The following is a 126,669-nucleotide window of genomic DNA, read 5'->3' on the forward strand; positions in this document are numbered from 1 at the left end:
TTTATTGTTTTTAACAAAACGTGGTGCTGCCCAACATCATTTTAGGAAAAGTCACAGACTGGTGGACTTCAATGTTTTTTTAAAATAAAGTTATGCACAAATGAAAATCAAAGTCGTCCAATGAACGGCAGTTGGCGGTTCTAGTGTTAAAGAAAACAGACTTTCCCCGGGAGACTGAGGAGTGTGATCCCCCGATAGTTGGAACACACCTTCCGAGCCACCTCAGTGACTTCAGCGTGGGTGATGAATGAATCAACCTCTGGGTCCTCCGCCTCTGCTTCCTCTATGGAAGGAGTGTCAGTGGGATTAAGGAGATCCTCGAAGTATTCCTTCCACCGCCCGACAATGTCCTCAGTCGAGGTCAACAGCTCCCCTCCTCCACTGTAAACAGTGTTGGCGGAGCACTGCTTCCCCCTCCTGAGGCGCCGGACGGTTTGCCAGAATTTCCTCGAGGCCGACCGGTAGTCCTCCTCCATGGCCTCCCCGAACTTTTCCTAGACCCGAGTTTTTGCTTCCGCGACTGCCCGAGCCGCCGCACGCTTGGCCTGCCGGTACCCATCAGCGGCTTCAGGAGTCCCTCGAGCCAACCAGACTCGATAGGACTCCTTCTTTAGCTTGATGGCATCCCTTACTTCCAGTGTCCACCACCGGGTTCGGGATTGCTGCCGCGACAGGCACCGGCGACCTTACGGCCACAGCTTCGTACAGTCGCGTCAAGAATGGAAGTGGAGAACATGGTCCACTTTGACTCAATGTCTCCAGCCTCCCCCAGAATCCAGTCAAAGCTCTCCTAGAGGTGGGAGTTGAAGACCTCCCTGACAGGGGATTCCGCCAGACGTTCCCAGCAGACCCTCACGATATGCGAGGGTCTGCCAAGTCTGTCCAGCTTCTTCCTCTGCCAGCGAATCCAACTCACCACCAGGTGGTGAACAGTTGACAGCTTAGCCCCTCTCTTCACCCGAGTGTCCAAGACATACGGCTGGAGGTCAGATGACACGACTAAGTCAATCATTGACCTCCGGCCTAGGGTGTCCTGCTGGCACGTACACTGATGGACACCCTTATGCTCGAACATGGTGTCCGTTATGGACAAACTGTGACTAGCACAGAAGTCCAATAACAAAACACCACTCGAGTTCAGATCGGGGAGGCCATTCCTCCCAATCACCCCCCTCCAGGTAACACTGTCACTGCCCACATGAGCGTTGAAGTCCCCCAGTAGAACAATGGAGTCCCAAGTTGGAGCACTTTTCAGCACATCTCCCAGGGACTCCAAGAAGGCCGGGTACTCTGCACCACCGTTCAGCCCGTAGGCCGAAACAACAGTGAGAGACCTATCCCCGACCCGGAGGTGCAGGGAGGCGACCCTTTTGTTCACCGGAGAGAACTCCAACACATGGCAGCTGAGCTGGGGAGTTATGAGCAAACCCACACCAGCTCGCCGCCTCTCACCGCGGCCAACTCCATAGTAGAAGAGAGTCCAGCCTCTCTCAAGGAGTTGGGTTCCGGAGCCCAAACTGTGCATGGAGGTAAACCCAACTATCTCTTGTTGGTACCGCTTAACCTCCCGCACTAGCTCAGGCTCTTTCCCCCCCAGTGAGGTGACATTCCATGTCCTCCGTTGTCCGGGGATTGGGTCGTCGGGGCCCCCTCCCACGACCTCCACCCAAATCACACGGCACCGGCCCCTTCTGAACCCTCCCGCGGGTGGTGAGCCTATGGAAAGGCGGGCCCACACAGGCTCAGTGTACATCACTGAAACAACTGAAGTTACTAGACCACACAGGCAGATGCAGCATAAATTCAGACAGGACAAAACTCCACTCAGCTTTAATGCCACGGCAGGCGAAATACATTAAAAGAAGGCTTACCTTTAGAAGAGTTGTATGTGGCGAGTGAGGCCACTAAACCTAAGTTCAAAGAACAGCGTCTTTCCACTGGGTTGTAAATTTTCGGGTCAAGTCTCTCAAAGGCCAGCTGAAGCAACTGGACCTTTCTTTTATGAAGCATTGCACGTCTGTGGTCTGAAAACAGCCAAAACTGATCTTTTCGGAAACAATGATGTCATACCCCCAACCGCTCCACCTGTACGGAGACACACCGTAATGTAGCCCAGGGAATCCACTACATGTAGTTGATTGTGGCGCACTGCCACGGCAAAATAAAAGCTGCTACACATTCCGAACAATTTTTTTTTTTTTTAAAGGGACAACAAGGAGTTTTGGAAAAGCGAAGCGTTTTCACACTACATTTATGAGCCTCCGCGCGCACCGTAGAAATTCTTTGACCGGCGCAAGACGGACTCATGTTTTCATTCATCAATAATTAAAGTCAGAGGTTCAAAGAGGTTCAGTTACCGTCGTAGTTTCGACCATAAACGGCGATTCAGCTGCGTTATTCTCATGACTCGCCACGAAACCGAAAGTAAGGAAACGTTGGTCGGCTCGCCCAGCATTTCCGCCACCACTAATAATAACAAAAAAACGATAGAGACAGAACGATGTATTTATAAAATGGGCCCATTAACAAGTGTGGGTCGCGGAGATTCATCCACATTAACGTGAGACTTTTTTATAACCGAATAGAAACTCCTCGTTGTCCCTTTAAGATGTTAAATCAATGTAAAGGAGGGTTTCCACTACCAGTTACCATTACCGTAAAATTTGGAATATAAGTCGCAGTCTATTTTTGAGAGTCTCTAACTGGGAAAACAAGGATTTCTATTCCCATATACCCATCTGTAATGGAAAAATGACCTAAACCGAGCCGAGTCGAATCGAGTAGAGCTGCAACTGTGTAGGAAAAAGTTGAAAAGTGTTTCCGCCCGGTTTCGAACCGGGGACCTTTCGCGTGTGAGGCGAACGTGATAACCACTACACTACGGAAACTGGTACTCATCGGGTGCTAAGGAAGGTAGGCTAACGAATGCTAAGGAAGGAGCTCCTGCTCAGCCACCGTAATTTACTTCTGTACTTCTCTACTACGGTAAATAAGTCAGAAGTTCACAGACATCTCTTCTTTGACCCATCATAGGCCCTGGAAATTATTTGTTAATACTAAAGATCGATCAATTCACTCTACTTCCATCCTCGTTAGTATAGTGGACAGTATCTCCGCCTGTCACGCGGAAGACCGGGGTTCGATTCCCCGACGGGGAGGATTTATTGTTCCTCCATTTTATGACAAACCCTACTGTAAAAGAGGTGTAACGATACACAAAAAGCACGCAGCGACGTGCGCCCCCACCCCCACCCCGGCAGGAAGCAGGAAGGGTCTTTAAGCCTCTGTTTTCTCACTAGCGGTAGCATTAGCGATAGCCATGACGTTACGGGCTGCACGTGTAGCTGCAGCCAGACTGTAAACACAACTTCTGTTCCGGAAACTCACCCGTGCTCAGCGCTGTACGCCCCGTACCGAAACGGTTCAATACAAATACATGTATCATTACACGCCTACTACTTAATAAAGAGCATTCGCTACCAACCTGCTGTCGTCCGAGGACTGTACATATGGGATCAAATAAGGGTCAAAAAGATTTTGCACATTGCACAATGATGTTCACATGTGGAATAAAAAATAAATAAATTGTGCCCGTGTAAAAATATTTTGTGCATACATGTGTAACAAGGTTTTGAAGTTGTAACCATAGTTTGTGTATGTGTAAAACATATTTGTATCTGTGAGAATATTTTGTGCATGTGTTAAACTAAATCCAGACACACAAATCTCCCACCTTCAAATGCGACCCTGAAGTTAAAAAAAAAAGAAGTTACACTTGACTGATGCGCTGCCTACTGCGCTGACGAGGCTCTGCTTGTGGAAAAAATGGGTTTTAAAAAAGGTAAACTATTAGTAAAAAATTTTCAAAAAGTTTTGCATTAGTAACACATTCTCTGGGCCATTGCTGTGTCAGCAGACAATGTGTTGTTCACTAAGCCAAAGGTCCTGTGAACAAGCCTCACTCCAGGCATGTATGCTGTTGCATGGAGGTAGGCTTTGGCAAACTGGTCAAAAGACAACATTTGGGCCGGAAAAGGTTCTTGCATTGGCTGAGAATCAAACCCGGGCCTCCCACGTAACAGGCGAGAATTCTACCAATGAACCACCAATGCTCACATGCAAGGTCACATGACCTCTGTCCGACCAAGGTCGACTGAAGGGGGTACTATAACCATTAACCTCACCTAACCATTTTTTCTTTTGCCTGTTGACCATTAAAGAAAAACAAAAACAGCTTGACACTGCCTTTGCCAAAAAGTGACTGCCCCCTGTAACTCAGGACAGGGTTTCCCGCAGCGCTTTCCTGTTAAGGCGGCCGCCTTAACAACAAAGAGCTGCCGCCTAAACTAACGTCTAACGATATTTGCCACCCCCGCCCCCCCTTCGGACGATCGCCTTCATTCATCTCCATTCATCTCTTCATCCTCTCACACACATACACACCACAGAGAAGCGTGCATGCATAACAGCCCCCCCCCCCCCCCGGACGATCGATCGATCCAAACGCACTCCCCCCCCCCCCCGCCGACAGGACAAACACCACCTTAACTAACACATTTTCTGGGGGAAACACTGCAGGAGTGCAAAGGGCAATATTCACAGAATTTTCTGGAGTGATAGTAAGGGGTACCAGGTGCAAGTACAGTGAATTTGGTACCCAGCTATAATGTAAAAATTACCTAAACCGAGCCAAGGCGAACCGAGTAGAGCTGCAACTTACAGTAACTGTGTAGGAGGAAGTGGCCACTGGACTGCGTAAACAGGGTCTCAGTGACATAAAGTTGAAAAGTGTTTCCGCCCGGTTTCGAACCGGGGACCTTTCGCGTGTGAGGCGAACGTGATAACCACTACACTACGGAAACTGGTGCTCTGTTGGTCTAAGGAAGGAAGGCTAAGGAAGGAAGGCTAAGGAATACTAAGGAAGGAGCTCCTGCCCGGCCACCATACTTCACTTCTTTCTGGTAAATAAGTTAGAAGTTTACAGTCTTCGCTTCTTTGACCTACCACAGGCCCTGGTATTGATTTGTTAATAGAAAATATCGATCAATTCTGTCTGCTTCCATCCTCGTTAGTATAGTGGACAGTATCTCCGCCTGTCACGCGGAAGACCGGGGTTCGATTCCCCGACGGGGAGTATTTATTGTTTCTCCGTTTTATAATGTGTTCTGTAGACACATTGCCAGATCAGCAGATAGACAACACTGCAGACTTGCCTTGTTGTAAAGATCTTGTTTGAGCTTGTTTTCCAAATCATTTGTAGACTCCATACTGACACTAGGCTACACCCCGATCCTGCAGTGTTTTTTTTTAGCTGCCCGCAGCAAAGTTCAAACCGCCCGCTCCCACGAGATTTGTGTTCCAATGCAGCCCTCTACACTGTGGTAGGCTTAAGCAATCTGGTCAAGAGACATCATTTGGGCTGGAAAAGGATGTTGCATTGGCCGGGAATCGAACCCGGGCCTCCCGCGTGGCAGGCGAGAATTCTACCACTGAACCACCAATGCTCACATAGAAAGTCACATGACCTTTGTTGCACCAAGGTCAACAAAAGGGGGCACTAAATTCAGCCGAGAGTGGCCCAACACTCAACTCTCTGGTACCGACACTTGACTCAACTCTCTGGTACCAAGAATATGAGCATGTCCACATTTTCTGGCAGCAGTTGAGACCTTTGGACATGAACTAAGGGCGCGTTCAGACCAGCCTTGTTTGACCAATAACAGAAGGGTGTCCTCCTGTGAGTTTTGTTTACAGATTTTGGCTTAGTCTCCTGCAGTTGAAAAGACACGCTCACAGAGGTAGCAGGGACAGAATGGTATGCTTTGGCAAGGGGAAATAGCAAAGGATATTGGGAGCAGTTTTCTTGCCACCACTTCAGAGGGCAGCTACCTTTTTGACCTATCACATTCCTCGTTAGTATAGTGGACAGTATCTCCGCCTGTCACGCGGAAGACCGGGGTTCGATTCCCCGACGGGGAGGATTTTTGAAAATATCCTTGTGAAAATATTCTGTGCATGTGTAACAAAGTTTTGAAGTTGTAGAAATAATTTGTGTATGGATAGAGGCCACTTTTCTGTGGTCTTCAATTTCCTTCTCAGCCTGTTCTGATCTGATACAGACTGCAGTGTTTCGCTATCGTGTGGTCTTTGCTGAAGCTGCTACAACTCGAGAAGTTTGTGGTTGGCAGACTTGATCTCTCAGGGGGTCTTACACGGTGTCACTGTGTGTTAGAACATGGATCAAACTTACGCCGGAATATCCCTTTAACCCAAACATGATAACGTTTGGTTTCCCATGGATCTTCTCATTGGGCGAATGTGCGCAGGTTGTTTGTACTCGTGTAATCACTTGAGTAAAGCGGTAAGCAAACTCCCGGGGTCAAACTCGCGTGAGTAAAGAAAGAGGAAAGTTCCATTGTGTCCAATGTGAAGGCACCATAACTATCTTCATCTAACCCAGGAAAACACATGCCCCGTGTGAGGCTCGAACTCACGACCTTCAGATTATGAGACTGACGCGCTGCCTACTGCGCCAACGAGGCCTTGAGTATGGAGAAAAAATGTTGAAAAAAAAATGTGGCAAAAAGAATTCCTCAAATCTATGCAGATGCAACATGTTTTCTGGGCCACTGCTGTGTCTGCAGGCAGTGTGTCGACCTCTAAACACAACAGTTCTGAAATCAACCCAAGATAGCATTTGGGTTGGAAAGGGGGAAAAAAACTGTTGCATAGCGGGACCCAATTCCAATGCAGCCCTCTACACTGTGGTAGGCTTTAGCAATCTGGTCAAGAGACATCATTTGGACTGGAAAAGGATGTTGCATTGGCCGGGAATCGAACCCGGGCCTCCCGCGTGGCAGGCGAGAATTCTACCACTGAACCACCAATGCTCACATCTGGGTGTTTTTTACCACTCCAGTTGCGGGCCCTGCATACCTATGAACAGCTGAGTCTGCTGGGACTGTTGACGTGCATCAAGAAAATACCTGTGGAGCGAGGATGCCATCTAGAGGGTCATACACCACACTGAAATGGATTTGAAAAAAGCCTACTGACCCCTATTCCACTGTCTGTCGAGTTCACCTTTATGTTTGGACCTGACATACAACGACAAATTTGCAAAGCTATGACAAATATGCATGGGAAGCACAACATCTTGCTGTTCGACAATAATTCAAAATGGTGTTCACAATGATTCTTACTGGCCAGGCATATTCCCATACCATTCTGTCTGAGGCCTTGTCGACACGTAAATGGAGCTTCACTCAAAACAATCTTTTTCTTAAGTTTTTCCCTAACTCTTGACAATATAAGTGGATTAAATGTTGACTGGGAGTCGTGTCAGTGCAAATATGACGATCGATGATGATTTAACGGGCGCAATTCAGCCGCAGTGTCCGAGGGATCCGACAGTAGTCGACCATTGTTGTTACATTGCGTCCACAGACTGTGTACGTCTAGCGTTGTGTCTCAGGTTACAGGTTAGAGCGGTGGGGGGTATGACATAGGCTAATTGTTTTGCAAAATATCCGTTTTGGGCATCTACACAAAACAGTGGGGCGGCGTTTTCAGATTTTCCCACTCAGAGAGACCCGTTTCCAAAAAAAATACAGTTTTCGCCCCCTCCTTAATTAAATGATTAATTGGTCACATGTGGGGAGAGTGATAGATCCATTGTTGCGGCAAGACAAAAGCTGCGTTTCCACTGCGGGAGCTCCTGGTAAAGAGAGAGGGGTGGGACCTTCTCAGCTGCCGTGTCTCTACTGCAGAGCAGGACCCGCCCGGACTCTTGCAGCGGCTTGCAACAATTTCTGAGTTTTTCACAGCCAATCTGAGTACCTACCCCAAGGCACAGACTTCTTTCGTCCCTGTAGAAAGTTCCTGGAGATGGCCCTATGGAAGAGGTACCTGCAGTGGAAACGTACCTAAAGGGGCATAAATTAGCAGGTCCACCAGGGTATTGGGCCGCTATAAAATTTGCAGTTGTGAATGTCGATCAAAACCCTAATTGACCCACAGCTCAGCAAGCCAAACAGATGTGAGAAAAGGATGTTGCATTGGCCGGGAATCGAACCCGGGCCTCCCGCGTGGCAGGCGAGAATTCTACCACTGAACCACCAATGCTTACATGTGTGATTTTTATACCAAGGCAGGCAGGAAGTCCACTAGAGGGCCCCAGCCACAACAGCACTGCCTTCCCTGTCCTCTAACAGTTAAAAAGGGAGGAGTTTCAGGAACCACACATCTCCTCGTTAGTATAGTGGACAGTATCTCCGCCTGTCACGCGGAAGACCGGGGTTCGATTCCCCGACGGGGAGTGCAGATCCTTTTTTCCCCCTTTTTTTTAAAACATTGACAGCTTTTGTGTAAATCCAACTTGAGTTCCTACTTTACCTACCTCTGCATAGTCCAGAAAAAAACAGATTTGTCTGGTTGTGTGTGAATCCTTACGAATATACTGTATATACGAATTGTTTTATTAAATTCATTTGTCTGTCAGCTCACCTATCATTTGGAAGAATTAAAAAGCCTGATGGCTGTGGGTATAAAAGATCTTATGAAGTGGATGATCCGTGTTGTTCAGGATGGCCTCCACCATCCTCACTGTCACGCCAAATTAGGCAAAAAGAAGGTGCTTAAGTTTTGCTCATGCTGCAATCTGTGCCTATTATCTTTATCTAAAATATGTAATAAAACAACTGATTGGTATATGAATACCAAAATATGAAAAGGATGTTGCATTGGCCGGGAATCGAACCCGGGCCTCCCGCGTGGCAGGCGAGAATTCTACCACTGAACCACCAATGCTTACATGTCCACATTCCCGGCCTCATTCCTTAAGTACAGAGGCCATCAGCGAATCACCGCTGACACAGAGCTACCCCTTTGTCCTTCTCATGACAGCATCTACCCCCAGGCGCCATCTGTTTAGCACTCGAGAGCCTGCCCCACCCCCGCTACAACCCTTGCCCCAACCCCCTCCCCCAGGCACACCCCATCTCCCAAGAGATTCACACTTGGTCTCACATAAAGACTGTTGTTCACACTCAGCCTGAGGTGACTCCAAAGACGACGTGGACAACGATGGTTTAAATAGCAGCTGCCTAGGTCCACCACATTGTGTAGCAAACAGCTACACAATACGCCCAGTGTACAAAACAGGAGAGAATAATGCAAGGAAAAAAGGTATGCGCCCAACGTGGGGCTCGAACCCACGACCCTGAGATTAAGAGTCTCATGCTCTACCGACTGAGCTAGCCGGGCTTGCATCAGCAAGAAAAAGCTTGACTTTTATACAATCTCCTACCCCTGATGGCCTCCAGCACTATTTTTTTCGACCAACTGAAATAATCATTAAATACAATCTGAACATTTGCATTAGCTACAGGACCAGGTTTGCATCCCAGTTACTAATTTCTCCAGTCAAGCTAGCTTGCTAGTAAATAAAGTTTAGTTTTTTTTAGATAAGATAATGCTTTATTTGTCCCACAGTGGGGAAATGTACAGGGTTGCAGCAGCAGACAACAGCAAAGAAATGTATAGGACAGATGATAAACAGCAGATAAAGTTACCATCCCAGGCGGCTGGACTTATGATTTTTTTTTCCGAAATGAAAAACTAGCCTAATAAGCATCCAACCCCTCCATCCAATCAGGAATCACCAAAACCATTTAATAGATCGTTGCTAAGTAAAACAGATTGTTGCGAGGGACCAGTGGTGTAGTGGGGATTTTTTTACTGGGTGGACGGACGCTATTGAAATCTCAAATCTGTGACGTCAATGAAATAAATGTGACGTCATTTAAATACCATCCACTGCCACACGAGAGTTTAGTGTCACTGAACAAGACTGTAACGTTTAATACCTAATGCCACTGACACAATCATTCACTCCAAAGTGTTGAAAGCCCAAGCCAAATTGTTACATGATCTCTAGACAAACAGCTTCTATGGTAAACCAGACCTAGTAATCATGAAACACGATGCAAGCATCAACTTTATGCAGATCAGATGCCTCTAGTCAAGAGGCTTACGTTTGCTTAGTGTCACCAGAAACAAACACAGATGAAAATAGAGAGCCCAGTTGAACGTTAGGCCTATGACCGTCCAAGACACGAACATCGACTCAAAAGTCAGAACCCACATAACTGCAGCCAGCAGGCATCTCACCCGTCTATGATCTCACCTAATGCATGGCACAGCGGTCGTGGCTAACATTAACATTAGCTTTTCCCATGTCTTGGAGGAGCAGCTCTGCCGCACGGGCTGCTCAGTAGTCAACCGATCACTATCAGCCAAATGTGTGTGTGTGTGCATAAATAATACTATCTGCAGCCATAACATGATGTGCAATTAAAGAATCCACTGCCTGACAAAAAGGCTCGAAGTAGCCCTCCCCCAACAGTTCGGCACACAAAGATCACATAAAAGCACATTACAGGCACCATTCATTCAGTGAACACTTATTGCTGTGATACAAAAAAAAAAAAAAAAAACCTTGACAACCACACCTGTGTGTAACAAAACACATGCCCCGTGTGAGGCTCGAACTCACGACCTTCAGATTATGAGACTGACGCGCTGCCTACTGCGCCAACGAGGCTTGCATCACTGGAGCAGAGGTGGCCTTTAAATAGGACCAGGAAGTATGCACATGTGACGCATACACATGTTTTGATAAGCAATATATCATCCCATAAAACAGCATCCAAAATAATCTCAAGCAAAAGAAACACTCTCAAACTTACATACACACACACACACACACACTAGCTGCAGTTCCCCTCACTGTCCAGCAGAGGGCAAACTGCACACAGTCCTAAATCTGTTCACATAAATCAGTGAGTTTTAGTTGTTGAAATTTCACATCACATTGCTCTGTCTAGTTGATAACAAATTTTAATCCCTGCATGCACATTACATATATGGACATGTGTGTGTGTGTGTGTGTGTGTATGAATGAGTGCATGCACAAAAGCATGTGCTGGCTCACTGTGCAGCAGTTCAGCACACAAAGATCACATAAAAGCAAATTACAGGCACCATTCATTCAGTGAACACGTATTGCTGTGATACAAAAAAAAAACAAAAAAAAAAACTTGACAACCACACCTGTGTGTAACAAAACACATGCCCCGTGTGAGGCTCGAACTCACGACCTTCAGATTATGAGACTGACGCGCTGCCTACTGCGCCAACGAGGCCTGTACAGTACGATTACAGTTTGTATTTATAAGGGAATTGCAACTACATAACCTCTTCATCAAAATAACTGAGCCATATACCCTATTATATTGTGAACGTGTGACTTAGAAGCAAACAAAACATCATCGGATACATTAAGTGGCTCCATATAGCTCACACACAAAAGCTACAATTAACATATTGATTGTAATCTCACTCATTGTCCAGCAGAGGGAGACAATGCTCCTGCAATTTTCACAAGGTGATGATAACAGGATGAGCACAACCATAAAGAGGACAACATCTGGTCAATGATGCTCCATCCCGAGAGATTCAACGACCATTCACACCTGGCCTCATGTGACTCCAATAACGACACTCACATAGCAGTGAGGATGCAGCGTTACGTGACTTCAGCAACACTTAAAAACTATTATCATGCAACCAAGAGCACTTGAGATTCATGTGACCACAATGACGTGAATAATAATGACCAAGTAGAGGTAAAATCCCTGCAGCACGCGTGACAACAAACCAGGCAGCTACAACTACACCGGATGCCCTGATGTTGACAGTGTGCATAATAAATCCCATCATATTATCATAGATCCTCTGACAAGCAAGAGTCGGCACAGTGAGAAACAATTAACCCGAAGGTAGTAATGAAACAAGCACATCATTCACAAAAACGCACAGCAACACGACCAAAAACGAGTGTCACTGCACTAAATGGTCGCTAGAGGGCAACAACATAGTACTGACGCAGTAAAAGTACTATACCCAAAGTTACCAGTTTACGTAACATGTTTTTAATATCTAAACACGATTAACAAACTTAACACAATGTAGATTTCGGTCTCAAAGTGGCTCGCTGGTGAATGACATCTCTCATTGCAACAATTTTCCACCTGCAGTAATTAAAAGATGCTGTGGCCTTCTGCCATTTAGCTTTGAAGCTAGCCGTAAAGTATGCGACGCCTGTAACTTTACACGGCATGGCACGAAAAATACACAAAGGCAACACATAAAATACACATAATAATAACCGGATGACTTACCCCGAGCATGTCCGTCACTGTTTTGGAGATATTTTCGCTGCATTTTCCTCCAACAGTCCTGCAAAGCGAGCCGAAAAAAGATGCGAGGCGGTCGGTGACGGTGAATGTCCTCGCCTGGTGTTGTTTCCTCGCCAAAAGTTGCCGTAAACCCCGAAAAGTTGTATATATCTCGACTAAAACTTGAATAATATACTGTGCTTTAGTTAGAAAATATAACATAATCCTGGTAATATCTGCAGCAATTGAGCTTCGTCAAGGTCCTCCTCCTGACCTTTAGACACTGTGGCGTCTGCAATTTAGCAGCAGCCAATAGGAGGAGCTCTTACCTGCGACACAGGTCACGTGATGTTAAAAACAATTACGTTTTAATCTTTACAATTAATGACTTAAAACATGAAGGTAATAATAAACGACAGCATTTTCTTCCTTTTCTCGCTCTCTCTTTGTGAAACGCCAGTTTACAAGTATGTAATGACACATTGTTGCACTTCCTCAAATCAATATAACTAGAAAATGCATCTATTTTCTGATCAATTCCACTATTTTCTTAGATTGTGTAGTCGGAGTAATCAATAATGATGACGATACTTAAAGTAATTGCGTGTAAAGAATGGATGAATCCAGACAAATGCAAACTGAAAGCCATATTTAATAATTTAATTCCACCATGCATAAACCATATAGAAAATACTTTACAGCAATGACAGTAATAATAATCATTATTTAAAAAAGAAAAGAAAAGAAAAGAGATATTTCATGATGCCAAAAACCAAAAGCAAGTGTCACAGATCACTGACGGCTCACAAATTGTAATCGGATTAGTATGATGAGTTAGTAGCAGGGTTAGATTTCACCCTGTGAGGAGTCAGCACTACAGTAAAAATAAAGAACAGGTGATAATGAAAACATAATCAAGATTTGCTAGAAAAATGCTGATGTCACTTTCTATCACACCAAACCCAGCATGGGTGCATTTGATTTTTACACCCATCACCTCTGTCTTTACTTTTGTGAAATGGGTCTTGAAGCCTGGAGGGTTGTCGCTGCTTTGTAAATGAAACACAGTGGGACCCCCGACAGAAATGGGGGTGGAAATGAATGAGGAGAGTGGTTAGTGTGTTAGTGTGAGGTGAGGTGAGGTGAGGTGGGGGGTTCATGCAGAAGGCATCCGTTCTGCACCCCCGCCCCTTTCAAATGGCACTAGATTCAATACAAGAAAAAGAAAAACATGGCAAAGACACTCCTTCATATGACATAAGATAACCACCATCACCACCCACCTGTTTCTATACTTCTTCCATCACACCAGAGCATGGTCAAAACATTAGAGCAAACCTTTCAATGTGCTATGTTTAGCCAGTACCTGATCCTTATACATCTGTATGGCATTTGCTTACAACGACTTGTATTTAGGTAAAAATCCACACAGTCATTCGAAAGGAGAGGTAAAAGAAAACAAATCCAAACTGGCCTTCTTTACATACGTTTTAAACATTATTATTTCTCACAATTTCACAGTTATATTAAATGGCTGCGGCGGGATGTCAGTGGAGTCACAGCATGGCCTCCTTGTGAACCCCAGCGCACACTGAAGAGTGGAAGCACCAGCGCCCCTTTAGCACCAACTGAGTAATTAACACTATGAGATTCTGTTTTATTGAAGTCCTTTGCTTTAATTTCAGGGATGGGACATGATATTAAACTTTCAAATAATCTGGTGTCCAAACCACCACAGTTGGTACTGGTGCAACCCCACTTGGAGTCCTTTAATTACCCCGCAGAAGACAGTAAAGTGTGTTTCCTGTGTTATCTGTTGAATTGCATCCAGGCAAGCAATCACGAATTTTAGTTAGTATTTTGAGAGCAAAAATCAGTTTCATAACACTTCTTAACTTACAATACTGCTTTATAAAAAAAAAACAAAAGCAAAAACAACATAAAGCACTGTTTCACATATTCATGTTTCAAGTCACTTACGATGTGTCCCTCTCTTCCATGTCTGCCCCTGGTGTCATGTACGACAACTAAAGCTGTCAACATGAGAATCTGAAGTGAAAATAAGCTGCCAGTTATCTACTCTGTGATGGTTTTTGCGAATTTGCGGAGAAAATAAGACAATTTATTGCGGAGCGCAGGATAAATTTGAAGCAACCTGCATGACGCTGAAGTCTAATTTTCATGTTCAGAAGCAGAGCAGGCAGGAGGAGAAGAGAGAGATCACAGGATTGGTTCAGAGACAGAGAAAGAAAAATGTTATTATTAAATTTACAGCTCCATCACTGGGTGTAATTACACAGCAACAAAACTGGAAAACATTTCTTACAATATGACACAAAAAAAGGTAAGCTGACACTGATTCTCTATATTAGTGACTAAAAAAAAAACGATCTTGTTAGTGTAGGATCACTGCATAATTACACATCAGTAGATGGAGCAGAAGAGAGAGCTGTAAAGAAAAGAAAACCATTAAAAAAAGAGAGGAATGAAAACACAATAGGTCCGAGTCACTTAAGTTCCCTTGAGCGGAATGAGTGCGCGTTATGGGCGAATGATTCACTTTTTTTCCCCATTCATTCTTTCATTCATTCATCCAGCTGTCTACTGTAATGACGTCAGTGCTTCTTCTACTTCTTCTCTGATGGAGGACTAAATGGACACCTTGACATCCATTTAAGAATGAGGATATCAACATTTAAAGACGGCCTGCAGTGTTTCCCCTGACATAAACATAAAAGGAGTGTTTGTGAAACGCTACTTCCCTCTTTTCTCCCAGCTTAAAAAGATGACAGTTGTTTATTTCTGAGGTTATTTCTAAGTGAGGTTGTTAAATTGTTCTTCCCAGCATTCATGAGTTCCAGTAATTAGTTTCATCCAGAAGCTTCAAGTTGTTTTTGCTTGTGAGGAATGTGGGGAAACACTGCATCCGTCCATCTACTTCTTCCCTCAAAGACAATGTGTGATTTGAGTCTCCACACAGTTTTTTTTTATTTATTCTTCTTTGCAAAAAGCCACTTCCTTTCCTTCATTGCTCCTTTTCTCCACACAGAAAACAGTTAGTTATGTCCTTTTTTTTTTTTAGTTGAGCAAGATGCCAGTCTCATGTATCTTGCATGTTTCTCCTTCATTTTTGTGTCGAAAGTCAACAGGTCACTTTTTCTCCCATCTGTTCACAAGAGGACGAATGCACCTCGTGGATCTCTCCGTCCTCTGGAGAGACTTCCCTCCTTTTCCCTCTCAGAACAGCACGTCCTCGTTGGTGATGAGAGTTTCCACCACGAGTCTCTGGTATCGGATGTCGTTGAGCGCCGTCATGGCGTCCAGGTCGGGGGCCCTCATCAGCGTGGGGCCGAAGACGATTCCCAGGTTCTCGCTGGACATGAGGTTCTCCTTCTCGTCCTCGGTCACCCTGGACGGAGAGCGGCAGGGGAGAGAGAGAGTGTGTGAGATGGAAAGCAAAAGAATCAACGCTCATAATTTCAATAATGGCAGCTTTTTCATTTCATTCAGACCTTTTGAGGTGAGCCATGAGGTATCGCAGCGTCTCGCAGTGAGCGGGCGGCAGCAGCTTCAAGGACTCGTGGAGAGACTCCAACCGTTTCTCTGCGTCTGTAATCTCTGTAACACACAAGAAAATATATAACAGTGAGGCAGAATAGATATTGGGTCAACTATTACCAGGGTTCCTACAGCTTAAGCCAAGTTAAATTTAAGACTTTTTAAGACTTTTTTAATGCCACTTGAAATGAAATTTAAGACCGACTTCATAATAAACACAAATGCAGAAAAAAGAAAAAGAAACACCACATCAATTACATAGGGTTAGGGACAATTTTACCCACTTTCCTATGTGGTCCAAGGTAAAGTGACTGCTACATGAACATTGGATTGTGTCTCTTTCCAGCTGTCCTTTCAAAATAAATGCATAAAAAGTCCGGAAAAAAAAAAAAAAACACTGACTCGGGAGCTGGTGGCGGTTGACGGCCGCCACTAACTTCTCTATGTCGCAATGTTACCAATTATTTTGAGATTTGAGACTAATTACAACCATAGAATACCACTTACCATGTGTTAACATTTTTAAGACTTTGAAAAATTGATTTAAGACATTTTAATGCCAATTAAGGCCTTGTTTTTAGATTAATGAATTCAATGCCTTTTAAGACTTTTTAAGGATCCGTAAGAACCCTGATTACATAATAGTGACACAAAATTGACCTCTTTTACAAATTTAAGCCATATAATAGTGTCTATGTTGCCTTCAAGTTGAGCTTGGCTGCTCAACTGTTCATTCATTCTTACAATTTATGTAATGAGGTACAGAAAGTGTGAAGACCTACTTGCGGTTTCTATGAAGTGTGGGTAGGCATCATATGTGATGAGGGGTATAGGCAGCTCTCTGAAGTAGAGTTTGAGGGCTCCCGTGATGATGTTGATGTCCTCGTAAGAATTTGAGGAAATATCCGCTTTTTCTCCGTCTGCGGAGAGGAAAACAAGAACAATCAGTTGCTTTCTGTGAAAAGGAAAGCTGAGGATTAGGGCGCGAGATGAAAGATCTGCCTTCAAAGAATTCCTCCGGAGGATTGTATTGATATTTTATTGATGGGAAAAGACAACCGCTCTTATTTGTGTAGGGATTCGCCTCAAAGACACAGAAGATGAAGGTTTGTCAGCTGTTTCCATAAAGCTTCTCTGTACTCACCTCTGTCAAAGGCCAGTTTGACATCTTCAATCAGCTCACTGAAGCCTGATATTCTGTATAAGCCCTCTGACTGGAGACCTGGAGGCAGACAAGGAGAGTTGAAACAACAACACCACTAATACAACATCAACTTGACTTGTATTGTGATTAAACATGTCTTCTTGTTCCCGTGGAGATCCCCTCTGGAGTCGGTTTGATTTTCAAGAAACGCGTTGAGCATTTTTACGGTTTTATTGCATGTTTATAAAACAATTAAGCAGTTCTTTGAAAAAAAAAAAAATTGCACATTAATCATGGATGGGAATAGAAGTGAGCTGTGCCAATCGAACAGATTAAGCAAATGAAACTGAAGGTGATAGAGTAATAGAAGCAGAAGGAGCCAGAGAAGATTGATTGAAAGAATAATAATAAAAAATACAACAACAAACAGAGAGACAGGGAAGAGGGGGAGAAAGGGAAAGGGGGAGGGGGGTATATTCAGCTGTCTCGCCTGTTCCAGTCAAGTTCAATCACTTCACTTCAGGTGTCTTTATTGATTCCACATATTAGTTTCACTCAGCTCGTGAATCGTTGTCAATAAAACCCTGTCTGCAGCAGTTCCCCTGTGACCACGCAGGTCGCATGGGGGAGGAACTGCAGCTCTCTCAGTCTATATATATAGTATATATATAAATATATATATATATATACAGTACAGGCCAAAAGTTTGGACACACCTTCTCATTCAATGTGTTTCCTTTATTCTCACTGAAGGCACCAAAACTATGAATGAACACATGTGGAATTAACAAAAAAAGTGTGAAATAACTAAAAACATGTCTTGTCTTCTTTGTCTTATCTTTCTTCTTTTCTTCTTCCTCTCCTTCTTGCTCCCCCTCCTCTATCTCTGACCCCTCCAATTCTAGTTTCTTCAAAGTAGCCACCCTTCGCTCTGATTACTGCTTTTTGCTCTTGGCATTCTCTTGATGAGCTTCAAGAGGTGAACCTGACCTGAACATGGTTTTCACTTCACATGTGTGCCTTGTCAGGGTTCATTAGTGGAATTTCAGTGAGAATCTACAATGTAAATAGTGATGAAAATAAAGGAAATGCATTGAGTGTGTCCAAACTTTTGGCCTGTACTGTATATATATATATATATATATATATATATATATATATATATATATATATATATATATATATATATATATATATATATATATATATATATATATATGTACAGCCCCACACCCACATTCATTTATTCTGCGCGTGTGCGTCAAAGCATTGAGAGGGCGGGCTGACACGCACATCTTGCATACGTATGCCAGTCTTGTAGGTGTTGCAGAAAACAATACTTAAAAGCTTTTTTTGTCGACCTTATGTAATCAATGACTCACACACACACACACATACACACTCGCTGTCTCTCTCACCTCGAGCCTCGATTTCCTGTATGCACATATCAACCACCATGGGCCTCTTGGTGTTGTGGGCTTTCACCAGCGTGGTCAGGTCGCAGCTGTACACCTTCTTGACGTGCCGCAGGTCGGGCTGGCAGTCGTTGGGCACCACTTTGGAGCACTGCTTATGGACATTCAACCCACAGTCTGGCGGAAGGGAACACAGAGGCGGATTTATGTCATAAATATAATCTGCTTCCAGCTCTCTGTAGACGGCACAATTAGTCCTTTAAAAAGTCTGAGGTTCAAAGAATAAAACACTCGATTGGACAGAACAAGTTCCATTTAGAAGCACTGCGGAGGCACGGTTCGTCACCCACACACTGTAATAATCCCACTGCCAGTCTGTTCTCTGGCACCAAATTGAATCTTTTAACATTTCGAATCCGTTATATACTGCGGATGAGTCAACATTAAAAGTGACTAACTTTAGCCCGCTGCCCCACTTTTGAGTCACGGTCTAACAGAGAGGAGGTGCAACGTGTCGTGCACAGCGGAGGAGGCGAAAAGGAGCAGAAATCTGATCTACTGTGGCTGATCCATGTGGGAGAAATCAAAGATTACTGACAGACAGCATTATAAACTGATGTGTGTGTGTGTGTGTGTGTGTGTGTGTGTGTGTGTGTGTGTGTGTGTGTGTGTGTGTGTGTGTGTGTGTGTGTGTGTGTGTGTGTGTGTGTGTGTGTGTGTGTGTGTGTGAGTTACCTGCACACTTGACTCCCTGAGCGATGAGACCCCACATGAAGTTGGCACAGTACTCACACCAGTGTGGGCCTCTGAATGTATGAACCTGGTAGAAGAAATAAAAAAAAAGAATAAAAAATAAATAAATAAATCTACCTTAAAGGGATAGTTCAACATTTTGGCAAATTGGCCCATTGCCATAATAATAATAATAATAATCCCTATAGTTTTAGGAGTAGGTTCGTTACCGTTAATTGTCGGTGCAAGCTATTTTTAGAACGGCGGAGCAGAGCTGCAAGCTGCTCAGAGCTACGCTACGGAGGCTAATGGGATTTCTTGGTTCCCCTCATCAAACTCGTCAAATACACAATCCAATAACTCCAAAACGCTCTGGTGGACAAGTTGTGACCTGCACATTCACCACGCTATGAGATAATAACAGAACGTTACGAGACAGAGTTGTTTTAGAGGTAAATACAGAGTCTGCTTGCTGAAAAATTGCCCCCGACGAGTACGCGCATCAGCGGTTTTGCATGAATTTACCTCAAAAACAACTCTGTCTGGTAACGTTCTGTTATTATCTCATAGCGTGGTGAATGTGCAGGTCACAACTTGTCCACCAGAGCGTTTTGGAGTTGTTGGATTGTGTATTTAATGAGTTTGATGAAACCAAGAAATCCCATTAGCCTCCATAGCGTAGCTCTGAGCAGCTTGCGGCTCTGCTCCACCGTTCTAAAAATACCTTGCACCGACTATTAAAGGTAACGAAACTACTGCTAAAACTATAGGGATTATGGCAATGGGCCAATTTGCCAAAATGTTGAACTATCCCTTTGAACAAACATTAAAGTGAGCAGATATGGCCAGACAAAATAACAGAGATGAGGTAAATGTGACAAAATGGTGCATGTGACCAGGTATGCTGAGAACACAGTGTGATAAATATTCATATAACCCAGACGGGCTGGTGTTAAACCTGAATACAGCAATAACAGGCACTGACAAAAGAGTGATGGAGACACAATGGATGTGCTGAAAGGGCACTTGGAGAAATATAGTGAGAACAGAGTTTTAATCTGCCCATTTATTGCACAAATTGGTTCTATATAATGAAATGCAAATGATGTCCATCACATCACCGTGCTCCTTCTGTCTATGTGCATGTCTGCGTGTGCACATGTGTGTTCCCTTGAGCTTAGTACACCACGGCTCTGACCTTTGTGCTCTTTACTAATGGCTGCTTGTAATATGAAAATCTGAAATATGTAAATGCATAACTGTGTGTGAGGCAAATTTGAATAAGTCCCCATGTGCTGAATCAGCAGCTCTGGTATCCTTCAACACACACACATACACACACAGAGAGACAGTGGAGGACTGGGGGAAGCGAAGGAGGGCCTCACCTTGAAGTTGTGGACCTTCTCGTACTTGGGTGCCAAGTCGCTCTCCCTCAGGGTGGCCCGCCGCACCAGCGACGTGAGCTGCGAAAGGGCAAAAGATCTGATTGGTTGCCAGAAGGTGGAAGCGGGGGAGGAGGGTTTAGGGGGGGCCGGTGCCCGGTTGAGATGGGCTCCTCCTGAGCCGGCGCCGTGCTCCGACGCGCTGCCGGAGGAGGGCAGGGAGGGAATCGAACCGGCGCTGACATTCAAACCGAGGGCGGCGGTAAACAAAGAGCCCTTCTGACTTGAATCCTTCTCTGCTCGCCTGCGGGACTGCTTCTTACCCCGCTTAATGACGTGGTGCGACTCTCGGCTCGGCATTGTGGGACCTGCAGTTTTCAGTCTGGGTGTTTTAAATTAAATTAAAAACTGGCTCTTAGAATAAAATCTGAGTCCCATCAATAATTACAAAAAAGTCAATCAAGCAAGCCTATAGGAAGATGAAACCAATTTAAAATGATTAAAAAAATTAATTAATCAAAACAGGAAGAAGTCAACATGCCACAACAACACGTTAAAGCTCCGTTTGACAACAACATCCCAAACCGAGGAGCCCGACACAGGACCAATCCTGCGCTTTTCAGTACCACAAAGATCAGCCAATCAGATTAGCTCTCCCACACTGACAGGGCTGCGTGTTGCAATTCAGTTCATAACAAAAAACAAAAACCAGGCAGCCCGATACTGAATCTGTCTGCAGGCTCCAAAGGAAGAGAGGAAAAAAAAGTTCAACCACTGGGATTCAGGAAATCTTCTCCTGTGTTTTCTAAAAAATCCGTCAGACACAGACTGATGCGGCAGAGCGAGCGTCCTCGTCTCTCTGTCTCGTGTAGGTGAGCGCTCCAGCCCACATGGCTGAGTGTGTGCGTTAATCCGCTTTCCCTCTACACACACACACACACACACACTCGGCAGGCAGAACCAGCGGAGGAGGGAGGGACAGAGGCGGAGAGAAAGACGAGGAGGGGGGGGAGGCTGAGCTACGGAGCAGTAATGGATGAATTTAACAGGTCACACTGAGAGGGGGGAACAGCCAATCAGAAAGCAGGGATCCTTGTTGTTCGCCACCAATTCTGCCACCTCAATTGTCCCAGGAGAGAAGAGGGAGAGAAAGAATGAGCTGAGAATCATGCTGTTATTTTATTTATTCCTTCACACTTTCTGTTCCTCTTTGTTTCTCTCCATCCTTTTGTCGTTCCACCTGCAACATCTGTCTGTTTTTTCAATGTTTCCCCCCTAAAATTCCTCTAAATCCTCCACTCCCGCTGTAAACAAGCACCTGCTCGTCTGCTCTGTGTGTTCTGTTTGTCTCAACTTCACCGACACAACACAATCTCTTCTCCTCTCACATGGCTTTTCAATCAAAGACCCTGCCTGTCTGTTATTTCAGATCACAAAAGCGACATTATATAAAAGCAGTTTAAGGCGAAATTTTCACTTTAGAAGGTTTTCTGCCTGAGTGCCGCCTCTGGTGAAAAGATGTTTAGTCTTGCGTTCTTTTGACATATTTGGGGCTGAGTAAACAAGCAGCGGGCGCACGTTAAATCCTGTTACTGCGGGGAGAGATTTACGACCTGTGATTTCATCTCTCACACTGGCATACAATAACACAAATATTGTTTTTGTGCAATCTTAAGAAGACATCGCCAAAAAAGAAGAGATTTTGTCAGCCACATATTCAAATCCACTAATCCTTTAGCTCATATACACAACACAGGGAATATTTATGACGGGTCATGGTTATTTAATGACTGTTTTCAGTGCATGGGAATGGAGGGGTTTCAGGATGTGGGCGGCTAACAAAAGGGCAGATTTCAAAATAAGAGACACCAGAGGGAACAAAAGCCGGTGCATGAAGATTTTTTTTCTGCAGAATTTAGATCAGATCAAAGGTGATTTAAAACCTAATTCAGAAAATCTTCTTTCCTGTCACTGTCCACCGAAATTCAATCTCATAATGACATCTTAAAAATTAATTTTTCAAGAGCCATCATCAGTGCGGTGCCTTTATGGCCCCCGCGGGGGTCGTAAAACTGCGTTTAACCCACAATAAGCCGTGATTAGCTGTACGAACATGTGATAAATGCATTTCTTGGATGTCTGACTTCCCTACAGAGAGAGGCACCTCCGGTCTCAATGTCACAGCCGTACTGCTTTGTCTGCAAATCCACCCAATTATGAAAAGCACACACGTACACATGACCACCCCCCCCTTTACACACACACACACACATGGACAGTGATGTATGAGGTGCAGTGCAGGTGGTCATGCACTGCAGGTCATACGAGGCCTCAGGAGGCTCAACACTGGTGTAGCAGATAAACACGCTGCATACACGACTAAACCGACTCCGATATGAGCATGTTGGTCTGGACTGTGTGTGTGTGTGTGTGTGTGTGTGAGTGTGAGTGTGTGTGTGTGTGGGTGCGTTAACTATACAGAAGTGTGGGGGTTCTGCAGCAGATGCCTGAATGAAACTGCGTCTACCTGCACAAACAGCCAGCTGCAGGACTGAAATTCACATTAGCATCAGAATTAGCCCCTGCGTCGTACCGTATGGAGTTCTCACATCTCCAAATATGGGCACAAAAAAGAAAAATAAATAAATAAAAACAAATGCACATAAAAACTAATTCTTTCTTATCACCTAACAGCTTAATGGATGTTCACAAACTCTTCTCGTGAAACAGCTTTCGGTGGCGATACCAGGTTTCTGCAGGCAAACTACTGTTATGTAACTTTACTGCAGAGCCCTTGGCTGGAGGCCATCTCTCCTCTGCATCCATCCTCCTCCTCCTCCTCCTCCTTCTTCTCCTCCTCCTTCTTTCAGCATGTTCCTTAACTCTCATCCCTCCGTCCTCGTACTGTGCATGCAGAAACTTTCCCCTCACCTTTGCCCTTGTTTCAAACTGGCTGCAGGGTTTCTGCACAGTGCACAAAAATCAATGATTCACGAGCCCCAATATTTAGCTATTTATACATTATGTGATACTTTTTGTCACATTCTGGACATATAATGCAAACGAATACTGCATTAGGACTTTATGTAACCTTAATTTATGCAGGTAAGGTCCAGTGATTTTTAAGTTAGTTTGCATAATGCCCAGAGCATAAATCCTTTTCTACTTGCATGTTACTGATCCCCTCTTCTGCTGAACTGAAACAAAAACGTGAAAACACTTTGTCCTTGTGTCTCCTAGATTCAGACACATATCCAGCTCAGTCATCACTTTATCTTCTAAATCATCCCAAAGTTCATTCACATTTTCCACTGTCAGTTGAAACTCGTGCTAAAAGCAGCGTACTGACAGACTTGATGAATGATTTAATTTGTTTTATGAGGCTAATTTCAGACTGTGGTTTCCTAACAGGAATATTCTTTGGTCTTTGGCCAATACTGAGCTGTGTCAACACTACTTTATTTCTTATACAACCCCCCCGCCATCAAAACCCCCGAAGCATCAAGTCAATTTGCCAAAAAGTTATGTTAATCAGTGGATGTTTATGGGCAGAGTTCCTGCACAGATTATTTTATCCATTAACAATATCCTTATATCTTGCATAATGATGAGTATTAAAGATAGAGTGTTGTTGTTCTGTATAATTTCTGCTAAATGTTTATTAAGCAGCCTCTAAAAGCCAATCCATATTATTTAATGGCAAAAGATTTATTTCTAAAAGGTGACATAATTAAATCTGTGGCTCAGCGAGGAAGAAGATGCGTCAGCTGTTGTATTTTGGGCCAACACAAGTACTTCAAAACTGAGTGGGAGGGGCAATACAATGAAACGTGACGACAACTCTTTTTTCTCTTAATCGTGTTCACATTCAGTATGTACACAAGTGCTGTTCTCACCCTCTCCTCTGCGTTGCGTTCATCTTTGGCCGGAGCGGGGCCGTCGGGGGCCTCGGGGCTGAGCGGTAGGTGCTTCTTCAGAGTGGGCTCCTGGCTCAGGGTGGTGTAGCCCACGTGTTCATAGATGGGGTTAATGGTCATCTTTGCGATGTACTCCGCAGCCTAGAGGAGAGGGTAACATAAAACATACCATTTAAAGGGATAGTTCAACATTTTGGCAAATTAGCCCATTGCCATAATAGTTTTAGCAGTAGGTTTTTTACCTTTAATTGTCGGTGCAAGCTATTTTAAGAACGGCGGAGCAGAGCCGCGAGCTGCTCAGAGCTACGCTACGGAGCCTAATGGGATTTCTTGGTTTCCCTCATCAAACTCATCAAATACACAATCCAACAACTCCCAATAGTCTCCGTAGCTCGCAGCTCGGCTCGGCCGTTCTAAAAATAGCTCACACCGACAAAGGTAATGAACGTACTACTATGACTATAGGGATTATGGCGATGGGCCAATTTGCCAAAATGTTGATCTATCCCTTTAACATAGGTTTTATCATCACTGGTTTAGATTCATTCATAAATATTGGATTATTTATGCCCCCCCACTGACAGAATATGTTTGGCATGACAGGGGGGGAGAACTAAAACTTTCATTTTCCAGCCATGTTTTGTTCCCTTCGGTGCCGTCTTATTGTCTGAATAACAAATACACACTTAATTTGAACCATGTGTTGGAAACAAAAAGAAAAATGTAAAATTACCTTCTTTATTGAGAGGTTTTAAGGAACCTGGGGATTCATGTGATTAAGTATACAACTAGTGATCAAGGGGGTATTTTGTGGTAAGCTGAGCAATTTTCTTTTACCTGGCAAACATGGGCTAAATGGTAAGCAATCATCTATAATCACACTAAACATTCAGAGATTTCAACTATGCAGGCCTGATCAATGGGCCCCATCTCTGCTGTTCCCTCCTCATCATGTTTGTTTCTGAGCTGGAAAGGAAGTGACGGACAGACACGGACCTTTGTCTCGATGTAGAGCGTGATGAGGCCGTCTGTGACCAGGTCGTGGATGGACTCGAACCTCTTTTCTCCGACAAAGTGCTTCCCGTCATGGTAGAGACGGAAGTTTCTGGTCTGGTTCCCAAACCTGGGAATTAATGGAAGAAGAGATGTCAAAAATAAGCAGCAGTGTTTTTTGTTTTTTTTAAATACTGTTATTAAAATATATAAATATTAAATACTACAAGCTTTTACTATGATAATAAAGAGTAAAATGAAATGGTACAACTGTGAGAGACGGGCCCTGAACTGGGCCAACACATGATCTGCTCCTCAGTGGACCACAATGAAAGCACTGTGAGATAAAGCGCCACCATCAGATCATTAACCCAAAACCCAACCTTTCCTTTTTCTGCCAACCCAGACTGGGACCCTAGTTTATGAAGGTTTATTTATGGAACGTAATTATAACCACAGGGATGGGAGAAACAGTGAAACAGAGGGAGAGAGCGACTTGTGCAGGTGGAAGAATGACGAAGACTATGAATAGAGCAAACTGACCCAAAACTAAATTCAATTTATGCCATGCGCCCATTTAAAAAGTGTGACACCTACTCTGAGAAAAGGGCGGCTCACATTTGTCTAAAACAGACTGCTCGGATAAAATAAAGTTATTTGCTCACAAGGTAAATAGGCCAAGGGAGCAGAGTGGTGCCACTCAGTGTTCACATATAGAAGATATAGGACAGAAATCGCAGACTTTCACTCTCTCACACTCCTCTCCTCACGAGGAAAGGCTCTCTGGAGGGTGGTGTGTGGAGCCATGTGAGCTCAGAGATGAGCACCTCTGAGCAGCTTAAAGTCTGACTGCTGCCTTTCCCCGGAGCACGGCGAGATAAACCCTCACACCCCACAACACCTGGGGCCGTGCTCAGCGCTCACACAGCTTCTCTCCGTCTTGCCCTGACACACAAATGGGGTGTTGGAGGTCAAGCAACAGCTTCCTGAAAGGAGGATGAGGTGGAGGAGAAAGACGCGAACCTCACATGTGGGGGGCTTGTCGTACCTTAGGGCCAGTGTGTATGTGCCGGGCTGTCTCTGACTCTCTCTGATGAGGTAGCTGCCTTCGGCCTGGCTCAGTAGCTGGTCGGCCTCTTCTCTTGAGATCATCCCGTGGTACCTGGACGGAGGAGGAGGAGGAGAAACAAATTAGGATTTAAACTGTCAACAAACCTGGATTAAAGGGATAGGTCAACATTTTGGCAAGTTCACCTACTGCCATAATCCCTTTAGTCATAGCAGTAGGTTCATTACCTTTAATTATCGGTGCATGTTGTTTTGAGATCAGCGGGGCAGAGACACGAGCTGGCAAGGTAATGAACCTACTGCTATGACTATAGGGATTATGACAATTATGACAAAATCGAATTTGCCAAAATGTTTAACTATCCCCTATTTAAAGGGATAGTTCAACATTACTAACTGACTAAGATGTAGAAATCCAACTTACTCTCTCCCGTAGTATTTAGGCCGATTGTCCACCTGCAGAGAGCATAATGTAAGAAACAAACTGTTTTAGTGTCATAAAAAAAGTTCCTCACTCTCACAAGACTCTGAATTTACCATTAAAACTAAATTAAATATGGGATTTAAAGTGATTACACAGTTCAAAGGCCTAAACATCACAACACAATGACAACAAACTGAAAAATAACATGCCATTTGATATCTCATAGTACTGAAGCAGATTATTCATAAAACACAACCAATACAGAGCGTGAAATGGCACTGGCCCTAGGACGATACGAACTGTGCGCTCTTAATATTTTCACACACATTCTTAGGTTCTTGCTCGCTTCACACCCGGCGTGCGCCTGTGTCCGCCAGTGTCTGTGTGGGCGCACAGGATATTGCACGAGTCAGATAAAAAAGCCGAACGTTGTGTTGTTTTCAACAAAACTGCTGTCGAGCCAATAAATCAACCAAGGCCCAACAGACAGCGGTGAATATTAATTTGGATCCTGTGTGTGTGTGTGTGTGTGTGCGTGGTAAAGTCCATTTTGCAGAGGTTTGCCACTTGGGCGGAGAGAAAGTGGAGCGGGTGGAGAGGTGAGGAGGCCGGTTTAGGCGGAGAGAGGAGGAGGTAGCTGAGCTGGAGGGGAAAAGCTGTTTGAAAATACAAACATTTTCCAGTCACACAATTTATTTTGAATGTAATGATGAAATAAATGGGTGCAGGGTGAAATGGTGTGCCACAGCAGAAGACTTCAGTTTGAATATTCCCCCTTTTGGTTTATTTAGACTAATAATTGGACATCCCACTTCAGACACCTGTAGCAGATTTGATAGGTGTCCTATCAAATCTCTCCTCTAGCTTCCCCATGTGTCTTTTAAAAACTTCATATGTCCCCCAATGTTCCTCTTCCTCCTCCAGCCAAAGGACAGTCCTGTCTTTGTCCTCGTTTCTGCCACCCTGTCGCTGACATACCACAAATTAAAAAGTACCAGCCATAGATAAGTGCTTATTGGTGCATCAATAAATCGCATATGGCTGAACTCCCAGCAGACGACATGGGGGCTGGTGGGAGCAAAACGGGAGATGGCGGGGAGGGAGGGGGGGGGGGGGGGGGGGGTCCAGCCTGCTGCTTCTAACTGGGTCAGCACGGACTACCTGACCAGACCGGGGCATCAAAACCAACAGCTGTTCATTTAGCATCGATGCACACTCCCTAACATCCTAAGAGCTCTGTCTTCTACAGATTAACACTCACAAAAACACCAGATGTAAGAGCTGCCCCCCCACCACTCTTCCCTATTTTTTAATCCCCACTGGTTTGCCCCCAAACCTTACTCACGCACATCTGGTGGTTGCCCCCTTCTATGGGGAGACGTGCTGGTGCGTGGCATTTAATGGACATCACCAACATCCCATACAGCCCCCCATACTGGGCACCCTAGGCTACGACACAACCTGTGCTGCTAAACCTACCCCAGTGTTTAGATAAAGATGTTCAGATTTTTTATATATATATATATATTCTGAAACAAATAATTCATTTTCTATCGGCCCAGTTGAGCAATGCATAAACCACCTGTTTCCCCTACATCACCACACAACATGGCTTTTTTCTCTCTCTTTTCTAACTGTTTCATGTTGTTCTTCACATTACTGTATTATCTTATCTTTTATGTTAAAATGTTTGTCCTTAGGAGGATCATTTGACAAGCCTTTAGGGTTTTTTTTTTGTTTCTCCTGCACATTGCTGTATGTACTGTATACATTTTATGTTTTTTTTGTTGTTGTTCTATTCTCTTATCATGCTGTTTAATATACGTATATATTTTTCAAAGTGACATATTTGCAAAAAGTTTTAATGTGTGCTGTGTTTAGCAGTTTCAGATCGTGGCTATAGATGGTTTAGCAGATGCTTTCCCTGAAGACAATGGATTTGTTGAAGTCGAGCAAAAACAATCAGCCCCGCTACAAGCCGAGTCAGCAAATACACTCTCCGAGGAGGCAGAAACACACAATAAATGGACACAACCGCACACACACGCATGCAAAGAATTTTCATCTTGCTCGAGGCTCAGTTCACACCAGCATTATTCCACTTGGTTATTATCACATTTGCCTGCCAAGAACAGAAATTGTGTGTTGTTGTTGTTAAACCTACAATGTGCTTTAGTGAAGGTTTGCGCTTTCTGGTTTAATACAAACGACACATCGGCGTGGGCGGATGCTCTCACAACAACTGTAATGACACCTGTGCTCAAATCCTCTGTTTGCCATTCAACCTCCACTTTGATGTGTTCACCCAAAACAATTGGGGATTGTTGCTTTAAAAAGAAGTGACAGCACATCCAAGATAGACACTTCTGTTATTCATCATCTGTCATCTATGTCAGCTACTTCATGCTCTGATTTCTGAGAGCTTGTTTGAGTAATTTAAGATTTTAATACGACCTACCCACTCTTACTGTCCAATGATGCATTGGATTATGTATTCTGTAATAAAGAGGGTGTCATTACCTACCCTTTATATAATATAAGACATGTGTCATCCTCTGGAAAAAAAAAGGGAGCTAATCATAAGCTTTTTTTTCTAGAATTACACGGAGGAGGAAGTGTGTTCTCACCTCGCAGGTGCAGGTGAGTCTGCGTGGGTGAGGAGCCTCCTGTTGGAGCTGGTACACTGAGGTAGAAAACACACAATGATTCATCAGCAAAAGGTATTTTACCTCCTTTAAGAAATACTCAGGGCACATAATGGGATGAAAATCTTAATTGTAAAATACTGTCAAGAAAACAATGGTAGAAGTTAAAGTTTACAAAGTGTATAATCAGGATATTAACACAATGTTCCTTTGATACTTACAGTAAGACTTCCACACCGGTGGCCTGTATTCATCATGATCTGAGAAGAGAAACAGTACAACAATGGATCAAACAGCTGCAACATCGTTTAAACTCCATTTCTGTAGCTACAGCGCCCTCAAGTGGAGGACATGTGATCGTGACCGATGCTTATTTATTTATCTGACTGCACTGTGCGTCAATTTTGAGATTAATCATCAACCAGATAAGACAGGATTCAGGATTGCATCAAATCATTTTCTTTGTGATATCAAATGTGTTTAATAATAGATGACAGGAGGCGCTCCACATGCAAACAGAAAGACAAGCTGGGAAGCAGCAGCAGGTTTGGTACATGAACTGTCAGTAAGAAAAACAGGAATTAGGAACAATCACAAGCTTCTCAAGGTGATAAATAAAAAAAATTGTTTACACCGACAGCAAGAAATATGATGTCAAAGCTTCTAACTACTTTATTTCCCCTAGTTTGTGTGCATCAGACTGATGACGGATGTGTTTCTTTAACAACAAAAACAGCACTGTGCATTAATGCTGGCTTAATAAATGAATCCACTTGGAGGCCTAAAAAGCTGTGAAAGACTCATTAATATTGTTCTGCAGATAGGACGGCTTATAAATGATCTCTTTGTGCGATGTGTATTTCCCTTTTGCTGCTGTACTCACACTGAACTCCATTTAAATCAATTATAGAAGGAAATCAACAGTATAGCAGCGTTTCCTTGTTGCTTATTCAGCTGCAGTAGACCATAAACAACACCTACATTAATATTAGAGTAATACACACCTCGCACAAAAGCAGTTAAGCCCCCAGGCACTCATTTGAGGTTTGGTTTAACTTTGCAGCAGCAACTGAATTTTCCTTCATTCCTTCACTGTGAAAGTGGTTCAGGTAACCACTCACTATGTGTGTTGAATAAATGTATTAGGTGACTCATGGTGACTCAAACACACTGTTTTTCCTTCTTCAAATACTGTAACTTTATTTGTACTTTATCTGCTGCAGGTTTCTTCATGCCTCCTACTTCCAAACTGCATTAAAACACTATAATAACTGCAATTTAGGTTTTAAAAAAAAGTCTGCGTCATTGCTAGACTTACAAAACAACTCAAATTACTCCAATTTCCTTACTTCTACCACTGGAAATAATAAGAAATAGGGTTATTATGTAATGTAATGATGATTGTCTGACATTTTGTCATTTTGCCAGCATCTTGCAAATTCAGGAATAAACCGTCTTCCACCTTCTCCATAGTCTGTATGCATAAAACTAACAGCCTGTTTCCTGTCTTGGTGTACTCTGTCCACTCCACAAGCCTTATCTATTCAACACTCGTCGCCCCCAGTATCCTGTCTTCAAAATAACTCAGTGTCTCAAGGCAGCACAGCCTTGCTGATAGACAAACTCATAAGAAAGCAGACATAACATATCTACTGTTGTCACTCAGCGAATTCAGTTCACAGTTCAAAGTTATGATACATTGGTGCATCAATTAAAAAGTTCTATGCTTTGATCTTGGGACATTTTTAGAGAAAAATTCAGTTCACAGACTCTTTACAGATTGAGGTTTCACAATAAAAACTATAATGGTGCCATGCTTGGGAATAATTCAATAGGAAAGACTGGGGAGACCTGTTTAACACCTAGTACCAACAAGGCTTGATACAAACAGTGGTTATATCAATATACAAATACTCTATTACAAGAAAAGTATCTCAAATTTTGCCTGTGCAATATATTCAACATTATAAAAGCATATTGTATAGGAAGACCAGTCTGTGTTGCTATTGTTTACAATCAATTATTATTATACTATAGTATTATAAGCACCACTTAGCCACTCAATAGTCTGTTGCATAACTTATTCTATAAAATGCAGCATATTGTATAAAGTGGTCATGACTATACTGGAATAGGAAGCATGTATGCTTCTGACATTACGTGGCATTTCTATAAATACTACACCATGACTAGTGGATCCACAGGGTTTCTACTGGCCTCTCCCTATTTATATGATATGTATAGATGCATAATTATATACGGTATTCATTAATGATTTGTTTCTCACAATATTGTAAAAACAAACAACCCACAGCCACACAATTAATACAGTGATATTAAAGCACATTAACTAAGGTATGATGTTGCTTACCAAATACATTTAGGGCCATCTTCCCTCGCTGATATGATGATGATGATGAACAATTAACCAGCAGATCCAAATTTCCAGCAAAACGGACCCGCTTAGTTTAAATCCTAAAACACAGCACACACAGAAAAAAAGGGGGGTGGAAAAAATAGGGTTAAAGTATTCAACCACTGGCTGTGATGAGCTAACCGGGCTCAGGTGAAAACAGCTGAGTAACGATAAACAACAATACGTGATAGTGCTCACATTGGCACAGAGCTAACGTTAGCGGGCTCGCTCAGCGTTACTTAGTTGCCAGGTTGAACCGAGGATAAAACAGAGCCAGCTTGATATTAGAAAGAAACCGTTTGCAGTATAACTCAGTGAAACTGTCCCGGTGTTTATCTTTTTTTTAACAGTATGAAAAGATACGCGAATTTATTAATCCAACGGTGAGCTAATAATACGTAGTACTCACATTCACATCCATTCTGCATTGTGGTCGCCATCTTGCTGGGTCACGTGAGCAGTCTCGCCCTCTCTCCAGGGTAGCTATGGCAACGGACCCTGCTCTTTGGACTGTGCAACGGCAGCCGTCGTCGGTCAAATTCCTGATTTTCGGTTTTCTGTAAATTATAATGTAGTTAGTGTAAACTTTTTTTTTTTTTAACAAGGCGTTGTTTGTCATTTTTTATTTTAATGAACGGAACCAAGTGACACTACCTGAATAAATAAGAGCAAGTGGAAGAGTTCATCGAGTTTTTTCATTGGAGAAATACATTTATGTATAAAAAGGAATACATTTCCCATGGTGCTCAGTGGCCGGTTAGCTCAGTTGGTTAGAGCGTGGTGCTAATAACGCCAAGGTCGCGGGTTCGATCCCCGTACGGGCCACAATTCGTTTTGTTTTCCATGTTGCCTCAGGACTGGCCACCAGGAGCATGTAGTGTATACAGTGCTAGTGGTGTATCTTTGGTTATATTTTAGGATACTAGGGCTTCCCAGTCTTCCCTTATTCTGTGCCCATTGTAATTTCCAGTGCTTATTGTTCTTTGCCATGTATGTTAATGTCAAGTCATATAAGTAAAAATGCTCATTTTGCAAACTTATTATATTACTAAATTACTTAGTAATATAGTGATGCATGGATATCTACATAGGTGTAAATACCCTACAGCAGCAGCAGATATAGCCAATAGTTTGATCATACAATGTATTTCTTTATTTAACTAGAAAGAGCATGACACGAAATGACACGATGCCTGAATGCAACTCATTCAAGAGCTATGCTTTGTCTTTGCCGCTGCCTTGAAGTTCAAATTTTCATTGCATTTCAATCTGAGAGCAGCGGTATAAACAAGAAACATGAGAGAAAGACAAAGAGGTAAAGAGACAGATCAGGTGGAAAATGCACCAACAAGGTTGTTGAAGCAAGATCCAAACCCACAACCTTGGTGTTGTCAAGCTGCCACCATATGGACTGAGCTACAGTGAGACTCAACTAACTGGAGTTTTGCACTGTGATCAATTTGATGTTATTTAATGATGACTAAAAGCCAAGCAAAATGCTAGAAAATAAGACAGAAGAGGTAGTAGCCTACTTTAAGTTCAAATAGGCTGATACACTAACAAAGTTGCCAAGGTGGGATTTGAACCAGTGACCTTGGGGTTGGCAGCCATCTTACCACTGAACTATAGCAATACTTGAGAAACTTGTGAATGCGTGTGAATGCTGAAAGCCATTGCTGAACCATGCTGAATTAGCAGAAGAAATTGACAAAGACATGCAAGAAACATGTCTCAGGCAGGAATTGAACCCATAACTTCATGACTGGAAACCCCAACACACTAACTTTTTGGCCACAGGGCACCTGAGTTACAATGAGCTTTATACTATCAGGAATCAAAGACTGTCCAATGACAGCTTAATACTTGGAAGCATAGTGCGAATTACAGGGGGGTTTGACCCCCCTAATTACGACTGCGACCCCCCTAAAAGAGGTACAAATAACAGATGGGGGGGGGGTTGAAACATTTATCTTTCTTATTAGTGATCATAAATACTACAATATAGCCTACAGTATTTCCATAGTCATGCCAGGAAGATGCTTGTAGTAAAATTGCGTTTCGTTCCTGTGTAGAGTTTAACATGTGAACCCGAGATACTGAGGCCAGGTGTTTCGTTCCTGTGTGGAGTTTAACATGTGAGAACCCGAGATACCGGGACTGAGTCCAGGTGTTTCGTTCCTGTGTGGAGTTTAACATGTGAACCCAAGATCAGAAAATTAATTTTGCAAATTTTGCAAAATTAAATAGCCTTTATTGTCATTGCAAACAACAGACAAGTGCAACAAAATTTGTGGTGCCACATCCATTCCAGGGCTAAAACAGACTAAAACAAGCTAAAAAGGACAACCTCAATGACACACACTCACACAAGAAAAAAATAAATAAGTAGGCTAAGTCATCCAGTTATTAAAAATCAGTACTATAATAAAAACCTGTAGGAATAAATAGATATTGCACAATAACATTAAGAAAGTGCTGTTTGGGTTAGGGGTTATAAAGGGTTATAAAGAGTATAAGTATAAAGAGTAGCAAAAAGTTAAATGACAGCAAAAATACATCATAAGCTGCACAATTTGATGTTTTAATTGTTGAAGTAGCTAGCACAAATGTTAGAAGCCAAAAAACTGTGGAAGTTATAATAATAATAATAATAATAATAATTAAGAAAATTGCCTATTTAGTGTGAATTAAATAGTAGGCTATTAACAGTTGGCTCTTTTATGGTTGGGTCCCAATTAAAATTCTCTGTTTCCCCAGTCCACCGTGTGATGACGCTGTCGTGCCGCCACGGCAGCACTTTCTCTCCGCCTGGTTTCTGGTTTGTAGTGTAGTGCCGGGGTGCTCGTGCTGGAGGCGGTGTGTTTCGCTCTTCATTGTTTGAGTGGAGAGCTCAATGCTCAATGCTCGGCTTTCCCACATTTGTTTCAATGGCCACCGCACAGAAACCACGTCCCACCTGAGAGGGAGCGGTTCAAGCTGCGTGGAGAGAGAGAGACAGAGACCCACGGAGGGAGCACCGTGTCCAAAGTGAACCGCAGCTGAAGGGAGCGCGCTGAGTGGGATTTTACCGTGTGTGCTGAAAATAAGAGCTCTTATACTGACGGACAATCTGAGGATCCTGAGGAAAGAGGGGGGTAAGGAAATCATGCTATCCGGATTATCAAGCGACTTACACGTAGCCTGCCTGCTCCTCCTCACTCTGAGCATTGTGCTTTTTATACATCCAGATTTCTTTTTTTTAAAAAGACTAAACGCTTTGATTTCTTCAGACACCAGATAGGTAGTTCGCTCGTCTCGATAACAACCGGTCTGTTCATTTTCCTAATCGGCTGAGCTTCAGGGGGTCCAGCACAGCTTCTCCTACTGTAAGCTTAGTGACAGACAAGAATAGCCTTATCCAGTAAGTGCTTTAAACATTTTCATAGGTTGTAACGATTTTTACATAATTTACTGTTTTGTTGTTTCAACTACCAAATTCTTTGGATGTTTCTGTATCATTATACCTTCTTTTTTTAGCATCTTCCCCAGCAACTCCCTTGTGTTTTGTGGTAATAACGTGGTAATATCCATTCAGCAAACCCTACCATAACCAGCAGTGCACACACAACACACAACAGAACCAGATCTTTAAGTGTGAGCAGGTTGCCCTTAGCCTACTGACACCTTTGCTGTGGCCTTAAGGGATTACTCTGCTAACCTACATTCAGGCGTTTGCACTTTGCCAACTGTACTCTGCATTATGTGCTTTATCTTGGCTGCTTCTCTTGACAAAGCCGGCCGAGCGCTATTGTCGCAGGCAAACCTTGACCCGCCACCCAGCCCCGAGGGAATATATGCATGGCACCTATCTGGTGTCAACATCAGCTGACAATCAAATCCCCTTTTCCCTTTATAGATCTCCAGGGAGCACAGGCCCTTTTCTGCACCCCTCCTCCCCTTTGGCGTGAGGTCAGAGCATAGGGTCAGTGGAGGAGGCTGCATCTATGATCAGCATCTTCTTCCTCATACATTTGCCTAATGGTGGTTGCAGCATAGGTCCTAAGGTGCAGGCTTTTATCATCTGCCCTGCCTCCCATTCACTTTTGCAATCAATATCACACCCACCATGCCAGTGGAATTGGCTTTGTGCGCTCCTTTCTTGCACACACACACTAAACCACACAGTAGAAATCCCCCCGAGGGCAGTAGAGTGGCTTATTGGCTCCACCAGTGGAGAGTGTCACCTTGATACAACCTGGTACAGCCATTAATCAGCCAAGGACCATGGATTTAAGTATTCTGTGTTGTAGCCTTGATGCCAATCTCACCTGTAGGTACTGCTCAGGCTGTGTGTCAGTTCTTGGATGAGTCAGATAGTGTTTTTTTTCAGTTTCTGTATTGCTTTGAAACTGCTCTCCCAACATCGTTATGCAACAACCATGTGAATATCCCTCCCCCTTTAAATGTAACGTCAAATTTAACCTGCAGTCTTGATTAGGCTCACAAAATCGATGGTCACGCTTGATAACACAGATTTAAAAACCAGATTTGTAACCTCTACAGCAGCACAGTACACACTCACAGCTGATTCCCAGGGCCTGGCTTTCCCCCTCACAAGCTCTTGGGAAACTTTCAACTAACACCAGTTCAAAGGCTGGTTGAGAGGCCTTGGTCCCGCTGCTGGAAGCTCCCACAGTAGCCTCCTTTGTGCGTGTGCGGCCAGCTCGCTCTGTATTCCTCTCTTGCTTAACTAACTCTGTGTATAATCCTCCTCCTCCCGGCCCCTGCAGAGGAGATGAGGAAACTTCTGCTTCCAAACTTCCACTCTTTTCAGATTTATGTCGCTGAGAAATGGATCCAATAGCTTGCGTGTTGTTCTCAAAGTCTTAAATCAGTCCAGTCAGCATTCATGATTTTTTTGTTTATGAGGGAAAACTCATTGTGGTAGTAGCTGCAGCGTTGTTGTTGATGACTTTGTGTTGAGAGATTGTGTTCAGAAGATGATCTAGTGATGTTTGTCAGGGTAATTGGCACCTGCCTGTTAGTGAATGATTAGGTTGAGCTATAAAACTGGCTCTGCGCTTTGCTTTGAAGTGTGACAAGGAGGTGTAGGGTTTCAGGATTACATTATTCAAGCACCAGCCTCTGTGCCAATGCTGAACTACTAATAAACTGAAGTCTTCATTTCAGAGCAGGAGGGAAACGACTGCTCCCACAGGTGTAATGAGTAACCTGACTGTCGGGTCTCTTTTTATTGTCAGGTCACTTCCTTGGCCCGGCTCCAGTTTCAAGTTTCGGGCTTTTTGTCACTGAGGTGAAGAGAGCTGATCGTTTGTGTAGTGCAGGTGGTGGGATTAGTAAAAGATAATGACTTCTCTGTGTCTGTGTCTGTTGTATAACCTTCCTGGGAGAGATTAAGTTAGGTGTGAGAGCGCAAAGGTGAACTGATTAAAAAGAAAGTTTCTATGCAAATTTTAAACATGGCTTGTGATTTCCTTTATTCAGCCTATTTACAAATGTGACATAAGAATGAATATTTACATTTGTTTCTGATGCCCACATGAATTTAAAGGGATAGTTCAACATTTTGGCAAAATGGCCCATTGCCATAATCCCTATAGTTTTATCAGTAGGTTGTTACTTTTAATTGTCGGTGCAAGCTATTCTTAGAACGGTGGAGCAGAGCCGCAAGCTGCTCAGAGCTATGCTATGGAGGCTAATGGGATTTCTTGGTTTCCCTCATCAAACTTTTCAAATACACAATCCATCAACTCCAAAACACTCTGTTGGACAAGTTGCAACCTGCACATTCACCACGCTATGAGATAATAATGTAACGTTACGAGACGGAGTTGTTTTCAGGGCAAATACAGAGACTACTTACCGAAAAACTGCCCCCGACGGTCCGCGTTTCGGAGTTGTTGGATTGTGTATATTTGATGAGTTTGATGAGAGAAACCAAGAAATTCTATGGCAATGGGCCAATTTGCCAAAATGTTGAACTATCCCTTTAATATGATGGTATGAAAGATACAGAAAGCAAATCCTCACACTGAAGCCACTGGAGCCAGAGAAGGGAAATCGATCATCATAACAGTCGCAGATCAGTTTTCTCTCTGAACCCACACATCCCCAGAGTAGATGGTGCACAGAGACTCCACCATAAACTTCCCATCGTAGCTTTGCAGGGAAAAGTGTCCAGCTCTCAGTGGATTTGAGGATAGTCTGCAGAAAACCACTAATTACACACCGAGTTTATTCTCCAGATTTGGGCAAGAGAAAGCTGCATTTCTCAGGATTTGGACCCGAGACATCCTCATCAACCTGATAACATACTTTTAATGTGGTCTTCAAATATGGACCGTATGCTGGACTCGGAGAATGCCTCGCTGACGGCACTTCTACCGGCAGGGTGGATGTTTGCCATCACGTAGGTCATCTCAGTTCACTGCACCACCCATCTGCTCCTAAACATTTAGAAGTGACTGTTTATTGCTGTTCAAAGGGGGGAAAGGCTCATTTTCACTGTAGCTCTGTTGATAATGGATTTTACAGGCTGATATTTGGGAAAAACATTGGGTTTCTCAGACTAAACATGTGTTTAATGACAGATTCATTGACAAGAAATGATGCAATGTGCAACAGTGCACCCATACACACTAAAAAAGTCAATTAGGGTGGTGAATATTGATTTATTGATCAAAACACAGGTTTGTGTGGCAGTGATCAGCAGTGGGTTACCCTGCTTTACCCCCCGACTATCTTCTAAAACATTCCTCAGGCCTGATGTCACCAAGCGTCTGAGAGGATATTTATTGTCTGAGGCTGAAGTTTATCAAGTGTAAGCTGTGGGAGTGGGGGGGGAGGGGGGGGGGCGGCGGTGAAAAAGTGTGTGTGTCTGTGTTTGAGGCTGAAAGGAAAAAAGCGGGGGTTGTGGGTGTCTTTGTGTGTTCTCAGACCGTATCTCATCTGCCCCACTTGTGAAGCTTTTGATTCAAGTCTGAACTGGTCGAAGACAGAGCTCTGTGTTTGGTTTGTCGAAAACGCAGTTAAATCCCACCTGCATGCGCTGTAGCTGGAACCAGTGTGTGTGTGTGTGTAGTGAGCGTCTAGCAATGTGTGAGACACGTCTGTCTTGTCCGCCTGCTTCTTCGCACTCACTGACTAAATCCCCCTGTGGTTTCTAACATTGTGCAAGGCCAATTTAACCCAGACTGAATAAATGTGGTGAGATTTTTTTTTTTTTGTACATTTCTTGAACTAATTTAGCATAAAGTTTCCCTCTCTCACCAAACAGAGCCTCAAACTTTAGTTTCAATCTGTATTTTTCCACGTTTGAGACCAGGAAGCAACTTTTAACCTTTGTTTTCTTACAAAAGGTTGATGAAGCATCTGACCCCGTTGACCGTATAATAATGTTATATGTTTATTGATATGGTTATTATTATTTATGGTCGTTTTCCACTAGCTTGACACTGTTCTACTTGTTTTTTTTGGGGGGGGGGTGGGGTTTGGCTTTTTTGCTTTTCCACTAGCACTCGAGCATCCGACAAGAATCGAACCCGCTAAGTTTAAAAACACAGCAGCAGCGCCCACTGATCTGTACTGAGACTGTTGTTATTCTTTCACCTGAGTGAACGAACAGTAGAGCTGTAACTGTGCAGTGGAAACCCTGCTTTACATTGTTTAAACATCTAAAAAAAAAAGAGTTATCTTACGCTAATAAGTCTACATTTTCTCCGGTAAGTCGCTGCCTTATTTTCCAAGATGTCACTCCTCCGACTCTGACCTGGTGCCTGGGTGCTTGACGTGATGTCACTCTCAAGCCCGCGCTCGTGGGAGTAATTCACGTCGTATTAACTCCAGTGGCGGCCCACCACTCCTAAATGAATGTAGAGGAAACACTGATCTGTTCTGTTCTGCTTTTTATTTTCTTCACTGGATAAAAACCCACAAAAGGCATGTGACAATCACACAGAAGAAATACAGGAATGCCTTACAAGGGAAGTGTGTGTATAAATTTACCATTACACAGGAAATGATGTCACTGTGCTATTTAGGATGAGAGCCTGGATGTTAGAGGAATGCGTGCCTCTTGTAGCTCCAGGGCCTGCTATGTATTTAAGAAGCCAAAAATCAAAAATACTCCAAATCACAGACTGAGGAGAGTTTTTGGCTTTGCACATAAAAAGACACAAACTGAATTTTCCCTCTCTCTCCCTCTCTCTCTTGCAGACGTGAGCAGAGGCGCCTGCAGCCCGTGAGCGCGTCACGATGGTCGAACCAGCCGACAGGCCGTCCACGGCCGGACACAGGCTGGGCGCACCCGAAAGTTTCGGGGTGTCCACCCTGGAGCCGGGCCTGCGTCCTCCCGCCCAGACTCCAGGGAGACAGGTCTCCATACGGGTGCAGATGCTCGACGACACACAGGAAGTCTTTCAGATATCGGTGAGTAATGTGTGTGTGTGTGTGTGTGTGTGGTTCCGAGTTGTTAGATGATTTCAGATCTAATTTAGGGATTTTCTTGATGAATGGTTTTAAATGAGCATGTCCTCTCATCTCACCTCATGAAACCTGTTCTGTTTTACCGTCTGTCAACACATCAATAGACCAGATTAACGCGGTATAATTAATCTGACATCCTAAATGTCTTGGCAACAAATTAAAGAAGCGGCGGCGGGGTGATGGTGATGCCTTCAGGGCTCAGCTGAGCTGCTCCTCCCTGTGCTGCTTCTCTGGATTTGTCTGCCTGCTTTTTTGTTTTTTTTATCCACTTCCTTCTGCTGTTGCTGCACCGTCACATCAATGACTGATGCAAATCTTCATTTATGTGTAATAAAACCCTCCAGTTGTGGCTTATCAAAGACGTTTCCCTCCGTTCGCCATTATGCAATCCAACAGCTGTTTGAGGTTGCGAGAGACGACGGCTCGGGATCTTCCCTTTCACCTTGGAGCCTTATCTGGTATCTCCACTTCCTGGAGATACGCAGGAAGTAGGAGAGAGGCCAACTTCCTGTCTAAGCTCACCACACCTACAGCCTCATGGACAAAAACACACACACACAGCAGCCTTTCAACCCTTTTTTTGTCTTTATCTCTTAAATGTCTTGTCCCTATCCTTTTGGCTTCCTCTCCTCATCATTACGTCCTTGTGCCCATTCATCTCCTCACTTATACAAACATATGTAACTCTATATTGTTTATAGATTCCAGTGACTAGTCACACTGATTAGCGATCTAAAGTGTTTGCATGTGTTTTGAATCAACGGGAATTTCTCGGTGAGCCCGAGCATGTCGAGAGCATGCGCTCGCATATAAAGCGCGAGTTTGTCCACGGCAGCTCTCTGACTTCCTAATGCTGTTTAGAGAAAGAGCTCCTCTGAGACCCCCCCCCCCCAGCACTGCCAGCAGCTTTAATGACATCGGTGCTGTGGCGATCTGGTATGTCATCCTCTGGGTGGGTGTAGTCTGGATTAATGCCTGTTGCAAGCTGACGGGGGGGGGAGCTTAGGTTTCATGCCCTCGTCGGTGATTTGCACGCCTTTAGAAGAGGAAAAAAAAAAAACCGCCAGCTGCTGTATTATTTTTCAGTTAGTGAGTTTTTATGATGATAATTAAGAAAGAATCCAGGGAGAGTCACTGTCTCGGCCGGCTTGTTGAACATCCAGAGCTGCCGGTTCATAATTGGCTTTTGCAAACATGCCAAGAATGTATGTGGTTGTTAGTGTGTCAGTGCCTGAGGATGCGTCTGTGGCTGCGTGGACAGTTTGACAGAAAGTCCCAGGAAGTGGTCTGTGTTTTTTTTTGTTGTTGTTGTTTTTTAAAGGGATACTTCACCCAAAATCGATAATTCACCAATTTTTCAACTTACTGTCATGCCAAGGAAGGGTTTGGAGGACTTTCAGAGTCATCAAAACGATTTTGGCATCTGGCTGGCAACGGATTTTCATATCTCTGTTTGATTTGATGTTTGTGCGCATGCGCGAGATTTGCTGCGAGATGTTCTTCCGTGTTTACATCATACATCCAATGGTTTACAACGACAAACGAACATCTCGCAGCAAATCTCGCGCACAAACATCTACAGAGCCACTGGGAGCTAATTGCTACATCAAGGCTAAAAACTGAGATCAAATTTATTTTTTCCAACAACTTTTTCACGTTGCGGCTTCAGTAGGCTACAGTTGGGTCAGTACAGACGAGCAGTATGGAGGTATCTGGATGTTTCATAGTGTGTGTTTTGGACAATTCAAAAGTGAGCACAATCCGCCGCCATTATATGAAAGCTCTCTATAAGAACTCTGAAAGTTCTGCAAACCCTTCCGTGGCATGACGGTGAGTAGAAAATTTGTGAATTATCGATTTTGGGTGAAGTATCCCTTTAAGCATTTTTCAAAATCCTAAATTGATGTACGAACAGAGAGCTGGTGGTTCTCCACCCAGCAGCAGGGATGCATCCCCTCCATCCCCTCCAATCCTCAATCTTTCACGCACACGGCGGACATACTGTAGCTTATCTCTGTGGAACATCTTTGGACGTCACTGCTCAGACCGCAGCAGGAGAGAGGCGCATCAGCTGACAACTGCAGCATGACCACAATATATTAGCACTGCACTCCCCACACACAGTCGCACAAACATACCGCACACACACACACATGCAAGGGAAGGGTGGGATTGTTTGTTTGCTGTCACAGGAGGAGCCCGAATGTGAGGACCCGGGCAGGGAATAATAACGAAGGGAGAAGTGAAGATGGGAGGAAAAGAGGAAAAGAAAGAGAGAAGCGAGTAGAAAAGCACAGGAAGTGAGCCAACCGAATGAATGACAGCCGATTTCACAGCCGATCACAGGTTCAGTGAAATAAAGGAGGTGTTGTCTTTTGAGCTCGACCCACCTAATCAGTCTTTTTCCTGCTACAAGGCCGTCTACTGTGTTTGTGCAGTCGGTGCAGTCTAACATGTAAATCAAGAGAGCCTGCGGCCTACACCACTGTTGGCACTTGTTTGGGCATTTTCCCTCTGCAGGGAGGTAAACAGTCTTTAAACCAGCAGAATGGGCGCAGTAAATTTTAAAAATCACTTTACACTTCAGCTAACTGTTGGCATGCTGTGGTCTGGTTGTAATGTTTAAAGGGCTTAAGTGACCAAAAGGCAGCAAGGTGATTATGCACATTAGTTTCTAAACCCACACACGGCTCATAGCTTTGGTTCAGACATGGTGGTTCTCCACTGGTTAAAGGGATAGTTAAAGATTTTGGCGCCTCGCCTATCACCATAATCCATAGTCATAGGGATAGGTTCAATGCATGTTGTTATGAGATCAGCGGGGCAGAGACGTGAGCTGCTTAGGTCCCCTGTCCCTCTTAAAACTTATCAAATACACAATCCAACAACTCCAAAACGCTCTGTTGTGACCTACACATTCACCACACTATGAAATAATCATGTGTAATTATGTAACATTACGACACATGAAGCAAATGAAAGGTAATGAACCTACTCCTTTGACGATAGGGTTTATGGCAATAGGCGAATTTGCCAAAAATGTTGAACTATCCCTTTAATGATTAATTATCCGTCTATAAATTTAGTGTAAGATCCAGACAATCTGGTGCAACATCGATAAAATTGCATCCCTTAGTTGGATCCAAGGTGGTTGACATTGAGAGCTCAGGCTTTTCATCCATCAAAGTCCCTTTTATGTTTCTGGTGTTAATAAAAATCAGCGGCATCCTCAGGGTTTAGACTGGGAATGTGAACCCCTCCCTCAGCACCGCCAACAGACTCTATTACCCCGATCCTCATGAGGAGTAACATGGAACACATTCGTTCAAAAAGGAGATCCTCCAGAGCGTCGGCCTGTTTTTCGAGGCTCCGAGCCTGAATACCATTTAAATCCAACACAGCCTTTTTCCCCTTGCAGTAGATGTTACAGCTGAGCTTCTGCTTCTAACACAAGGTGTAGCGTCGTTGTTCGTACTTTTCTTTGTTTACTGTCATTTCTTTCTTTTCATTGTTTAGGTCTACATTTCATGAATAAATCATCCTAACAAGACTGCATTAGTGCACATATGGCAACACACACACACATAGGCTACTCTCTCTTGGAGGCTTCATTATTAATTTGGAGTGGAAGCAGTATGGTAGTGCAGAGCAGTGTCAGTCACTCCCACCTGGTAAATAATTAAAGGTAGAGTGGGTACACTGTGCGAGTGGATTTATCTGTGTGTGTGTGTGTGTGTGTGTATTTGCATGCTTGGTGAATACTGTTACTCATTTCCTTTGAGACAGTTGTTCACCTGTTCTAGTTCGCTGACAGTGAAAAGTCGGACATCGGTTTCCACAGTGTGCCGGAAATGCACGAGCAGCACGGCCCAGAACACGACGCCCCTCCTCCTTTTCCTACAACAGACGCATCTGTGAATACAACTTTGATATTTGGTTTTCATTACAGTTGTAATCACTTCAAGATGCTCTGTTTAAGTGTGTATCAGAAGGGGGGGGGGGGGGGGCTTTGCAGATTGATTTGCCCTCACATGGAAACCCTGCTGCCCCAGATTCTCTGAGTTGATCTTCAGGTCACGGCGTCAGTGATTGAGGGGAATTTTCCAAGAGAAACCATTTTGGTTTGTGCGGTGGAGATGGATAAAACTCAGAGAAAAGGAACAAGTGACTGGACTTTGTTAACTTAAGATTAGCTGGCCTGCTGTGTTTTCTCAGTTTAACCCAAAGTAGCCATGTTAAGTAATGTGAACAAAGCAATCTAACATAGGCAAAAGGGAACACGATGGATTTTCTTCAGGTATTTTCCTCTCAAGTGACAGTGGTAGGATTTGTTCTGGCATATTAAAGGGATAGTTCAATATTTTGGAACGTAACATTACAAGATGGAGTTGTTTTCTAGGTAAATTCATGCAAAACCGCTGATGCGCGTGTCCGTCGGGGGCAGCTTTTCAGCAAGCAGTCTCTGCATTTGCCTCGAAAACAACTCAGTCTGGTAACTTTCTGTTATTATCTCATATTGTGGTGAATGTGCAGGTCACAACTTGTCCACCAGAGCGTTTTGGAGTTGTTGGATTGTGTATTTGATGAGTTTGATGAGGGAAACCAAAAAGATCCATGAGCTCCATAGCGTAGCTCTGAGCAGCTCACGGCTCTATATAGCTTTCACCGACAATTAAAGGTAACAAAACTACTCCTAAAACTATACGGATTGGATTATGGCAATGAGCCAATTTGCCAAAATGTTGAACTATCCCTTTAAAAGATAAAGCAGGTGAATAAGTGGATGGCTGCCGGTTAGAAAGGTGTAATGCATCGTTGGTTTTGAATAGCAACGGTCTTATCCTGAAGTGAAACAAAACAAAGGGAGAGGCCAGAGGTGGAGCAAGGTTTTTGTTTTTTTTATTCTGCAGCAGGGAGATTTTTTGGGTTGTTTTTATTTCTGCAGCAAGGAAAAACAACAAATATTCTGATGCTTTCAGCTTTGGAAACTCTGGAAACAACATCCAACCTGGTGGTTTTCACATTTTAGCACATGTCATGACGGCACCTGCAGTTTACGGTACTATATCTACATAAGTCCTGCTGATTCCCTGTAGAGCAGTTGAGCTCAGTTAAGTCGAGCCCCCATGGACTTGCCGTCACTTTGAATATCTTAGATGATGCATGTTTTAGCCTAATACTTGTAATGATTAAGACCTACATGTAATATGACAGAGCTTTCACTCCTGCTTCCTACAGTATTTATCTTTCCATAGCCCTAAACGCTCTCTTTTTCTCTTTTTTTCCCTCCACTCTAGTCTGATCAGTTAATATTTCCGCTGCACTGTCTTGCCTGGCACGCTGACCTTAATCCATGCAAGACCATCATCCAACCCACCCTCATCAAGATGGACTTTCTCACTGCAGCTTTAAACTGCAGTGGGTCGATGAGGAGAGGGGGCGTGTGTGTGTTGTTTGCATGTGTGTGTGAGAGTGTGCGTGTCCGGGTGCAATAAGATCAGCGAGGGTGTTTGCAGGGTGATTAGATTGTGTGGCTTCGGCTTCGTCATCTGCATGGCTCCTGATCTTTTGTCTAAAACAAAGCTGGGGAAAGATACAGCACTGCTGCTGCTGCAGGGAGGGAGGGAGGGGGTGAGGGGGGGTTGTGTTGTGAGGATTAGGATGATTGAACTGCTCCATAGACAACTTCATTTGATGGACTTGCAGTTCCCCGAGGCCTCTGATAAATGAGCTACAAGTCCCCTGCCACATTATGCACAAACACACACACACACATGCTTCGCTCCTTTGCTCCAATGTGGAGTAGTTGACATTTCAAATGGATGAGGCTTTGTGCTGCCGTCCGCCTGTGGAAAGGGCAGATATGAGAGGAATGAGAAAGGAAGAAGACAGTGAGACAGTCACACCTGTAAAACAAAAAAGTGTCTGCAAAGACAAAGGGGGCAATGAAATCACAGAAAGACACAGTTCACTCTGCTCTCTTGGGGGCTGAATTCATCTATTTAGCATTTAAATGGCAGTCTGCTCATGGTGAGGTTGAAGACATTAGTATTAATGCAGCGCCCCAGTGAAATAGGATGCACAGAGCCCGACAGTTTAGTTTTATTCATCAAATGAAAGAGGGAGATGATTGTGTGTGATCCTCTCCTTTGCTCTTTTTCCTTTTTAAAATTCTGATTGTGTTTGTGTATCTTATTCACACAGAGGCGATGTGTGAAAGGCAGTTTAATAGAGTTATTTGAAATGTTGGCTTTGTGATCTCTGGGAGTTTACGACCCCTCTTCTTTTCTCCTTTCTCTTCTCTGTCCATCCCATCTCCAGATAGACCTCCTCTGATCCTCCTAATAATCTCCTCCCTTCTTTGTTTCTGCTTCTCTGGAGCACTAACAGAACTAACAGTATATTTGGCAGGCCTCATTCATCACCGTCATCCACAGAGACCTGCTCAGTGTGTGTTAAACCCCCCCGGTCGCCGCTCAACCCGGCACCGTAACACACTAAATCTATATGATGCTGTATATATGGGCTCACGAGGGCCATATGACACCATGTTATATTTTATAGGTTCATGTATATGATGAGTGCATGTGTGCATGCTAAAACCTGCCCAGCATTTCTCCAGTCTCTTAAAGGGATAGTTCAACATTTTGGCAAGTTGGCCCATTGCCATAATCCCTATAGTTTTAGGAGCAGGTTCGTTACCTTTAATTGTTGGTGCAAGCGATTTTTAGAACGGTGGAGCAGAGCCGTGAGCTGCTCAGAGCTACGCTACAGAGGCTAATGGGATTTCTTGGTTTCCATCATCAAACTCAACAAATACACAATCAGACAACTCCAAAACGCTCTCATGGACAAGTTATGATCTGCACATTCACCACGCTATGAGATGATAAGGTAACATTACGAGACAGAGTTTCAGAACGTTCCGTTACTAGAAGTTTTGGAGTTGTTGGATTGTGTATTTGATGAGTTTGATGAGGGAAACCAAGAAATCTCATTAGCCTCTGTCGCGTAGCTCTGAGCAGCTCACGGCTCTGCTCCGCCGTTCTAAAAACAGCTTGCACCGACAATTAAAGGTAACGAACCTACTCCTGAAACTATAGGGATTATGGCAATGGGCCAATTTGCCCAAATGTTGTACTATCCCTTTAATAACAGTTAATTATCGCTCTAATGGAATAAATGTTAGATGAGATTTGCGGATGTAATTCCCCTTTATGAGACTCTTAATGATGTTAATGCTGGATGAACGTGACTGAATAATGTATGTTTTTTTAATCATAGTGCTGAGCCACCCCCCACAGACCTGCACAGAACTGCATCATGGGAATTTGTAAATCATATTGATGTTCACATTTTCTGATTCGATCTCCCCGTTTTTTTTTTGAGATGCCACAAGCCGTAGGGTCCCAACAAAGAGGTTCAGAAACATGTTGATGCAGCGTTCCTGCACACAGAGGAACCGTTGAGTATTATGTAATGGTTGGCGTTCGCTCGTCTCATTCCTGCGGTCAGGGATCTCAGAGAGGGACTTGTGACTGTGGACTGATTTTCCCCTCAGCTACTTCTTCTCCTTCTTTCTCCCTCCGTAGCTGACCCTAAACTTTGACCCCACCCTCCTCCACCCTCCTCCTCCTCCTCCTCCTCCCGTGGAGAAAAGGAAGAGAGGATTTTCCCATGGGGATGAATAAATATCATTCTGTTTAAAGGGGGAAAAATAGTATGTGCAGTCAGTGCTACTGTTGCAGCGGTTCAACAGAAACATGCATTTTGTTACTTTTGGGTGGGTGTGTCCTGCACATGGAGCCACGTGGAAGCATTTAGCCCCGCGCTGAGTTCAAAGACAGGGCCACAGACAGACCGAGCTGCCTCCGAGCTAGGAAGCAGGGAAACAAGACAGGGAGATTATTACTCTGAGTATCGCTGATGGAGAGACAATTACCGAAAGATTGTGCACGTCTGAAAGGGAGCAGGACAGGACGCGGTGGGGGTGGAGAGAAATGAAAAGGGCTCCATGGAGGGAGGAGGAGAGAGAGATTGCAGCATGGGCGGAAGAGAAGGATGCATACAGACACACATCCGTCTCCCACAGAAGCCTTTTGGTTGCGCCGGAACGAGCCAACACTGTCCGCTCTGCTCTGCTCTGCTCTGCCTGGCTGCTGCACATGGGCTTTTTTTTTTTCTCCTTTTTTTCTCTTCTTCTTCTTATAATTGCAGTGAATGAGGTCCCCAGTGAGGAGGCTAGCTAGTCAAGCCAGCAGTGGAAGCGCAGGGCCCCATTTAGGGTAATCACTGTACCTCCGCTTCACTGTGCTACACTAAACCACCGCACCAATTTAGTGGCTTTAATGGATTACAAGTATTGGTTTGGAGCAGCCTGCTGGGGCTGTGGGTAAGGGGGGATGGGGGAGGGGAGGAGGAGGCATGGGCTGCAAGTTTCACCGTTATTTCCACAAGTTTGTCTTGTCACTCCGTCCTCGCATTTGTTATATAAATGATTTCCTGTATTTGAACCGAGTTGTTTTACTTTGATGCATGACACACGCTATCATAATATGTCAGCCTCCTTGTCATCACAGCCTGCGCTCCAGTTTGGCACCGTGATACCTCAGCGGTGTTGTTTTAAACACAATGGAAAAATTAACAGCAACTGCAAATTGGTAGTTTTTTTTATTATTATTTTTTATCATGGCCACCAGACGCCTTGGCAGGCAGCCAGAGTTTATTTGTAGCTCCTGTTGTATTTGACAAATGAAATCTGGCTGTGGTAGAAAACCAGGAGCTGTACAGTTGCTGCTGGACTCGGTGGTGTAGTCGCTCCAGGCAGCAGATCTGTTTTTCCTAATGAAGCCTGACTTTTGATTCTCTCTCTTCCACCTGGAAAGTAAAACTTAATTTGTCAGAGGGGCTGAGCCAAACGTAGGAAATGTCACTCAGAAATGAACGTTTTTCCTTTTTATTCCTCCGGTGCGTGTGAGACGGATGTACGTGGGGAGAGTTATTAAGCTGTCTCTGCCGCTGTAAATCTCCGCTCGATGATGGAGGAGAATATTTAACTTGTGTCTGAGTTTTCCCTCGACATCCAGGACAAAGACAGGTAGATGGTAAAAGGGGAGGAGGTGCTGGACTCTTCCTGTTAGAGAATTAAAAAAGAATAATAGTCCTAAATAGATTTTTATTTTTATCTGCTTGTCCATCCTACACTTTAGACTTCAAGTTTGGATCAAGCATTCATTAGGACTCAAGGATGAACAGATTAGATTTGGGGGTCAAAGGTCAACGCTGTTTCAATTTCCATTTCCAATTTATTTATTTTTCAGGAGGACAGTGTGCAATGTTCAGCATTCCTTTCTAACAAGGAGGAAGGGATGTTACCAGATGTTACTAGGCATGGTACCTTAAAATAAAAAAAGAAAATATAAAATATAAATAAATTTGCCATATAAATAATACAATCACAGTACAGTGTAATGCAAGGCACATAGGCAATAGACAATTAATATATAAAACTGTACAATAATGCAATACAATACAGTTATAATAAGTCACAGTACATTATAATGCAAAGCACATTGCAATATGCAATTAATAATAATAAAAAAAACTGCACATTAGAGCTCAAATATTACAATGGTGTTATAAATTGTGATACATAATAGTAGAAATTGCACATACCAAGTGGCCTATAGTAAGTAATAAGCAAAGTGGGGGAAGGGGCTGTGTAGATGGTGTGTGAACCTTGTCATCTCACTTGATAGGAAACAAAGATGTAACCTGAAACTAGTTTCAGTGGCGGAGGCAGATGGCTACTCTGGTTTATTTCTAAGGTTGCATGTGGAGCTCTACTTAAATAAGTCCTCAGCATGAGAGTCTGACGTCCTCGGTGCGCTTTAGATTAGAAAAAGAAATACACAAGTGGGCTTGTTAAGAGTTTAGCAACCGTCTTAAAGCCCCGGTGTCAGCTCCAATATCCTAAATGAGATTTCTCCCCCTTGCTAAGTGTGAACCATGGCTCCTTATTAAAGGCTACAGAGCTGCCTCGCTCAATCTCTGTCGCAGATCTGGACCAGGATCTGCTGCTTCACTCCTCTTTAGTCTTGAGTGTGAGTGTGTGGAAGCAGCACACAGCACTTTTTGTTTTGGTTTCTTTCTTTTTTTTTTTTTTTTAAAGTTGAAGTGTTTCTAAACCTCTTCCCTCTCGCTCCCTCCTCATCTCCGTTTGGATGTTTTCCAGAAGCCTCAGTGGAATTCAATGGCGTCTCCCCTGCCGTGTCCCCTGGTCTCCTGCCGTCCGTCTCTCTGAGAGACCGGCGGAGGAATGTCGGTTGAAATGTGATGTTTGGGAGAAAAAAAGTCGTTTAGGTTTTCACCTTTTACCACCTTCCTGTTATTTCTCACTGAGCCTTTTCTTTTCTTCCTTCTTTCTCTCAGTCTTCACGCTTCTCTGTGTCAAACTATTTCGTCATGGCTGAATCTCATCATTCTTACAGTGTCTGCAGAGATTGTGAGAGATCTGATAAGATAATGGACGTGCCTTCTCATCGTCAGCCGTTAACGTCAGTGTGAGAAACCAGTTTTAATTACACTGAGGATTTTTCGGCTGTGGCATGATTGAAATGTTGTTCTTCACTTCTAAATCATCTGTGCAGCCTGGCACAGCCTCACAACCGCACACACAACTGTGTTTGCCACAGGCATAGTTTAATTATTCAGTTGTGTGTGTCAACACCATTTTTTATTGTGTTGTGAATCATCTGTTTCGGCTACAGACACACACACACAAACAAAAACACTTGCCAAGCTGAGGCGTGTGACTTTTAATTCACATGCTGTGAGGTTAACTGAGGGCGGGGGACGTAAAACTTCAACCATAAACATACACACAGTCGCTGTGGTCCTTGAAGTGATGGGGTGTGTCACCAAAAACAAAAAAATGTGTGTCATGTCTTTATGTTCAGGTGCTGAGGCGGAGGAGGAGGAGTGTGTTTTGCTGTGATGCACTGTGCGACACTTCCGAATCGAAAGCTCGAACCATCCGTTGTGATTTTATGAGGGGCGCCTCCATAGGTCCAATCCATACTGGAAGTCCCAACCAGAATTTGGTCTTTTTCGTGTATATTATTCGCCATTCCATATCGGTATTGTGATCTACCAACTGAACTAAAGTTTGCAATCCACCATAAAATGAGAATAAAAAAAAACAACTATATATTAAAGCAAGTAGATTGTCGAGATTAAAACTGAATACGTATAAAAAGGCACCGTCATAATCCAATCCATCCCGGAAGTCACAACTGGAAGTTGGTCCACCACCATAAAGTGATAATTTAAAGGTGTACAGAAAAGAAAATTGAATTTGAGCCCACTCTGGGTCATACCAACTGAACTAAAGTTTGCAATCCGCCATAAAATGAGAATTTAAAAAATATGCAGGTAGATTGCCGAGATTAAAACTGAATAAGTATAAAAAGGCACCGCCGTAATCCAATCCATCCCGGAAGTCACAACTGGAAGTTGGTCCACCACCATAAAGTGATAATTTAAAAAGGTGTATATAATAAACCAAGTGGATTACGGAGATAAAAACTGAATAAGTATAAAAGAAGACAGGATGACGTTTGTCTTCCCCGTGTGTGGCCAGATTTAAGAGACTCCATTACAAGACACCATTCACACGACTTCACAGTATGTAAAACTGAAGAAAAATGATGATAATCAAAGAGTTACAATGTTAACTTTTCATCGATTTGCAATTAATATATTATATTATGTAAATAATATATATAAATAACAAAATATAATGAATAAGATACACGGATTGGATCCATACTCTTGGATTTTATCGCTCCGCGTCCCGATGGAGCTCCGCAGGCTTTTAGGAAACAAAAGCCGTCCTGTTGCGAGATTTACAGAGCTCATAATTGCACGAGGCGCAGCGCTAACACACCCACCGCCGTCCTACACAAGACGACGTTAATTGCTTCTTCTTTTTTTTTTTTTTATGGTACAACATTGTGCTTGTATTCCCCCTCTGCTGCTCATTTTAATTGTCTGCCTTAAGTGTGCTTCCAGCCGGAACACAAACACAGACACACACACACGCTGCACAGAGACACACACCGTTGTCCTTGTAGCAGCCTGGAGGCATTTTAATCGTTTTCCCCCCATCAGGTGTGTTGTCAGTTTGATTTCCCACTGTGCCTCGCTGTCACTGCAGACAATGTTAGCAGGTATTTTTTGCAAACATGCTTTTGAAACACTACAGTTTGGCATACATGTGTGTGTGTGTGTGTGTGTGTGTGTGTGTGTGTGTGTGTGTCCCTTCTGGCCGTGAGGAGGAACCGGCCGTGACGTCTGCTCAGCAGGTTAAGCTGTTTAACCTAATCCCAAAGAGAGAACGTGATTGGTGGAGAGTTCGTGCGTTTTTCTCCCTCAAGCACATGAGCACCCAGGCTCTGCGTCTTCCTCTCTCCATCTTCATCTCCTGCCTGCAACAGCATAGAGGGAGGGGGGGGGGTCTTTGCCATTTATCATTTACCATTTGTTGATGCATTTGCTTGAGGCAGCATCAAGGAAAGCGGCACTTTTAATTCTGCAGTGAAGTAGATTTTATGTGTAAAAGGAAACATTAAAGGGATAGTAGGTTTGTTACCTTTAATTGTCGGTGCAAGCTATTTTTTGAATGGCGGAGCAGAGCCGCAAGCTGCTCAGAGCTACGCTACGGAGGCTAATGGAATTTCTTGGTTTCTCTCGCGGCTCTGCTCCGCCATTCAAAGAATAGCTTGCACCAACAACGAACCTACTCCTAAAACTATAGGGATTGTGACAATGGGCCAATTTGCCAAAATGTTGAACTATCCCTTTAAAATACTGAGAAGCACTGATTCATCTCTGGGTGTTAGTGTTACAGTGCAGCGCTGCACGTCACTGTAACCCAAGCTCTTCACTGTTGATTTTTCGGCCTACTGACCTGGTGTTTCCCAACAGGACGCAGCACGCTCTCTGGTATGAAGCTTTCATATTTCCGCGATAAGTTTCATCTTATCTTTTCTCATATCTCACTTTTTCCTACACCCATTTCTTTCTTCTTTTATCGCATGCATCTGAAGTTGTGGCTGCCCAGTTTATCCAACTGACGGATTTCTTTGCTGGGAAGGTAAATATTTCAGGAGAGGTGCTGCTAAATCGATGGAAAGAATAAAAAACAGTTTTAAAGTGATAACTCAAAGCCATAACATCACAGGCTTCTTCTGTGCCTGAGAGTGAGCTGTTGCTGCAAAGACCCCCGCTGGAATTCACAGCAGGGGACAGAGAGAAGAAACTGAACAGCTTTGACTTTGTTTTTTTTTTCCCCCTGTCTTTTCCCCTGTGGAGAGTTCTTATCATCAGTCTCACCCATCTGGTTTCTATCCCTGTTGACATTAGTCAAGAGTCCTGCAGACTTGAGCGGGAGTAGAGAGGAGTGGTACCTTTCAAACACCCCCACCCCCCCTCACACACACACTTCATGCCAATTTGCTCCAAGGCGTTTTTTCTTTTGTCTCATGCATGTCTGACTGGAATAACGAATTTCCGGAAAAGCTCAAAAGGTCTTGGTGCTTAAATAAATTTCCTCGTGGAGTCTGCAGTTTGTGGAGTGGGCCAGATCAAACCGGATCAGTCTAAAGGCCGTATGTACAAATGAAATAAGCCCCCCCAAAGGTAGTCCATCATCACACCTGAAATGCTATGTCCTTTGGATATCATAGGTCGTTTGCGTCAGCGATGCCGAGGGACTCTCTGTAAACCCTCAGCACCGCACCACAGATGGTGTGAGTGTTTTCCTTGGCCCTGGACTGCAGGGGAAGACGGGATCTGAGGAAAAAAGGGGGTGGGGGTTGAGGGGAAAATGTTGGACGGTAAACAAAATAATAGATTCAAGGTGAATAAATCTTTTACTTGGTGAATGCTGAGAGAATAGGAGGGTAAAATGCAGATCGTTCCGTCTGTTATTTATGCATTTTCATTACTGTAACTGCTCATCTCTAACATAAAGGGAGCGCTGGCCTCAGTGAAGCAGTTACTAGAAGAGTAGAGAGGTTTTATCCGGCGCTGGCCTCGAGGGTCAAAAAGAGACGAGATGTTAGAAAAAAGAGAGCGATTACTTTGATATACCACATCCCAGTTTATCCGGGCAGTGACCTTTAAGCACGAGAGGAAGAGAGGATTAAAAGGAGTGAGAGAGGAGAGGAGAGGAGAGGAGGAGAAGAAGTGTGTGTTTTCGCTGGCTGGTGATTTTGCCGAGTAACACTGAGGGTGAGTTTGGCAGAAGGGGACGGCCTGATGGGTAAACACACACGCTGACAGCTTCATGGCAAGTGTCAATGACAGGCGGGAGGATGGAGGGAGTCCAGAGGAGATCCTTAGAAAAAACAGAGGGCAAGAGAGACACAAGTTAAGCTGTGTGTATCCCATAATACACGGAGCAATTTGGTGGCTTTAAATCGATTTAAGCTGTGTTTTTTTTTTTTTTTTTTTTTTTTTGCTGACACATGCTGCTCCAGCTTTGTTTATTGTGAGTAAGAAAAACCAGAAACACGTACTGGCAGCTTGGGATCATCCGCCACAGTCAACCTGCCTATAGCTAACCATAATGGATATTTTTACATTAAGTTGTAACTCACAGACCCCTAACATGCATTTTGTTTCAGGGCCACCACTATAATTTGAGTGTAGTTTGCCGGCCCATGAGTCATTTCATAAAAGGTAAACAAGAAGAGGAAGAGGAACCACAGCTGCAGACAGGCCCTCGCTCTCCGGTTTATTGGTTTATTTTTGGGGACTCTCGCTTGCTGGAAAAAAGACATAACCAGCATTTTAGCTGCTCGGATTTGACCCATCGATAAACACATGTTGCACTTTTCCTCATTAAAGGTAGAGTCTGGAGTTTTTTTCCGTCTCAGTTTGTAAACAAGGGGCCGCTCCTCTTGGGCTCAACTGTGTAGCCTCCTGCCCCTGACAGCAGCAGTTGTCAGGGCTGTAAAGGAAAGGAAATACAGTCCGAGTGAAGTGCTGAAGCCATAGGCCGATAGCCGGCCGTCACCAACAACTGGAGCCTCCAGCGTTATGTTGTAACAAGCAGGAGAGAGTTGTGGTGAGCTGGGAAGACGGTGTTAGCGGTGGATGCTAACCGCTACCGCTAGCTGAAGTTAGCATTGAGCTAGCTCACCAAAACGGCCCTCATACTTGTTACCAGTCGAGGCTTTAGTTCACTTCACACAGACTGTATTTCTTTTTCTTTGCGGTCCTGAGTCTACTGAGCTGCTGAGAGAGAGAGAGACATGCTAGCACGCGCTAACATCCGGGATAGCTAGTGGGGCTAGCAGCCCTGAGCCCTCCTACTCTGCTGCACCTGAGCTCTGTCATTGGCTGGAGAGAAAACACAGACTCTCTCGCTCTCCACCCACAAAAGTCCCTTTGCACAACAAAACAGCAAAAAACCAAAATACAGGCAGGAGGAGGGGGGCGCTGCAGACACAGCCACCACCACAGGACTAGAAGCCCATCGGTGATGATTAAGACGGATTTCATTTGTATAAGTCTAGTGTTTAAAAAAACTCCAGACTCTACCTTTAACTTTGTCACTAAGCAGAGCTGCAGGGGCACAGGGGAAAGATGCAGTGCTGCTGCTTTTAGTCCTACTGGAGCTATTTCCAAGACTTGTCCTCTGAGAGGTTTTTTTGGCCTGGACATTTTGGATGATGACCGCCAGGACCGGAGCCAGATTCCTGCTCAGTTCACTGTTGGACAGTTGGTTGTTAGAGCTTTCTGCTAAAACCTGCTCGCCCTCTAATTATCTCAAAAAAAAAAGAAAAAAAGCCATGTTGGTGTAAGGACAGCTGTGTGTAACTGGACCCTGCCTTTAAAGATGCGACCTTGGCCTTTGCAGGTTGTGTTTACAGTCTTGAGTTGGAGTTAGGAAATTCTGACTTCACCATTTTCTTGCCAGACTCTTTATTGTGCACAGATCTGCGTGCCAGTGCACACGCCAGTGAATGTTTCACTGTATGCATATGCGGCAGAGAAGGCCCTCCGTGTGTGTGTGTGTCTGTTGGGGGGGGTTCGTGAAGCGTCATTCCACATCTAGATAAGACAATAATCGTGCTCCAAAAATCTGTCTCCTGTGTGTAAGTGAGTGTGTGTTTTTGGCAGACTAAGAAAGGCTCATTGATGGAAGCTGCTGAATGAGGGGATTGTGATTTGAACTGAAAGGACCCCAGTCTGCGATCCGCGGGGCCCAGCCTGCTCTGCTCAGCTGAAGAATCTCAACACACACACACACACACAACATAATACATAGGTTATTTTTAGGCCGCCAAACGTTCAAAATGTAAAACTTGCGGAGGAGATTTCCCTGAGTTGCTTTGTCGTTAACGTCCTCGCTGTGTGACCTCCGGACTATTTTTATTCTTGTATTTCATTATAAACAAAACCTATATATATCATGTTTGACCTCGGGCCTGGTGTCCATTTCCTCTGCTGGAACCGTTGCCAAGATCGGAGCAGATCATGAGAACAGACTGGACTTTCTCAAGTGCCACTTTCATTTAGAGAGCAGCATTTTCACTCTTTCCTAATGCAACTCTATTGGTTATCACACAAAGCACCACTATCTGTCACATATGCTTAGAAATTCAGCTTGAAAACCTGACAAAGACTCAAAGCTCACACCTGGTATTCACATCTGCCTCGGACAGCTCTAAGTACAGGTGTAAGCTCTGAGGTCTGCACTGTGTTTTGACTCTTCGGTGTCTGTCTGCCCCTGCTGGTAAATGATCAGCTCAGGGTTTCGTTTCCCATGGTCCCACTTCCCTCTCTCGTTTCCTCTCTCTCTCTCCACAGAAACTATCAAGTGAGAGTGCGACGCTGCTGCTCGGAATAAAACCACCAAAACCACTTGAAAACTTCAAATGTGGTTTTTGGATTTTTAACAGTGTTATTATAGCATGTAGCTCCGGAATCTGCAGCTCATACCTCGCTGGAGTTGCCCTGCTACTGTGTTTGTTTTTGAGTGGTTTGCTGCAGTGTCTAGTAACTCTGTTGAGAGGTTTAGGTCGTCTGACTCTTACAATGAAACAAAGAGCATGTTTTATTGGGCATTTTATAATACAAACACATTAATTACAGAACAGATGCAAATAATGGGACCAATCAGAATAATTAAAGAATGAAATAACAGAAATAGGACGTAACAACTTCATGTGAAGGTATTTTGATCCTCACACAGCTGAAACAAGATGCAACATCAGGCCTGCGTGAAGCCTTTGTTTTTATAACTGGTCTTGATATATAAAGATTTCAGCATCAGTCCTTCAGTGTCACTCCTGCTGCATTCCAGTGTCTTACATTACATTTGAATGTGACATGGGATCTCTCCCTAATGCATTCACTCAGGCTTTCTTTAGTTATTGTAAAGAAGGGGAGGGGGGGGTTGCTGATATTGGAGGAAATTGCTTTTGCCTACTTGGAATTCCGCCGTGGTCTCAAGAAGTCCTGTGACCAGCTGCGACCTGTTTCCAAACAGTACAGATTCCTTCTTCTTTCTTTTCTTTTTTGATTTGGCTTCAATCCCGTTCTTATCGCTCGCTCCCCAACCTTCTGCCCCGTCGCTGGATAAACTTGTTGACAAAAAGGCAGGGAGATCGGTGACGAATGAAGCCATCCCTGCAGTTTTGCAAGAGTTAAAGACCAGATAAATGTTGAGTTTATCGCAGTTTGTCAGCAACTTGTCAGATAAAGAAACAGAGCAGACTTTTGTGCAGGGGTTTCCTTTCCAAACAACTTTTTGCTGACAACACACACTTAATGATTTTCTTCTTTGGGTCTGTTCCCGCCGTCCGATTCCCCTCCAGCCTCTTCTTCTCCTCTCTTCGCCCTCTTAACCTCCTTTAAACCGAGATTACCGCAGCACAGAATTGGATCTCGGCCAAACCTCAGAGATCCTGGAGCTTTGTGCATGACAGTGGCATCTGTCAGCCAAACTCCCGTCTCTCTGTCATAGATATCACTCAGATCCACACTAGGGATGTCACCATTACTTGTTTTCACAATTAATCATGGTATCAAATACCACAATTAATGAATCGTAAAGATTCCTAAATACCGTCACTTCCCAAAAAAATGTTGGAACCATATCAGCAGATGAGCGCCAAAATAAAGGTAAATGCTCAGATACTGGTAACAATGAATTGGTAGGAATTTAAATGTTCAAAACAAAATAAAACAAAAAAAACGGTTAAAATAAATGTAAACATTTGGTATAGATGACAATTTATGACGTGAATGTTTCAAACACTTCCCCTGGGGGATTAATATTTGGTCTTATATTAATAGATGCATAATGTAATTATATTTTGACTATATTTGATTTTACACATGCATAGTGTTGTGAAATGTATTAATCCATAATAATTGTGATAAACGTAACACCGTGATTATTTCTCTGACAATAATCATATTCGTGACATCCCTAAGGCTACACTCAGTCAGTGACCGGGGTTTCTGGAGGCCTGGGAAGCACAAGAGTGCGCGCGTGTGTGTGCATGTGTGTGTAAGTACAGTGTGTGGGTGTGTCCCTACAGACAGTCTGACCACACAGAAACAGATGGACACACATACACACATACACACATACACACACACATACGGTAGCCAGATGGTGACAGACTTGGCCTTCACTGCTCTGATTCCTCTCAGCTCTCTCCACAGTCTGTGCTTCTATTGTGAAGTTTGATCCTCCATCCTGTGTGTGTCCTGCATCAGCAGCTCACACTTCCTTCATAAAAATCTAACATATATTGGATTTCCATACAGGAAATATAAAATAAAAACACAAGTATAACATTTTTCTGAAACATTTCGGGAATTGGAGCAATTTCTCACTTGTCTTTGACACATTTGTGCAGCCCGTTTAACAACTCTGTCTGGTAGCGTTCCGTTATTATCTTACAGTATTGCGTGGTGAATGTGCAGGTCACAACTTGTGACTTGAGTTGTTGGATTGTGTATTTGATGAGTTTGATGAGGGAAACCAAGAAATCCCATTAGCCTCTCCGTAGCATAGCTCTGAGCAGCTCGTGACTCTGCTCCGCCGTTCTAGAAATAGCTTGCACCGACAATTAAAGGTAACAAACCTACTCCTAAAACTATAGGGATTATGGCAAGGGCCAATTTGCCAAAATGTTGAACTATCCCTGTCAGGGACCAAACAGCAAAGACTAGAGAACTCAAGGTGTAAATGTCCAAAAAGATGTTAATTTATTAACAAACTCAATTCAAAAGAACATCAAAAATATAATAATGAAAATACAAAAATGAGGAAAATAATCACTCTAAATGAGGGCCCTAATAACTTAAACTGAGGTCAACTTAAACAAACAGCAACTTAACTCAACATAACTGACCTGACAAATGACACACTAGGTAGGGCTTATATAGACAATGGCTAGCCGACAGACAATAGGTGGGGGGGGACAAACAACCGATCACACTCATAATACCATTAAACATAATATAAATAAAGACTACAAAGAAATAACCTAAACATACTAAATATAAACACTCAAAGAGAACATTTAGAGTTCTTAAGTATATGTTATAATTTAACTCAGTCTCAACGAAAAAACAGCCTCCCCGCTGGCACCTCCAAGTTGGCCTCTTCCAATCATTGCCCCCACTTCCATAAGAGGCCACCTTGGATGGCGCCGCCTCCTTTCAGGTCTGGGGAGCTGCAACAAGACACACATGGTGAGGTGAGCGAACTCAAACAAAGAGAATGTAAATCAACAGAATGTCAATCAAAATGCGTGCACTCAAATTAATCAACACCTGCCAATAAACGTGATTGAAAAGTAATAACTAAATGTGTGTCATTATTTCAAAGAAAAGGCAAAACAAACTCAACTTAAAGGTGGTCACCATGTGTGGCCACCACAATCCCTTTAATGAATATATGCTTGTATTGCTACATGAACATTTAGATCAATAGTCTGAGGCACTTCTACTTGTTTAACATGTATTTCATATATTATAAGTGTATATCTGTGTGTAATACTGTGCATGTTTGATCTCTTTTGTTTGATATTTCTTGTTCCTGCATGCTCAGGAAACCAAACTGTAGTCACAGCACTCAGCATCATCCTGAGTGCACGTTTTGTCCATGGATTTATTTAATGATTATGACACAGCTCTGATCTCAGATCTGTGTGTCTTTGCATGCATGCGCCTGTCAAAGCCCAGTAACGCACGTCTTCATAACTACATATTAACTTCACGAAAGCCTCATCAGACTCTGAGTGTGTAATAGCACGGTGCGTCTCGGAGAAGCTCTGCAGACTGACAGGGTGGTACCATTTAGCCTGAACCGCCTCGGGGAAAATTGTTCAGTGCTAATTTTGGGTTTGCTTCCATCGCCCGTGTCTGGGTCTGGCGCGGCTTTTCGGAGTTTCATACTTGTTGGTGGAATCAAAGAAATCCCAGATCCTGGAGAGGAGATTGCTCGTTGCTGCGGAGCGGGAGCCAGAGAAAACAGTGGTGTACATGTAAACATACCAGCACTGAGTACAACAGCTACATCATTAAACACAGCTGATAGTCCACAGTACACTTTTTCCCAGGAGCGTTCGGGTTGTTTCTGAACACTCCCAGCTGAGCCTCGGCCTCCAGCGATTCATTAGGGCCCAAACCTGAGGCCGAGACCTCACATCACTGTCAAAGGTCAGCAGCTCGTTAAATGTGGGGAGGCTCATTAGAGGAAATGGCATCTGATTCTTTTTTTGTGTGTGTGTGCTACTTCTAGCTTCAGAAAACTGAGTAAAAGATTAGATTATCAGCACTCCCTCTGATGAGATGCTGTGTGACAGTGGCATCTTTAGTTTTTTATCTAATTACTGTCTCTCCACCTCTTCTTTTCCTCCTCCAGCAACGTTCCCCTGGCAAAGTGCTGTTCGACCTGGTGTGTGTCCACCTCAACCTGACAGAAGGAGACTATTTTGGACTGGAGTACCAGGACCAGCGGAAGATGACGGTAACAGACACACACAATTGTGTTTTTTTTTAACTATTTTTGGTGGCTTTTTCGCATGGAGGACCAGAGGGGACACTGCCTTTCAAAGGTTGATTTAGAAAATCCATTTACAAATCGGATTTGAAAATGCAATTAGGAAATCCAAATAGAAAATGATTAAAAGTTGTATTTTCTTATTATAAATTTCTGTTTTTCAAAATGCATTTTAAAATTTGGTTATTCATTGGGAATCCCACAGTGTATTTTCTAAATGGTGTTTTAAAAGACTGTTTTAAAGTTGCTTTTTCAAATCCATTTTGAAATTCCTCTTTTTAATTGACGTGTCCCCTGTGGTCCTCCATATTTTCACCTTTAATTGACAGGATAGTCGGAGAGACAGACAGGAAATGGGGAGACAGAGAGGGGGAATGACACGCAGCAAAGGGCCACCCTGCAGCCAAGGCCCCCACACTTGTTTTTGCAGATTGACAGGCAGCAAAAGTGAATATAGGATTGAATAATTCCCACCAATAAACCCATATTTTTACTCTTTTTAGTGCAGTGTAAATAAATAGCTTTTGCTTTATTACATTTGCCTGTAGGTACAACTTAATGACAGACTGCTTCCTTGTTTGCTGTCTGGTTTAAAAAACCACATATCTACATTTAGCATCTACAGTGTTTTTACAGCACAATCGAGAATCAAGAGTATTTTTCTCCCTGTGGTTGAGACGGTGCTTGAAGGAAGCAGGTTTCCCCCCTCTCTCTCTTTCCCACGTGTTAACTCTCACTGTAAATCACATGTGTGCACAATCTGCACTCAGAGGTTGTGATTAGTCACATGCAACGCACGCGCCCCCACGCAGAGAGCCTTACTCTCCCTTTCATCTACATCTAAAGACATCGAGGCTTTTCGTCCGCGCTCGGTCTTTCTACCTGTCTCGTGAAACAGCAGCTGGTTGTAATCACTTGCTCACTCGGTGTAAAAAAGCCAGAGGGTGTGTGTGCAGTTTGTGGATGCTGGTGTCTCTCTGTGCTGCTGCAGAGCCTCCGTCAGTGTGTGATAAAGCTGGTAATAAAGGAAAACATAGCTGGAGGATAACAGTCAGTGTGTAGCTCAGACATAGGAGCAGGTTTATAGTGGACTTGTAGAGCAAATCTGATATAATGACAACAAATAACATATATTCTATTACAATCACCAAACAGCACTATACCTAACCCACTTGTATGAATAAATTAACAATTTTAAAGGGATATTTTAACATTTTGGCAAATACGCCTATTGCCATAATCCCTATAGTCTTAGGAGTAGGTTCATTACCTTTAATTGTCGGTGCAAGCTGTTTTGAGATCAGCTTGGCAGACGTGAGCTCTGCACGCTGCGCGGTATCTCCGGGCTTTCCCTCATCACACTCATCAAATACACAATCCAACAACTCCAAAACGCTCTTGTGGACAAGTTGTGACCTGCACATTCACCACACTATGAGATAATAATGTAACGTCATGAGATGGAGTTGTTTTCGAGGTAAATACGTAACCGGAACTACATTTCGGAGTATTTGCTTCATGTGTCGTGCGGCACGGTGGCACAGTGGTTAGCACTGTTGCCTCACAGCAAGAAGGGCCTGGGTTCGAATCCCCGGCCGCCCAGGTCCTTTCTGTGTGGAGTTTGCATGTTCTCCCCGTGTCCGTGTGGGTTTCCTCCGGCTGCTCCGGTTTCCCCCACCACTAAAAACATGTCAGCTAGGTTAATCCTCCAGTCAGCGCCACTGACCAAAGGCACTGGCTCATAATCTGGAGTTGGTCCCCGGGCGCTGCACCGCGGCTGCCCACTGCTCCTCAGGGATGGGTTAAATGCAGAGAATGAATTTCACTGTACTAGCTGTATATGTGACAAATAAAGTACCTTTACCTTACCTTACCTTACCTTACCTATGTTACATAATTGTATGTTATTATCTCATAGTGTGGTGAATGTGCAGGTTACAACTTGTCCACCAGAGCGTTTTGGAGTTGTTGGATTGTGTATTTAGTTTAGTAGAAATACCATTAGCCTCCATTGCGTTAGCTGAGCAGCTCACGTCTCTGCCCCACCGATCTCAAAACAGCTTGCACCAACAATTAAAGGTAATGAACCTACTGCTATGTCTACAGGGATTATGGCAATAGGTGAATTTGCCAAAATGTTGAACTATCCCTTTAACTTGAATTTGACATATTTATGCTATTTTGATGTTTTTATTCTATCTCATCAAAAATAAACCTGACCAGTTGGTTTTGTCATCAAAGCATCGCAGTTGTAAACCATCCTCTCTCTCTCTCTCCGTCCTCCATCTCCAGGTGTGGCTGGATCTGCTGAAGCCCACACTGAAACAGATCAGACGTGAGTATTTCAACACACACGCACAGAAATGTTCGACTTCTTTGCCACTGAAAATAAGCCACGCCATCTTCCGCCAAAAAATGATCACATCCCGTCATTTCTCCTCCTCCTCCCAGGGCCTAAAAACACCATCCTGCGCTTCGTGGTGAAGTTCTTTCCTCCTGACCACACGCAGCTCATGGAGGAGCTGACTCGGTAGGTCTGGTCCACACTGAAACCACACCTTTAGCAGAGAGAGAGAGTGAGAGAGAAGGAGGGAGCTTCTTCTTAAACTTAAAGACGTGTTGTTTTGCTCTGGGTTTTCCATTTGGCCAGATGGTCCGAGTCCTTCAGTCGGGTTTTAAAAAGCACCAGCTCTGGTCCGCAGCTGTTCCCGAACACAGAACAGAGGCCTCGCTACAATATGTTTGCATTGTGTTTCGTGTTCTTGCTCAGCCACTTTTCCATTTGTTACACATTAATATCCGCATGCCACATCATCTAACAAGTTCCCCCTTTTTTTTCTGTCCTTCTCTGGACCCAAATCAGAAAGTTTAGTGTGTCATCTGGGAACCAGGCTCATGAAAACATTGGCTGTTCCAAACCAGTTGAAAAGAGATGAATGCCATGACCACTTTTGGGAAACAAGGGAGTTTTACTGTAAAAAGACTGAAATGTCTTAACACAGTTGACATATTTTAAACAGAGAGTTTAGATGATGTCATACACGACAGATCCTCACCTACCGCCTCAGGTCTACTTGTTTAGAAAGCGTTAATCACCAGCGAATATTTGCTTCAATCTGTTTAGTTTAGCTCATCAGGAGTAAAATAATCAAGGATTTCTGCAGTAAAACACACTTCTCAGTCACATAAGCAAAACAAAAATAGGAGACAGACTTGACCTCCCACATTTTCCCATGGTGCTGCGGTTCCCTCCAGCTGCCCAGCTGGGTTTAGTAAAGACGAGAGCAGAGCAGGAAGTGTCGGCTGTGCCTCTCATCTGTGAGGAGATCTCTTTGATGGAAACTTTAATCCTGAAGGTTTTCGTGAAATCACACCCCCCACCGCTCCTTCACACACTCTGGGAAGTGATGCAGCATGTAATCCAGTGTTAAACAGACTCGTTTTATCGCCAAATAAGTAATGATGATTTTTTGATCGCCGTAAAAAAAATCAGCGTAAACAGACAGCTGCTCGGCCGGTGTTTACTGCGGTTATCAGTTTACACCTGCTGTTTCCCACCAGGAGCTGTAAACATCTCTGAATCAACCAGGACTGAAATCTGAATTATTTTGTGTTTGATTTAACAACAGACACAATCATCACCAGTTCATCTGTCCTCTCAGCTGGACGGTTAATTCCACTGATCTCATGTTTTCTTACCATGTGCCAGCAGCATCAAACAGGAAGTGGGCGCTCAGCCTTTTTTTCTTTCCCTTTGTTCAGCTCTGACTGTGTTGTGGTGCTGTCAGTGTTTCCTTTGATGGGGAATGTGTGCACATATACAGACTTGTCAGTGGCCTTTTATTAAAACGGGACACTGCCTGCCGCTCTGACACGACGGAGGCTGGGTTTAATGTGGAGGAAGATTTTGAAAAACATATCACGGTCTTTTCCTCCCTTTTGTGTTGCTGACGCACTCATGTGAACATAGTGAGGCTGCAGTATGAAACGGTGTTTCACATCAAATCGACGCAGCGTTCTTAAACGGTGAAATTGCTCGTCGTTCGTTCTGTGGAAGCGAAAAATAAAAACAACATAGAAACAAACTCACCACAGCCTCATTAACTTCACAACCGAGGCAATCACACAGTTACACAAAGCCTGGATTGGATATCGTATAAAAAGCTGATATGGGCCATTAATCGCACAATACATACGCACCTCAGGCAGCCAGGCCTCTATTAGAGATAGAGGATTGTGTTGAATCAGTCAGCTGTCTTTTTTTATTGGGTTTTGCAGATGTATACAATTGTATTAAACATTTACAAAGAGTAAAGAATGCAGTTTTTCCTCATAGAAAAACAACAGAAAACAGGTCACTGAAGTATTGCTGCATATCCGAACAACTCATATAAAACTAGAACAGCCACAGTAAAAATAATTAAATTAATACATTTTAAAAAGTAGGACTAGGACAGAAATAGACAATTAAATAAGAAAATAGACAAAAAAGGGAATAAGAGAAACACAGGCACATCAGTCAGGTAATAGTAAACTGCAATTGAGATGAATCTGTAAGTTGTCTTAACTCACTCTGCTCAACTCACTCCGCCTATTCAGCAAAATGCAGCGTCATGACCTGGCAACACAACACGTACATGGGCGTGTGTGCGCCAGTCAGACTGTGTTTATGAGGGCCGGATCACTCTGCAAGGAGCAGACTGCATAATGATTAACAGAAAAGGGCATTTTCTCAATTAGGGAATAGTTTGGAGTCAGTAGATGCAATGCATCAGCAATGTGTGAGTGGGGAGAAATGCCAGGAGACTGGTGGTAATGGAACTGCTCTCAGCATTGTCAGCTGTGAAGTTTATAGAACATGCATTAACCTATTAACCCTCTCCTGTCCTCACTTCCTTGCTCTCCTCTTCCACTCTCTCCTCCATGTATCCCTCTCTTCTTTTTCTTCTTTTCACTCCAGGTATCTGTTCGCCCTGCAGATTAAACGCGACCTCGCCTGCGGTCGTCTCATCTGCAACGACACCAGCGCCGCTCTCATGGTCTCGCACATCATCCAATGTGAGTGCAGCAAACACAACATACACACGATTTTAGTTTTACATCACATCACAGGTCTGTGTGTATATTGTGCGTGATCAAATAGGAGTTGTCAGAGAACAGAAAACACCCCTCCATCCATCTGTCATTTTGCTTTTTAACTCTAAGTAGAAGGTGGGAACTGTGGCTCCTTTTGTACATGTCCTGTCTCGTCCAGATGAATCCACCTCCGACTGCCATCACTTCAGCAGCTTGATGAAACCAGCTAAAAGAGCTTTAATCTGACCATAAATCAGCAAATGCGCAATTATCATGTACTATATTTCTTTTAAGGATATTAAAACAGCTATTAATGAGCTGATCTAAAGGGATAGTTCAACATTTTTGGCAAATTGGCCCATTGCCATAATCCCTATAGTTTTAGGAGTAGGTGCGTTACCTTTAATTGTTGGTGCAAGCTATTTTTAGAACACAAGGAGCTTCCTCTCAGTACGCGACCATGATCCCCATGCCTCTCTGTCTCGTCTTCTACATAAAACATCAGTATTCCCTTATGATGAAAACCACTGACATTATGCATGTTATTTGAATGAGGCGAACACAGCGTGCAGCAGCCGTCCATCCGTCTGTATCTCCACACCTGCCGCCCGCGCTCACCTCAGGGACCGCTCTTATTCAGCACCGTGTCTGGAGGACTTATTGAATTTATGGATTCGATTCAGTTTCCTGCACTGCACACAGCCTGTGAAAGGATATCGCTCGGTTGCCGTGGTAACCATCAGTGCTGGTGTGTGTGTGTGTGTGTGTGTGTGTGTGTGTGTGTGTGTGTGTGTGTGTGCACCTGCGGGTGGTACAGTATGAAGGGTTATTATCGGCTGGTATTGAACAGATGGAGATGCTTCATCTACAGTACAATAGGCTCAGATAGGAATAATAATTTCCTCCTTAAAGGGGACATATTATGGAAATATCACTTTTTGAAGATCTTTAACATATATTTGCGGCCCCCGAAATGTGAGAATTGACCAAAAAATATGTAATGTTCAGGCTCCTATAGGTGGAAATACACGTGGTTTTACGAGCTGTTCCCTCAGTTATCTTCCAGTGGTGTAACTAGGATTCAAATTTGCATAATACCAGCCCTACCTGGGACCGGTAGAAGGGGCGGGGCAAGGAGTGGTTCATTTGCATTTAAAGGGACAGGCACTGAAACCAGCCGTTCTGAACAGGGCTGTTTTGAGAGGATGAAAAGAGCTGTGATGTTTGATCCTTGGAATGTTTTGACCAAAGCATGTCACAGACATGTCTTTAAGACACCTGGGAACTATTTTAATTTGTAAAAATGGGGCATGATATGTCTCCTTTAAAACTCCTCAGTCGTCCAAACAAACCTGTAAATCGTCTCTCCTCCCTCTCCCTCCCTCCCTCCCTCCCTTCTGTCCCTCCATCAGCGGAGATCGGGGACTTTGATGAGACCCAGAGCTGGCAGCACCTCCTGCACAACAAGTACCTGCCCGACCAGGACGCCATCAGAGACAAGATCACCGACTGCCACCGCAAGCATGTGTGAGTTACTGTTTGATGCAATCAACATATACTATTTAGTGTATTTAGTGAATAAAATGTCAAGAATCAGTGAGAAAGACCGAATGCAATATAAGCAAACAGCAAATCACCACAATGAGGCTTATATGTACTTTAGAATATAAACATGATTTTCACAGCATGTGGGTCGTTGAGATGGCAGCAGTGTTTACCTGGAAACAGTTGAGATTATCCCCCGCTTAGAAAACAATACTGAGCCGAGCTTTAATCTGACTGGGGATCAGTTTTTAGATTGAAGTTGTCAGGAACCATTGTCTTTTTTCTTTATTTTTACATAAACAAACACACCCATAGCACATGTACTTTGACAGTGCTGTAAATCAGACCCACAGAGATATTTATCTGTTTATCCAGAGTGCATGCACAAACACACACACACCCGTTACACAATTGCACTGATGTTTATCTCTTAAACCACAACTGCACATACACACACCTTTAATCTCATCTGCAAACCTACAACCTGGAACCCATGGGACCACACACACACACACACACGCCTATCTTCTCATTTTAGTGCTTTAACTTCATTCCAGTCAGAAATAACGAATGTGTTTCTGCGTTTCCTGGAACTGTTAATTCTCCTAAAAAAAAAAAAAAAAAAAAACCCAAACCTCCACCTTGTTAATTACTCGTCACGGTCACACTCTGCACCACACACCCTTTCGCTCTCTGTGGGCTCCAGCTTTGCTTCTCCCTCACCGACACAGGAAGGAAGTGGCTAATTCAACAGCTCATACAGGAAACAGGAAGCTATTTTCAGATTTTGCGAGGAAACAAACTTCTTTTGTGGTGGATTTCTTTCCTCCCACAGCGGCCGCCGCCACCGCCATCTGACTGTGTGTGTATTTTAAGATTGTTTGTTATTTTCTTTGCCTCATTCATGATCAGTCAGTTTGGTCTGGGTCAGGATAGGAAGGATCACCACTCAGAGAAGGATATTGATTATCCACTCTTTATCCACAAGCTACGATCCATTGCCTTTACTGTACCTGCTGATTGATTAACATGTCGACCGATGGATAATCACTGGACTGATTGATCGCTCTCCTCCGCAGTGGGCAGACTCCAGCAGAGTCGGACTACCAGCTGCTGGAAATCGCTCGGCGGCTGGAGATGTACGGCGTCCGCCTGCACCCGGCCAAGGACAGAGAGGGAACCAAGCTCAGCCTGTCTGTGGCTCACACTGGGGTGCTGGTTTTCCAGGTACAGCCCTCTTTACAAATGCTAAATAGGGCAAATTAGTTGAAATGGTACAAGTCTACCACTGCTACTTAAAGGGATAGTTCATTATCTCATAGCGTGGTGAATGTGCAGGTCAGATCTTGTCCACCAGAGCGTTTTGGAGTTGTTGGATTGTGTATTTGATGAGTTTGATGAGGGAAACCAAGAAATCCCATTAGCCTCCATAGCATAACTCTGAGCAGCTCGCGGCTCTGCTCCGCCGTTCTAAAAATAGCTTGCACCGACAATTAAAGGTAGCGAACCTACTCCTAAAACTATAGGGATTATGGCAATGGGCCAATTTGACAAAATGTTGAACTATCCCTTTAAGTCTTTTCTGCAGTGTACATATTGCTTTACTCTAAAAAATGTCTTCTAGTTAAAAAAATGATGAAAATATTTGAGTTTGCGGTAAAGGAGAGGGATTTTACTGTTATCATTTACTCCCATCTTCCAACCGTGGATTAACAACCCAGGAATCCTGAATGTGGAGAAATATGTGCTGCTGCTAGAGATGAGCACCAGGCTGCAAATCTCGGTTTACAGCTCACTGGTATGAGCTGTAAATTCCTGAAATAGTCTCAAAGAAGAAAAAAAAAGAGATATATTATTTAACAATGTCTTGATTTGAAGTCATGGTGGAAGCTCTTCTTGAGTGAATGCAGAAACATCAACTGAGACGAGGTCAGAGAGAGCTACTTAACCGAGTCGGAGCACAAAACGTAGCTCCTCCATCAGCGTTTCACGGTTTAATGGAGTTGCTGCCGCCCCGTTCCAGACACTCCCTGGCACCTTCCTCTGTTACATTTTTGAAAGCCAGAGAGAAGATGCCCCCTCTTTTTGACCAGGCTGACCTCAATTACATTCAGCCTGCCCAATTTTTGAGTTTTCAAAAAGAGCTGCAATCTTGAAAAATTCAGCTGATGTGACAACTTGGTTAATTGGCCCATGAGGTTTCTGTGGTGAGCCTCCACCCAGCTCAGCGGGGAGGAGGAATGCACTGCACTGTAGTTTTTTTGGGTGTGGAGAAGATATTATTGTGTGATCAGAAGCTGTCGAATTGAGGCTGAAGCTGTGTATGTCTAACATGAAATGAATTATGAAGTCCACTATATCAACCAGCTGCTCATTTCTCATCTCCTTTATCCAGGGGTACACAAGGATTAACGCCTTCAACTGGTCCAAGATTCGCAAACTCAGCTTCAAACGCAAAAGGTTTCTGATCAAGCTCAGAGCGGACCCCGCTGTAAGTCCACATGACACTTATCCCCTCTCGCTGTCCCCAATTTTCCTCCAAATCCGTGCTCACGCCTGCCTTTTGCGTCCTGCAGCAGAGCGCTCACCACGACACGCTGGAGTTCGCGATGGCGAGCAGGGACTGCTGCAAGATCTTCTGGAAGATCTGCGTGGAGTATCACGCCTTCTTCCGGCTCTTCGAGGAGCCCAAGCCCAAACCCAAGCCCATCCTCTTCACCAGAGGGTCCTCGTTTCGATTCAGGTCAGGAGAGGCTAGAAAACGAGGAGCGGAGTCGACTATATGTTTGATTTATTTTTATTTTTAACCACATGCATCTCTCTGTGCTTGTACCTGCTGCAGCGGCCGAACTCAGAAGCAGATCATCGATTATGTGAAAGACTCGGAGATGAAGAAAGTTCCCTTTGAAAGGTGAAGCTCCCTCCTTTGTTCTAGAAGCAACAGTGGCGTGAGAGCAGAGCCAAACTACCCAGAATCCTTCACATCGCAGCGGCACAAACCAGTAATCACATTTCTCTCTTTGCTGATGAGTTGCACATGGTTCAGCTTCTGTCGTTGCTCTCTGCTCTTTTCAGGAAGCACAGTAAGATCCTGTCCAGCGGCATGTCCCCCCAGTCGTCCTCTTTCAGATCACAAGTGCCAAAAGAGGTAATACACATTTTAACAGCCATCACTGATCTATATCCCCCCGTAGTCTTGTTTATAACATTTTACTCTCTTTTTTATTTTGCTTGGAGAGGTTGTGCTCTTTTACGGGCTCTGTTTTTATTACGTCTCTATCTCGCCGTTTAAATCTGGACCTGCTCTCAGGCCAAAAACACAAAGCTGTTTTTGTCCAGTGCAGCTCCAGGGAGTCGTAGTGTGTGCGAATGTGCAGTCGCTCTTAAAACTGTTCCCGTAAATAACAAAATTATTCAAAGTCAGTGATTCTGTTGAAAGAGTTCTCTCCTTTTCTCCACTTTAACCCATCCTCCCCCTTTTTCCTCCTTGCAGAGTGCCATGTCCGTCCAGCTAGCAGACCAGCCCGACTCGGCCAGACTGGGCCATCACGCTGAGCCTAACGGTTCAGAGGTGCCGGTGCTGGTCACAGCCGCCGCCAACGGTTTCCAAGACATACCCGCGGACCCGCTTCAGTCCAGACAGAACCACCACGGCACCGGATCAGCGCCGGAGCAGCAGTTCCTCAACCCAGGTCCATCCTGCAGGGCAAACAAAGGCAGCAGCTCCTCTATTCCTTACATAGACTGCAGCGACATAGACAGTGAATGTGATGTGACAAAGAACGGCAGGGCCCTCAGGGGCCACAGCAACGCAAATGACAGCAATGAGGACAGGCCGAATGCGTATCATGATAATAACAAGCACGCGAGTAGCATGCGCAACGGGGGGCAAGTTGGGAGTCTGTTTGGGGCTGTTAATGGGTTTTACCACACCAATCACCAGGGGCTGATGCAGCAGCATCAGCAGCAAGGCATGCTGGGTAACAGAAACACAGCAGATCAGGCCCCGGTGTCCAACCAGTTTAGTATGACTCACGAGTTGACTGACGATGAGATTTTGTCAAACGGCGGTTCGTTCCACGGCCGCCTCCCCCTCCACAGCACGCTGCTGGACGAGATCTTTCAGGGTCGTGACAAGCGCGCGGCCGCGATCGGTCGACCGTTAGGGCCCGGGACGAGGAGCCAGTGCTCCAGCCCGGTGATCAGCAGCTTCCACCACCGCACCAACTCGCTCAGCCAGGCCGAGACCCCCAACGGCCACGCTCAGCCGCCGCGCTCGGGCCCGCGCTGGGACGACGGCGGCCATTATTTCAGCAAACGTCCGGGCGCGGTCCCGGTAGAAACCCCCACGGTCCCGCTGCCGCCGCCCCCGCCGCCGTCGTCCCACCCGCCGAACCACTACGGCAGCTACTCGCCGATCACTCCGCCGCATTTCCCCAAACCGTACAGCAACAACAACATGAGGAACCGATCCGACACCGATCCCTTCATCCTGAGCCAGATCACGTCCACCCCGGTCCACCACCACCGCCCCGGGTCGCACGCCCAAGCCCCTTGCTCCGCCCCGACGGAGCGAAGGATGATCGTAACTAACGGGAACCACGTGGGCGTTCCGGGTCAGGCCCGGTCCAACACGGTGCAGAGGTTGTTCGGCCGTCAGGGGAAACCCAACCCGCACAACAACCTCAACCAGCCGGTGCAGATGATCGACGGCTCCACCAGCAGTGGCACCGACACCAGCGACACCGAGTCCGACACCGGCAGCAGCGCGTACAGTCACCCCTTAATGTACGGAAACCCCGCCGCCGTCAGCTCCCTGAATTCGGTCAACTCCAACGGCGTGCACGCGTCCCCGATGCCTCGCAGGAAGTTCTCCTACGGGAGTCTGCAGATGGGGGAGGGGGAGGACGGAGAGGGAGAGGAGGAGGGGTGTTACCGCTTCAACGAGGAAGATATAGGCGGTCGGGTTTTTAGCTGTTAGGGATTTGTACAAGGAAGAGCTGAGCCTCAGATTAGCCGTCATTATGCACAACACATCTAATCCTGATTTATAGGAATTATAATATCTTCATTTAGTCTGATAAATATAAAGATGGTTTCATCTTTAAGGAGGATTTTCAAAAATCTATCATGTAACTAGATTTATAAAGACTGAAATCCAGTCCATTGATATTTGAATATTGAAACTTTTTACACTAATTTAGCTGCGATGCACATTTTGAGCAAAGGCACTAACATATTTTTGAACTGTGGAAGTTTTTTTTTTACATATCTCGAGCTTTTAGATGAAGCACTCGTCCTTTTGTTGCTTTTAAAACCCGACAGTTTTTATATTGGATTTTGTATTTTAAGCCCCCCGAGCACGGGGCTGATCTGGGTCTAACGTTACACGTGGTAGCTGGCGCTTTGTCAAAGAAGGAGAATCTAAACTAAAAGCCTCCAGACAACTTTGCCAGCTCGCTGTAAAGAGTTCAAGAGTGATCACAGATAATGTTTTGAAGGAAAAACTTTCCTCATGTGCCATAACGAAAAGGAAAAACTGTACGGGAGCATGTGCAGATGGATAATACAGATTTAGTCGTTTATATTGTCATAGAATTTTAAAGGAAAACCTTCATGTGTAGTGTTGTAGTTCTTGTGGGGAAGAAAATTCACAGTTCCTCCTCTCAGTAATCACGTGATAGCACTGAGATGATCAATGTCAGTCTATTTTATTTAGGAGGAATTCACTGATTGTAGCTCACCTTTGTAAATGTTGAGATATTAAGATGTTGAAGTCAGATATGAATGGATTTATAGGCGGCACCGGTTGACCAGGATCTGCTGCCTTGTTGTATAGTTCCACTTTAATACGACTATGTTTGTAGTCATAATGTAGTTTCCCTGATGTAGCATTTTGTCTAAAATCAAACTTTTCTAATTATTTGACTGTTGTCTGGTGCAATAGAAGGGCTTTAAGGTGATAGCTGGGCTTCAATGGGAAGTGATGGAGGTTTAAATGGGAACAACAGACACAGTGGTTGGAGCAGCGTGCGACTGTTTGGACTGTGTCTGCCCACAGAGTTAACATGAAATGAGAGATAGTCTCCTTTAATTGTACAGTATATTTGAATGTTCTTGGTAGAGAATGGACTATACACTTGACTTGTAGAGAAACGTGTTTCATGTATAAGCTGGTGGGATCTGTTGGAGGAGGAGCGCTGTAGCTAATGGTCAGTCTGCCTTCGTATTCGGTTTTTTTTGACCGAGCTAAAGTCCTTTTCTTCAGAGCACTTTTTCATACTTTCTGTTTCTGTCTGTCTGTTGTGGGCAACTTGCACTGTAATTTGGATGTTTGTGGTAGGAACTTTTGTAGTAACTTCTCTTTTATATTCACCGTTAGCAGGAGACAAGGAATTTGAATAGATTTCAAAGTCAAAGTTTTAGGGAAACAACATTTATATTTGTATTTTTGATAATAACTGGAGCTCAGAGTGTCTACATTTCTACTTCAGATCTTCACTACTTCTCTGGGTCTTTATTTTTTTCTATCATCTTTTTTCTTTCTTTTCACGGTTTTACACATTGACACAGACTGAAAGCTGTGACCCATCCACAGCTCTTTGCTTTGCTTGGCTTGGCCCTCGGCATGCACTACTACAACAACAACAACAACAAAAGAAACTCACTGTTACTTTTCACAGTTGTCTCTTCTGTTACAAAAGGCCTCACATCCCCATCACTGTCATTTGCTGGCTGTCACTGCTCACAATGACACATTTTAAGTTCATTTAATTTGATAAGTGGAAACTTCTGCAGCACTGAGTGTCTGTATTTCCCCCAGAAGTTCCCTAAAAGTCAGACTGGTGACATGACTCACAGGATGTTGGTCAGTCAAAATGTCGATTTTTAGGAGTACGTTTGTTACCTTTAATTATCAGTGCAAGCTATTTTTAGATCTCCATGAGAGCGTTTTGGAGTTATTGGATTGTGTATTTGATGAGTTTGATGAGGGAAACCAAGAAATCCCATTAGCCTCCTTAGCGTAGCTCTGAGCAGCTCGCGGCTCTGCTCCGCCGTTCTAAAAGTAGCTTGCACCGACAAATACAGGTAACGAACCTACTCCTAAAACAATAGGGATTATGGCCAATTTGCCAAAATGTTGAACTATCCCTTTAAAGCTTTGGGGTAATACAGATATTCCAGTGATTATTTATTCAGTAATTACCTTTGAGCAGTTTTTAAAACACACAGGTTTGAGGTGATTAAACTTGGACAAAATGTCGTTAAGATTTTATCATCAAGTCAAACAACCTTGTCTTTCCTCAGAGCTACTGCTTCTTCCTGAAACAAATGTTCATGCTTTGTAAATGCGCTGTTTTTTAAGCATGTGTATTTTTTTTCCCTTTCTTTTTGGAGGGACACTGTTTTCTCACCATTTTTCTTTTCTTTCCTCCGGATGCATGTTAACCAGGCAAAGTCCCGTTGCTTTTCTGTCACGCTGCTCTGCTTTTTTCTCACTTTGTCACTCGGTGTTTCTGTCACGGGGCACGAAATGGTTTCAAATGTTCGAGAAGCCGCCGGTGCAGTAGGCTACAAGAGAAAATATTTAGGTTTACATTCTCTCAGACACAAAAACCGCTCCTTACTTCTCATGGGATGTTACAGTTTCCATGCCTTTTTCATTACTGCACCATTATGATTAATTAACCTGCACCCTGTCTTTTTGAAATATTCAGAAACCATTTGTGTTTCGCCCCAGGTTTATTCGCTGCGCACAACGACACAAGGCTCCGACTCAACTCCAGTGCTCTTATAACAGAGAGTGAGAGGGCGAAGGTAGACAGACTAAAGTAAAGTGAAGCTTAAAGCAAATGTAAGTGCAAAACAAACAAAAAAAGATATATTTGAGAGACATGGCATTAATACGGAAGGTGTGAAAGTCTGAGTATTGTCAGATGATGGACACACACACACACAAACACATGCATACATACTTGAATATTGGAGTTGAGTCCACCTTGTCGCTCTTCCTACAACTCACTTCCATTGAGGCTTTTTCTTGTCATTTCAATGAACTGTGAAACCGTAACAGACTGATAACTTGTGGTTTTTTGTTTTGTAATTTGTATCTTTTTGGGGGGATTTAATCACAGCCAAATCTTTTTTTTTTTTTTTTAGATTTACTTTAAAAGTTAAACTTAAATGATTGTAGTTTCTCCTGCGATATTCACACTGTGGTGATGTGATCGTGTTTTGGGTGATATTGGGCTGCTTTAAGCAAATAGTTGGACATTTTGTCAAATATTTCTAACCAGATGTGTTTAATCTCCTCATCTAACCCCTTAACAAGAAGCTCAACACACTTATTTCCCAAAATGTCAAACAGTTTTCTTGGAATTAGACTGCTAAAGATCGTATATATGGCGTTTTCAGCATCACATCTGTTGCTTCTCTTTCTGTTTACATCGCACACTTTTTACTGAGCGACTGACTTCTTTTGAAGGGATAAACTGGCTCTGTGGCTCTTCTCTAATTTTCTGATCGGTGGCAGTTTTAGTTTGCATGTCCCAGTGGTGCTTATTTACACGATTCTCACACATCCCAGTCGTACAGTAACAACTACTGGACATGTGGAGGTCAAACTGCTGCTGAGGAACTGCCAAACATAGTCTTTATATTCCTTCACAAAAGAAAGGTCGGTTTTCCTCTTAACGCACACTCGTCACATGGCCTGACTGGTTTTCTGTCACTCTTGTAACACCTGTACTCCTGCACACCTGTCCCTTTTTGATTCTCATCTCCTGCTGAGTTTTTTTTTAATTTCCTCTGACTTCTCTGATGTTTTTTTTTTGTTTCTTTACCCGTCATTTCTCTTTTTAACACTGTAACTGATTGTGAGCACTAGTGTCAATAAAAAAAACAACAACTTTGTATGTTGGAAGAAAAGGGACTCGAGAATTTTCTGTAGAGTCAGTCCAACCCCCCCCCTCACCCTGCCTGAAGCCTGACCCTTCCCCATGTCTTGTGTTGTGGTAGCTAGATTGTAGAGTAGTGTGTTTTTTATTGTTTTGTGCGTTGTTTTCAGTGTGCACGCGCGACTCCACTTGTCTGTGTTTGCTGTCGTCTTCTGTAGCTTCTGTTAGCTCGCTGTTGCACTTGTTGTTTTTTTTGTCGTAGTGGTTTTTTTAGTTGTTTTTCTGTACGGTGGTAAGTTCTTTTATAGCACCCGTCACAGATCTGCACTCAGTGGTTGCCATGGTTTTACCCATGATCCAGTTTGGTGTATAACAGTGGACTCTTTGGAAACTTTGCACCTGGGCAAGTATACAGTCGCAACTTAGTACCATGTAGTTAAACCTCTGTAGTAGTTGATAAGTAGATTTAACTCTTTATTCTTCTGCATAAGTTGATTTTATCTGCAGTAAAATGAGGATCAGATAACTTTAGGAACTTTAGGCATCATAACTAGTCAAACTTCCTCCTAGAAATAAAACATCATATCTATAGTGCATTGTGAGGGAAGTGGAAAGACTGATAAAGTATTCATAGATGCAGTACACTTTTGAATTAAACTATTATTAGAGTAATTGGCTGCATTATTTTCCCCTACAGTGCACAGATATGTAAATAAACTATAATCACTGCTCCTTACTAATCCTCACTAACCATTTTTCTATCTTTCTCTGCCTTTTTACTTCGTGTTTGTCGCTAAAGGAGCCTAATAGATCAACAGAATAGATGTAGCCTCGCTCAGAGTCGAGGGATCGTAGCATTTCTTTTTCCCCATGTGTCGACCTGCTGGAACATAACAGCTGCTCATTTTAGCTCCTGACTCATAGTTTTAAGTTTGATCGTGCAGGATTGTCCAACCATGAAATTCACTGCCACTTACTGGCGGCTGCATTTAGAGGAATATGTTCTTATTTTTATCCTCTAAATGCTAAAAATACTGAATATGAATATGAAAACACAGCAGAGTACATGGAGAAACATTTTCCTGAATAAAGAATGAAGATGAGTCTGTGAGAATTAGATGAAAAGAAAGATGGAAACACAGTGGCAGTGAATCTCATGAAAGTAGATGAACAGTTTTCAGATTGTGCATAAAATAACATCATCTTTTATCCTCTCCTTCCATCTTCTCTCTTATCTCACTCTGGTCTATTCCTGTCTCCATCTCCCTCCCCCTCTCCATTTTCCTATTTTCCTTTCTTTCCTCCCCCCAGGAAGTCCCGCATCAGATGACTCTCCGCTGGGAAGTCCCCACGTGGTTGTCAACGGTAACGGCTCGGCAAACGACCAGGGGACAGGCAGCGCAGGTGTCCTCGGTCCCGGTCAGAGTCCTGAGATACGTCAGCTCTCGCCGCTCACCAGCCCGCTGCTCACCGAGGCCGGATACGTCCGCAACGAAGATGAGGAGGAGGCGAGGAGGAAGGTGGGTGTACGGATAGGTCGGGGGGGGGGTGGTGGTGGTGATGGAAAGTTTTAGATTTTACTCTGTGATTCATCAGAGCTGCCTGCAGTGACTCGTTTGACTCCATCCACCCACGCTTTATCAGTCAGTAGCGTGTCAGAGCCTCTAATCATAAGCACTTCACCCTACCCACCATTCAGTGCATCCAATAATAGAAAAGCTATAATAGCAGACACTGCTGCATGCAATGTACTCACAGAAATCTCTGAGATAGTTAGAGGGATAGTTCAACATTTTGGCAAATTGGCCCATTGCCATAATCCCTATAGTCATAGCAGTAGGTTCGTTACCTTTAATTGTCGGTGCAAGATATTTTAGAACGGCGGAGCAGAGCCGCGAGCTACTCAGAGCTACGCTACGAATTGGGATTTCTTGGTTTGCCTCATCAAACTCATCAAATACACAATCCAACAACTCCAAAACGCTCTGGTGGACAAGTTGTGACTTGCACATTCACCACGCTATGAGATAATAACGGAACGATATGAGACCTCTGACCTCTGTGCATCAGCTGTTTTGCATGAATTTACCTTGAAAAACAACTCTTTGTTTTCAAGGTAAATTCATGCAAAACAGCTGATGCGCGTTCCTGTCGAGGGCAAGCAGTCTCTGCATTTGCCTCAAAAATGTTTTAACGAGCATTTTGGAGTTGTTGGATTATGTGTTTGATGAGTTTGATAACGGAAACCAAAGAAATCCTTTTGGCCTCCGTAGCGTAACTCTGAGCAGCTCGCTGCTCTGCTCCGCCGTTCTAAAAATAGCTTGCAGCGTCAATTAAAGGTAGCAAACCAATGGGCCAATTTGCAAAAATGTTGAACTACCCTTTAAAGATGGAGAAAATGTTGGAACGTAATGTTTTTCCTCTATAAGCAGCATAGTTTGTGCTGAGGACTAAATAAATGTTGAAACAGATTAAATCGTTTCTTTACAGAAGATAAGAGGGATTTATCAGTGTTTAGATTAAACCGATGAAAGGTTGGATCGATCTCATCTTTCGCTTTGTGTCCAGAAGTTTCCCACAGATAAGGCCTACTTCATCGCCAAGGAGCTGTTGACCACGGAGCGGACCTACCTCAAAGACGTGCAGGTCGTCACAGAGGTGAGGATCTGTAAACACCTCTGCTGCTTCTGCTGCTCTGGCTGGGAACGGGAGGGAGAGGGAGAGAGACGCACGTAACGCCATCTGTGTTAAGACCAGGAGCTTGTCTGGCCAAGTGTAAACACATTCCCTAAAGTACACAGCCCTGCACGGCACGCACAGGGACCACGGGCCAAGTTTGGTCTCTTTAAACTCTTTCTCTGCTGGTTATTTCAGACTCGAGCTGGGAGTTTTGGGACAGCGAAGAGAAGTTGGGTGTTTTTTTAAGACAGTGAGTCAGGAGTGGGTTTGTGTGATGCAAGAGCTGTTTTTACAGTCTGAATATTGGGAGAATGAGCTCAGTTTGGTCTTTTGAAAGCCAGGATATAACAGAACAAGGAAGCCGAGTCTGTCTTTATTTCTTTTTATTGTGAACCAAAATCACAAGCTGACGGTCTTTTCTGTCATCTGACATCAATATCACATTGTGTTATGAGACCCGTTTTGAGAGCGGCGTGCCAGTGTTTTCTACTCCCATCCTGAAGATCGGCTTTTATGTGCATGTAGTTCGGAGACCGAGGCCTCGCCATCTGAGGATTTATGAGCATTTTTCTGGTGCAGGACAGATGACAGATGGAAACACAGCTTCAAAGGGAACATGTTAAAGTTCCTTGTGTTTAAATGACTTTCACCCTTTTGTTTTTCACCAAGGAAGCAACACATCTGTTATAATTCACCTCCTTCTGAGCGATAAAACTTGTATCCTGTTTATTCTTTTACACTAAATGGACTTTAAACTCCCAACTCTTTGAAATCAAAACACTCTCTCCATCCTGGACCCTGGGATGAATGTGGGTCAAACTTTGTTTTTTGCCCTTTTAGTCCCAACAAATGAGTGTAATGTAAAGACCACTGAGATTCAAGCACCTGCCCTGCTGCAGACCCCATCACCCTAGCATTATGATGCTGACCATAACTCCTGACCTCGGTGTTGAGGGGGAAATTATATCATATTCCTCCTCCGCTGGGTATTTTTCTCCCTCTCAGCTCTTTTTCTTCTCAACAGTAGTTTCCACCCTCTTTGATGTGGGAGGAAGGCGTGCGCTGGCGCTTTTTTAGAACCTCTTAAATATTTTCTTTGGCTGGCACTGCTGAGGCCTGAGCTCCCACACCCTTCCCTTCCTCCCCTCCCCCACTCCATCTTCCCTCTGTCACCCTTTCTCCCCCCCCCTCCCAGCGAGTCCTGCTGTGCAACAGCTGGACGGCCGTCCCGCGTGCACGGGCTGCCATAATCGTGTGGGATTTACTCTGAAAGGGAATATAACACCTTTGTGTCAGGGGGTTGTAGTTTACTCGCTTAGGGCTACTACAAGGATCTGTGTGTGTGTGTGTGTGTGTGTGTGTGTGTGTGTGTGTGTGTGTGTGTGTGTGTGTGTGTGTGTGTGTGTGTGTGTGTGTGTGTGTGTGTGTGTGTGTGTGTGTGTGTGTGTGTGTGTGTGTGTGTGTGTGAGGTTGCTGATGGATTTCCTTGGTGCAAACAAATGTCACTGTGTTCTCAAGTCGAATCACTCATTCTGACCCTCCATCCCCCACCCCAGGGGTCTGTGGGATCATACCCATGTGTGTGTGTGTGGCTCAGTTTGAAAGCTACTGCAGAGGAGTGTGTTTGTTTGTTTACTTGAAAGCATAATTAATGTTAATACACCACACTTAAAGGGATAGTTCAACATTTTCAAATTGGCCCATTGCCATATTCCCTATTAGTCATAGCAGTAGGTTTGTTACCTTCATTTGTCGGTGCAAGCTGTTTTTAGAACGGTGGAGCAGAGCCGCGAGCTGCTCAGAGCTACGCTACGGAGGCTGATGGAATTAAAAATTAAATAAATGAATAAATTCAATTATCATTTGTTCTATAAATGCCTGTCACAGTTTTCTAAAGATAAAGAAGCTTGAATCAGAGAGTTTTTTGTATTTTTTGCTATAAATTAATGATAAATCAATTATCAAAGTAATCGGTTGGTTGACTAATTTAGTCGTTTATCACTTTCCTCAACACTCCACAATGAATATGTAGCAAGATTCAGGTGCATCATGTAACTAACATTATATTTTCTACCTGTGTGTGTGTGTGTGTGTGTGTGTGTGTGTGTGTGTGTGTGTCCATCACAGTCCTTCCAGAGTTTTGTGGGGAAAGACGAGGCGTTTCCCGACTCCCTGAAGGATCTGATCTCATCCAGCTACGATCCGGTCTACAAGTTCCACCAGGGATTCCTCAAGGAGGTGGAGCAGCGGCTGGCGCAGTGGTCAGTGTCTGTTTATTCCCATTCAGAAAAACTGAAAACGTTGCCTCGCGTCCATTCACAACAAACATTCACATTTGTAAAATGATACACAATGCAGATGTGTGCAATGAAATCTTTCATTTCAAGTAAAAAGCTTTTTTTTAAATGAAAATATTTGAAGATAACATGTTTCAGTTCAAATGCCCTGTAAATATTTTACAAATGTTGGGAGGGAGGGCAGAAATGAAAGGCATTTTTAGCCCAGATTAGTGTTGAGCAATTTGCTATTGTGCGTAAGCAAATGCAGGCCAAGACAAAAAAGACTCATGTTTCACAATAACATGAAACAGACATTTTGAGGTCAAACCAACAGAAAATATTTGAATTCAACATGTTATTCCTCATCGTTAAATCACATTAAGTCCCAAAGTGTCAGTCTAACGTGACATCATTGCATGGGAACTAATGTTCACAAATCCTCCGTTCCTCCTATGGGAATCCTGTCTGTTATTGTATGTAATGACAGACACACACACACATAAACCATCTTCCTGGAGATGGTCCAACTGTACTTGCTGGTATGATGAATGGGCTTGAGGAAGATTTTCCACTCATGTGTGGAAACCCTGACTCTGTCCTGACATCTACTGGTCAGTCAACGTTACTACATGTGAATAAATCTCAGCTCTTCTCTCCTTTCTGTCTGTGGCAGGGAGGGTCGCTCCAACGCCCACATTAAAGGAGACTACCAACGCATTGGTGACATTTTACTGAAGAACATCCAAGGGCTGAGGGTAAATATAGACGACAACAGCTCACATGGAGGCAGGAAGAGGACGTTTCTTAAAACCTGTCTCCCTTTTATTTATTCTTTTGAATCTTCTCTTCTCTCTTTTGCATCTTGCAGCAGTTGACAATTCATCTCCAGAAACATTCAGAGTGCCTGGTTGAACTGGAACGGACCTGCAGGTAGGTGCACGGTGCTGAAAACGTCGGCTTTATTTGCCGTTATTTGCCGATCCTGTTTATTTATTTTATTTACAAATCAATTAAAATACAATTTCAATTAATTATACAGCAAGACATCATCTTGTAAAAAGGTTAACCTCAGAAGCTGTCTGTAGCTTATGAACTGGGGCCCAGAACATCAAAATAACAATACAATATATTATGAAAACAATGCCTATTTCTACCTAGATTCTAACCTAACCCTCAAACAACCTAGTATAAGGTTTAAACACAATAACAACACATCAAACACAGGTACATGAAGCAAAATACAGCAACCCAAGCTTGAATTAAACATATTTCAACAGTAGTTTTTGTTTTAATCTCAACCTCATTCCAAGTCTGTGGCCCTTTAACAGTCACACTAAGACTTGTACATTTCAGTTTCCGTTTCTTTCCCTCTATCCTCAGGACCAGTCGGAAGGTGGAGACTCTGTGTCGGGACTTCGAGCAGCAGAGGGTTTGCTACCTGCCCTTCAACATCTTCCTCCTGCGACCTCTCCACCGCCTGCTGCACTACAAGCTCATCCTGGAGAGGCTCTGCAAGCACTACCCACCCACCCACGACGACTTCAGGGACTGTAGAGGTATAGAAAAGAATACATTTGAATGAGGGACGTGTAGGTTAACAAAAGAAAAAGGTGCTTTTTTAAAAAACCTTTATCTTCTCCAGCGGCCCTGGCGGATATCTCGGAGATGGTGCTGCAGCTTCAAGGCAACATGATGAAGATGGAGAACTTCCAGAAGCTCTTAGAGCTGAAGAAAGATCTGACCGGCATCGACAACCTCGCCATCCGTGGCAGGGTTAGACTTTTTTTTTTTTACATTTGCTGCTGTGTTTATATGATTTTTTTTTTTTTGCAATATTGTTTATATCTTTGCTCTTAGAGGTGGTGAAACCTGTAAAACTGACTGACTCATTCCCTATGCTGCTCTCATGTTTGACTTCCAGGAGTTCATCCGGCTCGGCTGCCTCAGCAAACTCTCAGGGAAGGGCCTCCAGCAGAGGATGTTCTTCCTGGTGCGAACTCACAGCTGCTGATCTGAGAATATTTAATATCACTGACGGCTAAAAAAAAAAGATAGAAAAAAAGCACTCATTTTTCTTTTCCTTCCACCCATCTATTTGTCCTCCTTCTCAGTTCAGCGATTCCTTGGTGTACACCAGTCGAGGGATGACCCCAACCAACCAGTTTAAAGTTCACGGCCAGCTGCCTCTCTATGGCATGACGGTACGATGGCTCTTCTCTTGTGTCAGCACGATATTTATTCTCATTTGTATTGGTAGAATATAATGAAGATTTTCCCAAAATGTGCTTCTTTAAAAATGTCTCATGTGTGCGTGTGTGTTTGCAGATCAGAGAAAGTGAGGAGGAGTGGGGCGTACCTTATTCCTTCACCTTGTTTGGACAGCGGCAGTCGGTGGTGGTGGCAGCCAGGTACACAAACACATTTATACACACAGATAATGAATTTCCTTTGGGGATTAATAAAGTAATTCATATTTGTATTCGTAGATCAATCAGAATCAACATGTTGTCGTATCATGATGGTGATGATATGGTATTTGAAAACATCATTGTGATTTAAAAGAAAAGTGGAAACATGACAGGAACAAAGAGCCAAATGTCTCATCACAGAAACATTAAATCATCCATAATGAATAGGAGCAATGTGCCTCTAAGAATAACAGTTTTAAAGTTTAATGCAGGTCAGACTCATTAAAAATGGATCTCCTCTCCACGGGACCTCCACACACTTTGTTTGCCCTCTAATTAAATTGGACCACGTGGCCTAGTTTCCATTCAGTGGCCGGTTCGCTGATGACAAAGATTTAATAACACAGAGTGAAAAATGTTTTTGTTTTTCTTCGTCCCTGTGTCTCGTGTCCAGCTGTGCGTCGGAGATGGAGCGGTGGGTGGAGGACATCAGGATGGCCATCGATCTGGCGGAGCAGAGCAGCGGCACCGACACCGACCTGCTCTCCACCAGCCTCTCTGACGCCAGTAAGTGCATGATGTGTGTGGTTTTTACACCACCTGTCCAGTTCCCACAACTCTCCTCTTCTCTTCCCTCCCTTTTAACTTTCAGCAGCTCATGAATAATCTCACCGAACTGTCCCAGGTGGTCTTTCATCATACTTTTAATGTCACCTGATATATGGAGGCCCATCGCCCAGCTGTCGCCGCCTTATTCCTCATCATCTTTTTTCCTCATTCTTTATCTTAAATGCCTGTCGCTCTGCTCAATGAGGCCTCCGTCTCGCCACCTTTTGCTTTGACGTCTCTATTGTCCCTCTGCTAAATCGCCCGCTGTGAACGTTTTTTAAGTCATACAGTTTAAGAGTATTGGCTTACAAAGTGACAACAAAAGGTAATTTTGCACCTTTGATCACAGTCGGGGCTGAGCTCTCTGCTCTGTAGCTTTTTGATGAACCTGTAAATATCTCAACAGGTTTCACTTTGTCTTTAGAGTTAAAGGGATCCTTCACCCAAAATCAATAATTCACCATCATCATTTTTAGTGTGTGTTTTGGACAATTCAAAAGTGAGCACCATCCGCTGCCATTATATGAAAATCCATAGCCAGCTGGACCCCCCTGGAACTCTAAAAGCGTTTTGATAACTCCAAAAGTTCTCTGAACCCTTCCTTGAATTATTGATTTTGGGTGAAGTATCCCTTTAAGCTCATCCAATGATATCGAACTGTTTTTGCACACATCCTTAGACTGCTGTGAGATAAATCTTTCCATTGTATGCATCTACTGGGTGGATTTGTGAGGCTAAAAAGGTGAGACTAAGTAGTGGCAATGCTCAATAAAGCCAGAGTGTTGTAACAAAGCCTCATCAGAGTCTTATAAATGGATCCATGCCTATAAATAGTGCAGTCGGAAAGAATAAAAGCGCAAAGGCTGGAAAAAGAAACCAGGCCTGCGAACTGAAAGTTTTCACCTCCAGCTGGAATCGGGTCAAAATACACAACATGAGCCGATTTTGTGGAGCAAAACAAACCTCAAGATGTTGCAGAGCTTGTTCTGCAGCTTTAAGCTCACGTGAAATCCATCAGTCATCATCAACCGGTTTTTCAGCTGTAAAAGTGAGTTGATTCTCCACTTTGCGAGAGTATCTCACCCACAGGTGTCAGCGTGGTGAGTTATTTACAGCTACTCATGGTAACGAGTGTATCTAATCTGACCTACCTTTTTGTTGTCCCCCCCCCCCCCCCCCCCCCCTTGCACAGAGCTGTTGGAGGACAGCGGAGCGGAGCAGGAGTCGGAGGAGGAGCTCTGCGGTTCGCGCTCGTCTCTGGAGCGCCAGGGTCACCGCGGCAACACCACCGTGCACGTCTGCTGGCACCGCAACACCAGCGTCTCCATGGTGGACTTTAGCGTCGCTGTGGAGGTTTGTCCTTGTGTTGTGTCGTCTTCTCTCCACAAACACCACACACTGCTGTTTTTGTCCTCTTTAGTCCTCTCCCCCTCTCTCCCCCTCTGTTTTATCTTTTTTTTCTGTTTGGAAAGGACATCTTCCATCAGAATCAACAGTACAAAAATACAAATTTGGTATTTTCCATAGTCCTTTTCCACTTTTTTGTTTTTTTTCTTCCCCAACCATTTATGCATACAGGTGAGCAACAAGAGTCTACGAAGGTCACAGTCTCCCGGTCCTTCATGAGCATCCTCCTTTGTCTTTTTCCTTCTTTTCCACCCTGTGTCTTCCTCTGTTTGTCTCTTCCCACCTGCATCCGTCCACACAACAGTAGTCTGGACAGTGGACACACAGTTTGTCCTTTAGTGACCCCTGCTGGAGCAGAGAGGTACTGCAGAGGCCTCATTAGCCATTACATGATGACCTCATTTTCTCTGAGCAAAAACTTTTTGTCACACAAATTCTGGTCCTACTCCGACCAAACAAAACAACACAGTAATTGTGATACGTGCAAAATAAATCTAAAAAGTTTGTTTTTAACACAAGAATAAAAATCGATGTTATTTTGTTATTTTTATTGATTTTATTTCTCTGCTCTCCTGCGTTTCCAGAACCAGCTGTCAGGAAACCTGCTGAGGAAGTTCAAGAACAGTAACGGCTGGCAGAAGCTCTGGGTGGTCTTCACCAACTTCAGCCTCTTCTTCTACAAATCACACCAGGTTAGATCCACAGCAGTGTGTCCAAAACTACACACACTCATTATTTTATTCATGAAAGTGAACCAAAAAGGATTTTAAAAAACAACAACAAACATTTGTCCGCCTCCTGCAGGACGACTACCCTCTGGCCAGCCTCCCTCTGCTGGGATACTCCGTCACCGTGCCGTCGGAGTCGGAGAACATCCACAAAGATTACGTCTTCAAACTCCACTTCAAATCGCACGTCTACTACTTCAGATCGGAGAGCGAGTACACCTTTGAAAGGTGCAGTCTTTTTCTTTTTTTTTCATTGATTCACAGTTGCAGTAAACAATACATCCAAAGAGAGTCACATTTTCATTTTTCTGTATAACCCAACACCCACCCCACCCATCCCAGAGACCCTTACATCATTATATCAACAGGTTCATGTACCTAGATCGGTTTTAGATAACAATGCGTAAAAAAAAAAGAACATGAGTAGATAATTACCTCCAGTTAAGTAAAGAAAGAAAGAAAGAAAGAAAGAAAGAAAGAAAGAAAGAAAGAAAGAAAGGTGGACCGGGCAAGGTGTGGACGTAGAATCAGGGAGATGTTTCAGTAGCAGAGAGTTTATTGACATAATCAACTAGTGGTTGCCTCTAAGGCTGAATTTGATTTTCTCCAGTTTCAGTAGAAATAATAAATCCTGTAGCCAGGATTCAAAGGAAGGTAACTGGGAGGATTTCCATCAGAGAATAATTTTTCTGTGCGCGCAAAATCAAGGATGCAAAAAGCTATAATATTTTCCATTTTCCAAAAATAGCTATCTGTGGCGAAGGACTAACAGATATACCTAGGATGTCAGAAATAGATTTCAAAAATGATTGCCAATTGTTAGATAATTTAGATTATGTCCAGAATATGTGTCAGATTGCAGGGCATCTGTCACAAGCTTCAGTCGTCCTGTCTGCACCACATTTATATTTAATTTCATCCACATTCTGCTAAACTTCATATGTGCGTTTTTTTTCTCTCCTCCAGGTGGATGGAGGTGATCCGCAGCGCCACCTGCTCCACCACTCACTCCCTGTCCAGCACCAGGAAAGACCTTTACTGATCAATTTGCACCTTCAGCTCCTCTTCCTCCTCCTCCTCCTCCTCACTCGACACTCACCTGGGTGAAGATCTGGATTTCAGGCAGCACAAAAACCACAAAAGACTCTTTATTATAGACACAGAATTATGTTGCTCCACTAATTGATACCTCTGAATGGATGAATCACACACACACACACACACACACACACACATCATTCATTCAGAGGTGCTTCCACTTCACCTCCCACTTTCTGCACCACTAGTGTCTGATTAGAGGTTGTGATGGAAGTCGTCCACCATCTATTAGATAATGTCATTTTCCTATGCCAGACATTTCCCGACCAAGAGTTCATGTTTGTGCCATTGAGTGATGTTCACATGCACACACAGATTTAATATTCAAAACTAACATTCCTGTTTACAGTATGGATCTTATATTTATCATAAATCTCATTTAAAGACATGGTATATAAGGATAGTATGACTTTTTTCTGTTTTCCTCAGTGATTTACAATATTCAAAATATTCCTGTAGAATCACACATAGTGACTGAGTTTTAAAAATGTACATATAAGAAGACAAAAGCCAGGATTTAATAAAGTGTGTGGCAGTCTGCATGTGAACACACTCATGGAGAGTATTTTTCATTCGTCTGACAATCTATATATAATTTGATGATTTAAATGTGATGGACGTGATTAGAAAACATCCATGTTTTCCTTTTTGTAAGGCGACTATTTGTACAGTACTTTGATACACTGTGAAATGTTCTTCTCTCATTGTTGTTTCTTTTCCTTCTTGTTTTCCTGTAATTTTGTTTAAAAAAGGACAAATGGCTTTCAAACTGCTTCCAACGCCAACAGAGATTTCACCGAGTCACTGCCAAAAAAAAAAAAACCTTATGTATTTCCTCCAGTTTTCTGGATTTTACTATTTTAAATAAAGTTGAGAAAAGATTGTGTTCATAAGAAAAAGATGAGACAAGCTAGAAACTGGTGGCTTTTTATTCTATACATGGTTTTCATCATTTACAGATCCGCTGATGGGATGAGAACAAGAGAACAAGAGCATGGAGAAACAAAGGTAGGATTAGGAATCATCACCAAACACACACTTTGTTTAGTTTAGTTGTTCCAGCGTCTCATATGGACGGTCATGTGTCGATTGGCCTGAGGGAGAAGAAGAGGAGTTACACAGCTGCATACAAGCACATGCAGTTCAACCAAGTTAATAACTTCTCTATTTCTGTTTTCTGTTGTTGAAATTCGCAAAATTTGCTTCGACACTGTAGCCGCTGTGCAACGCTCGCATTGCGTTAAGCCTCAAATGACTCAATTTAATTAGAGACCTGAAGGGAAACGAGATGCTGAGACCAACGGAAAGCGTTTCGACGTTTTACAGATGATGGATCAGCAAATATTTACACTGCAGTTAACAAAGAAAATTGCTTTGCCACTGCTCAACAGAACTGCGACTAAATTGGAAACAGGACATAGCCTATATTAGGAATCACACAATAATTAAAGGGATAGTTCAACATTTTGGCAAATCCCTATAGTTTTAGGAGTAGGTTAGTTACCTTATTTGTCGGTGCAAGCTATTTTTAGAACGGCGGAGCAGAGCCGCCAGCTGCGCAGAACTATCCCTTTAAAGCTTTCTAGTTTTATTTTTACATCTCATATAGTAGTTTATCTATAATAATAAAATAAAGACAGGCAAAAATGCATCAGAGCTTCGTCAATCTCGTGCTTCTCTGGTCACATACTCCAGCCCGTGATCTCCATGTGAGTCGTAGCTCTCGTAGCTGGTCAGCGAGGTCCAGTCCGGCTTGTACGTGGTCGTGCTGTACACAAACGCCTCGGTGGGGCCTCCCGGCGCCGGCGTCTGCTCCCCCTCCGTCGGCTGGACCTCCAGACTGACCAGGGTCCGCTGATACATGGTGGGGACGCCCTCGAAGTCGTCCAGGAACTTCAGCATCTTGTCGTCCACCTGGTAGATCTCTCCGTGGACCCTGTGGCCCTGCCCGGGGATGTTGAGGAGGAAGGGGATGTTGAAGTTGCTGGCGATCACCAGCGGGTATCTCTCAGTGGTCAGGGCCGAGGAGAGGAACTCGGCCTTTCCGTTGTTGCTGTCAAGCATGCGGTGGTAGTTGGGCTGCCCTTTCTTCAGGGTGCCGTAGACGAAGACACGAGTCATGTGGACACAGGAGGGGAGACACACCTGGAAAACACAACAAGAGAGCAGTGAGAGCTTCATAACTTACCATGCACCTCACGGGACGTCCTGAGATTACATATTCACCTCCTGCTGGCTCTGGTCTGGTTTATTTAAGATGCAGAGGCGTCTCCGCTCTGACTGAAGCTGTTTGGACTTTGCTACTGCAAAGTGAGTCGAGCTCTATAATTAAGTCGCTGTCAGAGATAATCTTTGAAAGATAGCGCTGTGGAAACATCATTAAAGCTGAGAAAGTCATGAGCAGCACTGTGCCTCATGGATTAGAGACGCACGCAGGCTGCACAATAAACACACAAGAGGTGTTTAGACCATTTGCACAATGCAGAAATACTGTTACAAGTGAAAGTCACTCCACTACATATGTAGAATACCTCATTTGAGAATATAATTAGATAATTATTCATGCATTAATGTGTATGTCACTTAAATGCTGCAGCTGTATTTTAATTACTTTCTATATTGCTGGTAATTAATGAGTTCTTGTAATGAATAACACGTTATTTATTTAATTTATGTATCATTCCCTTTGGAGATTAATAAAGTAATTTGTATGGTATCCTATTGTAATAACACATGAAGGTTTTCAGGTGTTATCTGTGCAACTAAACACAGAACACGCATGGTTTAGTCTCACACACAGGGATTACATGTTAATTAACCTTTATATAGTATTTAGACTTATCCCCCCCCCCCCCCCTAATGAAATGGGCTACCCTGCTGTGTGTCTGCACTACTTCCTCTCATGTGAAGTCCTACGCTGCTGATCCATGATTCAGCTGACCGGTTCCTTGTTGCTGATTGGTTGGTTTTGAATATGTGTCAACCATCCAAAGAAGTAAAAACAAAAAAAACATTATGTCAAATGACAATTGGATCGGTTGTGCTCAGTCATTTCAATCATCTGACCTGCAGTGAGAGTTTGTCGAGCACACACACACACACACACACACATGCCACATCGGACAGTTCGCGGTGCTCGCTGTTTTTTTTTGTTTTTTTCAGCTAAAATCACATCAGAGCTTGTAGGAATACACAAAAACAGGTGTGTGCAACAATGCAGTGCGGTCTTACCAGGGTCGTGAAGAGGCGGATCAGTCCGGAATTCATCTGGTGCGACAGACAGGGACCGGTCCCGGCGGCTGCTGAGGGCAAGGAGGCTCCTACCGCTTCAGGCAGGAAAAGCGAGATCACGCATGCGCAGTAAACATGTGGATGAAACAACAGATGGCGCTGAAGCACTAAAGTCATGATGCAAAACCTTTTTATTTACAGTCTATGGGCAAAACTGATGTAATGGATACAGTGCACAGTCACCATGATGCAATCAATCAGGCGGTATCGTTTTCTCTATGGATGTTTTCAGGTATTTGCACTTGATTGAGAATTGATTGAATATTTCAATTAATCAAAATAATCAACATAACTTACAGTCACTATGCACCTTATTTTTCTACACACAGTTACACACATTGCACATTTTCTTCTTGCACTAAAATCAACGCTGCCAATTTGTTATTGTATAGGCTATACTTTTGTACATCACATTTTATTTTATTTGCTATTGCTATTTTATTATGTATAGTTTGTTCTTTATATTTTACTACTTTATTATGTATAGTTTATATTCTTATTCTTTATATTCTTATACTATATGTTGTTATCGTCACTGTGTGTCTGTGTAATGCTGCTGCTGCACTGTCATTTCCCAGCTTGGGATCAATAAAGTCTATCTATCTATCTATCTATCTATCTATCTATCTATCTATCTATCTATCTATCTATCTATCTATCTATCTATCTATCTATCTATCTATCTATCTATCTATCTATCTTTTTTTTAACCCCAAGGTTGCTAGGCTATTGTTATTATAAATGTTGTGTTGTGTTGTGTTATTAAAAAAAAGTTAAAAGTTAGTAATATAATCATCACACATATTTTTATTCTCCATCATTCACTGATTGATCATTTTTATTGAGCCACTGCAAAACATGCCTCCACTGCTGATTAGTAAAGAGGGGCTGTAAACTCATGGGAGGAAAACAAATTATTGTTTTAATAATCAATCATCTATAATAACCTGGTGATTGGAGTACTGGCTCCATTAAAACTCACTTAAAATGGAAATATTACAACACCATGCAGCAATAACAATGTCACGGCAAAGTAAAACATGAAGAAAAATCACATTTAAAGGCTTAAGCTTCATTCCTCAGCTCAGCACCTTTTTAATACTTGGACACAATTGGAGCCAAAAGGACAACGGTCTCATTACTGTCCGTTCAGTCTCAGTTTCAGTGCCCACACTGGATCCCAGTAAACACATAAAGATTATTACTGCAGCATAATGAGAGCAGCAGATAGAGCTCATAAAAATTAAGGAGCAGTCTTCTCAGGGGGGGGCAGCTCTGTGAAAGCAAGGCACACACATTCTTCATCCTGCCTCGCTCTGCACAACTCACCTGTGAGTGTTTGCTCAGACAAACTGGGACAATAACTCAGCCCAGGAACTAAAGTGCATCAGTCTTTGCCTTAACAGACACTTGACATTTAGTTTAGCAGAGAAAGCAGCCTTTAACTTCGGTCTTTGAAGGATCAGGGAGAGACTGTGGTTCTGGTGAAGCCATAAGAAGAGAATCACAGCAGCCTGGCTGGAAAACACTGGATTCATCTTAGGAGAGTAATGTATTTAATAGTGTTGTAGTAGGCTACTCTTGAGACCACATTGTTTTTTGTCTCAGAATCAACATTTTTTTCTTGGTCTTGTCTTAGTCTCCATCGAGCTGGACCAAAGCTGCAGTGACATCTTTTTTTCTTTTTCTTTTTCTAACCGCAAATGACTCTCTGTGTCACTCACTCGCTTTGGTTTATGTGATGTAATTCAATAACTTTAAGTTAATTAAAACTGTTCTACAAAAGTATATGCTTTTATGTAACCATCTGAAAATCTTGATTGCACCACAACAGTGGGAGAGGTTTTGTGTTGTGTTATCCTGTTCAATCCTAACTTTGTTTCAATGAAATATGGTTTAGATTTTATATCAAATTATCTTTTCAATTTAGCTGAGAAATAATGTATCAAGCCACAAGATTATTATGAGAACTTGTACTGAATACAGTAGGTAATGGTCTTGAAAATGGTCTCACATTAGTTTGGTCTTACCACAACACTAGTAGGCTATTTTAAGTGTTTATCATATTTCTTGATGTAAAACCTTCACTTGAAAATAAACGAGTTACTCCAGCGAATATAGTGAAGTAAAAACGACATTATTTATCTGTGAAATGTATTAAAGCAATGGAAAAATACTCCAATAAAGTACAAGTAGGCCTACCTCCTAAATGTACAGCAGCTGTGTATTTGTTACCACGACGATCTGTTGATCACGCACGATGACGTCAGGACGTCCGCAGCCTAGCAGCAGAAAAGACGACGTAAACAAAAGCAGAAAGCTACAAATCAGCTAACGTCAAGTTACTAATGTTTCGTGAGTAAAATACCTAATGTAGCTGCTTTAGACTGTTTGATAAAACGCTGTTGTGTCGTGTCGGTGAGCACAACTCACATTGTCACTCGTTTTTCGCCGGAGGGAGAGGCTGAACGATTCAACAGGAGGCATTTACCGCTGTAGCTACTTTAGCATTGAGCTAAACCTTAGATAACGGTAACGCGGATTTTGTGATTCCTGTAATCGATGTGAGCCATAAACAACGTTTTATCCGTAACACGGTGGTGACAGCCACTCTGACTCACACCAGTCACACCGGTCAGTGCTGCCTGTCACCGATGAAGCGACCATGAGTTAGCCTACACGGGTTAAAGAGTCGGTCAGCTGGCTGAACGAGGCTGGGTCGTGGTGTGTGAAGCTCCGGGACTCGGACTGCGATGTTCAGCCTGATGGCGAACTGCTGCAACTGGCTAAAACGGTGGCGAGAGCCCGCAAGGTGAGTGATGGGATGTCGATGATGTAAAATCTAAACCTGTGATTCACCTGGACAAATGGGCCGACCTGATGTCAGTCTAACCTCCCCTCGTTGAAATCAGATCATTTGTAATCACATCATAACACAACATGTGAAATCACAGCCTTGCATTACTATCACACACAGCTCAAAGCCAATCAGTCGACTTTAAACACATTTAAACCAGGTCAGACACTGGTTCTTTGTTTACAGGTGTGGTGATTAATGCAGGAATAAAGTTGAGCTGGTGAGTTAACACTCTTATACAGTCAGCCAAATAAATGTGAGCAAACCTGGACTAAAGATCATCAGATGCTCCTTTCTTCTTCTGTACATAACAGTATATATCTTTACTTTTTATATACATATTTGGACATAGTAAATTCTTTATATTTTTATTCCTTACTTCTTTATGTATCCTCCTACGTAAAGAAGTGCATTTCCTAATAAAAGCCTAGGCTATCTATGTCTAGATAATAATCAGAAGTGAATGATGTGTTACACAGGTGTCCACTGTACTATTTACAGATATTGTAGGATGAATAGATATTTATATTATTGTTATACATGATTTAAATGCAGGAAAAGCCAAATTCTCAGATTCAATCTTCTCTAAAGTTTAAAGTATCTGATTTACTGTTTCATTTTTAAAGTACGCAATGCATTTAAAAATGTTATTTTCCAACTACATGGCATTTTAGGTCCCAAATACTGAATTCACAAATGCAAATGAGCATGATTTAGGGAGATATTAAGCTGGTTAATACATCAGTTGCAGCCTCTGGTGGTTCCACTTTACTCCAGTCATTTATCTTGTTTGGTTCCGTATTTTAATGAACGCTCTCTAAGCCTACCAGCTCCTTCCTCGGTGCGGTTGTGTATCCTGGAGCTCCTTGGTGGCTGGTTACAGAGAATAAGTAAAACACTGAGTGTCAAGCAGCAAGACCCAACAAAATGTAATTGATGGCGCTTAACCCACGTGGTGCCTGTGAAGGGAACTGATCCTTTTGGACTTAGTCAGAAATCCTCCTCTAATCCTGCAGCCAGGTCTGTTCAGTGGGTCTCTTTGCTTGTGGCCACGTTGCTGTGAGGAGTTTGTTGCAGCGAGGGCAGAGGGTTATGGGTTAGCAGACTGGATTCAGACAGCGTCTCACCTTTTGGAGGTTTACACCCAGAGCCCGTCCCGATGAAGGCCAGTTGGCTTCAGAGGACGGTTAGATGGATCGTGCGGTTGATGTCTTTTCGGCGCAAGTTTCAAAGTTAAGTTCACATGAGCGTTGATGTGCAGCTCTGCTTCTTTCTTTTTCATTTTTTTTTCAGAGCTGTTTTCTGTTTTTTTCTTTTTAGTTTACATGTTGTACTTTGGTCTTTTGCACTGCTTTTGAACTTTTCATGCTAGGAGCCATAATGTAAAACTTAAGTGTTGTATGATTACTGTTATTATTACAGTACAAGCAGCCACTGAATGGGGCTTTTTGAGTGTGCTAAAATCATTCCTCTTTCTTTATTCTCTTTTTGAAGGACCAATTTTCTTACATGTGAAAACTTTTTTATTTTTTTTATTTTTTAATATTTCTTTTATTTTGGTAAGAGCTTGTCTTGTTTCTATTGAGGCATATGTGCAGCAAATTATGGTGCAATTATTGAAGTGCTTTCAGAGAAGTTTGTCACCCGAGCTATAAAACTGCTGCTCAAGTGTGTGTATGCTAGATACCTGCAGAGGAGACCGTGTGTGTGTGTGTGCCTCTGTTTGCAGGAATGCTTTTTGAACATCCATATTTGCAACCGCCAATAACACTCTGCATTTTTGTGGTTGGGTTTAAAACATATAACAGCATAGCATATATCAGCATTATGATATCTATGAGCCTGTTTCCTGTACGTTGATTTTAATCTCTTTGTTTATTATGCCTCTGCTGAGCATGTGATTTGCTGAGTCACCCAGACGATTGATCGTGTTGGTCATTCAGATTATTAATTGGCTTACCCGTGCCCCCAGACATGCGTCACGAGACGAGCTAATGCCAGGTCACGTCTTTACATCAGACGCTCCACTTCCATCCTGGACCTGACTCAGCAGTGATGTTCCTGTATTCATTTTTCTCCTCTCCCATCTCACAGGAAGGTGACTCTGGTGATGGTGGGACTGGATAACGCAGGGAAGACGGCAACAGTGCGAGGAATCCAAGGAGGTTTGGACTCTCTGTTATAGATGTTTTCAGTGTTACGTGCTTTAAAAATACATCTTGGTTAATAATAGAGAGGTTGGGTTTGTCAGCCACGTCTTGTTTACTCTGAATAAACTGCCTCACTTGTTGTTCTGTTGGGTGTTTGTCATCATGTATATTTTACCTCAAGTCTGACTGCTCGCATTTTATAGTTGATCACTGCTTATGCATTTTTAAACTTGCAAAGTTGTGCAAGAAAGTTTGTGTAAAAGAGTTTTATTACTCTGTGGCATTCTCTCTCTTTGTTTTTTTTTCTTTTTTTTAACCCACCACATTGTGTTTATTATTAAAAGAGGAGATCTTAATGAATCTACAGCAGGGAAAATAAGTATTGACTGTCAACATTCTTCTCAGAAAATATATTTCTAATAGAGCTATTGACATGAAATTTTCAGCAGATTTTGGCAACAACCCAAGTAATGCATATATACAAAGAAATCCAGACATTTATGTCCATAAATTAAGTAATGTGTAATAAAATGAAATGACACGGGGAAGAAGTATTGAACACATGAAGAAAAGGAGGTGCCAAGAAAGCCAAGAAAGCAGCTGGAGTCTGTCAGTATTTAGAAAGTCATCCTGTCCTCTATCAGTGCAAAGTAATATCAGCTGCTTTAGTCCAAATTGACGCCTTTGAAAAGGTTTCTCATCACCAAGGTGTCACACAAGTGGTGTCTCATGGTGGGGAAAAGCAAAGAGCTTCTCAAGACCTTCAGAAACTTATGTTGCAGAACATACTGATGCATCGGTTACAGATGTGTCTGAATGCACCGTTTTATCCGTAAATAGAATGTGTCTCTCTATTTCTGCTCACATTGTTTCTTTCTTTTCTTCTCCAGACAATCCCAACGACGTGGCTCCGACCGTCGGTTTCTCCAAGGTGGACCTGAAGCAGGGCAAGTTCGAGGTGACCATCTTCGACCTCGGCGGTGGGAAGAGAATCCGAGGCATCTGGAAGAACTACTACTCGGAGTCCCACGGCGTGGTGTTCGTGGTGGACTCCAGCGACGTCCAGCGGATCCAGGAGACGCGGGAGACCATGGCCGAGGTCCTGCAGCACCCGCGCATCGCCGGCAAACCCGTGCTAGTGTGAGTGTGATGAAACAGATTTAAAGAGGACGCAAAGGGGGCTGAGAGTTAAAGTTGAGCCCGGAGCTACAATTTTATAAGAGTCTGGATAAACGGGGAAAGAAAGTGAAACTAGAGTGCCGCAGACAAACAACCACAAGGCAGTAGATCTAGTCTGTGTTTATCCAGCCCTCATTAATATGTCTTTATTCCTCTCCGCTCACAGACTTGCCAACAAACAGGACCAGGATGGAGCGCTGGCTGAGGCCGACATCATTGAAAACCTGTCACTGGAGAAGCTTGTGAACGAGAACAAGTGTCTCTGTCAGATCGTAAGTGTTTGTGCACCTGTCGCGGCGGCAGCTGAGTGACATTAAGAGGCTGTTTGGTTCAACTGCAGTTTCACCCATATAAAGATAAAGAGAGAGGCTTTTTGCGGACATGTGGGAACTCAAAACAGAAAACCACAGGCGCTGACGTTTTTTCACTCCCATTCCCTTTCTCCAGGAGCCTTGCTCTGCCGTCCTCGGCTACGGCAAAAAGGTGGACAAGTCCATCAAGAAAGGCCTGAACTGGCTGCTCAACAACATTGCCAAAGACTACGAGGCCATTACGGAGCGCGTGCAGAAGGACACGGCCGAGCAGCGGGCGCAGGAGGAGCAGGACAAGAAGGAGCGGGCGGAGCGGGTGCGGCGGATACGAGAGGAGAGGTGAGGCATTGGTTAATGGGATAGTTCAACATTTTGGCAAAACGCTACGGAGGATAATGGGCCTCCGTAGCGTAGCTCTGAGCAGTTCGCGGCTCTGCTCCACTGTTCTAAAAACAGCTTGCACCGACAATTTAAAAACCTACTCCTAAGACTATATGGATTATGGCAATGGGCCAATTTGCCAAAATGTTGAACTATCCTTTTAAAGTGTGTGGAGGAGGAGAGAGAAGTCAAACAGATAAGAGGTGAAATGTAAAGGTGGAATAATAAATGAAGCCAGGGAGAAGTGGAAATGTCAAAATGCCAGCGCTGCTGATGTTTGCAGTCTCTCCTGTCTGAGGGAATACATTTCCTCCTCCTTGTGCTGAACTCATAATAAAATAGACGTTAAATATCACATTTATTTCTAAAGAGCAAACCCCCCGTCGTAAAAGGAGAAATAACCAATTTGTAGAAATACACACTGTAATGAAATCTGGCCTCAGATCAGTTTCGGTGGATGTAAACGCAGTCGCCCGGGAGCTGTGTGTCATATTACTGAAAGGTTAACATCTTGTTCTCCCCTCAGAGAGCGACAGGAGCGCGAGGAGGCCGAACGGGACGGGAGACCGATCCAGGAAGAGGAGGCCGGCGACGACGACATGCCCAGCCCCTTCCAGCCAATCAGCAACGTCGTCTCCGAGGTGCGTAGTGTACGCGACCCGTCCGAGGCTCTTTTACGTCGGAGGCTCAGGAAATTACAGCTTTTGGCTTTCGGTGTCTCTTTTCAGAATGAAGACAAAGAGAGGGAGAGGAAGAGACAAAGAGAGCTGCAGAAGAGCTCGACCAACAGCCAGGAGGAGGAGGAGGAGGAGGACGACGAAGAGCCGGACGACTCTAGACAGACGCCGGAGAACGCCAGCTCAGGTGAGAGACAGACACGTCTTCTGAATTTCTTAGATCAATGAAAAACAAAACCGTGTCGTTTTTCGGGCTTAGAAGCGATTTCACTCGGCTGACAAAAAGTTGTGTAACACTGGGAAATGAAGACGGCTCCTGGGTGAAGATGAGAGGGCAGCGGCTGCTCTGAAGAGGCTGCGCTCACAGCGTGCGATTGGGTTTGGCAGCACATGGATAGAAAGTCTGAGCTCATTGATAAACAGAAAGCAAGATCTTCAATCTGTTTCCACTTTGAACGCAAGTGATCAAACAAAAAAAATAAAAAACACAGACTCAAACAATCTCCATCAATTTAGGAAACGAGAAGTGAGATTCCACCGTCTCTTTTTCTGCTCCGAATAGATAGAGATAATTACGCATTAAGGAGATAATTTGAGGATCAAAAGATGAAATTTACAAGCGCAGCGATGGAAAACGAAGGAGGACGTGTGTGTTTAGTCGTGTATTGACTTGTGTATTGTCTCCGTGCGTTCAGCTGCAACAGGCGAGCAGAGCAAGAAGAAAGCCAGGAAGCTGCACCTGAAGAGGAAGCACCGGGTCGACCCGCTGAGGACCGAGGACGGCCCGGCGGAGAGCCCCACCCCTCCGCCCCCACCAGGTAAACTTTTTCTTGCTCATGCTGCTGCTTTATGTTGATTTGTTTTATTTTGAAAGGCTTTTTTTGCCCAGTTCGCTTTGTATTAATTGTTTTGAACGGCAGAAACCAAACTGTGGGGAACCTGAGCATCACCTCCTCCTCCACTACCTCCTCTGACCTTGTCTCTGTTTTTCCAGTGGGATGGGCCACACCCAAAGCTTCTAGGCTGCCAAAACTGGAGCCACTCGGGGACTCCAAACATTCGGGTAAAGCCGGCCGACCGCCTGCGGAGTCTGCTCGCGCTTCATCCCTCGCTGTTTAACCACTGTTTAATTTCATGCATTGCTTCATTTTTGTTCTAAAGCCTAATCAGCCATTCATTTCCTCACTAACCTGCTCTGTGTGTGGATTAACATAACTCACTACCTGTGGTGGCGGTGAATCAGTGTTTCTTCTTCGGTGTAATTTGGATCCACTTACAGTCGGAGCTCAGGTGTCTGTGTTTTCTTCTTCTTCTGTGGCTTAGTTGTGTTTTTCCGAGGAGGAATTAGTGAGCGCACAGAGGAAACACTGAACTCTGTCTGTCTTTAGAAGATGTGTGTGTGTGTGTGGACTGTTAATTAGCATCACACACACAACACAACACTGCCGTCCTTCTCTTCTCCTGCCTCTCACCAGGCAGACGTCTTAACAATCTCTCTTCGCTCATCCATTCACATTTTGTGTCTTGTCGTTTTGTCTTTGTGTTGTTGTGCTGTAGTTGTTGTTGTCGACTGACGTCTATTGGAGTGTTTTTATGGCAGGATGCAGTTTTCTGACCTTGGTTTCATCCCCTCCGCAGACTTTTTCAAGAAGCCTCTCCCGCCCCTAGCCAACAGGCTGCGGCCCAACGGCGACGCTCACGACGTCATCGTTTAGTAGCGATTGGCGTTGACTCCCGACCAATCACGGCTCTCCCTCCCCCCTTTTTTTTTTTCTCCTCAAGTGAGCGGTGTGTAGACAACCAGCGCGCAAACACACACACAAACACATGCGCAGAGAAGACGACTTCCAGGAGGACCCCAGGGGGGGAGAAGCAGGAGGCGGAAGCGCGCAAAACACAGGAGCATCGTGGGAAACGCGGTCCCGCTCGGAGCACAGTTTCACAAACGGACGCGTGAAACACTGAACACTGAGGTTGTGTCTTTGCTCGACTGAAGCACAAGCTGTGCCGTCGTCTCTCTGCTACTGTAGAACTGAAACTTTATTTTTGATTGTTAATATCAGTGTTAAACTGTTTGGACTCATCGGTCCGACTGAAATGCTTTTAATTGACAAAGAATGTAGATATATTAATTATAACCACATGTCTGTTACTGAATATTGGATTCATATACACGCTGTCTTTAAATTGACTGTATTTCATTCATTTATTTTTACATCTTCAGTTTTGTAGTGCAAACGAAGGTGCACATGATAATGTGGATGATAATGTACCTGAATATGGTTCAAAATCCTTTTTTTTTTTTACTAAAGTGGTGTGACACAACTCTGGCCTGTACATGGGGAAAGTGCTACACTACATTGTGATTGTTAACTGGTCCAATCTATTAATGAATGTTGTTACATTTCACATAGTTACTGTAAAGTTTTCACAGTCGTGGACAAAAAAACAAAAAAAATCTGTAAAAGGAAACATTTTTTTTGTATCTCGCAAAAGCATCTTATAGGATCTTTTTATTTATTGTCAAAAATGTACAACATATATGAATATATTTGTCTTTCTATGTCTACAGGGCTACACATACACTTTTTATGCATTCTGCTGTTCCCACTGTGGACCTGTTTTTAAAGTGGTATTTCTCTGGAGGCAGGAAGCAAGCCTCACGCTCGCTGCCTCTCAGGTGGCCCTGAGGTGTGAGCCAACGTTGTTGTTGTTGTTCCAGCTTCTCTGACTCTGCCTTCTGCACCCGCTCACTTTGAAAACAGCTAAAATTACATCCCGGAAAAAAAAAAAAAAAACATACACAAACATAAATATGGGAAGAAAAAAAAATAGTTGGATCACTCCAGTGCCCCAGTTAAGTTTTCTGTTGGAAGAGTTTGCTGTGGGACGATGAGGGAGGAGGAAGTATCACTACACCGACACCTGGAACAGCCAATACTGGGTCAGAACACTTGAGAATATGTGCAGGAAATATCACTTTAAAAACCACAATATTGAATTTCAAAGCAAAAGTACAACACTCACTCTCTTGTTAATGAGCTAGATGTTTGAAAAAAATATTTTTTCTATCCAGTCTGAATTTTATAACAGCACAATTAAAGATGTTTTAAATATATTCACGACTGTCTGGAATTGATGTGTGTTTGTTTGCAATGTTTCTTTTTACATAATGAATAGGTGGATTGTACTGGTAGTTGCTGCTTTGTGTTTTTATTATTTTTGGTGCAATAATACTGAATAATATTTATTCAAGTATTTTTGGTAATTGAAGATTACACTCCAGTTGCAATCTAGCACCGTCATTTACAGTTGCAGTGTGGTGTCTCACACTTAGGAGCAGCTGAGATAGTGAAAACCGGGTAGATAAACATACAGCACAGAGATGTGAAATATAATAGAAAGAGTAAATGTGAATAATATAACAATATTGAGAAATTTCCTAATAAATTCCCTGAAGCTTTGTAGAAAAGCACACTTAAATCAAGGACGGACTGACTGGACTGAACCTTGCAGCGTTTTTTTGAGTTATTTAGTTTTGATATGCAAATTAGTATGTGCTAGGACGCGGAGGTGATTGGTTGGTTTACACCAGAGCTTACAGCTGATCGGCTCTGATAAACATCATTGAAACTGTAACAAGTAAAGTTAGCTGCTCATGCTAACAGTCTGCGCAGTTCCCTTATTCATGGCAAAGTTTATTATTTAACTACATTCTCACTCTTTTTTCTAATTCTTTTTTATTCATTTTATTTTGAGAGAAAATACACATTCTTGTTTAAACACAACATTTAGAAACAACTTACAAAGTGCTTTGGAACAGGAGGAGTTCATAGTCATTTTTACTGCAGGGCAGGCTAATCTTCAATTTGGAGTGACAAATAAAACCTTGAAGCAAGAAGATTTTGCATTTTGTTTGAAAACTGACATTGATGTACATACAGTAATTCAGTAACAGTTGTAAATACACCTTTGTATGGTTTATTTTTTAATATTTACCGGTCCAAAAGCAAGCTCAGTGCTGCCTGTCCCATAGAAAAACATGACAGTGGCAGCCTCGTTTGGAACTAGTTTGGGAGCTACATGAACCACGTGACCGCGCTGGCGGCGACATCAAAAGCTGCCGCCGCTCTGTAAAGAAGGTGCTGAAGCGCATGCGCAGTCTTGAAAAATGTATTTCGCGCCACTTTGCCCTGCGTAGTTGCCCCTATACGGTCCGCATCACGAGTATATAAGACCTGCGGACTCAGAGAGCTGTTGCCACTTTCTCTTCAGCGCGACAGGAGGATGCCGTCCTCTACGGAGAAGAAAGAAGAGAAGAAAGAAGACCGGAGAAGAAAGAAGACAGGACGGTCCCCGCTGGAGTCACCCGGTGCCCGGTGCCCGCCCGAGCTGCCAGTTCCGGTGCCTGCTGCTGCCGACCGGTCTCCACCCTCGCTGCGGTGTCTGCCTGCCTGCCTGCCTCAGCGCTGAGCCCGCTGGGGTCGCCCTCTCCGCCCGGGCCAGCTGCGCCTTCTGCTCGCCTCTCTCTCTCGCCGTGGCGGAGCTGCAGAGCCGAGGGGTTCCTCACCTTGTCCGGCCAGCGTGAAGGAGACTGGATGGGATGACGGGTCTGAGTTCTCTACTGAAGAAGCTGTGGTCGTCCTGGAGCAGTCTGGTGGCAGTGGAGACTCTGGTGGTGCAGGACCTGAGCCCCTTGGTTCAGCTCCCTCTCTTCATGGTTCTCCCCTCTCCCTGGTGGGAGATCTGGAGGGCGACGACAACGACGTGGACGACGCCATATAATAACGCTGTTAGTTACAGTTTGTTACAGCTTGTTAACAGCTGTAACTAACTAGGCCAGGTGCTTCACTTACGTCCGCAGTTGTGCTAGTTTGTTCCTCAAACACGTCCGCAAATATATAATTACTCCTCATCAAGGTGTGCTGAAGCTAAAATATGCTTTTAAATGAGGAAATTGGGCTCCACATTTTAAAATCAGCATCACAGCTATTTCACAGGTTAACACTTAGAAACAAGTCATTGTTTATTCAATTAGTATTAGTTATTGTTTTGGGGGTTTTCAACACACCTTGCAGTGTGGTGTTTTAACACTTAGGAGCAGCTGAGAATAGTGAAAATCTGATAAAGGAGATAAACACACACCACAGAGGTGTGAAATATAATAGAAAGAGGAAATGTGAATAATATAACAATATTTATAAGATTTCTAATTAATTCCCTGAAAAATTGTAGTAATGCACACTCAACTCAAGGACAGGCTGATTAGACTGAACCTTGCAGCGTTTTTGAGTCTATTTATTTAGTTTTGATATGCAAATTACTATGTGCTAGGACGCAGAGGTGATTGGTTGGTTTACACCAGAGCTTACAGCTGATTGGCTCCTGATACACATCATTAAAACTGTAACAAGTAAAGTCTCCAAGAGTACCTTCCTGCAGTTACAATGGCCGACCAGGGCGCCGCCATACATCCAATCCATCCAATCCATACCGGAAGTCTCAAGCGGAAGTTAGTTAAACACCGCTCCGAGCTAAAACAAAATAAAAGCATGTACGTCTACACATAATTCTATGGATTTTTAACATGTTTATCGTAACGGTATGATTGACTGGTTAATTAACTCTGCAAGTTTATAGGCTACTGTAAAACTCAGAAGCTAGAACTAAAAAAATTGAAATGTTAACTTTTCATGGATATCATATAACTTAATTATACAACAGTTAGTTCCGACCGGTCCCAACCGAGCAATTTGATTGGACAACGAGACATTCCATAGTGCTGATATACAGTATAACAGCACTGGGACTTTTCACAGACATAATCACTCCGCTGTTCAGCTGGACAGGAGCTAAGTCAGAGCCACGCTACCCATACAGGAGCTGCCCCATCTCTCTGCTGCTGCTGCTGCTGCTGCTGAGCTAAAGAAATGATTAAATAAACAAACAAATCATAATCTCTTGTAGTTTATTACTGTTCTAAAAATGTGCTCGTAGCACTGTTGTATAAAAGCAATATCACACTCGAGGTCGTGCTGTTGTACTGTATATCAGCACGGTGTGATTATCTGCGGCACTCGGCCTGCGGCCTCGTGCCTACGACCGAATCACAGCCGTGCTGATATACAGTACAACAGCACTCCCTCTCGTGTGATATTGCTTAAATATCAACGTTATCACAAACGTTTGTGGGGGGTTCACACACACACACACACACACACACACACACACACAGTAGGACTGAATAATGATTAAGATTGAATTGTCATGTTAAATAAACCTAGGATTAATCGATCGTTAAATTGTTTTGACAGTTAATTAATATGCGAGTAATAAACGAGTTAGTCCGAACCTGTAGTTTAAATCACAATGGAAAATAAATCATTAACTGTATTTTGTGCGTTTTAATGAGAACTGAATGTTAAACATGACAGATGACCCCAGAACACCTCAATGTTATCATGGCTTCTTACGTTTTTATATTTTAGTTTTCAATATAAAAGAAGTTGATGTGTAATATACTCTTCAATTTGAAGAGTATACACATCAACTTCTTTGCTGCACAGTTCCCAGTTGTCTTTACAGGATGTTATCATAAACTCAGTCACACGTGGTTTGTTTTTATCAGTCACACTGTGTGATTGAAGTGAATAAGAGCTCTTTGGAAAATGTATCTTCTTTTTAATAATTGTCTTACTGGTTGTGTTCATAGTTTCATCAAGCCTTCAGATGGATGAGACTCTTTGTTATACAGTTTAGCCTTACAATATTTCCACAACACGCAGAATATCAGTGTCCACTGCTGTTACAGAACCAGGTATTTTTCATTATATGCCCCAGACACAGTTGCAGATGTTGGATTTAGTTGGGAGAAGAAGAAAAAAGTCACAAGCATGTTTGTTTTTTCAAACAATTTAATAATATGATTATGAGTTTAAGCAGAGACGTTCTAATATGAGTTAGAAGGGCTTTGGTTTAAGTGATCATTTAGCATACTGACACTGAACAAACACACACTGACGACGGTGAGGAGGAGGAGGAGGAGGACGTGGACGTCCACGGTTCTTCCTCCGGCCCCGGTGAAGACGGGGAGCAGCTGCACGTCAGGACACACACACGACACACACCGACCATGGAGGAGTCTGGAGAAGTCTCGGTTTACATTTTACCACCGTGGCATTAATTAAACCGTAAAAATAAATTAACGTGGACGTTGTGAACGGAGCAACAGGTGTTGGACATCAGCCGCGATGAGACACTGTTGACACACAAACACATTCAGCATAAATGACTTATCAAGCTAAAATTACTGAAAAATATGAGTTTTACGGGAGCAGTAATGTAAAACAGTCCGGTTTCACGTCAGTAAATGCAGTCATTACGAGGCGATCTCATCAATTAAAACGTTACGTTTAAGAATACGAGTTGACAAGAGACTAATAACAGACATTAACTATCATAAAGTTAAATTAACTCGATGTGACCAAACGAAAACTCACCCTTGAGCCGTGTTTTCCACTTTTCTTGTTACAGATCCATGCTTGGGACTTCTCTTCTTCTTCTTTTTGTTTTACGGCGGTTTCCGCTTAGGACTTCCGGTATGGATTGGATGTATGGCGGCGCCCTGGTCGGCCATTGTATCTGCAGTTTGGGAGCTACATCATGAACCACGTGACCGCGCTGGCGGCGACATCAAAAGCTGTCGCCACTCTGTAAAGAAGCTGAAGCGCATGCGCAGTCTTGAAAAATGTATTTCGCGCCACTTTGCCCTGCGTAGTTGCCCCTATACGGTCCGCATCACGAGTATATAAGACCTGCAGACTCAGAGAGCTGTTGCCACTTTCTCTTCAGCGCGACAGAAGGATGCCGGCCGGCCTCTACGGAGAAGCAAGAAGACCGGAGAAGAAAGAACAAGGACTGTCCCCGCTGGAGTCACCCGGTGCCCGCCTAGCTGCCAGTTCCGGTGCATGCTGCTGCCGACCTCCTCCCTCGCTGCGGCGTCTGCCTGCCTCAGCGCTGAGCCCGCCGGCCGCCGGGGTCGCCCTCACCGCCCGGGCCAACTGCCGCTGTGCCTTCTGCTCTCTCTCTCTCGCCGTGGCGGAGCTGCAGAGCCGAGGGGTTCCTCGCCTTGTCCGGCCAGCTGGAGGAGACTGGACGGGATGAACATGACGGGTCTGAGTTCTCTACTGAAGAAGCTGTGGTGGTCGTCCTGGAGCAGTCTGGTGGCAGCAGAGACCCTGGTTCAGCTCCCTCTCTACATGGTTCTCCTGGAGGGCGACAACGACGTGGATGACGCCATATAATAATAATAAGCTGTTAGTTACAGTTCGTTACAGCTCGTAAACAGCTGTAACTAACTAGGCTGTGCTTCACTTAGGTCCGCAGTTGTGCTAGTTTGTTCCTCAAACACGTCCGCAAATATATAATTACTCCTCATCAAGGTGTGCTGAAACTAAAACATGCTTTTAAATTAGGAAATTGGGCTCCACATTTTAAAATCATCATCACAGCTATTTCACAGGTTAACACCTAGAAACAAGTCATTGTTTATTAGTATTAGTTATTGTTTTGGGATTTTTCAACACGCCTTGCAGTGTGGTGTCTAAGCTGAGAATAGTGAAAATCTGATAAAGGAGATAAACACACACCAGAGGTGTGAGATATAATAGAAAGAGGAAATGTGAATAATACAACAATATACGTTTTCTAATTAATTCCATGAAAATTTGTAGAAAAGCACACTTAAATCAAGGACGGACTGACTGGACTGAACCTTGCAGCGTTTTTTTTAGTCTGTTTATCTAGTTTTGATATGCAAATTAGTATGTGCTAGGACACGGAGGTGATTGGTTGGTTTACACCAGAGCTTACAGCTGATTGGCTCCTGATAAACATCACTGAAACTGTAACAAGTAGAGTTAGCTGCTCATGCTGACGGTCTACGTGGCTCCCTCATTCATGGCAAAGTTTATTATTTAACTATATCCTCATTCTTTTTTTTCTTCTTTTTATTTTGAGAGAAAACACATTCTTGCTTAAATGCAACAGTTAGAAACAACTTAAGTGCATTTCACCGTCAGCTCCGCCCGTTAACAGCTGTAACAAATTAATTCAATCAGTCACTCAACTCCCAGCCACTAAGGCCAAGGCTGTGCTTCACTTACGTCCGCAATTGTGCTAGTTTGTTCCTCAAACACGTCCGCAAATATTTTACCAATTACTTCTCATCAAGAAGGTGTGCTGAAGCTAAAACGTGTTTTTAAATGAGGAAATTGAGCACCAAATTTTTAAATCATCATCACAGCTATTTCACAGGTTAACACTTAGAAACAAATCACTGTTTAATAGTCGTTATTTGTAGTGTATTATCCACCTGAACATTTTTGCTTTAATATCTTGAATTATCTTATGTTTTTTATGGTGTTTTCTTAGCCTAAAAGTTAAGGGATAGGTCAGAGGTAAGTCACCATTTGGATAGGAACTTCATTTGTGATAAGTAAAAGTTTACAGTTAAATGGAATAAATATAAATAAATTCAGATGTTACAAGAGAAAAGGTACACGCATACATTTACAGCAAGATGTTTAGATTAGGTGTCTAGTAGTAGTGTGGAATGTACCCTGAGAAATGTGTTTCTTGTCATCTACCCATCTCTGTGGGTCATAGTTTTGGGGGATACTTGACACTATCTATTCTTAAGTTAGCTTGGTCAACAGGTTAAATGTCAGAAGGCGTAGGTTAGATTCTGTTTTTAGATCCTGTCTTTGTCTGACCATCCTGGTCAGTTATATCCTTCTGTGGAAAAAGGTGGAGTTTTAGAAAACGTATAAGGTTAGAGCTTTAGGCCAAGAGAGAGAGATCTCATATTGGACCAGAGATGCTCCACGATTTGGCATTTTTAATAAACTCTTTTTGAATGCAAGAAAAGACGTGTCGGCGGTGATCCCTTCTCTTCATCAACACATCAATATACCACATATTGTTTTGGGTTTTTTCAACACACCTGACCCCCTCAGTTCATACTAACTCTCTCAAATCTCTTGCAAATGTGCACGAACAAGAAGAGAAGCATCAGTACCAAAGACATCAACAACAGCATTCTTGACTGACTGGAGTTTGATTTCTAATTATAACTAAATTATAAAGGAAGCCATTTATGTCCACTTTGAACCTTCCTTAAACAGACAAGGTGGTTTTTCAACATCACTTAGCCTACAACGAGAGCCATCTCCAAACAGTTTAACCACCATCACACTTGACCCACGTCATTTTAATGAGTCACATGGCAGGTGAAGGAAGACAATTACACCCTGATTAGCCACACTTTGACCCAAGTGGCCCTAACGAATCACATGACCTGTAGTTTAACAACCCTCAGTACCCCCATCAAGGAATCATGAAGGCCCTGGAATTCAGTTTTAACTTTGATCTTATCCTACTCCATGAAAGACAAAAGTTGAATTGCAAGGATGTAAATTTTAAAACTGCACCTGTCACTCATACACAACTGGTACTTTTGCTTTGGTAATTGACTTCTGAATTTAACTATAGTCACATCACTATATGAGTGTGAGACAGACAGAAAAGATGGTTGACAGTTTGCAGCTTTTTAACAATGGTTGGGAACTTTTTTCTTTTTTTTTTTTGCTGCCAAGTGCTTGATGAAACGATTCAAAAGGAGACTGTACACGTCATCTCTGTTTCTAATGAGCCGCCGGTCTGTGACAGTGACGTTGTGCATGTTGGGGGAGACAATCGAGCCGGTGCACAACCTGGACTTTCATCATTGATAATGACGGATGAACTGAACCGCAACAATATTTTTGAATGAGCGGCTTCATTACGCAGCTCTTCACAGAGAACAAAAGACCAAAATGAATCAAAGCAACAGATCAAAAACCGCAAGAGAGCAACACTGAAACTTTGTGTGTCTGACAAATCACTGTAGGACTCTGGTAACTGGTTTTGCATCTAAATGAGCCCTGTTTTGTGGTTGTGTTTGTAACACGGCAATCAATTGCGTTCACAGGCCTAGAAAATATAGGTAACGTCACATTTTCTGACTCACTGTTCCTGCGACAATGAACTCATTACAATTATAAACACACCGAGCTTGGATACGCCATTTCTTTTGCCTCTGATCACGCAGCATAGTGGCGATCTGTCACGAATACAAATGAAACTGCCCGAGGGCAAAGCATATTTCAACGTGGAATTAGGCTGTATAATAAAACAACTGAAGCTTCATGCTCAAATGTGCAAGAAAAAAAAAAAGGAATCAGCACCCGCTCCGAAAGTGACACATCACAGCGGGAGGAATCTCTTGTTACTGGTAGGAGTGGACAGGGCCCAGAAGCATCTTCCAGAGTTTTATTAAGACTCAGAGACAAATATCACCCTGGAGAAAGATGATCGTTAAAAAAATATATAAGTAACAATTTGGAAATGGGCTTCAACAATCTGTTTCCCTCTAAAAATAGTTGTTTTTTGGCTGCTCTGCCTCCTCATTTAGACACTGCGAGACATCTGTTTGCAGCATCTTCAGCCCTGTATCACTTGCAACCAGAAACGCTGCAATAATGTACTATCTCATTACTGCTCTCCCCTGCTGTCATTACACAGGCAGGCTTCATTTAAGTGAGTGATGCCACCACGGCGCTGCTGGAGCTGAAATTTGGTGCAGCGACAGCGGCGCCGACGTCGTGTCCTGCAGCAAATGCACCCGTGCCCCCCCACCCCCTATACCCCCCAAAAAGCAGATGCTTCCAACGCCCCTGTCCCTCGTCCCCTCCCTCATTATACCTCCACTCTCCGATGTCATCAATCTGTTGAGGTGGTGCAGCTCACTCCAGGAGCGACTTTTGTGATGAAGTGTTGTAATTTACAGAACCCCCCTCCACCCCACCACCCACCCCCTCCTCTCTCTCTCTCACACACACACACATACACACACACACACAAACAGAAAAAAGACAGAAATCTGCTGTCTGCATCTGTTTCAGTCGCTGATTTTCTACAACTGCACAAAATGCTTCTGGATATTTAGAGAGAGAGAGTAGCTAGGTTTTTAAGTCAGGACAGAAGTTTCTGTGTCAAGGGAAAGTAAGTGTCACCTGTATTTGGTTTTATCTAAATTATAAAACTTGAAAGAAAAAAAAAAAAAAGAAGAAGAAGTCCCAAGTTGCAAAATCTGCAGGATTTTATAATGAGTCTGCATTGTTGGTTTTTTTTGGTTTAATAAGGATTTTGTCAGTGGAGAAACTGGTCTCTCTTTATCTTCCACAATAGATGTAGGTCTGGTATTGTTGTGCAAATGTAGGTGCAGAGTTTGACAGTAAAAAAAAAAACTCTGCTATCAAACTCAAAGAACAAGTTCAGTCTGTATAAAGACACGAAAAAACCCCACAAAGGAGCTGTAATACCTGTCTCTCCTGCTTGGGTCCACTGATGTCCTCTTGTGTGGACTCACAACAGTAGGTTGTTTGTTCAGTCAGTTATTTTCAGCATGTAAGTGCTTTATTTTTCTCTCCTAATGTGCAGTGTGTCTTCGCTACTTCGGTTAATAAAGACATAAAATCGACAATGAAAATATAATAATGTTAAGAAAGAGAGAAAGAGAAAAAACAGTCCTTTATCAAACTTTTCCGAATCAGGTATTTCTGCACTCAGCGGAGATGAAAAGGGGCTCGCACAATGAAAAATTCAGCTCTTTACAAATCCAAAGAAAAATAGGGAAGAAAAAAGAAAATATTCAGTTTCAATGAGTTTCTGCTGGTTTACATTGATATTTATTCGCAAATGTTCTTTATTTCCACAAAAAATGGCACATTAACGTAAAGCTGAGGTATCAGAGCAGACGTACAGACGGTGAAGCAGAGGAGGCATAAACTGGGGCAAGATGTTCTGTTTGTGCTGGAAGACGATGTTTTTCTCTGGAGGATGAGAGTAAACTGATTCAACCACACTGGAGAATCACAATATCGACGTTAATCATAGTATAACACAAATTATATATGAATCCTATGAGAAATAGACATGTGTATTGCAACCAGAGTTGGGGCAGAAAATGCTGGGATGAAATATTTGTGGGCATATTTGTGTTGGTGCCATGATGTCATTGACCTCAGGTAATGTTGCTGGTTGCAACTAGTGAAGGTGTGTGTTTTTTTTTTCTTCTTTAAAAAATAAAAACAAATCAGTGAAATTACTTTATGAAAATAAAAGTTTTCTTCTGTCCAAGACTTTTACAGATCATTTAGATTTTCTCATTTAGTAAAATCCAAAATTAGACTAGAATAATGAGTTTCTCTTTAATTGAAAGTAAAACACAGTAGCATACATGTGCGACATGTGCTGGGTGATGAAAAGTGTTATGAATTAATGTTGCATATCCATGAGGACTGGGAACACTGAGGTCTATTTTTTCTTTCAGATATAATCCTGAGAGTGTGCTCTGTGCTTTCACCTCTATCATTCTCTATTATTATTATTTATCTGCAACAGGTCACACAGGTCACACTTTTCAAAATAAGAGTTCAGTGGTTGACTGAACTCTTGCCCCTCCACCATCACCACCACCACCACCACCACCACCATACACCTCCTCCAGGTGAGATGTTGCTCTGTGGACTCTCAGTGCAATCTGATCTACTTTAGATTTGTTTCATTATGTGAAAAAGAGGGATGGGAGAAATACCAGCAGCTCTCAGCACAAAGCTTGCATCCCACCACATCCCATCTAAAGCTCCTCTATATGAAATCAGCTGAGGGCAGCCACGGCTCAATCTTGCCTCCGTTAAATCCGCCATCATCATCCGTGTAACGCCGGCCTCACATCGCCATCTCATTATTCATCATCACACCGTAGCTCTTGAGATGCAGCAACAACGTGGCCGGTCACTGCAGGAAGCTCCCACTCCCCCCCCTCCACCCCCTTCCTGTGCTGTTAAAGACGACAGTGAAGGAGACAAATTGTGCACATGTGAAGGAGAGGGTGGTGTGAGGACACATCCAGATGATCAATCCTCTGGCTTTGATCCTGCCTCATATAGCAGACTCCAAACATACTGGGGATCAGGTACTCTCCCCTCCCCTTTTGTGTGTATGTGTTACCTAGAATAGTCAGCAGTGGAGATCCTTATTATGTGGTAATGAGTTAAAAAAAAAATGCCCACGGTGCACGATCAGCCAGGCTCAACCTGTGTCTGCACCCTGAGGGTTAAAGAAAGAGCACATAATGAACAAGTGGTGTTCTGCCTTGTGGTTTGTGCATCTGTCTCTCCGATGGGAGGGAGGCGGTAATAGGTAATTGAGTGTGCTTGTGAGCTGGAGGGGAGGGGGGGCGGTGGTTACACAGCAGTAGGTTGAGCCTATGGGGAGGGAGTGGGGGGGGTGTCACTGCAGCTCCACTGTATGTTTGTCACCGTGCGGTCGACTCCAGCTTCCTGCAGAGGGCACTGCAGCTCCAGTCATCCTCTGTGGCAGGAAGTTGGGAACACTTGGACACTAATGGCAGCTGTGGGGTCGTGCCATTCATGTGGACTGAATGGCTTCTTATTTTGCATGTTTTCTCAGGGCCGATTTTTTGTCCCACCTTTGCATGTGGACACAAAAAGGGAACATAAGTGTGGTCCAGGAGGAGGTGAGTGTCTTGCTGCATTCAGCCCTATAAGATAGAGGCGTTTAAAAAAATAAATAAATACTGGAGAGCAGCAGGCTTTCATCTCTAAATGGAAATGGAGCCTTGCAATAGCTCGCTTTTGAATCTAAACAGGGCAGAAAAGTTGCAGCAGATTTTCGCCTGAGCTCCCAACAGCAACAACAGACTGTGTAGACATGGGGGAGCATGGGGAAGAAGCACCACTGAGGAGTCAGGGGATATTTTTTTTTTTAATCAATAAAACCAATCAATCGACTCACTAATCATTTTCCCTCTAATTTCATGCATTACTGCTTTTACCCCTGGTACAGTAAACTCATCTTCACAGCCCATCTCCTTTGACATGTTTGATTTCTGTTGTTTTAGGCACTCCATTAGGTTTCTAATCTCTCTCTTTATAAACTCAGAGAAATAAAGTCTTCTTCATACGGAAGAGGATTAGGGCCACTGTGGGAAAAAAGTGAGTTCTGACTTTTTTCCTCAGAATTCCGACTTTAATCTCAGAATTCTGACTTTAAACTCAGAATTCTGAGGAAAAAAAGTCAGAATTCTGAGATTAAAGTCAGAATAATTCTGAGAAACATTCAGAATTCTGACTTTAATCTAAGACTTCCAACTTTTTTCTCAGAATTTTGACTTTAATCTCAGAATTCTGACTTTAATCTCAGAATTCCGACTTTAAACTCAGAATTCTGACTTTAATCTCAGAATTCTGAGAAAAAAAAGTCAGAATTCAAAATTTAATCTCAGAATTCAAAATTTTATCTTCTAAAATAAAAGTCACTTTTTTCCCCCTAATCCTCTTTATAACTGGCAGATGCTGCAAACAGACATCTTTGTCATTTGTGATTTGGTAACTTGAAAGTTAATCCTTCTCTGCGTATGTGCTGTTGTTTTCTGTATCTCCGGTCGGGACCTTATCACCTGCTGCTGTTTGAGCCGTGTGCAGTCAGCAGAGTGTGTAAACCTCTCTGTCACCAAGATGTGTTAATACAGACACAAATCAAGGAGCCTTGTTAGAAAGCCCCCCCGCTCAGTCTGCTGCAAGAAACAACGTGCCAATTAATCAGTTCATTGACTGACGGGGAAATCAGTTCATTCTTAAAGTCATTACTGAAGAAAAAGCCCAAATATTCTGCAGCTGCTGCTTCTCAGATTTTTCAGAAATTGAATGTGTTGGACAAGGAAAGCAGTTTTTTTCTTTTTTAAAAGATGTCACCCTGGGCCATGGCAACGCTTGGCTGACATTTTATTGACTGCACAATTAATTTTTAATCAAAAATATCCACTTCCTGCAGCATTAGATTCAGCTTCTGTCACAAAACAGACAATCAACACTGGCTGGTGTTCTCCCATGTTGTAACTTCTAAAAAGCTCGCAAGTGCTGGCTCATGAGATTCAACAAAAGCAATTTGCACCTATTGGTGAAGTTGAATACAGTTAATGTAAATGAAGAAACTGCCTCACAAAGCACTTCAGCCGGAGCCCTCACTATCTAGTGCCCTTATCTCCAAATGCACTTGGCTGTGCAAATTGTGGGTGTTTTTCAATGTCGCATTATAATATCATTTCTGATCCAATGGCCTCATTGCCTGTTGTGAGTGCTCATCTAAAACAATGGGCCCATGCTGCAGATGCACTCCGCTGTTAGTCAATCCATTTCCTGCACAACATCTTCTCGGCATTTTGGTATTAGAGCACCTGATAGGAACACAATGCGAGGCTTGATTGAGGTCAGTATATAAAAAAAAAGGAGGTTAGCAAATGGCATGAGGAGATGCAGAGCGGCAGTAAAAAGAGGGAGATTAGGGGGGGAGAAAGGCAATGAGAGATGGGAGAGAGAATAAGAAAAGCAGATAAGGGATAATGAGGTGTTCGCAGGAGGAGTGATAGAGCAAAGAAAGGAAAAAGCGCAAATAATGGGCGAGTGGAATTTTGGGGAGAAGAGACAGTGGAGATAAAGGTGAAAAAGGAGCAGAGGGAGGTTGTGGTGGTGGTGGATGTGGCCACGCTCAGCGAAAAACAGAGGCTGGGAAGTGTGAGCAGGGATAGACAGGAGCCACACCGAGGGAGAAACAGATGAAGCCGTCGGCCTCTGAGTGACAGGGTGGTGTGAGGGAGGGGGGCTCAGGGGAACATCAGGAGCCAATATGGGAACTGAAGGGGCTGCACAAAGAAAACTGAAAAAAAAACAACAACCACTTCCTCGTGTGTTACACTGTTGTGTTGTGTGAAGATTGGCAGGTGCTCTTCTGTGCTGAACTGGATGAAGATGATACACCGGACTGGCATCGAGTTTAGCTTCAGGGCCCCCGGATTTATTAAACTGCTAAAAGTGAAAATTTGAGTGTTAAGTAGAAAAACCTTCTCTTTGACTCCCACTGGCGGACTCAATAAAATCTATAACACCTTCACAGTGACTCTTAAGTCGGTCAAGAGCAGCTTTTAGGGCTCTCAGATGGCTGCACAGCAGAGACAGGCGAGGACACTCCTTCTGACACATGTAATATAATAAAAAATGTGTAATCGCTTTCTGAGCATCCTCATTGTAGTGCTAAATCCCCCCTGTACGCTCTGTGCAGAGCATCCTCAAGTGTGATTTTTTACCTTGATATCATAAATATGTCTAAATCAGTGTCTGTTGGTACTGTATGTGAGGTCTGAAATACACCATGGAAATGGCAAATCATGCTGCACCTAGCTCATCATAAACAAATGAAAGCAGTTTCCTCTTCAAAGACGCTCTGGTTGTCATCCAGCTGCTCTGGTTGTAACCATAACGTCCAGCTGCCTGTCCTGAGGTGGAAAACTCAAAGATAGAATTGAGGGAGTGAGATTTCAGAGTGTGTTTGAGACAAAGGATGGCAGTAAAAGCTGAGGGGCTATGAAAAAGGTTAAAAGAAAAAGGCATTTGTACTTTAAGTACAAGGTATACTTGCAGCGCTGTATGTCTTGACAGGAATGACAGGGATTCAAAGGTGGAAAGAGATGTGGAACAACATGCAACAAAGCCTCTCAGTTGGACTCCAAACAAGGATGCTGTGATGGTTGACACGGTAACCTCTGGACTCCAGGGAACCATTTCAATATATTTTTATGCATTAGACGGCATCGGCTTCCTCATGCAGTGTAAAAACATCTCCCACTGTTGTGAGATTACATGCATCGTGTGGAGCTGCAAGAGAAACGGTGAGTTAACCATGATCTCAAGGTGAAGAGCCCCTAGAGATGCATCACCACCACCAATATAAAAAGCATCAATACATGCATTAGAGGCCCTTCTCTCTGAGTCCAATAGTAATCACTGTAATGTAAAGGTGAATGGGGAGGTTCGCTCTCCAATGCATCTCTGCATTTAATACGGAGGCTCAACAGGTCGTCAGGGATTCATTAAAGCTGCATCAATATGTCCTCATCAAATAAAGCATTGCTTTACAGTACATCCCCAACAGAGCTGCTGATTTAGCATTTGATGTGACTCACAGGTCAAAGGTCAAGGACAAATAACAGAGGAGAGTCAACACTATCACAGGATAGTGAAATAACGAACAACTATTGTGCAGCTCAAATTGCAGCATGGGCGAATACTGGCTTGAATTGAAAAAGGCTAAAATTGGACACTAAAGGGATTATTTTTGGCTTTTATTCATTTATATCCGTGTCTCTTTTTATCAGAGGGAAAAAAAAAACAGTAATCACAAATATGCATCTTTGTCTAACCACAATTCAAACATAGATTTGTCAGCGTGGTCCTGTTTTGGCTTCTCCCACTGTTTTCCTGTGGTTGGTGTTTATTTTCATCACTGTCCAACTTGCCATTTAATGTGCAAGCATGCACACAACTGAGATTAATCTGAAGTGGGATTTTGACACACACCTACACACACACACACGTACACACAAACAGACATTTCTGCTCCCGGTGAAAGACTGATCTGGGCTGTGTCGGGCCATAATTACTTACTAGCAGACAGTGGAGGATAGGAAAGCCAAAAGAAATCATTAGGGAGCTGTCAGGTACCTAAAACACTCTAATGTCAGTCCTCTGTGGGCTCAGCCAGGCAGCAGCATTTCTGCTTTGCCAAAGAGCAGACAGGAGTGTGAGGATGAGAGAGGATTTGAAAACAAAGACAATGATAGATGTGAACCCTTGATGCATGTATGAGAGCAGACAGGGCGACATGGAGTAGTCATAGATAAAGTTCTTGACAACCCTGAAACGGCATTAATTGGCATACAGGGAGTTACTTCTCTCCCTGGATCACTCTGGACCCAACTCGATTTCTTATACACTGAGTTTTGGTTTCATTCACTTTTGAGGCCATTCCATGCTTTTTGGGCTCTTTAATATACTTTTGAACTGTTTTAAAATAATTTAATTCTCCATATTTGACAGTGTAATTAATTAAATTACAAATGTTACACTGTGAGGTTCCTCATTGATCTTCAAGACTTTAATAAATGAAATGATTTGATTTGTGGCTGTGAACTCAAACGCTCAATTATAGGCCTACTGCAAACAAATGACCAACATAAGCGTCCATTTGTTAACTGATGTCAGAGGAAAAACAACAAAATAATGTGCTAAAAATACCAATGAATGGAGCCATCCTAATGATGACTACCAACACTGATACTGTTTTTTGGAGCAACATCAAATATTTTGTGGCCTCTTGATAACAGCAGAAGGGCGTCCTCTGCCGCTGTGGAAGCCCCGCCCCCTCCCGGCTTATGACCAATCACATGATGGCGTTCACGCAGCCTGATTTGCATGCTGCAGTTTCTCGAAGGGCCGCTTGCCGTTCGCTCCAAAAAAGACAAAAAAAAAAAACCCCAATTAACTCCTATTACGCCACACAACTTTACGAAAACGTATTCTGAACAAGACTTTGACCTCTTTCGCTCATTTATTTCTCCATGATAACGGAGACATCTTTATATTGAAGAAGTTACGACCGCGCTTCCGCCTGACAGGTGTTTTAGTTTGTTTATCTTTTTTCTTTTGAAGTAACCGCTGTTTCCTGCAGAGAGGGCGCCAAAGGCCATTTAGCGCCAACTGCCATTTAGATTTAGCGCCACAGCAGAAGAAAACCGGCAGGTATGATTTTTTATTCATATTATAGCATTGATTAGCACAGTTGTGTTTGTTTTGACCTCGCAGCACATGGCTAGTTAGCTTGTGTTGCTAAGTGCATGAGTAGCTTGAGTTAGCTATGTCTTCCAGTGGGTGTTTGATCCTAGCCTGAGCTTCATAACCACCTATTTTCAAGTATAATCCGTATTTAAAACAGATTATAACATTTTATTTGTCATACAGTGGCAGCTTGATACTGATCATTGGGCTGTTTTTTGTTCCAGTCAGCTTTTGTAATGAAATATCTGCCAGTTTCTGCTTTGTTTACAAGCTTGGGACTGTCTTAGTCAATTAAAAGATTGATTTTGAAGTGATTTTGGATTGTCAACAATGCCAAGCTAAAAGAAATGCTCTGCAGAGAGAAGGGGGGAACTGCAGTATCAGGATTTCTGAAAGGTTCCTCATTGCAAACTCCACTTTTTACTTTCCACATTATTACACTTGGCTAATATAATGATAGGCTGCTGCAGTGATTAGAGCTGTTTAAAATGCATTGACATGCTCTCCACTGCTAGGAATTAAAGTCTGCCAAGACAGTAGCAAAAAAGAAACAAAAAAATCTTTTTTTCAAGCTGGAACAGGGTGTGATTACTTTGCATGATGAATGCATGTTGGGAAGGCGGACAGTATTGGTCAATTTAAAGCAACAAGGCAAATCAGAAAGAGATGTGACCAAGTAAATTGCAGCTTTGCAGTTGATCGGCACTGGAGAACCACTGTCTGGAAAGATATTGATAGCACTAAAGGAGTGATTGCTCCCTGAGGAGGAAATCAGACACTGAGGGGAGAGAGTTTGTCCAAAGGGAAGATGTATGTTTTATACAATAGGCCCCTACATGTGAAGTTACCCTGTCTTTGTGCTTTTTTGCCCGTCATTCATGTAAAGATCTCATTACTGTTGTTGTGTGTGATCCTGTGGTTGGCGCCTGCACTGCTGAGGTTATTTAAGTCACAAGTGCAGCAATTACAGCACCTGAAAATGAGCTATTGTTAAAGGAAAGGACATCTAACAAGACGCATCAAAGACGCTCATTTCATCTTTAGGTTCCCCCAAGTTCACAGACACAGTGAGTCACTTCAAGGTCTAGAAAATTGGATTTATTTACAGCAGCAGAAACAAGGCTGTAAAGAAAATATATAAAATGATGGGGTAGGCTATACCAGAATGAAAGAAGATGTATCAAAAAAACTAAATGTTCAGCTTTGTTACGTCTTTATTTGAAAGTTTTTTCACTTCTGATTTGATAAAGCATCTGATCAGCATAAGAGAAGAGAAAGAGGCACTGGCTTAGATGATAGAGCAGGTTTGGTTGTTAATCCCCGTGTTCGTGGCTCAGTCCCTCAGATCCTCCTAAACCCAGGGTTGTATCAGGAAGGACGTTCGTTCGGCATGAAAATCAAACACACAAATGGTGATCTGTTGTAGCGACACCTCAGAGGAGCAGCAGCCGAATGAATGACAACAACAACTACAACACCTGATCAGTGTGATCACAGCGTATCACTGCACAAACTTAGGAATCCCCCTCAGTATACACACTCCTGTTTTATAGTTTAATGCTCTTTGATGTTTGAAGTTAAATGTTTAATAGTACAGAAAGCTTCCTGCAGATGCTGAATTATTGCTTCTGTCTCTGCAGCGAGGCTGGGCTTCTGACCGTCCCGATCGATACGTACCTGTGCTCCTCTCACTGATATTTTGGGACTGCTCCAATCCACAAAGCTGTTTTTTTCTTATTTTTTTCCCTTTTCGCAATCCAATTCTAAGTTATATTGCAGGGACAGATGTGAAGGGAGCAAATCACAACTAATTTTGCGAGTGGACAGTGTGGGCAGACTAGAAATCTAGTGAGAAAGGGAAACATTTCTTGGAGGGTTATGCTGAAGTGTGATTGGCCACTTGTGTTTCAGAAAGGAGTGGGAGAGAGGAGAGAGAAGGAGGCAGCGAGGTCACACCAGACTGAAATCATCGCTCCAGTGGAAGTGGTAAGGATGTTGTTGTGTTTTTTTTTGTTGTTGTTGTTGCTGCTGTCCTGAGGATGTGTGAGACTACGGCGCTGCGTGGGCTGGAAGCTCGGCCCCTTCAAAGCTCCTCCCGCTCCATCTGTTGCCTGCATTTTACATGACCAAGTGATCATTACAAACCCACTCTGCATGCAGGGGGAAGAAATCTTTACAGGATGATGTTCATGGGTATCATACGGCGGTTGTTTGGATGTTTTGGAGGGTTTTTTGGCAGAGGAGACTTTAATCAGACTATCGCTTTGCTAACAGCCTTTTCCAGCTCAGTGAGTCCATCAGTTTAGATTTGCTTCACACTGAGCCACAGAGCTGTAACTCATCTGAAAGGTGGATTCATCCCCAAAAATAGTATCTCCTTATTAATATCTCAAATACCCTCCCAAAAGTGCCCTCTATACCTGTTCCTGAAGTCATTGGCTACTGCTGCAACGCCAGTCAAGTTTATCTCAGTTCTGCCTGCCGCATATATATATATATATACAGCGATAACGGATATCCAATAAATATTCATTGTAGTTTCACAAACGAGTCCTGGATTTCTGACGGCAGCGCACAAAAGAAGCCGTGTCCTTTTCCAACCAGCCGCTTGTGTGCAGGAGAAATGATATCAGCTCTAAGTAGCTACCTAATTAAACCAACATTAGCTCCACCAAACGCCGTCTTCGGCTTTGATATAACAGCCATAATGTTCCAATACACGTTCCAGGTACAAAGTCTTCACAGAGAAGAGGTGGAAATAGAGAAACGTTGTTCCTTTATTGAAATCCAGAGTTCATTACCTTATGAAAAATGTAAATCAGACCCTGATTTGGACAAGGAGAGACAAAAGCTTCACTGTTTGTCTTTTCACTTGTATGAGAGAAAAAAAAAAGGGCGGCTAATGTTAGTGCACAATTGGGAAAAACAGTGAAAGTACTATCCATGATTTATTTATTGTTCCATCTAACCTGAAACTTCATAAGCTGATGTGCCACAGCGCCAAACGCTCTTTGCCTCTTTGAAGTGGAATGGTAAACACATCTGCCGGTGCAGTCAGTCAGTGAATCAAAGCACAACGAGGTTGTGCAGATCAGATCACAGCGTAGATGATGAGCGCCGCAGGATCGCTGTGAGGAGGGACACGAACGCATCTTTAGCTGCTTTGCATCACTTCGTTTAAAGGGAAAGTTTAACATTTTGGCAAATTGGCCCGAGACTGCTTGCCGAAAAACTGCCCCCGACGGGAACGCGCATCAGTGGTTTTACATGAATTTCCCTCTAAAACAACTCTGTCTCGTAACGTTTTGTTATTATCTCATATCGTGGTGAATGTGCAGGTCACAACTTGTCCACCAGAGCGTTGTGGAGTTGTTGGATTGTGTATTTGATGAGTTTGGTGAGGGAAACCAAGAAATCCCATTAGCCTCCATAGCGTAGCTCTGAGCAGCTCGCGGCTCTGCTCCGCCGTTCTAAAAACAGCTTGCACCGACAATTAAAGGTAACAAACCTACTCCTAAAACTATGGGGATTATGGCAATGGGCCAATTTGCCAAAATGTTGATGAACTATCCCTTTAATGTGGGATTTTTTTTTATGTTACTGTATGTGAACAACTCGGTACACTGTTCGACCCAGAGAGCCATCGCCAGCCGCTGGACCTCGGGGACGACATTTGCTGTCATTTTTTGTTTTGAGCGGGGGGACAAATTCTTTTTATCTGCCGATGTCATTTTTAGAAGGTCATCTCTCTCCAGAAAGACCAAACTCATTAAATTCATCACGCACGACACAAAATGTTACAGGGCGACGTACGGCGGGCGCGTGCAACAGGGCCCCCGCTTCCTATTGTCTGGCTGAAATGAGCAGATCTTACAGACAAAGTCGATTCATTCAGACTGAAAGAAAGGAGGAAAATTACACATTCAGATCTTTGCACTCTGGATGCTGAAAGTGCGTGTTTAGTTGTGTTTATAAAATCTTCCTCCAACATCCTCCCCTCCCCCTGGGGTTGCCAGTTTTATTAGGTTTAGAGGTGATGGGATTTCCAGCATCTCCCCTTGCATCACGTCATGTTTTATTAAAGCACTTTGGTCTAATTGTAAGAAATTGGGCAGGTTGAACGGCTGGTTTTGTTGCTGCGTTAACACTAACGGACTTTTCCATTCATCTGAACTAGAAAGTGTGTGTGATTTGTTTATTAGTTTGTCAGTGCACATCCGTATAAAAGGTCACACGGCCTTGTGACTTACTATACACTTGCTCTGATTTATTTACCACCTGTCAACACACCCTTGTTTTCTTCTTTTATTTGAAATTAAACAGCTATAGCAGCAGATGCCCTGGCTTTTTTTTTGTTTTTTTTGCAGTCTCTCCTCTACTCAGCGTCCCTACACTTCATCATGTTCCCCCTTCCCCTCCCCACCCTGGCCGCACGGCTCTGAAGTTCATAAACTGTGAAGCAAAGGATGGCTGATCTGATGGTCACCGCAGCAGCTGAGGCAGAGAGGCCCCCGGTCAATAAACCCAGAGAGTGAGAGAGACGCCTATTTTTGGAGAGTCGGAGAGACAGACATTAAAGCCGAGACCTCGTAAAAACCATGCAACCAAACACGTTTTTACCTTTTGCCCTCGTTCTGTCGCTCCCGTCTGCATGCGAGTGTGTTTGGGCGTGGTGTGAGAGCTCTTCAAGGCTCATCGAGGGCCGCTGAGCACTTTGAGAGAAATTAGCTCCCACTGCTCCGAGTATGAGCAGTTATTGGGTTTTTGTTTTCTTTGTGAAAGCTGCAAGGTTGTTTCTCTGTGTGGCTTAATTGACATATTTTACTGATTCACATTTTAAACATGTTTGTTTTGGTGTTCAACCCCTCTGATTGTTTGTTTTTTCACAGTTGTATTTGCTGTTGCTAATTTAGCACAAAATTGCAGGTGTTCGAAAATCAAATATATGTGTAATGAAATAGAGTAAGAGACTTTTATTTAAAAGGGATAGTTCAACATTTTGGCAAATTGGCCCATTGCCATAATCCCTATAGTTTTAGGAGTAGGTTCATTATCTTTAATAGTCGGTGCAAGCTTTTTTTAGAATGGTGGAGCAGAGCCGTGAGCTGCACAGAGCTACGCTACGGAGGCTAATTGAATTTCTTGGTTTCCCTCATTAAACTCATCAAATACACAATCCAACAACTCCAAAACGCTCTGGTGGACAACTTGTGACCTGCACATTCACCACGCTATGAGATAATAACAGAACAGAGTTGTTTTAGAGGTAATTTCATGCAAAACCGCTGATGCACGTTCCCGTCGGGGGCAGTTTTTCGGCAAAAATGGCAGTCCAAAATGTTGAACTATCCCTTTAACATTACCCCCCATTGAGATCACTCCTATATGTCACATGTAACATAACAATTGCCTGAATACATCATGAGCGCTCAGGAAATCAGTATTCAGCGCTGTGCCACGGGCTGTTACGGGGCCGCTGTTCAGACATAATGAATGTGTTAGAGTCCAGACTTCATGTAAAGTGAATGTGAGGGGAAAAAAAAAAAGAAGTTCACTTGACCTCAATATATTCCCCCCAGCTCCTGAAAATTACTTGTGCTTTGGTCCTTCCGCATGATATCTTTTTGCCAATCACAAAGAGTCACAGAGTGTCCTCCGTGTCTGTCTGTGCACCGTCAGCGCTGCTGTCCGCGCTAAGATTGTGCTTAAGAGCATGATGCACATATGCCAACTCAGCAGCTGTCACCTAAAAAGTGAGGAAGGCCGGAGTATGAAAGGAAATCTGTTCTCGCTTGACACGTCTTCAAGTTTGCAAGAATGGCAGAACAGTATATGGAGTGGCAGCCAGGGGCCCCTGGTGGGTAAACACACTTCTGCTCTGTTCAAACACAACAATCGCAAACTTGGGGAAGTGTCCGCGGCGCTGCTGAAGTGTCCTTGAGCAAGACATTGAATAACCAGCTGCTGCGTAACAATCGCGACATGGAAATACAGATGGCTGCTGCTCGGCGGTGCTCGGAGCTCCACAAAGCTTCCTTTTCACATAGAAAGTCAGCAGCTTTTGTTGTTTTCTGGCACAAGGAGTTTGTGTCTGAGTGGTTTGAGTTTCATCCATCAAAACAAGTTAGTGACTGAAACGTGTGCGGAGCTGTAAGCTGTAATAAGTCAAATATTGTAATGTGGAAATAGACTTGTGATCAAATTTATCATCTTCAAGGACTCTGATGTATCTTTTCTCTTCTTTCAGCGTTGCTCCTCCCCCGTCCTCCTTCATCCACGCCTGCTCTGGATACTGAATTTGGATTTTCTGGCGGTAAGCAATATATATTCTGTTTAGACATTGACGGATTTTAGCGTAGACAGGATGTCCTTGATTTGTGACAATCAGCACAAGGAGCAGCCATTTTTAAATATTCATGTCTACAGTATCAAAAAAGGTCTAAATCTGTAGGAAAAGGTTCTTAGCAGCTTCTCTTGAGACATGATATGGTTTAATAGGAGGATAATTTCACACATTTTAAAGACTTTCTGTCTTTCCAGGCAGACTTTTGTGACATGTCTCTTTTCTGTGCACATCAAAGATTCATTTATTGTTTTTAAACCGCCGACAAAATGTGACAGGGTGGAGAACAGTGGATTTACGACAGGTGCAACTGGTGAGAGTTAGAGCAGTAGTCGTAGAGAATCGGCTAAATTAAATAGTGAGGTACGAGTTAATTCAGCAAGATCGGGTTTGTCAAAAGTGTATTTAAACAGATTAGACAGGAAAAAGAGTGCTGTATCACTCTCCGCCCTGTGTGGAAAGGAAACATATTCACCTACTGCATTAAGAAATCAATCATGTAATGAGTCCAAGCAGCAATGAAATGGATTTTATGGTGAAGAGCTGCAGTCAGAGTGAGGATCAATGAAAGAGCTCATTGAAATGTCACGTATTTGATTCTTTTAACAGCCACGATGTCTCTTTATTATATAAATCCGCCCAGGATACATTCATATTTCAAGCTGAATACATAAAATGCAAAACAGACATAATTTGACCATAAAGGAGTTAAAGGAACATGTCAACAGGTGCTCCCAACATGAAACATCAAGGTTCCTCCTGGACTTAAGCGTCACCATCACTCCAAGTCATTGAAGGACAATTTTCTTCCACACTTTGTCTAAGTTCCAGTGCTTTGGCTGTAGACGTCAGTATTTATAGAGAGAGCACTTACGGTTTAATCACTGCACTTTACAGAAAGAGAAAAAAAAAACATAAATGGAGAGTCTTCAGTCATCTTCTTCATCTCATGTAATTTCCTGCTATTCTGTGTCATTTTGTTCATGATATTGCATCATTCATCACCGTTCTTATAATCACCATCATCATCAGCCGTATCCCTCCTTCCCTCCTCTCCTCCTCCGTATTATTTGAGTTCATCACAGTGACATCATCTTGCACCGACGTTGTGTTTCCTCTATAAGAACCCCGAGGAGTCAGGGTGACAGCGTTTCAAACCAGGTCCTGTGAGTCTGTGACAATCGACATGCAGCTTGAGGAACATATAGCAGAGGAGGGGAGGTAAATGATGCAACTTTGTATTTCAAAGATGCATTTCTCACAATATCTAATACCAATGATGCGTCACAATGCAACATGTTTTTGAACAGGCATTATAATACATTTTTTATATATATATATTTTTTTTATATATAATTCATTATTTTATAAATTACAAATGCTCAAAGACACTTTACACTTTAAAAATCATAGAATAAATCAAAGTCAGAATGAAATAAAATTAAAA

The 126,669-nt window shown here is 43.3% G+C and overlaps 4 protein-coding genes across 7 annotated transcripts; 2 read left to right on the forward strand and 2 right to left on the reverse strand.

Moving 5' to 3' along the window:
* Positions 1–14,911: 14,911 nt before the first annotated feature.
* LOC311000091 (N-chimaerin) lies at positions 14,912–32,393 on the reverse strand. Of its 2 annotated transcripts, XM_083990725.1 has the most exons (15): positions 32,343–32,393; positions 31,889–31,992; positions 29,739–29,777; positions 29,500–29,555; positions 26,873–26,904; positions 26,429–26,542; positions 25,384–25,510; positions 24,367–24,528; positions 20,474–20,551; positions 19,092–19,176; positions 18,360–18,533; positions 16,942–17,019; positions 16,580–16,717; positions 15,752–15,857; positions 14,912–15,648 (listed from the first exon to the last, which is right to left on the reverse strand). In XM_083990725.1, exons 2-15 carry the CDS (start codon positions 31,905–31,907, stop codon positions 15,477–15,479), a joined length of 1,380 nt encoding a protein of 459 aa, XP_083846851.1. In that variant the 5' UTR covers positions 31,908–31,992; positions 32,343–32,393; the 3' UTR covers positions 14,912–15,476. The 2 variants fall into 2 exon arrangements, with proteins under 2 accessions (XP_083846851.1, XP_083846852.1); XM_083990726.1 differs by lacking the exon at positions 32,343–32,393 and having other exon boundaries at positions 31,889–32,068.
* A 2,444-nt stretch (positions 32,394–34,837) lies between these two features.
* Positions 34,838–89,043, forward strand: LOC310999315 (FERM, ARHGEF and pleckstrin domain-containing protein 1-like). Its single transcript, XM_083989659.1, has 28 exons — positions 34,838–35,067; positions 40,148–40,360; positions 61,377–61,481; positions 63,807–63,849; positions 63,966–64,044; positions 66,475–66,572; positions 68,003–68,117; positions 69,215–69,362; positions 70,531–70,626; positions 70,712–70,878; positions 70,978–71,046; positions 71,211–71,283; positions 71,629–71,827; positions 78,344–78,552; positions 79,601–79,690; positions 81,839–81,972; positions 82,664–82,745; positions 82,859–82,920; positions 83,371–83,546; positions 83,633–83,763; positions 83,912–83,980; positions 84,102–84,191; positions 84,316–84,398; positions 84,853–84,965; positions 86,200–86,360; positions 86,999–87,106; positions 87,219–87,370; positions 88,109–89,043. Exons 2-28 carry the CDS (start codon positions 40,187–40,189, stop codon positions 88,182–88,184), a joined length of 3,102 nt encoding a protein of 1,033 aa, XP_083845785.1. The 5' UTR covers positions 34,838–35,067; positions 40,148–40,186; the 3' UTR covers positions 88,185–89,043.
* Positions 89,044–89,155: 112 nt separating this feature from the next.
* Positions 89,156–91,566, reverse strand: LOC311000003 (gamma-glutamylaminecyclotransferase C-like). 2 transcript variants are annotated; one of them, XM_083990643.1, is made up of 3 exons: positions 91,472–91,566; positions 89,931–90,385; positions 89,156–89,334 (listed from the first exon to the last, which is right to left on the reverse strand). In XM_083990643.1, the coding sequence occupies exons 1-3, from the start codon at positions 91,505–91,507 to the stop codon at positions 89,319–89,321; spliced, it is 507 nt and encodes a 168-aa protein (XP_083846769.1). In that variant the 5' UTR covers positions 91,508–91,566; the 3' UTR covers positions 89,156–89,318. The 2 variants fall into 2 exon arrangements, with proteins under 2 accessions (XP_083846769.1, XP_083846768.1); XM_083990642.1 differs by having other exon boundaries at positions 89,156–90,385.
* Positions 91,567–93,812: 2,246 nt separating this feature from the next.
* Positions 93,813–102,156, forward strand: arl13b (ADP-ribosylation factor-like 13b). 2 transcript variants are annotated; one of them, XM_083985836.1, is made up of 10 exons: positions 93,813–94,343; positions 96,483–96,553; positions 97,429–97,678; positions 97,884–97,989; positions 98,165–98,367; positions 98,936–99,050; positions 99,138–99,273; positions 99,782–99,904; positions 100,081–100,149; positions 100,869–102,156. In XM_083985836.1, exons 1-10 carry the CDS (start codon positions 94,285–94,287, stop codon positions 100,880–100,882), a joined length of 1,146 nt encoding a protein of 381 aa, XP_083841962.1. In that variant the 5' UTR covers positions 93,813–94,284; the 3' UTR covers positions 100,883–102,156. The 2 variants fall into 2 exon arrangements, with proteins under 2 accessions (XP_083841962.1, XP_083841961.1); XM_083985835.1 differs by lacking the exon at positions 100,869–102,156 and adding an exon at positions 100,725–100,839.
* Positions 102,157–126,669: the final 24,513 nt, after the last annotated feature.

Source organism: Trachurus trachurus (genome assembly GCF_905171665.1).
Source record: "Trachurus trachurus genome assembly, chromosome: 2".
Classification (NCBI taxonomy): Eukaryota; Metazoa; Chordata; class Actinopteri; order Carangiformes; family Carangidae; genus Trachurus; species Trachurus trachurus.

Coding starts and splice junctions, on each gene's coding strand:
- LOC311000091 (XM_083990725.1), bottom strand. Junction 19,177..20,473: donor AGAAGGTCCACAACTTCAAG/GTGAGGCCCTCC, acceptor TTCTTCTACCAG/GTTCATACATTCAGAGGCCC. Junction 15,649..15,751: donor CTCATGGCTCACCTCAAAAG/GTCTGAATGAAA, acceptor CTCTCCGTCCAG/GGTGACCGAGGACGAGAAGG.
- LOC310999315 (XM_083989659.1), top strand. CDS start 40,187: ATGGTCGAACCAGCCGACAGGCCGTCCACGGCCGGACACAGGCTGGGC. Junction 61,482..63,806: donor AGGACCAGCGGAAGATGACG/GTAACAGACACA, acceptor CTCCATCTCCAG/GTGTGGCTGGATCTGCTGAA. Junction 63,850..63,965: donor CACACTGAAACAGATCAGAC/GTGAGTATTTCA, acceptor TCCTCCTCCCAG/GGCCTAAAAACACCATCCTG.
- LOC311000003 (XM_083990642.1), bottom strand. CDS start 91,507: ATGAATTCCGGACTGATCCGCCTCTTCACGACCCTG. Junction 90,386..91,471: donor TCCGCCTCTTCACGACCCTG/GTAAGACCGCAC, acceptor TGTGTTTTCCAG/GTGTGTCTCCCCTCCTGTGT.
- arl13b (XM_083985835.1), top strand. CDS start 94,285: ATGTTCAGCCTGATGGCGAACTGCTGCAACTGGCTAAAACGGTGGCGA. Junction 97,679..97,883: donor GCCGGCAAACCCGTGCTAGT/GTGAGTGTGATG, acceptor CTCCGCTCACAG/ACTTGCCAACAAACAGGACC. Junction 97,990..98,164: donor ACAAGTGTCTCTGTCAGATC/GTAAGTGTTTGT, acceptor CCCTTTCTCCAG/GAGCCTTGCTCTGCCGTCCT.